This window comes from Notamacropus eugenii, chromosome 4 (genome assembly GCF_028372415.1).
Source record: "Notamacropus eugenii isolate mMacEug1 chromosome 4, mMacEug1.pri_v2, whole genome shotgun sequence".
NCBI classification, from domain to species: Eukaryota; Metazoa; Chordata; class Mammalia; order Diprotodontia; family Macropodidae; genus Notamacropus; species Notamacropus eugenii.
The window spans coordinates 410720590-410864768 of record NC_092875.1 but is presented as its reverse complement, the minus strand read 5'-3'; the positions used below and the strand labels follow the sequence as shown (position 1 = coordinate 410864768).

Genomic DNA, 144179 nt, shown 5'->3' with positions numbered 1-144179 from the left:
GTTAATTTGAGTGAGGACAAAGCCAAGATGGTGAAGTACAGGCAGCAACACAAATGAACTCCCCTAACATTCCCACCTAAAGACGTTAAAAATAATTCTTCACATCAAATTGGTGTGCCAGAGACAAGAAAAGGTGAAAATGAGACATTTTTCCAGTCTAAAACAACTTGAGAAATTGGCAGAAGAGAACTCTATTACTGGGGTGGGGATCAGTTTGGCGTGGGCAACAGCACCAGTAGCAGTCATTAGAGATTGGTTAGCACAGCTGCAGCAGCAGTTTCAACAGCTCTCACTCCTAGAACAGTAAAGGGCTCAGACAACTTGTGAGAAATAGATTATAGGGTACCCTTTGCTGGTAGTGGGTGCAACTGGCACTGAATGGAAACTCTATTGCCCGTAGTAGTTCCAGGTTAAAGTTCCAGTAGAGAGGAGTATTTTTGGTTATTCACAAGGGAACAGGGGTTCTGGTCAAAATTCTAAGGCAGAGAAGAGCCCTATTGCTCATGGCAGCAAGAGAGCAGGAGACCTGGTCACAGTTCCAGGACCAAGAGGAGCACTATGTGACTGTAGAGGAGCAGAGGCTCTTCCTGGGTAAAGACCATAAGAGAGACCAGGAAAGTAGTGACTGTACCTCTCCCCAGAACAGACCACCTTGGAAACACTGAAAATTTGCAGACCCCCCAGAACTAGCTCTATAAACAGCGCAGAAAAGCCTGAGGCTTCGGAAAGTGCCTCCCCAACCCCAGGTGAGCAGAGCTTAAATTTAACATAAAATTCAAAGTAAAAAAAGGAAGCTGGAAAGTGTTGTTCTTTAGTAGTTCCAGTCATATCTGAAACTTTGTGACCCCTTTTGGGGTTTTGTTGGCAAAGATACTAGCTGGAGTGGTTTGCTGTTTCCTTTTCCAGTTCATTTTACAGATGAGGAAGATGAGGCAAAAAGGATTAAGTGACATACCTGTGGTCACAAAGCTGGTAAATGTTTGATGCTGGATTTCAACTTAGGTCTTCCAATTTTCAGGCCCAGTGATCCATTCACTGAGCCACCTAGCTGCCTTCTGGAAAAATAATTGATAAAGAAAGAAAGAAAGAAAGGATGAAAGAAAGAAAGAAAAGAGAAAGAAAGGAAGGAAGGAAGGAAGGAAGAAGAAAGAAGGAAGGGAAGAAGGAAGGGAAGAAGGAAAGGAAGAAGGAAAGGAAGAAGGAAAGAAAGGAAGAAAGGAAGAAAGAAAGAAAAAAAGAAAGAAGGAAGGAAGGAAGGAAGGAAGGAAGGAAGGAAGGAAGGAAGGAAGGAAAGAAAGAAAGAAAGAAAGAAAGAAAGAAAGAAAGAAAGAAAGAAAGAAGGAAAAAAGAAAGAAAGAAAGAAAGAAAGAAGGAAAAAAGAAATTGACCAGAAAAAGCTGCTAGAGTGACAGGGAAGGCCAAGACACTTGGCCTTAAAAGAAAATAACAGTGTTAAAGCACTCTTCACAATACCACCAACAGTGGCACTAATGTCCTGGTTTTTTTCACATCCCTTCATTTTCCTTTTAAATCATGTTAACCAATCTGATAAAGCCAGAGTTGTTTAATTTAATTTTCATCTCCCTAATAAATAATAAAGAGAATTTTTTTCATGGCTATTGATAACTTTGGTTTCTCTTTTATTAAAACTGCCAATTTCCATTCTTGACTGTTTATCAGTTGGAGAATAATTCATGTTTTTATAAATTTTATTCTGTTCCCTGTATATTTGAGAAATGTTTCCCTTATTAGAAAAACTTCCTTTTTTTATTACTTCATTTTCTATTGTACCTTTTAGCAGAATATAGCTTCCCTGTTTATCTCTTTTAATTAGGTCTAGTTTTACTTTTTGCTTTGTCTGAAATCATGATTGCTACCTCTGTCTTTTAAACTAAGCTAAAAAATAATGGCTTCTGCTCTCCTAATGGCTGCCTGCTCGAGCCCATTATTTTAAATCTGTGTCTCTCCCTGTCTCAAGCGTGTTTCTAGTGAACAACATATTGTTGGATTCTTATTTATAGTCTGTTTTGCAATGCACTTCAGTTTTATGGTTGAGCTTCTGCTAATATCCTTCATTTTTAAAATTTTTATATTCTTCTGTTTGATAATAACAATTGGCATTCTCCTGTCTTTTAAAAATCAATTGGAATAATCTATATGAACATATATTATAAAATATAATATGCTTATATATTATATATATGTTATCTCTTAAAGGTGGCTCTTCGTTTTTTTTCTTAATTTAATTTTTTTAAGTTTTCAATTTTATTAATCTTACCTTTTTAATTTTGGGATTTATATTTTACATTTAATTCTTGGTTAAAAATTTCATTTTCTTGTTTTTCTATTTTTAATTGTATGCCTAGTTTATTAATTTGTGTTTTATGTAAAATTTTAGCTGTACTTGTAACCTCTATAAAAACTGTTGATGTACTACCAGATAAGGTCCTCAAATACAAAGGCAGAAAATCACAAAGGTTAAACAATTTTTTAATGACCATCATGAAATTATATACACACACTTACACACACATGTGTGTATGTGTGTGTATGTGTGTATATATGTATATATACATGTATGTATTCAGTAAAGTACTTCAGAAGAAAATAATAATTAAGTGGAGAACTACAATAAATAATTAGTAGGCTAAAAATAAATCATACCAATCGTATCTAATCTCATTAAAGGTAATGACACCATAAGAAAACGTGACAAAATTTTGGAAATGCAACCAAAGCTATCCTTAGGAGAAAATTTGTCTCTCTAAACACTTCCATTTCCCAAAATTTTAGTTTTATGTGTCTTAAATACTTAAAAAACATATGCCATAATAACTATTGGTAGCATCCATAGGCTCAGGGTGACAACCAACTGCATGTGAGTCAGGATGGTCAAGTCTCGTGCAACTCTGAGTCTCAGGGGAAGTCTCAGGAATGGTGGAAGGTAGGATGGATATCTGAACTAGCCCTTCTTTGCCTACAATTCTTTCTGTATGGAATATTTAAGGCAGGACATATATAATATAATATATATGTACCTAATCTATATACATATATACACACAGAGAGATGTAATATGTCACATTATCTTGAAAAAAATCTAAAGACTGTGGAAGTGAGGGTCAGAATATTTGAACCTTGTGAGTTACTGTTAAATAGAAGTTTTCTTCATTCTTGCTGCTTTTCATAGAAAAAATAATGGAAAAATATATGAAATTCACACTATGCTCAACATGTTATGTAATGAATCAATCACATTGGAACAAATCAACTTTTCAAAATATTTATTATAGCAGAACTGAATATCATGTGTGTCTGTAACTGCTACATTTATGAACATTTCTACATAATCATATACAATATAACTATAATATTCATATATTACACATAATATATTATATAATATTGTACATACAATATGTACCTGTATGCATCTGTACATGTATATATGCATATATATTTTTTCTATCACCATTCAATGATTGTGGAATTTATCATATCTAATTTTTCTGATCTATTTAATTTCTTAAATTCCTTTTTGGTAATAATTAATTTGTTTTCAATTTTCAGCACTAACTTACATAAGTTTAAATCTTTCTCCACCTCCCTTCCCATGACAGCATGCAATCTTATATGTGTTCTAGACATATATTCTTATTAAACATATTTTCACATTAGTCAGGTTGCCTAGAAGAATTAAAATAAATGGGAGAAACCATGAGAAAAACCAAAGCAAAGTAAAACACAACAAAATAAAAAGTACTCTGCTTCATTCTGAGTTCTGACTCTGTAGTTCTTTCTCTGGATGTGGATGGTATTTTAAATCAAGAGTCCTTTGGAAATGTTTAGGTCCTACATTGTGGTGAAGGGCTAAAACTATTATAAACAGTTCATGCATACTGTAAATGTTACTGTATATAATGTTCTCCTGTTTCTGTTCATTTCACTCAGCATCAGTTCATATAAGTCTTTCCAGGTTTTTCTGAAGTCCACCTATTCTTCATTTCTTACAGCACAATAGTATTTCATTGCATTCATATACCAAAACTTATTCAGCCATTCCCCAAATTGGTGGACATCCCTTTGATTTTGAGTTCTTGGCCACCACAAAAAGAGCTGCTATAAATATTTTTATACATGTTGATCTTTTTCCCGTTTTGATGATCTCTTTGGGATGAAACCCTAGAAGAGGTATTACTGGGTCAAAGGGTAGGTACATGTTTATAAGCCTTTGGGCATAGTTCCAAATTGCTCTCCAGAATGGTTAGATCAGTTCACAGCTCCACCAACAGTGAATTAGTGTTCCAACTCTCCTACATCTTCTCCAACGTTTATCATCTTTCTGTTTCATCATGTTAGCCAATCCAATAGGTGTGATGTGGTATGTCAGAGTTGTTTTGATTTGCATCTCTCTAATAAATAGTGATTTAGAGCATTTTTTTCTATATGACTATAGATAGCTTTAATTTCTTCCTCTGAAAACTGCCTGTTCATATCCTTTGGCCATTTATCAATTGGGAAATGACATGTATTCTTGTAAATTTGACTAAGTTGTCTATATATTTAGAAATGAGGCCTTTAGCACAGATAACATTTGCAAAAAATTTCCCAGAAGCTAGGATCCTTGGATTTATCAAACAGTAGACTGCTATAATCATTGACTACTGTATTTTGTGTTCCTTAACCTATTCCACTGATCTACCCTTTTATTTCTTAGCCAGTTACCAAGTGGTTTTAATGATTGCTGCTTTATAATACACTTTGAAATCTGGTATGGTTTGGCCACCTGCCATAGTATTTCTTTTCATTAATTCCTGATATTCTGGAACTTTTGTACTTCCAGATGAATTTTAATATTTTTTCTAGCTCTAAAAAATAATATTTGGTAGTTCTATTGGTATGGCACTGAATAAGTAAATTAATTTAGGTCAAACTGCACCCACAAGGAAGTGATGTTTTTCCAATTCGTTAAATCTGACTTTATTTGTGAAAATAAGTATTTTTAATTGTGTTCATACAGTCCCTGGGTTTGTTTTGGTAGGTAGAATCCAAAATCTTGTACAGTGTCTACCATAGCTTTAAATGAAATTTTTATCTCTATTGCTTGCTGTGGGGCTTTGCTAGTAACATATAGAAATGTAGATGATTGGTGTGGATTTATTTTGTATCCTGCGACTTTGCCACGGTTGTTGGTTATTTCAAAAAGTTTTTTTTTTTACTTGATTCCGTAGTATTCTCTAAGGATATCATCATATCGTCTGCAAAGAGAGATAACTTAGTTTCTTCTTTACCTATTCTAATTTCTTCAATTTCTTTTTCTTCTCTTATTGCCAAAGCTAACATTTTCAGTACCATATTTAATAACATTGGTTATATTGCATATCCTTCCTTCACCTCTGATCTTATTGGACATACGTCTAGCTTACATTCATTACATATAATGCTTGCTGATGATTTGAGGTAGATGTTGCTTATTATTTTGAAGAAGGCTCCACTTATTCCTATGGTCTCCAGTGTTTTGTTTTGTTTTTTTATTAGGTATGGGTGTTGAATCTTGTCAAAAGCTTTTTCTGCATCTATTGAGATAATCATATAAATTATTTTGGTTGTTGGTATGATCAATATTGCTGATTGTTTTCTTGATATTGATCTAGACCTGCATTCCTGGTATAAATCCTACCTGATCAATATGTATTATTCTTTTGAAAAATTTCTGCAATCTTTTTGCTAATTTTTTATTTAAAATTTGAGCATTCATTAGGGAAATTGGTCTATAATTTTCTTTCTCTATTTTGGCTCTGCTTGGTTTAGGTATCAGCACTATATTTATATGATAAAAGGAATTTGGTAGGACTCCTTCTTCGCAAATTTTCCCAAACAGTCTATATAGTATTGGAATTAACTGTTCTTGAAATGTTTACTTGTAAATTCATCTAGCCCTTGAGATTTTTTCCTAGGAGTTCATTGATGGCTTTTTCAATTTCTTTTTCTGAGATGTGATTATTTACGATAGTTTATATATTTTTGTAAATATTCATTCATTTCACTTAGATTGTCAAATTTATGGGTATACAGTTGGTCAAAGTAATTTCTGATTATCATTTTCATTTCCTCTTCATTGGAGGTGAGTTCACCCTTTTCATCTTTGATAATGGTTATTTGTTTTTTTCTTTCTTTTTTTAATCAAATTGACTAAAGGCTTATCAATTTTTTTCATAAAACCAGCTCTTAGTTTTATTCATTAGTTCAATAGTTTTCATAATTTCCATTTTATTAATCTCTCTTTGAGTTTTCAGTATTTCTAATTTGGTATGTAATTGGGGATTTTCAATTTGTTGTTTTTGTAACCTTTTCAGTTGTATGCCCAATTCATTGATCTCCTCTTTATCTATTTTATTCATGTAAACATTCATAGACATAAAACTTTCCCTAAGAATTGCTTTCACTACATCTCATAAGTTTTGGTAGGTTGTCTCATTATTGTCATTGTCTTGAATGAAATTATTGATTATTTCTATGTTTGTTATTTGACCCTCTCATTCCTTGGGATTAGATTATGTTGTTTCTAATTAATTTAATCTCTCTTTGCATGGCCCTTTACTAAAAATAATTTTTATTGCATCATGATCTGAAAAGAATTCATTGACTATCTACTTTCTGTATTTGATTTTGAGGTCTTCAGTACATGATCAGTTTTTGGGTATGTACCATGTACCACTGAGGAAAAGGTACATTCCTTTCTATCCCAGTTCAGTTTTATCCAGAGGTTTATCATATCTAACTTTGCCAGAATTCTGTTGACCTCCTTAAATTCCATCTTGTTTATTTTGAGGTTACATTTATTAAGTTCAGAAGTCACCCACTAGTACAGTTTCACTGTCTATTTCTCTAACTCCTTTAATTTTAAAGAATTTAGATGCTCTACCACTTGGTGCAAGTATGTTTAGTAATGACATTATTTCATTTTAATGGTGCCTTCTAGCAGGTTGTAGTTTTTTCCTTACCTCTTCTTATTAGATCTATTTTTGCTTTTGCTTTGTCTGAGATTAGAATTGCTATCCCCACTTTTTTTATCCTTCACTTGAAGTATAATATATTCTACTCCAGTCTTTTACCTTTATCCTTTGTGTATCCTGTTTCAAATGTGTTTCTTGTAAATCACATATTGTATGGTTTTTAACCCAATATGCTATCCACTTTTGTTTTATGGGAGACTTCATCCCATTCACATTCATAATTATGATTAGCATCTGCGTCTTTCCCTCCATCCTATGTCCCCACCCTGTTTACGCTTTTACTTCTCCTTTCTCCCTTCCACTTGTCAAGAGTTTTACTTTAGACCACAACTTCCCTCAGTCTTCCCTCCCTTCTATCACCCCCCTTTCTGTTCCCTTACTACTTCTTCCCTGCCTTTTACCTACTTCTGACCTTTTCTTTCCCTTCCTACTTCCTATGGGACAAGTTATATTTCAATACTTAACTGAGTATGTTATTTCCTCCTTGAACCAAATCCAATGACAGTAAAGCTCACACAGTGCTCACCTCCTTCTCTTCTTTCTCTCTGTTAGAATACTTTATTTGCCTCCTCATATGATATAATTTACTCTATTCTTCCTTCTTCTTTCCTCTTCTCCCATTACAATCCCTTCACATCATTTAATTTTGTTTTTTTTTATTTTCAGATCAGTTAATTTATACCCATCTTTCTTTGTATAACCTTTTTAAATGTAATAATAAATACACAGTTCCCAAGATTAACAAGTATCATCCTCCCATATAGAGAAGTGAACAGTTTGCCCATATTGAATAATGTTGCTCCCCTGTTTACCTTTTTATGACTCTCTTGAGTCTTATATTTGAAGACCAAATTTTCTCTGAGCTCTGACCCTCTCATCAGGAAGTTCTGGAAATCCTTTATTTCATTGAATATCCATCTCTTTGCCTGAAAGATTATGCTCAGTTTTGCTGGTAATTGATCCTTGATTGTAGTCCAAGCGCCTTTGCCTTACAGAATATCATATTCCAGTCCTTTCAATCTTTTAATGTAGAAGCTGCAAGGTCCTGTGTGTTCTTGACTATAGTTCCTCGATATTTGAAGTGTTTCTTTCTGGTTACTTGCAGTATTTTCTCCTTGACCTGATAGTTCTGGAATTTGGCAGTGATATTTCTTGGTGTTTTTAATTTGGGATCCCTTTCAAGAGGTGATCAGTGGATTCTTTCTATGATTATTTTGCCCTCTGTATCCAGGGCCTCAGGGCAGTTTTCCTAGATGATTTCTTGGAAGATATTGTTCGGGTTCTTTTTCCATCATGGCTTTCTGCTACACCAATAATTCTTAGATTTCTCTCCTGGATCTGTTTTCCAGGTCAGTTGTTTTTCCAATGAGATATTTTACATTTTCTTCCATTTTTTTCATTCTTTAGATTTTTTTTTTTGACTGATTCTTATTGCCTCATTGAGTCATTAGCTTCCACTTGCCGAATTCTAATTTTTAGCAAATTTTTTTCTTTTAGTTAGCTTTTGTGCTTCCTTTTCCATTTGTCAATTTTTTTCCAGTAAAGTTTTGTACCTCCTTATTCCTTTGGCCATTTTTACTTTTTAAAGAGCTGTTCTTTTCAAGGAATTCTTTTTTCATTTTTTCAATTGTATTTTTAAAAATCATTGGATGATTTTTCTTCTCCCTCTCTAATTTGGCTTTTAAAATCCTTCTTGACCTCTTCCAAAAATGCTCTTTGGACTTGAGACCAGTTCATATTCCTTAGTGAGGTTTCAGATATGAATACAGTGCCAATACTGCTCTTCTGAATTTGTATTTTGCTCTTCCCTATCCTCATAATAAGATTCTCTGGTCTTTGCTTTTCTGATTTGCTTCTTGCTCATGGTAATGGCCTTTTTTTCCTGACTTTTAAATTGGATCTCTGCTTCTGGGGCACAGGGGATTCTGTCCTATGTTTCTTATGATGGGAGTTTGGGACCAGTTTCTGGCTTTGTGTGTTGAGGCCTCTGATTCTTTCAGCTAGAATATATATAATGTTGCAGCTTACTTGGTGCTGAGCTGTCTGGTATGTACCAAGGTCAAAGTCATGTAAAGTCTTTCTGAGTTTCCTCAGGGTTACACTGAAACTCCTGGTGTAAGGTATGGGAAAGGGGTGATCTGGCTGTCAGTGGTCTCCCCTAGTGCTGAGTTAGAGCACAAGGAGGCTCAGCAGCTGGTGAACCCATCTGCAGTTGTGTCTGCCCAATTCTCCTGGCTGTGTGCTAAGGCACACCTGGGATCCTGGTGTTGCTGCTTACTGCTCTAACCCCATGGGGCCCAATCTCTTCTGCTGGTCCACCTAAGTGGTTCTTGCTGGGATTCTTTCAGTCCTACACTGGTCTCCTTCAGCCACAGCAAGAGGGACCCCCTTCCCAGTAGTCTCCCTAGCCTCCCAAGCTAAAAGACTGTTTATTCCTTCTGCTGACTCCACTATTCCAGGATTTTTCCTGGGGCAATATTCTCTGGCCTTTTCAAGGTCAACTTGAGGGTGAGAATACTTACAGTTTACTCTACTATCTTGACTCCCAGTTCAAGTAGATGACTTTTAAACATTTAGTCTGTGGATTGATGGCCCCAGGAGTGGCTGCTTCTTTTACTGCATGCCCTATGCTTCTCTTTCACTCAGTTCTGCTAGACTCCTGGCATATGCTGGGAAACTTGGAAATCTGCACTACAGCTTCTGATTCAGTCTACTTAGGGCCATTCCTGCTCTGCTATGACTGTGGCCAAGTTTGCACTAGTGCAGCCTGGGTACTCTGTAACCCCATGCAATAGATTCTTCCCATTGACCATCCAGGCTGTCCTAGGCTGCAAATCTGCCACACTTTGTTGCCTAGGGGATTCTGTTACTCTAAAATTTGTTCAGATTCACTTTTCAGAGGTATCTGAAGGAGTTTGTGGAAGAGCTCAGGTGAGTCTGTGCTTTCACTCCACCATCTTGACCCTGCCCCTCTTAACTCCTTTATTGTTTATTTTTGGGTGACTTTATTTAGGTCTGAAAAGATTTCATTCAGTCTCTCCTTACTTTAGTCTTAATTACCATTTAATGTTCATTTCTCCCTATAACTTTCACAGCTTCACCTTGAGGTAGACACTAAGTTATTTGGCTCAAATATTTTAAGTATTGAAATATATGCATTTTCTTTGATACCTTTCCACATATGAATTTTTACTTTTCATCTCTTTTAATTAAGTCTATTTTTGCATTTCCTTATCTGAGACAATGATTTTTATTACTGCTTTTTAGAGTTCGGAGGAAAATTGATTTTTATCAAATCATTGTTATTTCTTTTCTGTGTGAGTCTTTATATTTCAAGCATTTCTTATAAGAAATGTATTACTGTGTTCTGCTTTATAATATATCTTGCTATCCTTTTCCATTTTGTGGTTTAATTCATTCTATCCACATTCATAGTTATGATAGTTAATTGTATATTTCCTTCCGATCTATTATCTTATAGTTCCTTTATAGGGGGCAGAATTTGGAGTTTCTTTGTAGCAATGCAAAGTTTCAACCCCAGGGAGCAAGAGGCACTCTACCTCCAGTTTCCATTTTTGTCTCAATCTTCTTTCCTTAGATTGTAAGCTTTTCTAGGTCAAGGACTAGTTTCCTTTCTTTTTTTATTTTTGTTCCCAACACTTAGCACAGTGCCTAGCACATGGTACATTGAATTTAATTCCTGAGCTGCTATAGAGAGTTGGATAACGAATGAATCAACAAGGGAGATAGAGTAGTATGAACAAGAAGCAGTGAGGGCCCAGTTGATGTTTTGTGACATAAATTTGTAGTGGACTCAGTTATAACAGTTGAATAATTCTCCATTTTTGTTCAATAGCTCATGGGTAGGAGCAAAGATCATGACAGCTCTCCAAGGTTGAGGTTTGGGAGGGAGTAGTCAGCAATATGTTAAGAGTGCTAGGAATTAAAGAGAGGACAGTGTAGAGATGAATTGGTTCCACAAGGAATCAGGATGAGGAAAAGAGCAGTTAGTATAGGGGAGATAAATGGTATCTGGGGGGAGAGAATTGAGGGGTCAAGAGATTCAAGGTAACAGTACAGGTGAAGAGTAGGATTTTGTACGGAAAGTTGGAAGAAGAGGTAAAAAACCAATAGGTTATGATCAGATACAGGAATTTCAGAATTCTTCAATGAAGAAATGGTACATTCAAGGGCAATGTCAAGAATTAAGATATGATTATCTTTATTGAAGATATGATTATCTTTATTGAAGGTATGATTATCTTTATTCTGGCATGAAGTAGGTCATGGGAAATAAGTAGGTTGAGAAGCATTATTTATAGAATTTGGGGTAGAGTTAATATGGATGTTGAATCTCCTCATACAGAGGCAGGAGTTAGGGAGGAGAGGAAAAAAAGTGACATTTGAGTTCAAAGGCAATATGTGTCTTCTTCACCTTATAAATAGAATATAAATTCTTCATCTTTATAAAAACCCCTTTAATTGCTCACCAACACTTACCTTTTTTTAAAAAAAAGTTTCTTGTCTTAGGTTTCTATTTCAAAGTTTCTACTCAGCTCTGATCTTTTTATCACAAATATGTAATGTCTCCTATTTCATTGAACATCCATTTTAAATACAAATTTGTTTTTGTTTGGAAAGGTATTCTTGATAGTAAATCTATATCTTTTTACCTTTAGAATATGAATCATATGTCATGCTCTCTCTCCCTCTGTTGTAACAGCAGCTAAATCTTATGTAATCTCACCTGAAGCTCCTGTCAAAGGAGCTAGGATTAAAACCAAGAATCGCCTATCTAGAAAAACTGAGTGTAATCCGTGAGGGGAAATATTGATATTTTATGATGTAGAAGAATTTAATGCATTCTTGAGAAAAAAATACGGAACTAAATAGAAAATCTGACTTTCAAATACAAGACTCAAGAGAAGCACAAAAAAGTAAACAAGAAAGAGAAATCATGAGGGCATTATTTTTGTACCTCTTCCTGTGATGTAATTTATCTTTTTCTCCATCCTCCTCTTCTCAGCTCCCATTACAATCCCTTTGCACCCTTAACTGACATTTTTATCATCACATAAATTAATTTATACCTGCTTTCTCTATCTGTGTATATCCCTTTTAAATATCATAATAAATATACAATTCTCAATATTAGCAAGTATCATCCTCCCTTCATAGGGGAATTATTAAAGTTGAACTGTTTACATTCCTACATGGATAGATATTATCTGTAACTCTTGAGACCTTTTTCGTTATTACAGTGGTTGGAAGGAATATACATAGACAGAGGGCACAGGGTGAGTTGACTATAAAGGGATGATATCTAAAAAATAAAATTAAGGGGTGACAGAGGAATGTACTGAGAGAAGGAGAAAGGGAGAGGTATAGTGGGGTAAATTATCTCACATAAAAGAGGGAAGAAAAGGCTTTTACTGTGGAGGGGAAAAGGAAGGAGGTGAGAGTGAACTTTACTTTCATCAATATTGGCTTAAGGAGGAAACAACAAGTAAACTCAGTTGGATCTGGAAATCTATCTTAGCCTACAGGAAAGTACGAGAGAAGGGGATAAAAGAGGGGGAGAGATAGAAGGGAGAGCAGATTGGGGAAGGGGTAATCAGAAACAAACACTTTATAGGAGGGACAGGATGAAAGGAAGCAACATGACTATTATAAAAGTGCTTTGTACGGCTACACATTTATAACCTGTATCAAATTGCTTGCTTTCTCAATGAGGATAAGAGGTTGTAGATTATCTTATCTCAGGTTTTGATTTATCTTCCCTAGGTATTAAATTCTGTGATCTTCAGGGCACACAGTGGCAGCTCAGGCCTGGGAGTTTCACATTTCAGAGGGCAATTTGCATTCTTGTCTTCTGATCAAGGAATCTCTAAAGCAGCTTTCAGTCTAATTCTATGATCTAGGAAATAAGAAATAGAACAATTCATTTGAATAGAGTAGAGGAATTCTGTTAGATTCTTAAAAAAGAGGAGAGAATGAGAGAGAGAGATGAGAGAGAGACAAAGAAGGAGACAGAGACAGAGAAACAAAGACAGGGAGTCAGAGAGAAAGAGACAGAGACAAAGAGAGACAGAGACAGAAAGAGAGAAACGTCAAATAATGGGGAGAAGCCAATTGATTAAGACTTTTAAACTGAGAAGCTTGGATTTGATATTTTAGGGAAAAGAGAGTCTCTATAGGCCATAAGCCAGAAATAATGCTGTGCTGGTATTTCAGGTGTATCATGTGACCTCAATAAAGATCTTACCTTTGTGCCCTCTTCTAGTCAGTTCAAAAAATTCTGGCAATTATGTGCACCAATCAGACCATTATACTAATCTAGTTTCCTATCATACATTGCCTTCTGAGGCCTTTCATGGATTTATCAGTTTGTTTCTTCTCACAATATTTGATGCCCTTTTAATACTACTTATGGAAAATAAAGATAATAGTGTTTGTACAATGTAATAGCAGTGGCTTGAGATTTTATCCAGGGCCGACTGATATCAATTTTGTCATGAACCTTGACATTATTATGTTTCAATTGGTTATTTTATGGGATAACTTCAGACTAAAATGAAAAAATATGATTGACTTTCTCCTGCTCAATGCCCCAAATCAATAATAAAAATCAAATATGAGCACAAAATATAAGCACAATTCAGTCCTACCTTGCATTCATCTACTCACTTCAGTTTGCAAATTGGACAATAGAGCAGTTACGAAAAAATAATATCTATGAAAGTAAAGTATGAGACTCTATTCAGCTGTCCTGAAAGAAATTAAAGCAGGCCTATATAAAAAATCAGTCAACATGTGTAAAAGCTTCTTTTCTACCTCTTCTCTTGGTTTGTTCTTCATTGAGGATTTATGCTGATGGGGGACTATCATATCTGTAAATCAGTCAAGCAATACAGATTAGCTACACTTTTTACCATTTTAGAATTAGTAAACATTTAAGAACATTGAAAAATTAAGTGACTTGCCCAGTATTACAAACCAGCATCAGAGATGTAGTTGAATCTTGAATGGGATCTTTTTAATTCCATGACTGACTCTATCTACTCTACTTTGATACCTTTGATAGAGACAATTTTTTTTCACTGAGTGCTCCCCAACTGATGAAATTATGTGCCAGAACCCCAACCATATGCCCTTACTCCCCAAATAAGCAAATAGTTGGTTATTCTGTAATAGGAAATTTAACAGGGAGCCCTGATACTAAAAGACCTCGATTTGGCTCTGTTCTGATAGATTTCATTATTAAATAAGGTACTGAATGTGAATTTTGGAGAGTGTTGAAATTAATTGACACAGGGGAGAAAAAAAATTTTAAGTATCATGTGATACTTAAAGGCACTTTGGTATGGTATGGTAAAAAGTATGCAGAATTTAGAGTCATAGGTGTTCAAATCTTGTGGGATACTTAATGTGACCTTGGTTAAGCCACTTTACCACTTAGGTCTGAGTTGGTTGGTCTAGATGGTCATTACAGTCCCTTCTACTCCTAGTGCTATCACACTTTAAAAGTTCTTTCATCTTATAACTATGTGGTCTCCAAGATTCCTTCTAAATTTAAAGCTGTAGTTCTATGACCAAAGGATAGAAAATTTAAAATGACCTCCTTATTGCTCATTCTTCCCGGTGACATTGGGCCTTAATACATGGTAGGAGTTGGATGTACTTGCTCGGGTTGAACCTATGAGAACACTTGTTGGGTGTTTAGCTCCTCTGTAATTCAAACAATTACATGAGATTAGAATTTCATTTGCTGATCTCATAGAGAAGGTTCAAGGAAAGTGGAAATTTTGGTTTCTCTACACTAGATGCCCAAGGCAACCACTCCCAAATCTGTCATATATGTTTCTGGTATATGTTTTTACTATTATAATTATCGCCTGATTCCATATTTCCAGTTGACTGTCATGAATAGTCTAAGAGTAAAGATCAAATACTCTACCTTCTAATTTTCATTTTCTTGTTTGTTTTTTGATGGCTCTGTCTTACTTACATTTTCCTTACCATATTTTCTTTCTTAAGTAGCAAAATAGCTCAAAGGAGTTAAACATTCAGACACTCCTTTCAATGATCTATTGGGGGGGAGGAGAGAAGGAGAGGAAGAGGAAGAGGGCCAGGTAGGAAGAAGAGAGAGGGAAAAGGACAGGGAGAAAGAGAGGGAGAGAGATAATTTTAAATTCATTAGAAGGGGGAGGCAATAAGCTAAATTGTTACTGTCATTTCTTTATAATGGATGACTACAGGGGAAAGGAGGATAAGGATGGGGTCAAATTAAATTTTACAGATAAAGAAAATATAAATCTACTGATCTTATTTTAACTATTCATAAGGTGATATTAAAATATGTGGTTAGCAAATAAAATCCGTGAAGTATTTAGAGCTTTCCTTGTAAATACTATCACCACTCTTCTTGTATTCATTTTAAATTCAATGAGAGAATAAGATTCATCAATCCTTATTCAGTCTAATTCTTCAATATAATGCTTTCCATTATATATTAATTTTTTAAATCTTGATAGATCTGCTATAAAATAAAAATGTTTGAACAACACTTATCCTTTCTTTGTAATGTGTGTATGGGGGGGGAGGAGGATGTGGATCCTTTGGCAACTTCCTACACATTGACTTCAAGAAGCAAACTCTTATAGAAAACTGAGAGTCTTATATCATATCAAAACCAGATTAACCATTTCCTTGGATTTTTCACTGGTTCTCAAATATGTTTGAACTCTTACACATTTCTTTTTGGTTGAAAAAATCTGAAGGTTTGGCCTTTGTTTAGCTCCTTGCTAAATCTCAGTCCTGCTGCTTTTGCATCAATAAAACTCCCAATAGCTACAGAGAAGGTCTAAGGGAATTCGTTCACATCTCTGTCTTCAACATTATGGTGCTGAAACCCAGGAGTCCAAACAGTAACTGGACTCTGATGATCTTCTCCTAGCCACTGGGATAAGAGGGAAGCACCCTTTCCTTTGCTCTCTTCCCCAAACCTTTCTGTTCCCACTCTCTCCCTGGCAGTGAGACCCCTAGAGTACCCACACACTGCCAGCCATGTCTGTAGCTCTGCTGACTTCTGGGCAGTCAGTCAGACTGTGAACCCTCCTATAAGGGGATGCCCTTGTGCTGGGTCGGTCACATTATTTTTCTTCCCTCTTCCTGGGATGCTAGGAAAAGTAGTGAGAGGCAGCTTAGAGACTGCTGGGAGGAGGAATGGAGAAGGAGAGCTTAAGGAAAAGCTCCTAGTGTTCCATTGAAACACAGCCTGACCTCAATATAATCTAGAAAAGTAATTTGTGAAGGAGGTTTCTAAACAAAACAAGCTTAGTAGGAAATTTGGTCTCCAAAACTCAAAAAAAAGGCACCTTGCTCTGCTTGAGCAGACTTTTTACCCTGTGTTGTTCCTTTCCCTCCCCCGTGGGACGTTGAGGGAAGTGAGTAGGTGGACTTCTGCACCTGGTTTTCTTTGGGGGTCCCTGCACCCCAGTTTCAGCGTCTCTTTGCCCTGTGGGCCTGTGCACCTGTTTCACTGCCTATATGTAAGCCTTCTCTTTGTCCCTAACCTTTTTTCCCCTCCCTGAGGGACATGTATTTTCTAGTTTGCTAAGTTGCAAAGGTAAAAGAGACAACCAACTACAGTTCCTCCCCAGCCAAAACTGGAAGACTCTGGGTCTAGCGGTTGGAGTTCCAAAGCCCTATCTGGAAAGGTAAGTTCAATTCCCTCATTTCTCTCATTGCTAGGGAACTGGGAAAACTGTGGGTGCTCTTTTCCCTGTGCACCCCAATACTCCCTGTCCCCCCTCCCATGCCTACAGGATCACCTTTCTCTCCTGGTCTGCTGGTCACCAGATTCTTGCAGCTGGACTCAGCAAGACTTCTCTGAGTGTTCCCCTTGGGTTAGCAAAAATGAGAATTTATGGATAATAATATTTTCTTTTAACATGCTAAGAGTATTAGGCCTTAGAAATTAAAATGTTACCACTAGTGATTATGAATCCAGATCTGATCTGCTCACAACTAAGTTATGGTTACCTGATTGGTAATTAATTGGTTCTGTTTCAAGTTTTAAATACATGCTTGTGGTATGGTTATATTTCTGTGATTTCTTAATGTGTAATTTTGTATTACCTATGCTAGAAAAGCAATTTCTCTTATAATCTAGATGTTGTTAGATTATGAGGTTCTTAACTATCAAAAGCTTGGAACTGTCTAGTCATAAAATCTAATCAAGTCTGTATAGTCTTCTGTGTAGTAGAGTTCCTCCTGAGAAAATTTTTAAAGGCCTGGTACACTTATCATGATAAGGCCAGTTTGATTGAGTGTGTTCTTGTTTTAGGAAAAAACTGAACTTCCTCCCCAGGGTAAAAACACCTTTTGATACCTAGGAATTTGGGATTATTGAGAATTTTGGTCTTAAGGCATTTTGGGGATTTGTGATACTTAAAAGATATTTGGCACCAACTTGGTTTCCATAAATCCCAATCTTTAAGGTTTCCAACTAATTTACTTTATGAAAGTTTAGTCCTTATCCCTTTTAGCACAGGGGTGAATTGTGAGCTTTTTTGGAAAGGGAAATAACTTTTTTACAAAGGAGTACTTTGCAAAACCTCTTTGTGTGATTCTAAAGGCCTACTAAATTACATTTGCAAGCCAATTTGTTTCAGTTACTTGCTACTGATAACAATTATATTCAACAGTTGAGTTTTCTAAGTTTCACTGCTAGGTTTGTTGTGTCCTTAAATAGGTGCTTTCAGATTAACAGAGTCATTGCTTCAGGTATCCTGTGAATATCAGGCTGAAAGGTTCACTCTAAATTTTTAAAGGGTAAACATAAAAGTGAAAACTTAGAATCTTAGCAGATTCTGGAGATTTTGTCATTGATCATGAAGGAATTTTGAAACTCATTAAGGAGTTTTGAAATATCTACTTAGAACCCTAGTCACTCTCTTACCACACTTTCTTCCCTTGAATCGAGGGTGAGTGAAGGAGGATGGGTCAAGAAAAAGAAGCCAGCCAGTCACTGTCTGCACTTGGTAAGATAGCCCTTCGTTATAATTTTTATTTGATCTGGAAATGCAGCTGATGTCATCTGAACTTTATTATTTGTGTTTACAGCTAAAACAGTTTGGTTCTCACTTATGAAAATTTTAAGTTTGCAGGTTATAGTTTTAATGCTAAAACCTAAAGCTGGTACACTTTGTGCATATGCGTGGAAAGGAAAAAGTACAGCTCCAGCAGCTTTAAGGAACTTGTTTGATTCATGGAGTTCCTAGAGAAGGAACTTATTTTGGTGAGAATTTGAAAATACATACAAATGAGTTCTAGTAATTGGCTTTTGCACCAGGACTAATTTAAGATTTGAGATGTGAGTCCTGGTAAATTTTTGATTAGTGAAACTTGTCATCTGAAGTAAAAGTCTTCGGGATTATAATGAACTATGTTTTTAGTTATCTGATGGATCATAAAAATCCATCAATAATCAATAGTCAGTAATCTACCATGTGAGAGAAATGCCACAAGGTATTCAGAGACCATTACAGGTGGAGATCTTCCTCTGGAATAGCTGAGAGGACAATTCTAGCCTCTGCCTAGGATGGGATCCTCCTGGCTCACTTTCCCTATTGCATTCCTTTGAAAAGGAATGTTTCCCACCTGAGTATTCCTGAATCTGACTACCAGGTGGAATTGATACTACATGTTTGCAAAACTGTGATGTTTTATCTAGTCATGTCCTTGCTTTTCCTTTTAATGGCAAATTTCTGTAATCAAAGCAAGTGGTCAATCTGAATGGGTAGCTATTCGATACCCAGTTGGGTAAATTAGTAGTCCTGTATAGTCATGTGAAAGATTAAATCCCTGGAAGAGAACATTCTTTCTGAATAATACAGAAATAATTAGACAAAGGGAAAAGAAGTTTGTGAAATGAAGTACAAACGCAATGTTAAATCTTTTCCCCATACATTCCCATTTTTTCCCATAGCTGGAATACATCTAAGCTACTACATTAAAGTGTGTGTTTCAGATCTGGGCTATTCAATCTAAGATTATATTCCTTTTTATACCTTTAACAACTTAGTAAATGGGTATTTGGCCTAGTCATCTGCCTGTTACTAGATATATGTCTGTATGGAATAAGATACTTAAATGTTTTAAAATGATGTTAAAATAAGTGAGTATTGGTACAACTGATTGAGGCACTTGCCTGATACTCTATTAATTACTGAAATTAGATCAGAAACATCTTCAGTTTGAGGAAAAGAATTTCATTGCAATTTTCTTAGAAAGTGAATAATAATATTATGAGGCGCTTGGTTTCTTTCTTTGTTTTTCTCTTTTCTGACATCACTTTTAATGGTCCTTCTATTTGGGACCTGAATATTGAACTTCTTTGTCAGATTTGAGTCTCCTAGACTATCCTGTCCACCTGCAGATGGTCATGCAACAAGGATACCTATTCTACACTCCCCTTATCCCCTGGATGTTGCTTCTGCCTCATTTTACTCTCCTACCCAATCCCACTCAGACAGGGACAGTGCCTTTTTCCCTCTCCCAAAAGCGTTTGGGTGGATAGTGAGGCAGACAAAGAAGCAAGCAGGAGGCAGGATGTAGGGCTTACCTAGCCAGAAAACAGTATGCCTTGAAGCCCCTCACCTTGGGGGCCTGGCTGTGTGCTTTCTAACTATGCTATGTTCTGGACCCCACCTTGAACCACTTCTGTTTCCAGCCCACTGATTCCTGATTCCCACCCTGTATCAAGGATTAGGCCTGCTTTCTCAGGACTGGAAGTCAAATACCTTAATTCAAATAAGGGACTCTGTGTGGCAAGGCAGAGTACATGATTGCTGGGGATACTAGTTTACTCCCCATAGCTCTCCCCCTATATTCCCTGAAGGTCCTACATGGAATTTTTCCTTTGAGCACTCAAAGAATATTATGGGCAATTTGTCAGATGCAAGACATCCACTCCAGCCTGATATCTCCCCCTACCTTCCTTTGGGGGTTGTGGTTTCTCTCTTTTTCTCATTGTGACCCTAATATTGGTCATTTTATTGGTCTGCGCTTGTTTAACCTCCCAGTTTGCTTTGTGTCTTCTCACCTGCAGAAGTACCTCTTTCACCTTTGAGGATACCAACCCCTGCCCTTGATGTCACCATATGGCTCACTTCTCTCCACCCTGGACTGAGTTGGCACTGCATTCTGCACCCCACGCTGATCACCCCCCTCAACCTATTCTGGCCCCTGAAGTGGACTCTTCATGCCTGTTCAACAGGAAGCAACTACTGAAGACAATGACCTTCACCCCTTCTCTCCCCCAAAGAAATCTCCTACCTAGTGGTTGAATGAGGAAAAATGTGGATAGGAACAGTGCCCTAAGAGTTAAAATAATATTGATTGACTTTGTGAAGCCCTTGGTGCCCTAAAGTCTCCCATTACCACAACTTCCCCTTATCCTGGACCATAAGATTCCTGGTCCCCACCCTCATCCAGGGAGAAATATAAAGTTCCCTGTCCCCACCCCTTAACCTGGGGAATAGGATTTCCTTATCTTTAGTCATTCATAGTCCTCCCTCTGTGCCTTTATCTTGCAAGACTTCTTTATCTTGTAAGACTTACCCTAGATCCCAACCCCCACAAGGAAATCCTAAAATCCTCCTACATAAGTCTGGTCCTTTTGCTATATCATTGCCTTTGTTTAGCAACTTGCTAAATCTCAGGCATGCTGCTTTTGTGTCAATAAAGCTCTCACTGACTACAAAAAAAAAAAAAAAGAATCTGAAGGTTTTTGTTATTTATTTTCTCCCTTTTACTTGATAGTTATTAGCAACGAGTAAAAGAGATTAGAAAATGCCCAGATGTTCCATCTTGAGGTAATTTCACACCTGTGATGTACAGTGGATTACAATTTTATTCTGAATATTACTTTAAAAAACAATCAATTTTTAGGCAATTAAGGTTGTGACTTCCCTAGGAGCACACAGATGGCAGGGGTCTGAGGGCAGATTTGAATTGGGGTCCTCCTATTATATCTACTGTACCACCTAACTGCCCCTCAGAATCATTTTATATAACTTTTCACCAATCCGAAAGTTTACTGTAAATTGTTCTGTGGATCAAGTGTATTCTTTAAATAGTAGAGCCTTATGTAATATATGTATGTATGTATTGTGTGTATATATGTGTACCCATATATGTATAATACACACACATATATATGTATATATACATAAAACAATGCTAAGCAAATAAATCATTGACAGAGTTGTGTCAGGTATCATGAACCCAGTTCCCATTATTAACCAAAACACTTCCTTCTGACACTCAAGGAAAGATACTCCCTTTTACGACGGTCAAGTAAACGAGTAAAGCTTTTTTTAAAATAACTTTTTCTTCACACATTTGTCTTATGCATGTTAATTCAATGAAAAATTTATATGTTATATGTTTAGATACTAAGAATGCTAGAAAATATTAATTTATACCATTTCCTTACTTGCTCCTACTTAGAGAAAACATCAAACATATTTCATAATAGGATTGTAATAAAGCCGTGATTCTAATTTGTGTAGAGAGAATACATATTTATTGAGTTTCTCCTGCCCCCAATTAATAATTTTTGAAATAGAACTCATTAAAGTTCTCTCAGAAAACAAAATACTATAGTGCAAGGGATGGCTTTTAAAAAATCTACTCTTCCAACAATTCTTTACCAATCGTATTTCTTTTTTCTTAAATAAAATGGAGAAATCTAAAAATCTTTTATCTAATTTCACAGATTATATTTGTTTAAAAGACTTTTATTAGGATGTACTTGTTTTGTGTTTTTTTTCTGAAAGGGGAAAAAAAATCTCTTTTTGCTAGCTAAAAAGCATTCCCCTTTCCCACTTTTTTTCCTGAGTAAATGAAGACAGGATGAACAGCTAAAATTACTAATTGGTTTACTGATCAGTTGTACTTTGTTCGATTGATTTGCAATTAATTCTGGTTTGTGGTGCAGTGAAGGAGAAGTTTGGCGCCAACCTTTGAGGCAGATGATACTTAATACCCTCTGAGAGAAATGTGGGAGCGAATATTGATACTCTATTTGGAGACATGTCCAGCAACTATTCACTTGGTATTTACTTACTTACCTCCCTGAAAGTAGCAAAATCACATTCATTTTATGATTTTTCTGCAAAACAAATGGATGATCAGTTGTGCCTAGAGTTGAGGCAGAGAGTCTATGCTTGCAAACATGTTTATTGCCTTAAATGGAGGAAATTGAGAAGTGAGATTTGAACTAGAGAAGCAGGTGGTGTAATAAGTATATTACTTTTTCTGGCATCATAAAGATCTGAATTCAAATCCTAGCTCAACCACTTACTAACTGCATGATGCTTTAAGCCCTCTGTATCTCAGTGACCTCAGCTGAAAATTAAAGATTGGACTTAAGAGCCTCTAAGGCTCCTTAGAGTCTAAACTCTAAACCTATGATCCAGTGAGCTATGGTCTTGTTCAGTTTTAAATTCTGCAAACACAAAGTACCCTTCTCTGTGACTAGCAGTGTTTTCCCACATATCCAGTACAATTCTGAGTCATCAAACACCAGGATCTAAGGAAAATTAAAATTGTAAAGAATTCACATGGAACTGGAAGCACACATAATAAGTGTAAGAAGATGGCAATGGGAGAGGCCTGCTTAGGAAAGTGTAAAGAATATAGGTTAGAGAAGGACTACAGTTAAAATGTCACCTTTTTCACTTATCGTCTTCATGACCTTGAGGAACATTTAACCTCTATGAACTTTAATTTCTTCAACTGTAAAATGTGAATGTAGAACTCAGTGTTCTCTAAGGTCTTTTCCAAGTCTAGATCTGTCTTGTGATCCTTTATTATATAGGGTGGCTTTGCTCAAAAGATGCTGTTGAGGATATTAATGAAAAAAGGAGGCTGCCTTCTAGTAATGGAAGAATGAGAAACACAATATGAACATGTTACTCATTATATGAAAAAAACAGGAAAATTTCCACTCTGTTGTTAGAGACTCTTTAGAAGATTTATGGGAAAATTTGGACAAGAATCTCAACTGATAAGAAGCACAGAGTAGTTTTTAAAAGAAAGTTTCCTTTCTTTCTTCAAAAATCCAAGCATTGCGTCCCTTTGACTATTCTCTCCAACGAAGCTAATTATAACCCCTGCACATTTTTATAGAGAGGATTTTAAGATTCATAGTTGGAAAGGACCTTAGGAATGATATGATACAACACCCATTTTATAGTTGAGGGAATCTGAATCTCAGTGAGACTGCAAAATCGCTATTGGTCCCCTAATTTCCATTCCTGGTTTTGACTCTAAATCTGGTGTTCTTTCTGATATACTACCTTATCTTCATGAATTTTGATAGACAAAACTGTTAATCATTGAGTGGCCAATCATCTGGTGGTTAATTTAGCAGGGCTGGTCTTCAGCTTACAAATTACATGTATTCATTCTCCTTGCCTATATTTGAAGCCTTTCCACCTTGCCAAGAATTTACCAAAGTTGGGATTTCACTTAAGCCATTTCTATTCACTGGAAGGACTAGAAGGGTTTGGAGTGATGAGCATAACCTGTCTGATGAAATCACATGTAAATTAAATTGAATTAAATATAATAACTATGGTAGATCTTATTTTAAACTTTATTTCCACATTACTAAAAACCACTATCACCAAGAGAAACAATAGAAAAATAAGGCCTGTCTCAGACTGTAAAATAAAAGTAAACTGTAAAATAAACTGTAAAATAAAAGTTTTGTCTTTAGAGTCCTTAGTTTTCACATTTTATAACTTCTTATCATATCAGACATTTTGCTCTTTCTTCTTCCATTTCTCTCATCTCACTCCCCTGCTTTTATTACCTCTTGCAATCATCCCTTCATCCTTTCCTTTACTTCTTTCTCTTCCCTTCTCTTCTCCCTACTTTCTCCTTCCTCTGACCTTTCCACATCTCAGATATCTATTAACTTTATAGGTGACTCTCCTCCTCTTAAAACATGTTCTTAATGAAGGATGCATTAAATACATTCAGACAGTCCACAAGCATTTATTAAGTACCTACTATATGCCAGGTCCTGTGTCAACTGATAGAGACGTAAATACATGGAAGCTACAAGGTCTACCTCTTTTAGTTGGCCATGATGGCAAAAAGTCCCTTGGAATCTACTTTATTTCAGCTTCTATAGAACTGCAACAGCAATTTTTCTGTAACTTAGGTCTAGTCATACCTCTTCCCTATTCAAAAATCTCAAGGTATTCTATATTGTCTCAAAAAAAAAAATTGCAAACTCCTTTGCTTGTCATTTAAAATTAATCTTGATTTTGCTTAGCGTTACTGACCATTTGACCTGAGTCTCCTTCATGGAATCTTAATTTCAGTCAAATGTTCATTTTCTATTCCCTGAACTAAGCATTCCCTCTTCTGCCTACAGAGCTTTGTTCAGACGGTTCCTGATGCCTGGAGTGAACTCTCACTCATCTACTATATCGAATACTTATCTTGCTTCAAGGCCATGTTTTCTGTGAAATCTTCCCCACACCAGCCTGCCATCCATCCTAATTCCTACTCAGTACTATTCTTTATCTTCAAATAATTTTGCATACTTTCTCATCCTTCAGTTGAATCTATTTCCTTCAATGACAGGGGATGTTTTTAGCACTAAGAGCAGCTAGCAAAGAACCTTCCAGATAATAGGTTTCTAATCAATGTTTTTTAATTAAATTTAATTTCATTTTATTGAATTGCAAAGAACAATCCAAATCACTCCAACAAGCAATTCCTACTAACTAGTAACTGTTGATCTAAGAGTTCCGAATTTAAAGATATGAAAAATTCACCCCCTACCCCAAATAACAATCTTAAACTCAAGGAGCCTACATTCTTCTTGGAAATAAAATATGAAGAGTAAGCAGGAACTATCATTAACAACTAAAGATATCACAAAAGCCACCAATAGGAGGTGGAGCATAATCAGAACCTGAGAGAAAGCTAGGTCTTCTGAGAAGTGGGGGGAGGGAAAGGTGTGAGGAATTCCAGTCTTGAGAAATAATCCTGTGGAAAGTCACAGAGATACAATGGAGAAGGCTGGGTAAACAGAAGAGCAAGTGATCCAATTTGACTAGAAAAAAAGGGTGTGTGAAGGGTGGAATTTCTTTAAACACTGTGTTTGGAGTCAGCATATCTGGGGTCTTAAGTTCAGTTCACTTATTAGATATGGTACTTTTACATTCTATGGGTCTTAGCTCCCTCATTATAAAAAGTAATGGGTTGAATTAGATCATTTTGAAGGTTCTTTCTAATCTGATTCCATGTTTCTGTTCTAGTGTAATAAATCACATTACGTTATAGAATGTGGGAATGTAGATTAAATTAAAAGCCTAGGTAGAGAAAAGTTATCTGTTGATACCTAAAAAAGTTTGTAATTTAATCTTTTCATATAAAATATTTCCCACAGTAATTCTAGTATATAGAGAACACAAGGTCATTCTGAGTTTGTGGTGTTACAAAGGAGGAGATAGATTTTCTAATCTGATAGTTTGTTGTCAGATTTAGGAACTCAAGATAGGATGGACTCTGCCTTTTGTTTGGTTTCTCACTATAAGAGGACAGGTTGGTGTTGTGTTTGTCCTTCATTTTCCAAGAGGACTATTGGCATCAGGAAAATGATGGCATGATTTGCAGTGGAGTTTGATTTGAGTGAAGGAGGGATGTACAAGGTCACCAACCTCAAATTCTCCTCCTGGGCCATCTGGATCCAGTGACCAGATAGTCTGACTGATTTACTTACTGGGATCCTTTTTAACAGAAGAAATAGCTAAAGTTAGAGATCACAGATTGATTTATTTCTGAAAATTCACTTGTTAAAAAATTAGATGGAAATAAATCAATTCATTTACTCCTTGAGATCAGCCATCCACTACTCTGTAGATTGCTCTGAAATATAACTAAACAAACAAATAAGCAAAAACATGCTCACTCGCACACAAACACACACATGATTTAATTCAGTTTGAAGGGTAATTTTATTCTTTGTATTTCTGTTTGAGTTGTATTCTTAAAATCCATTCAATCTGTGCCAATATTCTCTCAGTTTTGAGACACTACTTAAAGGGTTACCACCTTGAATTAATTTCTAAAGTATGGAAAAATAACTTTATATGTTGGAAGCACACGTAAAATTTGTTGTAATATTACTCACAACAAAGTTTGTTTGAGGAATGAAAGTTTTGTGCTTCATGGTACTGGGAGAACATGATTCCAGACTGATGGAGAGAATGCTGTTGGAATTTCTTAAATGAATGCATGAGGAGCAGGGTTGTTGGAAGAGCTTTGGTGAGTATGGAGATTCTTCATTCTTGCTTTGAGAAAAGACACATGTGGTTCCAGACTTTCCTGGGGAACTAACTGAGACATATAGAGAGACAGACAGACTTTGTGAGACAGATATGTAGTGTGATGGTGGCTCTTCAACAGGTCCCTGATTTCTACCTTGACTCTTTGGAGACTTAAGGGTAGTTTTTCTCAGATAAGATTAGGTACCCTGTCTTGTTTGAATGAGATCTCATCTTGTTCCTATTTAGATAAACTCATTCATTTATACATTTTCTGGTGTATTCTAATCTGTACAACTTCTCCAGTTTCTGTTTAACTGCTTAGATAAGTGGGTTTATTCACTTCACCATTTGTGATGGTATTTTGAGTAATGAGCATTTGGTGGAGGAGAAATTGAGGCTGCAAATGCAAGCTTGGGTAACCCTCTCTGTGTTCTAATGACCAAGGAAGGTAGCAGTTTCTTGTTTGTTTTCCTTTTGAATCTAAAAATGGTGCCCCTATACTAGCAATATTTGGGGTGAGGTGGAGGTGGATGTAATTCTAATCTGATAATCCCTTTCCCAAAGGGATGAAGAGGTTCATGGCTCTCTCATTTCTCCAAGAGAAAAATTGGCATTACGTCCCATCCAGAATTAGGTAGCCAACATGTATTTATTAACAAAAGAAAGCTATCCCTGCCTCCCTTTCAGCTGTACTTAGTCAATACATAAAGAATATATGTCCTTAATGGGAAGTACATGCCTTTACTATGCACAGTTTAAAATAATTCTTAATTGTATATTCCAATGACTCAGCTGCTTATATACTCAAACAAAATGTTTGATCTCATGGATTTGAGAGCTGCTTCCAATAATGCAAATTGCATCAAATCCATTCCAGCTCATCCTATGCAACTCTTAACATAAGGAATCTAACCAATATGATAGAGACTTTCATTCAGTGATGACACAATGAATAATTAAGTGTAAAATTAAATTTACCTTGTCCCTCAATTAAATGAATGGACCCCTTTGGTGTACAGTATATAGATGAAAGTTTCATAGGATGGGCAAGTTTAGATGCATTGTTAGGGGTAGCCTGTATATTGAGAATACCACAGATGTACTGGAACTTTAGAGTATTATTGTCTTTGTGGGGGATTTTGGGCGTATCTAAATGTTTATTTTATAGAAGCAGTTAGGTGGTGTAGTTGATAGAGTTGCAGGACCTGGAGTCAGTGAGTTTAAGTGTGACTGGAGACACCAGCTGAGTGATCCTGGGAAAACACTTAAACTCTGTGTTCCTCAGTTTCCTCAACTATGCAATGGGGATAATGATAGCACTTAGGTTGTAGTATACTTGTAAGGATCAAATGAAGTGCTATTTGTAAAGCACTTAGCATAGTGCTTTTGACATTGAAGTGCTTATTAAATGTTCATACCCTTCATTTCCTTATCTATATCTTGCTCCATCACACCATAACATTTTCTCCAGGCAAATAAGTTGAAAAAAAGAAATCTTCATGCTAAGGAAGAAATCTGTATAAAGCAAAGAGTTTATAAATTTGAACAACTAAGGTAAGAAAACATGAATATGTAATTATTTTAGCAATTTAATATAATTCCTTGTCATTTCTCAAAATAGTTATTTGTCTGTCTCATCATTCCAATTTTCATAAAAAAACAAACTCCCACTTTCTGCCAAATGTCTAAGTATATTTTCAATATTTAAAAGAACACCACCATCCCTCCCCACTGATGTGTTCTCTTAATGCTTTGAATCATGAAATATAGCAGGAGCCTGGGATGTAGAAGAGATCTTAGTAGGGCTTGGCAGCAAAACTTAAATAAAGTATTTATTTGGGGATAAGAAGTCACTGAGGTGATTAACTACTCAGAGCACTGCTGTGCACACCCCTTCAGTACTAGTCCAAACTAACACTCTTGCCTCCACCCAGAACTCTACTATACTATCACCCCCCACACCCGTCCCCCCCACACACATACTTTTTTTTGTACTAGAATGGATAAAAAGGAACAACTGAAATGATTACATGGATGTTGTAAAATGGGGGACAAATGATTGAATACTAGCTAATGAGGCTAAAGGGATTAAGAAGTTCTATAATAAATAAAATAGAGCCCTTTAAAAATAATTATTATAAAGTAAACAGTCCTAGTAATAAATGAGGAGATGTAACCCATGATGCTGGTAAACTGGTGTGCTGTATCATTTTTTTTTTACAAGAACTTATTTTTAAATGCTTGGCATAATTAGGTAATAATAAAGACCTTGTAAAAAGAACTGTTGATGTAAAACAGAAAGGTGAACGGAACACGGGGGAAAATGTACCATATTACAAAGAGCAAAGGAACTTGAATTTTCAGTGGGTCCCAAGGACATATATTTAAAGGAAGGCAGAATTAAATTTCATTCTTTTTGAATTGCTGAAATTTAATTTTAAAAACTTGCCATCTTTTGGGGAGGTTGTTTGAGAAGTGATTTTTTAAAAGCATAAACATAAATAATTTTATATATATATGTGTGTGTGTGTATGTATTATATATATGTATACGTTGAAATTTTAATATTTTTATCCTCATAACACATATTCCACATTATTGTGGTGTGATTTGAAACCTAACAACCATAAAATGAAATCATCAGAAATTAAAGGGAATATGGATCTAATAAAAATTAGCACAAAGCCCAATTAGTATAATCATATCATTAAAAATGGAAAAATTACAAATTTGTAAGTTTATGCATATGTAAACATACATACACACACATTAAAGAGACAATTCTTCAAAAGGACATCAGAATGGAAGAACAGGCTAAAGGAATATTATTGGAGAGATTTATGATGAGAAAAAGAAACTAATTATATCGCAAAAGAAAAGGGCATTCCACATGTTCAATGGCTATACTTGCAATATTAAGAGATCTCGAGGAAGGCCATCAGGACTTTGCGTGGACCCCCTTTCCGGTACAACATGGATGAGTTTTATTCAATATGAAAACACATAGGTTGTGAGCTACAAAACTGCACAAACAGTCTATGTTATTGAGTTCACAAGCCCATTGAAATTATTGAAGAAGGATGAGAGTAGAGGGTTATAAGAGTGACTATCTCATCCCTAACATTAGTAGCAATTCCATCCTGAGAGTTGGGTGTGGTAATGGTGTGGTTATTGTTAGCAATGTTGCTCTAGGATAGAATCCCAGGGTTCAGGGAGCTGGAACTGAAAATGATGTCTAAAAATGGGACTTTTAAGGCAAAGGGTAAAAGATTGTGGATGCAATTTAATTATCTAATCTTCACATACTCATGTAATTTTAGCATCTAGAATAGCTTATTCAAAATATCTTTCCAGTTAATTATAACACAAAACTATTTTTCATACTGTCATCATTCCAGAGTTATATTCCATTTAAAAAATGTTATTTCTGGGAAATTTCTCTTCATCATATAGATAAGAAACAGTCTCTTCAAGTTGTAACTTTCTAGCACCAAATGATGAAACATTGTTAGCACTGGACTAGTCCTTGTTATACACTTCTTTAATACAGCCAAAAGCCCTTAGAAAATATTAGGCAAATGGTGGGTGCATAATAAATAGTTGTGGATTAATGAAATATTTATCTTCAGTTAAGGAAATGTTTATTCTCATTCCATATATGATTTGATTTTCATTAGAGCATTGTTTCTTAGTGTGAATTCCAATGATCCCTGGCGATACCTGAAATCATTTAAAGTTCAAAACTGTTTCTATGTTAAGGTTAAAATATTAAAATAAAATAAAATATTACTTATCTATTAACTATTTCTCCAGTTTACAACTCCATTTCTATGCTGAGCATGGATTTTCTTCATATACTTCAACCACAATAACACATTGCAATATACTGAATGCCAAAGCAGATGTAGAAATCCAGCTGTCTTCTATTTAGCCAGATATTAAAGTGATTTGAAAATTATTGTCACTTTAAAATTAATGAGTATGAAATTATAAGATTTAATTTCTAGTAGGCTAAATATTGATAGATATAAACCACATAAACTAAAAGCTCTTTGGGGTACTCAATAATTTTTAAGAGTGCAAAGTATTCTTGAGAACAAAAGACTTGAGAGCCATTGTGCAAAACTGAAGGTCACCTTTTACATTTAAATTATTTTGAGAATTTATTTAGCACCAAATTGTTAAGATGTTCAGATGCCTAAAGCATTGTGTTGAGCTATCTTGGAAGACATTGTTTCCAATGGAATTAAAATAAACATAAAAAATGCCTGGGAATTACTTTTTGCTTGTGTTTATTTCCCTAGCAATAAAGCCATTATTCTTCTCACAGTTCCCTACACATCAGATTCATTCTTATTCTCATTGAAATTCTCTCATTCTTTCTTTCCTCAATCCCAATTCCCCATATCTAGAATACATTTCTTTAGGATTGTGTTTTCAAACTACAAGGGGCTTTTAAAAAAAATTCCTCAATAGTTCTACAACTTTATTTCATGAAAGATGTCTTTTTTTGTGTCTATGAGATGCAGTTTAATGGATGCAAATAAAATACCCTCATCAGCATACATATTGTGAATGCACATTGCAAATATAGATTGAGGTGAGCCCTTCGTTAAACAGGAGGATTAGACTGGGTCATTTTGGGAAATTTTGAAGCTCTTTTAGTGCTTCCCAACCTTCCACTCAAAAGAAATGCTTATCTTTTTCATGTTAATAATATTATGATACCTTTTTTTTTAACTGCTAGTAATGGAACACTATAGTCTCTAAAGAGTTTTAGTTGAGAATCACTTAAAAAGTAATGAGAGGTGCATGGAGGGCCAAGAGTCCTATACTGTATTTACTAACAGTTACAAAGGTAAAGCTTTCCATTGAAGAAATAATGAACAAATGAGAAGATAGGTTGATCATATGGTTAAAGTAAGGGAAAATAAATGAATATCCTTCATGGTCCACTGGAAAGATTATCAGTACATGAACTAGAAGATAGAAGGATTGCAGAGTCATTGAATATTCAATGGAAGAAGTACTGAACTTGGAATCCGAGAACCTGAGTTCATATTCTTTTATTGATGTTCCTTATGTGACTTTGGGCATATCACTTCAATGCCTTGGGCCTCAGTTTACTCATCCAAAAGATAATGGGATCAGACTGGCTAGCCTTTGAGATTCCTTCCATCTCTAAACATATGATCTTATGATGCCTAGGGAAAACTTGTGGATGGACAAGAATGGTCATAATACCTCCATCACAATGTTGTGGTAAATACAAAAAATACAAATATGTTTTATTGTTATGTTTTAGAATCATGTATTTGACCGTGATTGTTCATAATAGAGTCCATAATGAGACTTAAGAACTTTAGAGATATTCAATATCAAAAGTCTTGCATGCTTATTTTAGACCTTTTCGAGCAGTGTAAGCCATTTATAGCACCATTTATAGCACTTTATAGCACCACTTAGCTGCCATTTATAGCATCACTCTTTGATTCACCTCCTCAGGTCCTTCTCTCTAATTGAAATAGAAGCTTTTTGAGAGCAGGGGTTATTTTCTCCCTTACAGTTCTGAACATGGAAGAACAGGAATTCTCAAAGTTTCCAATATCAAGACTCCTTAAACACTTAAAAATTATTGAAGACCTTTCCAGAGAGTTTTTTTTTTAGCGTGAGTTATATGTTTTGATAGTTACCATAAGTTAAAATACATTAGTGTTAGCATAAAAAAGTCTTCACTTCTCAGATCCACTGAAAGTGTCTCAGGGAACATCAGCAATTGTTAGATCATGCTTTTACTGCTACTGAGTAAAGATAACTACTAAAATTTACAACTCTCTTTTTTGTCAAGCATCATCTATGGACTTCTTAGGCTACATAAATATTGTTACATAAATGTACCCAAATAATAAGAATTGCCAACAATTATTTTTTTTAAAAACTATAAAAATTAAGTAGGGAATCATTGTGAAAAGGCGCAGATTTTCTGAATTTAGAAGTTGTCCAATTAAATACAACATAGACAAATTAATTCCACTTTATCAAGAAGAATTTGCCTTCAGGCCCTCATGTCCTCAATTCTTCATGTGCTCTCTTTGTACTCTTATCATACCCCCTTGGGTTCCTACTGGCAAGTTATAGATGCAAAAGGTCTCAATACACAGAATAGTCAAGGTATGGGTTTGGCAGCTCAATCAGATAAAAGAAGTCTGTGACAGATAGCCTGCTTGCTGTGGAGTCATGAAATCTGCTCCCCTTTCATGAGGGAATGAGATCTCAAGACTCATTTAGCTTCAGAGATGGGATCACATTTATGGTGAAAAGACCAACTATTTAAACAGTAGAGGCTCTGGGATAGTTTTTCTTATCATTGTTCTTCAAAACCCTGTACGAGGCAGTTTCATTTATTAGAATTACGAAGTCTGAACGAATGACCATTCACTATTTGGTCTCATTTTGTTCTTTCTAGAATACACAGGTGTATTTACATGTCATTAAATCTTTAAAAAAGATATACAAATCCTCATGTTGGAGAGAATGCCTGCCATTATCTAGGAATTCCTTAGTCTGGTTGTATGATACAAGAGAAGGCTCCCAGATTAAGTTAAATGTTCACCAGAACTGACCTACACTGACACTGGAAAATGATTCACTCAGAAATGCATCCATGATATAAAATGTTCCCTCTGGGTAATGGGATTACTATCATTCCCAAATGAGCCTTATAATTAGCATTTATGTAGAGGGCAAAGCCAGTTTTCTTTTGTTCTCTCCCCAAATTTGCAGTAGCCAGATAAAGGAAGTTCTCAGAAACATTGAGGGGGAGGGCAGGAGAGAGTAGATACCAAAAAAAAATGGTTGAGTTTTCCTTAAAATGTTTAAGTTCCTTATTCAAAGATCTTCAAGTTTCCCTGAGGCAAAATTTTTGGTAATGTGCCTTGCTTTACAAGGTACAGAGCACTTGCTGCAGGATAAATATAAGAGGCTAAGAATAGACTGGAGAGACATGAAGTTTTGCTTGCAATGATCAGAGGAAATATCATTAATCTGGAGATAATTTGTAGTATTTTCTACATTAATTCAAGCATGGTGACACACACCTGTGATCCTCACTACTAGGGAAGGTGAGACTGGAACATCACCAGCTCAAAAACATTGCTTTGCGATGTGCTAAGCCTTCAGGTGTTCATCTTATGCTTGTTACCAATATGGTGAGCCCTTGAGGGTATGCAGGACATGAGCCTGCTTAAGGAGGGGCAAACTGACCCAGGTCAGAAATGAACAGGGTCACGTCTCTCCTGCCAATTAGCAAAAAGTATTAGACCCACGAGTGGCTGCTAAACTTCCAGGCTATACTTCTAGGCAGTTGTTTTTGTGGTTCAGTCATTTCATTCCAAAATTTCATGACACCATCTGAGATTTTCTTGGCAGATACTGGAGTGGTTTTCCATTTCCTTCTCCAGCTCACATTTTCACAGAGAGGTAATGGACTAAATGTACAAAATGAGACATACATATTTAGACTTGACCAATATTGGGATTTATGTATGTACTTATACACATGTGTGTATATGTATATACACACATGCATGTATCACATACATATATGCCATATATAAGTTACAAAGTTCTCTCTACATATACACACATGTATGCATATGCATGTGTATATATATATATACATTAATGCATATACATAAATATACACACATATTCATTGGTATTTAACTGACCATGTGTGTATCAATATGGCTATATGGATAAGCATGATTCTATTCATGCATTTATGTATACATCTATATATGTGTATACATAAACATACATAACAATGTTAGAAGGTTTCCTTCCTCTCTTTACATGTCTGACCCTATCAGGGAAAGAGGGAGGGAAGCAGAGAAAAATAAGTGTTCATCAAAAAATGTAATTAGCATTCTGAGAAAGAAAGTCTCTTCCAATTCAGATACACTCCCTTACACAGCTACTGAAGTGATTTTCTGTAAGCACCATTCTTACCCCATCATCTTTTGTCTCAGTAGACTCCCTTGGTTCCCTCTTATTACCTTGAAAATCAAATGCAAAATCCTGATTGCCATTTAAAGTCTTTTTTTTTAATCTGGCCCCAAATTAGCTTTTAAATATTATTGCAGTAGTCCTAAGAGCCAAATAGTTAAAAGCCAAATAATCAAATTTCTAGTTGCTATTTGCTTCAGTTTCTCATCTGTAAAACAGGGACACGTTGGAGTAGAAAATGGCAAACCATTTTATTACCTGCCAAGAAAACCTCAAGGACAAAACTCCATGGGGTCACCTGGAGTCAGGCTACTGAATAACAAAAAAATTTGTAAATATTTACAGTTACATTGGTCATATAAAATTATTTCCTTTCCCCAGATTTTGTTTGACAGAGACCTTGTATTAGTTAATGTTATCTTAAGGGTTGGAATACGATTACTTTTACATCCTAAAATCCTGTGATCTATTCCTATAAATTCTAATAAACAAATTGCAATAAAATGTGTTATTCCTAAGGTTATCATAGCTTTAGATTTATAAGCAAATCGGTGGGAAATTTGGTCAGTGAGTTGGATAGAGTGCTGGATCTGAAGTCAGGAACACTCCTCCTCCTGAGTTCAAATCTGGCCTCAGACACTTACTAGTTGTGTAACCCTGCCAAGCTATTTAACCTTGTCTGCCTCAGTTTCCTCATCTGAAAAAAAGCTGAAGAAGAAAATTAGAGACCACTTCAATATCTGTGCCCAAACCCCAATGGAGTCACAAAGAGTAGGACGGCTGAAAAACTAGTGAACAACATTTGTAATTTAGTTCAATATCCTCATTTTATAGATGGAGAAACGAATCCAAGAGTTGTGATTAACCAGAGGTAAGATAAGTATTAAGTGGAAGAACAATGATTCATAACTCAATCCTCTGGTTTCAATCTAATATTTTTTCCTCTCTTTCATGATGTCATTCCACCACCCAATGGATGATTTTTTTTCTCAAAATGAGATAACTATAATGAATTTCTTGTAAATATGAGAAACAATCATTGCCTTCCAGTCACTATTTTACTGAAATTAGAGACCCTGAAATACAGCTAAGAATTTAAAATTATTACAAAATACATCTAATTTTTCTGGTCTACATTTCAGAAACTGAGAAGTTATAGGTTGACAGATGGGAGCCCTTGATGTGTTTGTCTGGCAGAATTATCCCCTGTACACTCTTTCACCTGCAGTCTACCTTATTCTCTTTCTCTCATTCAATTTTGGGTCCAATTCATTTTTAATCCATAACACCTGCCCAATATTAAAGTAATAATGGGTCCATTTTATGGACCATTAATTTGCCTGCCTATATGAATGGTCCATCAATTAGTAGTTTGGATGATCGACATCATTACTATATCTTTGTTTCTATATGTAAAATTAGACTCACTTTTTGAGAATATTATGGATCTCATTAAAGAAGCTCAGTAATGCTTCTGGGCTAGATAGTCAACACAACTGTCTTCTTCAATTAAAAGAATATGGCTTAATTCTCCCATTTTTATGCTTCTTCTGTCAATAGATGTCAGTGGATCCTGGAAAAAATATCCCAATTGCTATGTTTTTCAAGAAATTTTATATGATTTGATACATACCTTAGAGGTGCCATATTAAAAACAACTTTGGTGTGTGCTTTGCTCTACAAAATGGTTTTATATTGTGAAAATAAAAGCAATGTCACATAGATTTTCAGTACCTTTAAATCAATCGTAGCACTCTGAAAGTGTGGCACATAGAATATTGTTCAGAAAAATCTGCTTTCAGTGTTTGGGAGTCTATGATGTTCACATGCAAACATAGTGGCTCAATTGCAATTTATATATAAAGGTATTTCTCATTCAATCAATGAACCAACAACCATTTATGAGGCTGCTACTATGTACCAAGTAGTGTCCTAGGCACTAAGAATAAACAGACAAAAATTAAATGGTCCCTACCCTCAAAATGCTTTTACTCTATCAAAGGATATAACATGCTTACACAAAATAAATCCTAGTGATTAAATGGCTCTGTTTGTACCATCTTAGATAAGAGCTTGGGATTGATATTTTAGCCTTGCTCTGGCCATTGCTTCCTGTGTGACTCTCAGAGCTGTATGGTACCCTCATCCCAAAATAAAGGGATCCAAGGAAGGATGGAGTCAACCATAGTTGTTTATGAGAAATAATATTAAATCTATCAAATGTGTTCTTTGGTATACAAGTAGAATTAAGTACAATTTGGGCAGCTATATGATGTAGTAGACAGAGGGCCAGGCCTTGACTCAGGAAGACTCATTTTCCTGAGTTCAAATCTCACCTTTAGACCCCTATTAGTAGTGTTATCCTGGGCAAAACACTTAATCATGTTTGCCTCAGTTTCCTCCTCTGTTAAATAATTTAGAGAAGTAAATGTCAAATCACTCCAATATCTTTATCAAGAAAACCCCTAATAGGCCCATAAAACATCTGATGCAACTGAAAACAGTTGAAAAAAGGTTTGGTACAATAAAGTAGAATAAGAACATGATAAAGACCATTCATTCTTCCTCTTTTCTCTCAACATTCCAGCTACAAAAATGATCACCCCATGATAAAATCACAGTGTTGTGCTTCTTATGTTGTCCATTTGGAAGTTATCTCTCAAGGCCTTAAAGAAAAAGAAATGAAAGTGCAGTGTTTACTGGCTTCCAGGATCACACTACTGCTACAGGATGGCTTCCACCTCTCCTTTCTTTTCTTGTTTTCTCAAAAGCAGTTCCCTGGTGTCTTCCATATGGAGGACAACATCTTATGTAGTCTGTGTATACATCATTATTGGTAAAAGGAGAATATTGGACTAGGTGATCTATACATTGCTTCCAGTTCTAAATCTAAATCCTATTATTTTTTAACACTATGGAAAGAGCTGGAGGCAATGGCTGAAGAGAAAATAACAGGCAAAAAATATGGTTAATGGAGAAGCAAACCCAAAGTTCTATATCAAAAGTTGATGTGACAGCTTTCAGAATTCATTCCCCACAGACAGGAGGTCCCTTTGAATTCTTCAGCAGTCTTGCTGTAGTCGTATTGTTATGAATGAATAATTCAACAATACACCAAGGATTTCTTAAGTAACCAACCAATCAACAGACATTTATTAAATGTATACTATGTCATACACACATCATGGACATAAAGATAAAAATCATACTGTCCTTGCTTTCGGGGATCTTATAATCTATCTTGGGAAACAAAGGCATGTGTGTTCCAAACTCTGTCCTAAATTGTAAAAGGGATCAATAGACAACAATGCCTGGCCTCAAGGGGCACATTGTTGTCTTGTATATATCACCTTGGCATCCTTTGCCCCTGATGTTTTCTTTTCTACCTCATTGGCAGTTGGTTGCCTTTGATCATTTAGACTTTGATGTCATCTTACATACTGACTGTTGCTGCCACACCCAAGGTTTAGAAAGAGGGTGCATATTGATTGATGACCATTCTGAAACTTGAACCTGTTTTAAAAGGAAAGCAAAAGTTGTTTTGATGTTTAGGAATTTTTGTTTTGTTTTCTGGCAGCTTTTTCTGCCCTAAATCTTCTCAGCCTTCTCATCACTAAGCAAAGCTAATCAATCTTTGATTCCTCTGATACTGATGTTTTTTCAGTCCAGTACATCTCCCTTCTTATAAATATGATGAGGTTCACCAGCTATCTTTTTTTTTGGATCCAGCCCACTTTTTCTCCCCTCACAATAGCCTAAATTTTCCATTCCCTATGCCCTGGGAGCTCTTTCTTCAGAGTTCTTACAAAATTTATAATTTTTCTGGGGTTAACATCTTAGTGGTATCTATATTAAATGACTGGCTTCTGATATTTCATCTCCCTCTGTCTCATTTTGTTAGAAATGCATTTTCCTATATAGGATGTGCTTGCAGATGAAGAAAATGTACTTCATCAGAAAAAGGAGAGTGAACTTTTCCACTGGGACCACGGGTATGAAACCAATAGATCTGATGGCCTCCCTCATCAGCTTGAAGGAAGCAAGAATAGTTACTGAGGAGAAGGGAAAATTTGATTGAGAAAGAGGTTTCAGGGTACACTACTGATGAGAATCTGAAGTTGGTGTCAGCATGGAGTTCATATTTCGCAGTGTGATACATTTTGATTGTGGTCAGGAGCTTTCTATCTTGTCGTAGGGTGGGTGGTTTTCTCACAGCTTATCACTGCTATGTGTCACAGCTGCGGGCTGATTTTATACTGTTCAAAAAGAAGTCAACAGCATTTGTCTTTTTTGGCTCACCAGCTAAGGCCAGATATATGTGCATGAAATTATTTGAGTGCCTCGTGACTGAATGATTCCTTACAGACTCTGGCATGAGTCTTGGCAAGCTAGAAAGCAGTTACTCTGTTTAGTGTCACTTTTGAAGACATTTGAAACTCTCTGTCTGTCTGTCTGTCTGTCTGTCTCTCTCTCTCTCTGTCTTTCTCTCTCTCTCTCTCTCTCTCTCTCTGTGGGGGAGGCTAGCATACTGTGGGCCGTTTATTTGTCTGATACAGCTAATGAGATGATTGACTGAAATTGATAAGTTCACGTGAAACTGAGAGAGAGAGAAACAGAAAGAATATATTTAAGAGCTAACATTGGAATCAGAAGCTTTTCAATTCAAATCTTACCTGTGACACATATTGGCTGCATGACCTAAACTTTCAGTGCCCCAGACAAATCTTAAAAACTATAAATAGCAGTATAGGCTCACTGCATTAACAGAGTGAATTTGTTCATTAAGAATTCTACATATCAAAGAAATCATAGGTCACTGTCTGTATCCCCCCACACCCCGGATGCTCCCACAAAAAGTTTGATAAAGAGGTAGATAAGATCGTAGCATAGTGGCTAGTGCTCTAGTTGGAGTTAGGAAGTTAGAAGTCAGGAAGAACTGTTTGAATCTAGCCTTCAAAATGTATTAGCTCTGTGGCCTGGGCAAATCTCTTATCATTGCTGAACATGAATGTTTATATTCATAAATTCTACTTATTAGTGCCTGTAGTACTCACAATACTGTGAGGCTCAATTCAGAGAATCAATTTAAAGTGATTTGAAAACTTTAAAGAACAATCACATTCAGAATATGTTTTTATATTTGGGTTTTGGGTTTTTTGGGTTTCTGCCCCCACTGGCTTAAATATGTGATTTATTTTAGGGAACTTGGAATGTGAAAAGTTCCTTTATTGCTACAGAATGGAAATTTATTTTCACCTTGTTGAGGCTGAGAGTTGTGTGGAACAGTAAGAGGATGAGTGTCTTACTGATGATCATGTCTGAGGTGGCCTGAGTCAGGAGTAAAGTTTGAACCAGGGTCTTCCTGACTAACAGACTAGGTCCTGTAGACATGCCATCCTACCTCTTAAATGTAAATTATCATTATTGTGTAATGTCAAAGTATCCATGAAAAGTATGAATGTTTCTATTTTGGGACTCCATGGCAGAAAAAAATGGCATATGTTAGTGAGAACATGTCCAGCCAGACACTTCTGATAGGATTTTTCCATCTCATCAGTCTGTCCTATACTGTTCTGATTTAGCTCAACATTGTTAAAGAATATCAGGTTAGCTTTGATTCTTAAGACAATCATGAAAATATTGTATAAACTTTGAGTTAGCTCAAGAAATCATGTTGAATTCCTGACAAAAATATCAGAACTGAATAGAAGATTTTGCTCTTTAAAAGACTTGAAGAGAAGTATTAAAACATAAACACAAAAAATGACAAGGGATTTAATAATAGCATAGTTAGAAGGAAGATACATACACACACACACACACACACACATATATACATATATATATATATGTATATATGTGTGTGTGTGTGTGTGTGTGTGTCAGGTGTGAATTGACTATGATGGGATGATATCGTTAGAAAGAAAATTAATGGCCAAAGTAGAGAGATTCATGCACTGAAAGAAGGGGGAAGGGAGAGGTAGAATGGAGTGGAGTGGAATTTACAGTGGAGGAGAATATGGGGGTCTGGGTAACACTTGAACTTTACTCTCATTGGAGCTGGATCAAAGAGGGAATAACATACACACTCAACTGAGTATAGAAATCTATCTTGCCCTACAGGGGGGAAAGGAAGGGAGGGGGACAAGAAGAGAGGCTGATAAAAGGGAGAGAAAATTGAGGGAGACTGGGGTCAGAAACAAATAGATTTTTGGAGAATGACAGCAAAAGAAGATAGAAAGAAGGAAAATAGAAGGAAAATAAGATGGAGGGAAACACACAGTTAATAATAACTATGAATGTGAATGGGATGAAGTCATCCACTAAATGGAAGAAGATAGCAGAGTGGATGAAAAACCAGAATCCAATATGTTTTTAACAAGAAATATACTTGAAGCAGAGAGTTAAACTCAGAGTAAAAGTAAGGGATTAGAGTAGACTGTATCATGCTTCAGTTGATATACAGGAAAAAAAAAAACAAGAATAGTCAGGATCCCAGATAAAATAAAGATAAAAAATTAGATCTAATTAGAAGAGATAATTGGGAAATTGTATTCTGGTAAAAAGGGCCACAGACAACAAAGTAATACCCATACTAAATATATATGCACCAAATTGTTATATAATAGTATTCAAATTTTCAAAGGAAAAGTTAAATGAGTTACAGGAAATAATAGAAAATAAAACAATACTGGTTAGGGACTTTAATTTTTCCCTCTCAAAATTAAATAAACCTAATTTAAAAAAAACAAAGAGGTTGGGGAGATGGATAGAATTATAGGAAGGCTAAATATGATAGACTTTTGGAGACAAGTGAATGAGAATTAGAAAGGAATATATCTTTTTCTCAGTGCACTTATAATCTCACCATATAACAGGGAATAACATCCTCACAAGCAAGTACAGAAAAGTAGAAATATTGAATTCATCCTATTCAGATCATCATACAATAAAAATTACACTCAACAAAAGCTATGGACATATAAATTGATAATTAATTAAAAACTAAGCAATTTAATCCTAAGGAAAGATTGAGTCAAGAACAAATCATAGAAGTAACAAATAGTTCCATTAAAGAGAATGCCAATAATGGGAAGGCAATCAAAGCCGTACTTAGAGGAAAATTTTTGTCTACATCCTTATGTCAATGAAATAGAGAAATAGCAGATCAATGAATTGGGCATGTAACTTAATGAAAAGCCTAAAAAGTGAACAAATGACAAATCCCTAATTAAATATCAAATTGAGATTATTGAAATTCAAAGGAGAGATGAATAAAATCTATTTTGAAGGGGATTTTAAAAAATCAAGATACTAATGCATTGTTTGTGGAGTTATGAACTGATCCAACCATTTTGGAAAGTAATTTGGAACTATGCTCAAAGAGAAATAAAACTGTTCATATTCTCTGGCCCATCAATAAAAATATGAGATCTATAATTCCAAAGAGATCAAAGAAAAAGGGAAAGGACCTATATGTATTAAAATAAAAAACATACAGCTCTTTTTTGGAATGAAAAAGAATTGGAAACTGAGGGTATGCCCATCAACTAGAGAACTGCTCAGAAAGCAGTAGTATATGTTTGTTTTGGAATACTATTGTACTATGAGATGATAAGCTCAAGTGTTTTAGAAAAACCTAGCAGGACCTGTGCAAAATGAAGCAAAGTGAAGTGAGTAGAAGGAGAACATTGTACATAGAAAGAGAAATATATGATCAATTTGGAATGATTTAGATATTGTCAGCAACACAGTGACTTAAAAGAATTCCAAAGAACTTATGATGAAAAATGCTATCCATTTCCAGAGGAAGTATTGGTGGAGTCTGAGAGGTGGTCAAAGCATCCTTTTGAACTTTATTTTTCTTCTTGTTGTTGTCTTTTCATATGTGTTTTGTTTTGCAACATAACTAAAATGGAAATACGTTTTAAATGACTATGCATGCACGGTCTATATCAAATTGCTTGCCTTCTCTTGAAGGGAAGAGGGGAATGACAGAAGGGAAGAATTTGGGATTCAATTTTTTAAATGTTAAAATTATGTCTATGTGTAATTACAATAAAAAGGAAGGAAGGAAGAGAGAAAGAAAGAAAGAAAGAAAGAAAGAAAGAAAGAAAGAAAGAAAGAAAGAAAGAAAGAAAGAAAGAAAGAAAGAAAGAAAGAAAGAAAGAAAAAGAAAGAGAGAAAGAGAAAAAGGGAGAAAGAAAGAGAGAAAGAGAAAAAGAAAGAAAGAAAGAAAGAAAGAAAAAGGAAGAAAGAAAGAAAGAAAGAAAGGAAGAAAGAAAGAAAGAAAGAAAGAAAGAAAGAAAGAAAGAAAGAAAGAAAGAAAGAAAGAAAGAAAGAAAGAAAGAAAGAAACATAGGTGGAAAGAGGCTATGTAATTAGATGCCTTAAAATTCAAAAAGATGATTTTGCATTTTATCTTAGAGGAAGTGGTGAACATTTAAGTTTATTGCATAAATATACTCACTTCTACAATTTTTCCCAATTAATAGGATTTTATTTTTATCAATTAAATGTAAAGATAACTTTCAATATTGAATTTTATAAGATTTTTGCTTCCAATTTTTTCCTCCCTCCTTTCTGCTCTCCTTCTTAACACCTTAAGAAAACAAGTGATCTGATATATGTACATCTGATATATGTACAATCATCTTAAACCTATTTCCACATTTGCCATTTTGTTAAAAAAGAATCAAAACAAAACAGAAAAATCTCAGGAAATTAAAAGGTTTAAATACTACACTTCAATCTTCAATCAGACTCCATAGTTCTTTCTCTGGATCCGGATAGCATTTTCGATCACAAAGTTTTTGCAATTGTCTTTGATCATTGTATTGTTGTGAAGAGCCAAGTCTATCAAAAATGATCATAGGACAATATTGCCATTGCTATGTAAAATGTTCTCCTCGTTCTGTTCACTTCACTCAGCATCAGTTCATGCAAGTTTTTACAGGTTTTTCTTAAATCTGCCTACTCATCATTTCTTAAGTAGCAATAGTGTTCCATTTTATATAGAAATGCCAATGATTTATGTGGTATTATTTTATATCCTGCAACTTTCTAAAGTTGTTAATTATTTCAGGTACTTTGTTGATTGAGTTGCTAGGACTCTCTCTATCATCATATCATCTGTAAAGAGTAATACCTTTGTTTCTTCTCTTATTGCTAAAGATAACATTTCGAGTACAATATTTAATAATAGTGGTAATAATGGGCATCCTTATTTCACCCCTGATCTTATTGGTAAACCTTCCAGCTTATCTGCTTTACAGATAGTGATTGCTGATGTTTTTAGATAGATACTGCTTAACATTTTAAGGGAAACTCCATTTATTCCTATGCTCTCTAGTGCTTTTTTTTTTTTTAAAGCTTTGAGTTCCACAACTTCTCCCTTCCACAGTCCTCACCCACCCTCATTGAGAAGGCAAGTAATTCTATTTGGGTTATACATGTGTAGTCATGCAAAACACTTTGTGGTGGAAGACTAACTATATTTCCCTCTAACCTCCCCTGCCCTCTATTTATTCTATTCTCTTCTTTGATCTGTCCTTCTACCAAAGTTTTTCTTTCCAATTGCTCCCCCCCACACTCTCTTATTCACATCCTCCCTTTTCCTGTAGAGTAAGACAAGCTTCCGTACCTAATTGTTTGTGTATGTTACTCCCTCCTGAAGCCAAATCTGATGAAAGACAGATTCACTTATTCCCCCTCACCTTTCCCTACTTCCCCTCAATTGTAAAAGTTCTTTCTTTTTTTTCCTTTTGCATGTCTTTTTTATGTTTGCTTATTTATTTTTAGTTTTAAACATTCATTTCTACAAAATTTTGCCTTCCAAATTTTATCCCCATCTCTCTCCTCACCCCACCTCAAAATGTAGTGCATTCTGCTTACCCCTTCCCCAAATCTGCCCTCTCTTCTATTCACACTGCTCCCTTCCCTTATTCCTATCTTCTCTCTTTTCTTGTAGGGCGAGATAGATTTCTATACCCCACTGCCTGTACTTTTCTATTTCCAGGTGGCATGCAAAAGCAATTTTCAATATTCATTTCTAAAACTTTGAGTTCTAACTTCTCTTCCTTCCTCCCTCCCCACCCATCCCCACTGAGAAGGCAAGTAATTCAATATAGCCTATGTATGTGTAGTTTTGAAAAAAAACTTCCACAATAGTCATGTTGTATAAGACAACTATATTTCCCACCATCCTATACTGTACCTCATTCTATTCTCTCTTGTTCCCTCCCCAAAAGTATTTACTTTTAATTTTAATTACTCCCTCTTCCCATTTGTCCTCCCTTCTATCATTCCCCCACCCCACTTATACCCTTCTCCTCTACTTTCCTGTAGTGCAACATAGATTTTCATGCCAAAATAAGTGTGCATGTTATTCCCTCCTTAAAGCAAATGTGATGAGAGTAAGCTTCACTTTTTCCCTCTCATCTTTCCACTTTTCCCTTCCATTGTAAAAGTTTTTTCTTGCCTCTTTCATGAGAGATAATCTGCTTCATTCCATTTCTCCCTTTCTTATCCCAATATATTCCTGTCTCATCCCTTAATTTTATTTTTTTTAGATATCATCCCTTCCTATTCAGCTCATTCTGTGTTCTCTGTCTATGTGTGTGTGTGTGTGTGTGTGTGTGTGTGTGTGTGTGTATTTTCCCCTCTGGTTCTAGAATATCAGGACAGTATTCCTTGATAATTTCATGAAAAATGATGTCTAGGCTCTTTTTTTATCATGGCTTTCAGGTAGTCCCATAATTTTTAAATTGTCTCTTCTGGATCTGTTTTCCAGGTCAGTTTTTTTTCCAATGAGATATTTCACATGATCTTCTATTTTTTCATTCTTTTGGTTTTGTTTTGTAATTTCTTGCTTTCTTCTAAAGTCATTACCTTTCATTTGTTCCATTCTAATTTTTAAAGAATTATTTTCTTCTGTGAGTTTCTAAACCTCCTTTTCCATTTGGCTAATTCTGCTTTTTAAAGCATTCTTTTCCTCATTGACTTTTTGGACCCCTTTTGACAATTGAGTTAGCCTATTTTTAAAGGTCTTATTTTCTTTGGAATTTTTTTGGGTCTCCTTTAGCAAGCTGTTGACTCACTTTTCATGATTTTCTTGAAAGTTGTCATTTGTCTTCCCAATTTTTCCTCCACCTCTCTTACTTGATGTTTAAAATCCGTTTTCAGCTCTTCCATGGCCTGAGACTATTGCATATTTATTTTGAAGGTTTTGGATGCAGAAGCCTTGATTTTTAGGTCTTCCTCTCATTGTTTGCACTGTTATTCCTCACCTGAAAGGATGGAAGAAAATTCCTGTTTACCACGAAAGTAGCCTTCTATAGTATTATGTTTTTTCTCTTTCTGGGGAATTTTCCCAACCAGTTACTTGCCTTTTAAGCCCTTTGTCAAGAGCAGGATAAACTCTGGGAACCTGTAAGTTTTCAGTTCCTCCAAGGTGGCACAATTAAGGGAGAGGAGTTTACTTCTCTCCTGGTCTGCAAGCAACCACAAGCACTCTGTTCTGTCCAGGAATTGTGAGTAGAATTCCCTTTCCACAACCATCTCTAGCTCCACCATACCAGTGCTCCTCCTCCTCACTCCAGTACCATTCAGGGCTAAGATCCAGATCAGCTGCTCACTTCCCCCAGGGGCTGATGGCTGCAAAAATGGACACTGTAGTGACTGCTGCTGGTGGGGCCAGACCCAGGTAAGAGAGCTGTCTCACTGACCTTTGAAACTGTCTCTGGCATTTGTGGCTTGAACAATCTGAGAACCGCCACTGCTGCCTGGGATTCCACCCCTGAGATCTGTTCTATTTCTGTTCCTGCCAGTACAGTACAACCAAGGCTGGGTTGAGCTCTGTGGGCTGCTCTCCTCTCCATATCTGGTATGGTAGACCTTTTCCGTAACCCTTCCAGGCTGCCTTGGGCTGGAAATCTCCTTCACACTGTCATTTTGTGGCTTCTGCTGATTTAAAATTTGTTTAGAGTCATTTTTTACAGTTATTTTTTTGGGTTTTGTGGGGAGCTTCTACAGGGTCTGTCCTTCCACTATGCCATCTTGGCTCTGCTCTCATAAAAGCTCTTTCTTGCCTCTTTTATATGAGATGCTTTATTGTATTATACCTCTCCCTTTCTCCTTCTCCTAGTATATTCCTCTCAACACTTGACTTTCACTCTCTAGTGCTTTTTAGAAGGATAGCTGCTGTATTTTTTCAAAAACATTTTCTGCATTTATTAAGACAATTATATGATTATGTTTAGTTTCATTATTGATGTGGTCATTTATGCTGATAGTTTTCCTAATATTGAAGCAGTATTAGATTTTTAGAAATATCAGATACAGTAGACCTTTGGAGAAGATTGATTGGAGAGAGAAAGGAATATAATTTCTCAGAAGTACATGGCACTCAAAAATCAACAATGTATCCCACCCATAAGCCCACCCAATCATAGTGTTTTATGCTAGAGATAAATTGCTGCAGTCCCTTTGCTCATACTTTCTATAAAATTTTGCATCAATATTCATTAGGAAAATTGATCTATAATTTTCTTTCTGTTCTTTGGCTCTTCTTGATTTAGGTATCAGTACCATATTTGTTTCATAAAAATGATTTGGTAAGACACATTCTTTGACTATTTCTCCAAGTAATTTATTTAGTATTGGCATTGATTGCTCTTTAAGTGTTTGGTATAATTCATTTGAAAATCCATCTAGCCCTAGAGATATTTTTTTCCTTGGGGAGTTCATTGATGATTTGTTCAATTTCTTTTTCTAAATGTGATTATTTAAATATTTTATTTCCTCTTCTGTTAATCTGGACAATTTACATTTTATGAAAATATTCTTCCATTCAATTAGATTGTCAGATTTATTGGCACACAATTGGGCAAAATACTTCCTAATGATTGCTTTAATTTCGTCTTCATTGGTGGTAAATTTACCCTTCATTTTTGATACCAGCAGTTTGATTTTCTTCTTTCTTTTCTTAATCAAATTAAACAAAGATTTATCTATTTTATTGTTTTATTTTATTGAAGCAACTCTTAATTTTATTTGTCAGTTCAACAACTTTGCAACTTTCAATATTATGGTTCTCTTCTTTGATTGTTAAAAGTTCTAATTCGATATTTAATTGGGAATTTTTATTTTTTTTTCATTTTCCAGTTTTTTTTTAGTTACATGCCCAATTCCATGGTCCCCTGTTTCTCTATTTTATTCATATAAGCATTTAGAGATGTAAAATTTTCCCTAAGAAGTGCTTTTCCTGCATCCAATAAGTTTTAGTGTCTTATTTTCATTCTCTTTGTTGAAATTATTGTTTATTTCTGTGATTTGTTGTTTGACCCAATCATTCTCCATGATTAGATTATTTAGTTTCCAATTAATTTTAAGTCTATCTTTCCATGGCCCTTTGTTACACATAATTTTTTTCAACACCGTGACCTTAAAATGATGAATTTAATATTTCTTCCTTTCTGCACTTGATGTTGTAGTTTTTATGCCTTCATACATTGTTGATTTTTATGTAGGTGCCACACACTGCTGAGAAAAAGTTATACTCCTTGCTCTCTCCATTCAGTTTTCTCCAGTGGTCTATCATATTTAACATTTCTAAAACTCTATTTACTTCCTGAAGTTCTTTCCAGTTTGTGTGTGTGTGATTAGATTTTCTAGTTCTGAGAGGTGGAGATTGAGTTTCATCATTAGTATATTTTGCTATTTATTTCTTCCTGTAACTCACTTAACTTCTCCTGTAAGAATTTGGATGCTACACCACATGGTGCACATATGTTTATCATTGTTATTACTTCATTGTCTATGATTCCTTTTAGCAGGATATAGTTTCCTTCCTTGTCTCTTTTGATTAGATTTATATTTGCCTTTGCTTTTTCTAAGATCAGAATAAGTACTGCTTTTTTATTTAACTTCAGCTAAAGCATAATATATTATGCTCCAGCCTTTTAACTTTGCTCTATTGCTTCAAATATGATTCTTGTAAACAGAATACTGTAGGATTGTAGTTTTTAATCCATTGTGCTATCTGCTTCCATCATATGGGAGAGTTCATCACATTCAAGTGCACAGTTATGATTACTAGCCATATTTTCCTCTATCCTATTTCCCTTCCCCCATTTATACCTTTCTCTCTCCTTTCACCTTGTTTCTCCTCAGCATTATTTTGTTTCTGACCACTGCCTCCCTCAATCTGCCTCTTTCTATCATGCCCCCTACTTTTTTCTTTTCCCTTTCCCCTCTTTCTTCTGCTTGCCCTTCTATATACGCTCCTCCATTTTTTTTCCCTATAGGGTGATATAAATTTCTGTACCCAGCTGAGCATGTCTGTTATTCCCTCTTTGAGCCAATTCTAATGAGAGTAAGGTTCAAATAATGCTCAACCCCATTACTTTCCATCTACTGTAATAGTTCTTTTGCTTCTTCAATTCTGCCTCCCCCTTTCCTCCTCTCCCAGTGCTATCTCTTTTTCATCCTTTAATTTTTAAAATCATTACATCAAATTCAACTTTCTATCTATGTTTACCCCTTCTAACTACCATAATGCATAAACAGTTCTCAAAAGTTACAAGCATCATTTTCCTATGTATGCATGAAAAGAGTTTAACCTTATTCCATAACATGTTGTTGTTTTTCTTCCTGTTTACCCTTTTACACTTCTCTTCAGTCTTGTATTTGTAGATCAAATTTTCTCTTTAGCTCTGGCTTTTCATGAGGAAAGTTTGAAATTCTTCTGTTTTATTGAATATCCATCTCCCCTGAAAGATTATGCTCAAATTTGCTGGTTCATTGAGTCTTGGTTGTAATCCAATCTCTTTTGCCTTCCAGAATATCATATTTTAAGCACTCTAGTCTTTAAGGCAGAAGCTGCTAAGTCTGTCATAATCCTAATTGTTTCTCCTTGATATTTAAATTATTTCCTTCTGACAGCTTTTTTCTCCTTCAGTATCCTTCGGACACTATTTTCTCCTTCATCTGGAATTTGGCTGCAATATTCCTTGGTGTTTCCATTTTGGAATCACTTTCAGAAAGTTATTGGTGGATTTTTTTGATAAGTATTTTACCTTATGGTTCTAGGATAGCAAGGCAGTTTTCCTTGATAATTTCTTGGAAAAGGCTGTATCGTTTATTTATTTATTTTTTTTGCCATGGCTTTCAGGTAGTTCAATAATTCTTAAATTATCTTTCCCATAATTTTGATTACATTAAACTGAAAGGTTTTTGCACAACCAAACCCAATGCAACCAAAATTCAGAGGGATATAGTAAAATTAGGATAGAATTTTTACAGCTAATTTTGGGGATAAAGGCATCATTTCTAGAATATGTAAAGAACTGAGTCAAATGTACAACAATACAAGTCATTCTCCAATTGATACATGGTCAAAGGATATGAACAAGAAATTTTCAGAGGAAGAAATTAAAGATATCTATAGTCATATGAAAAAATGCTCTAAATCACTTTTGATTAGAGAGATGCAAATCAAAACAACATCACACCTATTAGATTGGCAAACGTGATAGAACAGGAAAATGATAAATGTTGGATAGGATGTGGAAGAGTTGGAACACCAATTCATTGTTGGTGGAGCTGTGAGCTGATCCAAGCATTCTGGAGAACAGTTTGGAACTATACCCAAAGGGCTACAAAAATGTGCGTGCCCTTTGACCCAGCAATATCACTTCTAGGATTGTATCCCAAGAGATCATAAAAATGGGAAAGGGTTTCACATGTACAAAAATATTTATAGCAGCACTCTTTGTATTTGCCAAAAACTGGAAATCAAGGGGATGCCCATCAATTGAGGAATGGCTGAATAGATTACAGTATATAAATGTAATGGAGTACCATTGTACCATAGGAAATGATGAACAAGAAGTCTTCAGAGCGACCTGGAAGAACGTATATGATCTGATGCTGAGTGAAAGGAGCAGAACAAGGAGAAATTTGTGCACAGAAATGACCACAGTGTGTGAGAGTTTTTTGTGGTAGACTTGGAACTTCATAACAATGCAAGAACTTAAAAAAAAAAATTCCCCAATGACCTTCTAAGACAAAATGTCTTCCACACTCACAGAAAGAACTATGAAATTCATTTGCAGAATGTAGCAGATCATTTGTGTGTGTGTATTATGTTTTGATTTGTTATATTATTTCTTCCATTTATTTTAGTTTGTCTACACAGCATGACAATAGTGAAAACATATTCAATAGAAAGGTATGTGTAGATCCTATACAGAATTGTATGCCATCTTGCGGAGGGAGAGGGTGGGGGGGTAGGTAGGGGAGAAAATCTAAGTTTTATGGTAGTGATTGTAGAACATTAAAAATAAAAAATAAAATAAAATAAATATATCTTTCCTGGATTTATTTTCCAGGCCAGTTTTTTTTTTCCAATGATGGATTTTACTTTTTATATTTTTTTTCATTGTTTTCATATTGTTTGACCTGTTCTTGATGTCTGGTAGCTTCTACTTGCCCAATTCTAATTTTTAAGGAATTATTTTCTTCAATTAACTTTTTTCTCTCTTTTTTCCGTTTGTCACTTCTACCTTTTAAAAAGTGTTGTTTTCTTCAGTGACTTATTTCCGTTTGTCCAATTGCATTTTTTAAGGAATTTTTCTGTTCAGTCAATTGTTGTCCTTTCTATTCTAAGCTGTTTAATAACTCTTGCATACTTCTCATTTTCTCCCAAATTCTTCTTCTACCTCTCTTATTTGATTTTCAAAATCCTTTTTTGAGGTGTCCCAAGAAGGTTTTTTGAGCTTGAGACCAATTCATATCCCCTTTTGACATTTTATATGTAGTCATTTTGATAAGGATGTCCTTTTCTATGTTTATATTTGGAGCTTCCCTGTTAACCATAGTAACTTCCTATGATCTAGGCCCTTTTTTGTTTCTTGCTCATTTTTTGCCTGTTTCATGGCTTTTAAAGTTGAAATCTACTCCTGTAGTACAGTGGGCACTATCTCAAGCTTCCAAGTTTTCTAGACTGGGACCTGGTCACTGGATTTATTCACTGGGGCTTTAGGTTTGCTTATTGCACTTGGGTGGCCTGGCCTAGTAGTGCCTGTGGTTCCCTAGGTTCAGAGACTGCAAACATGCATTCTGTGCTAGTGCTGGAGGCCTGCTGTGCCACTACCTGCTAAGTCAGGACCAGGGTGCCTCAGTTGCTAATCTATGATATGGTTAAAAGCCTTCCACTGGCTTGCCTAGATACCATCTATGCTGGCATGTGCTCCTTTTTACCCAAATGAGACAGACCTTTCCTGAAGTCTTTCTAACTTATCTTAAGCTAGAAAATTCTTTCATTCTGTTTTTTTTCCATAGGTTCTGTTCCTCCAGAATCCATTTGGAGGCTTGATTTAATGTTGTTTCCCATGGAAACTGGGGAGAGCTCAAGCAATTTCCTGACTTCTCTCTGCCATCTTGGCTCTGCTCCATATATTGCTGCACTTTTCAGTAAATATGTGAATAACTGAGGGTATCAATAGTCTAGAGGCATGGATACCAGCTAGAAAGTTCTTATGATATTGTTAGGGTGAAGTGGTGAGGGCTTATACCAAGATTGTGGCCAAGTCAGCAGAATGGAATGCATATGAGAGATACTGATTAGTAGAAATAGTAGGCCTTGATGACTGATTTGGTATAGAGATGAGAGAGTCATAAGATGGTGCTTAGATTGTGAGCCTCAGTGACAGTGAAGATGGTTGAAGAAGAAGAAGGGAGGAGTGAGTGTTGGAGGAGAAAAGATAATGAGTTCTATTTTAGACATTTTAAAGATGGGAAGCTAGCTGGCACAGTGGATAGAGTGATGGACCCAGATTAATCTTCCTGAGTTCAAATCTGGCCTCACACACTTACTGTGTGACCTTGGACAAGCTATTAAAGCCTTGAAAATGAGCTGTAGAAGAAAAAGGTAAACCACTCCACTATCTTTGCCTAAAACATCCCAAATGTGGTCACAAAGTCAAACAACTGAAACAACTGAATAACAACAAAAGTTTAAGATATCTAAGGAACAAGTTCAATTTGCTCAATAGGTTAGAGAAGTAGATCTAATAATCATCTTCATTCACATTCACTAATGAGATCACCAAATGAAATAGCATAGAGGGAGAAAAGAAGGCCAAGGACAGAGACCTGGACAACACTAATGATTATAGATGCAATGCAGATGGTGATCTGTCTATCCAAGCAGACATAGAAGTGGCCAGTCAGGTAGGAGGAGAACCCAGAGACAAGTGTCATGCAAATCTATAGAGAAGAGACTATCCAAGAGATCAACAGTATTAATGATTTAGAGAGTTCAAAAAGGATGGGAATGAAAAAGGACCATTACGTTTTGCAATTACAAGCTCACTGGTAACTGTGGAAATACTAAAGTATTTAATTATGTAGTCAAAATCCAGGCTGAAAAGGGTTAAGAAGCAAGAGAGAAGAAAGGAATTAGAGGCACCAGCTATAGATCTCTGTCTAGGAATTTGACCATAAAAGCTCAGAGACTTTAGTTTTAAAAGACCAAGGTCTCCAACTGCAGTCATCTTGATCTATATCTTGCCACTAGACATAGATGGCTCCAAAGGAAAAGTGAGGCTGGTGACTTTGAACAGCCTTCCCTCACTTAAATCCAGTTCACTTGCAATTCATGGCATTACCTTCTTGATGTCATGGTCCTCTTCAAGAATGAAGGTCAAACAACAAGAACCTGTTAGTCATATTAGAGAGTTGTGACATGAAACAATAACCAGCAAACATATTTTTATCTAATTGAGATTCTATTGACATCTAAGACATGCTTGTTCTTTACTTAAATTTGTTGCCTGGATTGTATGCTTTTATTTCTCCCTAACTCCTGACTTCATACTTGAGGATTTCAACGTACATATTGATACTGACTCTATCTTTCCAATTCCTCTTTTTCATGTATTTTCCATTACTTACTCCCTTACCCAACCTCAGATTAAACAATAAACATGGATATCATGAACCTCAAAGGAGGTGGGAGTGGTGGTGGGAGAGGTAGAGCCTGGAAGTGAAAAAGAACAAGGTATATTCCAACTCCCTCACTATGAGTGAGACTATGAGCTGGTGGGATGAATGAAAGTATATCCAGCGAGGGAAGCTGTTTCATTTGTGGAGAATCCAGATCTCTGTGAGTATAGGATATTGGAAGCAAGAAAATGAAAGGTTTAAGATAATAGCTAATTTGTTACCTATAGAATAGGCAAAGCAATTCCTTTGACATTTTAGGAGACTAAGATCACAAAGGATGCTTGAAGACTGATGGAATGTCTGCTTAAGGAGGTTAGGATGCTCCCCTCTTTCATGAGAAGATGCAGCCAAGGAAGGGAAGGCAGTGTCTTCAGCATTATAGGAGGCAGGAGAGGATGCCTTCTCCTCCTCCCAGGTATGCATAGTCCTCATTTTATAGACTTCAGTAAATTTACAGCTAAAAGAAATTCTTTATACCTATTCTTGATCATGATATTTTACTTAAAATAACCATCCTTACACATCTGAGTATAAGCCCAGTAACAAAAATATTGACCTTATCAGAAATATGCAGTACATATGAATATCAACAAGTTTTAAACCTACCTATCATATGCCAGGCCTTCACCATGCCCTGCTTATATGGTGATGTTATAGGAATTGAATCTTGAGAAATAATCCCTGCTCTTGAGAATCTTGCAAGTAGGGAGATAATACAATTATAATTCTTGTAGTAGAATAACCTATTGTAAAAAGGAAGGGCTTAAATTTTGAGCATATCAGCTTGGGTGCCTACCTGGAAATCTGAGGAAGTTACTTTCAACAACCCTGAAACATTGTCTCAGCAGACACAGTTGTAGGAATGTTAACCAAGCTATATCAAAAGGATCTCCTTAACACAGTTTATTTGATAAAGAAAAGAAGGCATAGTGTAACGTCTCCAAATGAGAATTTCCTATGGTAACTTATGGTTGCTTGGAAAGGTTCCATTCACAAAGAATCTTATCATTCATTATTCAGTCCTGAGCTGATGCAACTGGGCCAAGGAAAGTCATTGTACTGTATTCTGTTGGCCACCATCCTGCTTAGTAGGACTGATGTTATGGGGTAAGACACTTCACATTTCTGTCCCTTAATTTCATCACCTGCAAAATGAGAAGATTGGACTAGTTAATCCCCAAGGTTCTTTTGAGCTCTAGATCAAGAATCCTGTAGTTCTAATTTGAAAGGAAAACTGTGAGGATTGGAAGTTCAAATCCGTGTGGACGGTCTCGGGCGGGTAAAAGTGGGACTTCTAAATCTTAGAGTCTTACGAGGCCCTCCATGAACAGCGGGGATTCGAGAAGGTCAGACTGAGCTAGCTCGGCTAGCTCGGGTATTTCCGCCTCTCCCCGGGAGATACGTAATGGGTGGAGTCTCCCTGCCCTCGAGGTCGTCCCGGATTGGGCACACCTGTTGTCTCCTAACAGGCTCGATATTGATATGTAAACTATGGGCAAAGGGCTTAAGTAGGTTCAGGAAAGCCTGAAAAAGTCTCTTGGGCGAAGGACCATGTGTGAGCTTACTAGGCTCCTCACTTTCCTCTCTCTTTCTCCCCCCTCCCCCTCTCTCCCCACTTACACTTCTATTTCCAATCTCTTATTGTAAGATCTTTGCCTCCTTGGGAGATTCTCTCTCTCCCTCCTAAGGAAGAATCCCCTGCACTTGTAACCGAGACCCTGAAATAAAGCTCAACCCTTGTTCGACTCTGGAACGTCCTTTCTCTCATATGCGCACCCGGCGTGGCCAGCCGAAGACCTCGGGAGGTGAGGTAAGAAAGACTGGGGTAGCCCACAGGCCTCTAGGCTTGGCAGAAAACTACCTATAGTCCTCCTTCTAAGTGACTAATCCTTCTCAGACTTTTCTACAGAGGATTGTTATTACTGTCATTATTATCAGTTATTAGAAAGTGGAGATTTAGTAAAAATCAACATATGGAAAGAATGTTTGTGAACACAAATTACACAAGGGTGGGTAAGGGGAAGTCATAAAAATTGTTACTTGTTACTAGCAATTTATTAATATATGAGTGTTTTGATTTTAAGCAAATAAAATAACGTATGTTGACTGACATTCCTAGATGTTGGATAAAAAATTAACCAACGACTAAATTCCCACTGCAAAATAAGGTATTCCGACCATTCCAGAGGTGCTTCATTGAAATGAGTTAACTCATTCTCCCAAGGAGAACTGTATAAAACAGGTTCCTATTATTTAAAAGAGAGAAACAATACTTAATCACAAAATCAAAGATATTTTCATTCTTCAATATTTACATTATTTTCTCATTTAGGTCTTTTAATCACCTGCATATTGAGGTTTGCAAGGTTCATTAAAGAGCTACATAATGAAAGTCAGCAACCTGGACCCCCTAGCACAAATTTACTGTTCAGAGCCTCAGTGACCCAATTAATGACCCTGAAACTTGGTGTCAAAAGTTGCCTCTGAACCTTAAGCACAAACATCTTATACATTGCCCATACTAATAAAGAACCTTTATTTTCTACAATAATACAAGTCTGAATTTATTTATCCTAAGTTACCCTCCAGGGAGAACCATTTCATTGAAAAATATCCCAAAGGAATTGATCAGTAAAATGAAGGTGTCATATGAGAATAGATCTCTAAAAATCTCCAGCCATAAAAACTAATTGACTGGGTTCCTCATTCAACAGCCTTTCCTTTGTTTTGCATGTACTGTTTAAATCAGATCTGTATTTATAATTTCTTCTCTAATTCTGAGCATCTTAATGTTGAACTCCTCATGGTTTGCCTCATGGCACCTGTTTCACCAACAGAGAATAGAAAAGGGGCCTAAGAATGTGTGGCAAAAATTCTTCCTTTGAAATGAGTTTTATTCAAGTTATTTTTAATGATTTAAATATTCTTATGAAAGTTATTCACATGCATTGCGTGCCAAAGAATATTAACTGTGGAAATTAGTAGGGACTTCACCACTATAATAAATCTCACATACTCTCAATTGATATTTCCATAGCACTTTTTAAAGATACTTTTACTTCAAGAAGTATATTTATTTAATTATTCATCTCAGTAATGATCCCTTTCATTTGCATATCATTTTCCAGCTTTAAAAGCACTTTCATAAGCACTTTCTCATCTGAGCCTGACAAGGCAGATATTATGTTCACTTGACAGTTGAGGAAATAGAGACTCAGAGTGGCTAAATAAAAGAGTACTGCTTTTAGATCAATTGGTCAATTGATCAACAAGCATTTATTAAACGTCTGCTCAGTACTGGACACTGAACTATGAGGCAGAGATAGAAAGACAGAAATGAAACAGATCCTTTTCCTCAATGTTTAGAGTGACAACTTCAATGATAAACACATTAAGGAAAAAAAAAACCCTCTCCACTTCAGGCCGTCATCTGCTCACCTGTAAAAGGGAACTTCCTAAAGCACAATCTCGATCATGTCATCCACAATTCCACTAGCTCCCTAATACTTCCAGGATCCAAAACAAAATATTCTATTTACCACTCAAAGCCCTTTACAACCTGCTTCCCTCCCCCAGCATCTTAATCTACCTGGGTGGATTAAGGGTGAGTCATTTCAATTTATTTTGACTCAGTGTCCTCATCCATAAAATGAGGTGGTTGTACTACATTATCTTTATGGACACTTTCAGCTCAAAATCTTATTTGTGTTGCTATGATTTGACTCATTACATGGCTAGTATGGTAGAGGCTCCAACCTTTCCAACTACTAGTCTAAAATCACTATATTGCATTTAATAGATGAGAGAACAAAATTGTACATGAATATAAAATGTCTGAGTAAGAGGCACATAAAAAGACAAGGACAGGAGCCACATCCAAAATTTGAGGATATGTCAGGTTAATTTATCATTGTTTGTGTTGTCTTTTTGTTTGTTTGTTTTAAACTAAATGTATTATATGAAAGGTAATAAGGCTTAAGGAAAGAGGGGAGGGAAACAGGAAAAAAGAAGGAAAGGAAGAAAGAGAGAAAGAATAGAAAGAAGAAAGGAAGGAAGGAAAGAAAGAAAGAAGGAAGGAAGAAGAGAAGAAAGGAAAAATGAAGGAAGGAAGAAAAGAAGGAAGGAAACAAGGAAGAAAGCAAGGGAGGGAGGAGTGAAAGATGGAGGAAGAAATAAGGAAGGAAACAAGGACAGAATGAAGAAAGGAAAGAAGGAAGGAACAAAGAATAATTTATTGAGTTCAAAGTGCTAAGTATTGTGTTAAGTACTAGGTTTACAAACATATAAATTAGCTAATCCCTGACCTCAAGGACATTGTATTTTAATGAGAAAAGAGAGACATAAAAAGAAATAGTAACTAGGGAAGAGATTTATAGTCAGAAATTACAAAGATTCTGAGCAGAGACAGAGGACATCCCGTTGGCACCCTTCTCCAGAGGCAATGTTAGTAAAGCTTTGGTTATATTTTTCAGGTAGAAAAGGGTGGGCATCAGAAACAGCAGGTCAGAAAATGTTCAGGATGAACTTGACCACTAGTAAAGCAAAGCCAACGCTCTGAACATTCCAGTGTTTCCCCACTGTATTGCACTGTCTGTTATAAAGATTCAAAGCAAGAACTAGGCACATGTAAATAGGTTTTCTTCTAGCCATTCTATGGATGTGACAGAAGTCATTATGGTCAGAAGATCCTTCTATCAACTACATTCCTATATCTTCCACTCAAATTTATATTGGGAAGAGAATTAGCTAGAATAAATGAAGTTATGGCTAAAAGTTGTCAAAAGAATCAGGGGTTTCTACAGCGGTCAACAAACTATATGATATACTCTGGTGTTACAGATTTATTTTATACAAGATTTACTGATAATAAAATAATGTATAGCAATAGAAATATCAAAATGTATCTTTGCAATTCTGGTTAATATTATACTCCAGGCACTAGGTATCAAAGCAAAATTCCTAATCTTTCCACTACAGGTAAATTTTCAATATAAATTACCCTACTATTATATCATACTATATGTGAAGAGGGGAAGAAAGGGTGTGGGGTAGAGGAAGTAAAACAAAGGAAAGAAGAAAGGAAATTAGAAGGAATCTTCTATATCCCTGATACACTAAATTCATTTCTATGTTATTCAATTCAATAAAGACTCAACAAACTTTAATTGCAGGTTGTAGGTGGGCAATAAGTTTAACAGAAATCAACAACTGTTTATAATCATCTGCTATGGAACAAGCACTATCATACTGACAAGAAAAAATGTAGAAGTGAAATAGGCATGAAATAGTCTCCCTTATTGCTGACAGTCATTTCAAAAGAAAAAATGTTTGATTTTAAGAGACTGAGAGAGAACTTGGGCAAAATTAATGATGATGGGATATTTTTGTAACAATGATCCTTTTCTCTGATCGAGCTAAGAAAGGATTAAGTGAAGAATAATGAATTGTGCTAGTCTATAATTTTGTCAGAAAAATTACCCCCTCTCCAAAGAAAATTTGTCATTGGATTTATCATTTTTGTTGTTAAAGAATTGTGGCATAACTATAATTCTAATCCTTTTGTAATTGAATGTAAGCTATAGTAAATATTCATAATCCTGTTTTGTTTTTGACAACACAGTCTAATTTAACATATTTTCCCATTAATTAATAAACAATATTGGTATTTGAGTAGATCAGCGTTATGGACTTGAGTTTTTCTGGAATATTCTCAAATTCCGTGATTGAAATTGCAACACCAAGGCAAAAGATTGTTGCTGTTCAAGTTTATACATACTGTCCTACGTTTACTATACTTTTTAAAGTAGGTAGTGTTTATCTTGTCTTTAATAGATGTTTAACATTTGATATCCCCCTTTTGATCCTGCTCTCCATAACTAATGCTATGATGACTGTTTGTCCTTGACATGGCCTTTTTGCAATGGGGATTCAGGCCACTGAACCAATTCTCCCATTGTAAAACAGGGTTGAGAAATTATAAAAGAGATACCAATTCATGTACGTGAACAATAGCTACTGAAGATGGCTAAAGACTTGGGAAATATACTAAAAGTTTGAAAGTGGAGTGGAGCCAAGATGGCAGAGTAGAAAGACACACATATGTAGGCTCTCCCCACACAACCCATAAAATACCTGTAGAGAGGGACTCAACAAATTTTGGAGCAGAAGTGGAGAACAACAGAGTAGAGGAGAATTCTACCCTAGGGTGACTTGAAAGGCCCATGGGAAGCATCTGTTGTACCAGATGTGGAGCAGAGCCCAGCCCAGCCTTGGCTGCCCTGTAGAGGGCTTCTGGGAGGAGGATGCCTCTGGGGTGGAATCCCCACTCCCAGTAGCAGCAGTGCTCTGCCTCTACAGATCCCTCAACCCACAGGCATCAAAGGTCATTGATGGGTTTGTTTCAGCTGGCTGAGAAGGGAGAAGGGCCTTCCCATAGCTCCGGCCTCAGGCAGCAGCCACAGAGGCCACATTGGGCAGGTGGCAGCAGGTCACACAGCAGCCTCTACAGCAGCCACATCCATTGTTGGATCATAAAACTCCTGGCAACACTGAGGAGCTGAGTCTTACTTCAGCCCTGTGTAGAGGCCCTGAGGAAGTTGATCCTTATCTCACACTGAATGGCTGCCCTGCCCATGAAGCTTTTCTGAAAATCAGCCTCCAATGCTGGCTTAGTGGAACTGGAGGCCAGGTGGCTGTGGAGAGGAAACTGCTAAGATTCTGGAAACAAAAATCTCTCCCTTTATGAGAAACCAAGAAACTACAAAACAAAACCAAAAGAATGAAGAAATGGAAGATAATGTGAAATATCTCATTGGAAAAACAACTGACCTGGAAAATAGATCCAGGAGAGACAATTTAAAAGTTATGGGACTATCTGAAAGCCATGATCAAAAAAAAGAGCCTGGACATCATCTTTCATGAAATTATCAAGGAAAACTGCCCTAATATTCTAGAACCAAGGGGCAAAATAAATATTGAAAGAATCCATTGATCACCTTCTGAAAGAGATCCAAAAAGAGAAACTCCTAGGAACATTGTGGCCAAATTCCAGAGTTCCCAGGTCAAGAAGCAAATATTGCAAGCTGCTAGAAAGAAACAATTCAAGTATTGTGGAAATACAGTCAGGATGACACAAGATCTAGCAGCTTCTACATTAAGGGATCAAAGGGCGTGGAATAGGATATTCCAGAAATCAAAGGAACTAGGACTAAAACCATGGATCACCTACCCGGCAAAACTGAGTATAATACTTCAGGGGAAAAAATGGTCTTTCAGTGAAATAGAAGACTTTCAAGCGTTCTTGATGACAAGACTAGAGCTGAAAAGAAAATTTGACTTTCAAACACAAGAATCAAGGGAAACATGAAAAGGTAAACAGTAAAGAGAAATCATAAGGGACTTTAACTAAAGTAAAACTATTTACATTCCTACATGGAAAGACAATATTTGTAACTCTTGAAACTTTTCAGTATCTGGGAAGTTGGTAGGATTACACACACACACACACACACACACACACACACACACAAACACACACAAACATACAGAGAGACAGAGAGCACAGGGTGAATTGAATAGGATGGGATCAAATCTTTAAAAAAAATGAAATTGAGCAGTGAGAGAAAAATATATTGGGAGGAGAAAGGGAGAAATGGAATAGGGCAAATTATCTCTCATAAAAGAGGCAAGTAGAAGACTTTTCAGTGGAGGGAAAAAGGGAGGAGGTGAGAGAAAAAAACATGAAGTTTACTCTCATCACATTCAACTAAAGGAAGGAATAAAATGCACATTCATTTTGGTATGAAAACCTATCTTACAATACAGGAAAGTGGGGGATAAGGGGATGAGCAGGGCGGCGGGGATGATGGAAGGGAGGGCAGTGGGAGAAGGGAGCAATTAGAAGTCAACACTTGAGGAGGAACAGGATCAAAAGAGAGAATAGAAGAAATGGGGGGCAGGATAGGATGGAGGAAAATATAGTTAGTCTTACACAACATGACTATCATGGAAGTCATTTGCAAAATTACACAGACATGGCCCATATTGAATTGCTTGCCTTCCCAAAGGGAATGGGTGGGGAGGGAGGAATGAAGAGAAGTTGGAACTCAAAGTTTTAGGAACAACTGTTGAGTACTGTTCTTGCTACTAGGAAATAAGAAATACAGGCAATGGGGTATAGAAAGTTATCTGGCCCTACAAGGCAAAAGAGAAGATGGGGACAAGGGAAGGGAGGGATGTTAGAAGGGAGGGAAGACTGGTGATAGAGGTAATTAGAATGCTTGACATTTTGGGGTGGGGGGAGGGGATAAATGGGGAGAAAATTTGGAACTCAAAATTTTGTGGAAATGAATGTTGAAAACAAATAAATAAATTTTAAAAAAAGAAAAAAAATTAAAGTTTAAAAGTATTCTAATTAATTAGATTGGGATAGTAAAATTGGGAAAATAATACACTAAAGATGCCATTCATATGTATGAATGAATAGTTAGAATTATTTTTAGGTATGCTATAATCTTGTAAATGACATGGTTAATTGTGATTCCATTTAAATTTTAGTTTTAGTGACTTGTTGGTTCTATATTTAGATTTCTTGACAATGAAAGCTTTGATAATTAGAATGGATTATTGAAGTAATACTATCATAAGATCACAGATTTAGAGCTAGAAGAGACCTTACAAACCATCTACTATAATATTTTCTTTTTAAAAATAAGAAAACTGAGGTCAATAGAATTTAAGTGAGTTTTCCAAGGTCACATGAGTAGTAAGCATTAGAATCAGGATTTGAACTCATGTGCTATGAGCCAGGTACTCTTTCTGCTATAACCTTGCTCTAAACATGAAAGATTTAAGTTTGGGGACACTAATTTATATGACGCATTCTTAAAGCCCCCTTTTCTCTTATCATTCTGGGAGAATAACCATGCCATATTTCATTGATGTCATGTCAATTTTTGAATTCACGAAAGTAAAGGTAGTAATCGTAATTGGAAGAATGTTTCTACTATCCTTTCACAAGAAACTATTTTTTATTCGTATTGTACCTGGAGGCTTATTAAAAAAATAACAAGGTAATTTGAGTGAAATGGAAAGACATGCGGAAATATCACAAGTTTTCTGACTTTATCTTTTGGCTGTCTTGCACCAAATCTTTCTAATTTGATAATATCCAGCATCAGTATAGAAAGAGTGAAAGTTAAATAACTAGCATTTTAATTAGAAAGCAGGGCTAAATGTTGCCTTTTGCGAAAGAGAATGCACTTGGACATTTTCATATCTTGTTAAAGATTAGTGACACAAGACAGAGGTGTGAGGTAATTTTTTTAGAGTGACTCCTCTCACCTAAAGTTTCAGGCAAATGGAAAGAAGACAGGATAATCTGACCAATTTGGAGTTTAATAAGACATTTTCACAGAGATTCTTAGACTTGTGTTGCAATCTTTCTACCATCCTAATTAGAAGTTCCCACCTAAAACCACTAGACAGCCCTATAAAAAATAAACAAAGAAACCAAGAGGATCCCCATGGTTGAGAAGGACTGAGAGCATTTCAAGGAAGAGGGGTAGAGAGGAAAAGAAACACCTGAGTTTTTGTCTTCTTATTAAGTGTATCTAAATAACAAAGAGCAAAATTAAACCTTCTACCAAAAAAGTCTTGAAAACAATTGTCTACATTGTCTTTTTAATCAAAGAACATTTCCTATCCTCTTCGTTAAATAGTTAACAACAACATATATGAACATTCCTTTCTAACTATGGTGTAAATATTATTATCTACAAGTCACATTTTAATTTCATACTTGATGCTGTAGCTCATGCCACATTTCCAGTTAGTGATGGCCTATTAAGCTGCTAATTTCTCCACTGTTGTGAAGGCCTCTGGAAATGCAGGTCTGTAAATAATAGAGCTGTGATCCATAACCACCTTCCATGGAACAGCAGAGGGTCCACTGTAGCTAATATGAAAGAACTGCTGGTTGCTAGGTGCCAAAATGCTGCTTGCCTATTTAGGAACTGATATAGTTTTGTCTCCCTGCTAAGATGACAAAACTGTAATTAGAGATTAATCAAGAAGTACATTAGTGCCACAGTTTCCTGCAGACTGACTTTTGCTGCTCACCAGCAGTTAAGTGCATCTGCCTGAATTTACCAATTCTCCAGAGACTAAGAAATTTGTTGTCATATTTACAGGGACAGCTGCCGTGCAAGTTGTCAAATCATAGTGAAAACTTGAGAGAATGCGTATAATTAACTACTTCGAATTTACTCTATTTTTAAAATGAGGTTTCCTCCATTAGGATGAAATAAAGTATCGCGTAACCAGCCATTGAATTCTGCTGGTATTGGGGCTGGTTATTCATTATTTTTTAATTGTGTTGAACACTAATTAGGAATTAAAAATAAATTCAAATGCAAACAGGAAAGGAAAATACCATGGAAGCAAGAGCTTCTTGGATTCCATATCAATTTAGGAAGAAGAGATAGACTTCACATGATTTAACACTGTATAAAGAAGGACCAGGATTTAAAACTACAGTAACTGATGTAGGACATTTTTTTTAAACAAGAAGAAAGAAAAAAAGAGAGGAAGGAAGGAAGGAAAGAAGGAAGAAAGGAAGGAAGGAAGGAAGGAAAGAAGGAAGGAAGGAAGGAAGGAAGGAAGGAAGGAAGGAAGGAAGGAAGGAAGGAAGGAAGGAAGGAAGGAAGGAAAGGAGGGCAGAAGGGAGAAAGAAAGGAAGAAATGGAGAAACAAAGAAACAAATAGCAGAAAAATATTTATAATATATTTTAATATTTTTGTAACAATTGACAATCCTGGTCCTTCCACTATTAGATGTAACAAGCTAGTTAAATCTTTATTAAGAAGAAATTATTTGACAGATTTTTGTATCATATATTATTGAAGTAGTGATTATTATTTGAATATTAACTTTAATTCAGTTGATTTTTCCCCCTTTATCAGTATAGATAAAACTTAGCATAGAAAACTTAGTGACCTTACTTTGGGGCACCTGATCCACTAACTTTGTGGTACTTTAGTATTTTATCTTTTTTTTCTAAATATGTTTCATTAGAATAACTTATTTGGTAATGTATAATAATCCATGAAAGCTGGGGCTGCTAAAACATTAAATTTTCTGAAGGTTATATTAATTATTACATTTCAAATATACATGTAGTTGTTTTCTTGTTTTGAAAAGATAAAAGGATGAATTATTTCAATGTGTGTCTTTTCATTTATTTATCTTTTATTTATTTTGAAAGAGCTAAAAAGTATGCTTCACTCTCAATTAGAGGTTCACCAGTTCTCTCTCTAGAGGTTGATAAATTTTTTTTTTTTTATCATAGGATCCTTTGGAACTGTCTTGGATTATATTGATCATAGTAGCTAAGTCTTTCACAGGTGATTGTCATTACAATATCATTATAACTATACAATATTGCAGTTCATTTTATTTCATTTTGCATCAGTTCATATAAGTCTTTCCAGGTTTTTCAAACCATCCCCTTCATAATTTCTTATAGCACAATAGTGTTCCATGATGTTCATATACCATAATTTGTTCAGTCATTCACCATTTGCTGGGGGTTTTTTTACTGAATTTTTCTTCAAAATTCTTTCTTGAACAAAAGAGAAAATGCATTTGTTCCTATAAAACACAATAACAAGTTTTAAAAGAAAATTTAATCTTCATAAAATAAATATGTGCATATTTTAAGTTAATATATGCTTTACATATGTATGCATGCATGCATGTGTTTAGATATCACACATATACAGTTTTCCAGATATGCTTAGACAATGGCAAAGGATGTCTGCTATCTTATAGCTAAGGGCAGCATGGCATATTATAAAGAACATCTGGTGACACAGGAGAACTGGGTTCTAATTGTGAATCTGCCAATGCCTATATGTGTCCCCTTGGACAAGTCCCTTTACCTCTCAAGACCTCTCTTTTGCTACATGTGTTAAAATACGGCAGTCAACTTAAATGTCCTCTAAGATGTCTTTCATCTCTTATGCCTACAGACAGCTACTGTGCCTCAGGCTTTGCTTACTGCATTTCACTGTATTATTTGGGACTAGGAGGATTCTATTTTTAAAATGTTGTTTCACTTTTAATTCTGTTAATATTTTCATCACTTTTCTTTTGAAAAAAAGTAAACAACAAGAAAAAGAAAAAAGAAAACAAGTAAACAGACCAGCTATTTAACACAGACAACAAATATTGCTAAAATCAAAATTGGGTACTATAAATTGCCATTTTTTAAATTTTTCTTTAAAGCCAAAGAAAACAAAGTTTATTTAAGATTTGCCAAATTGGGTTGCCTCTTAAGGAGCCTCAGCATTTGTAATGCTTGTATTCAGAAAGCGGGCCAGATAGAATCCCAGTTAGACAGAGTCTGAGCTGGATTGAATCTGAGCACCTTCATGGAGGTAAGATGGAACTTAAATACAGAAAAGAGTATAGGAGGGATGGAGGGTGGGGGTGGGGGTGGGGGGCTCTGATAGTCTAGAGTGATGGGGGAAGAACTTCAGGAAGGAACTCCAAGGAGGATCAAAGGCTGGAAACAACTGGAGGTAATCAACAAACATCAGACTAGGGGGCTCCTACGTGGGAAGCAGGTAGGGCAATCAAAAAATAACAGACAATGGTCACAGATTTGAGTATGAAAGGCCAGATTCTGTGAGGAGATACAAGGAGAGCTCAATTTGTGTATGAAAAGTCAGTTTCTGTGAGGAGATACAGGGAGAGCTCAATTTCAGTATGAAAAGCCAGGTTAAGTGAGGAGATTCCAGGGGAGTTCAAGGAAGTTCCCAGAGTCTGAACCTCATCATTCCCCCCTCAAACAGATTGAACCTAAATTCTTTTGGGGTAAAGGGTGAAGGTCTCAGCTTCTGAAACTTCTTCCTGTTGGCAAGGGGCGTAGAGCTGTCCCTGACTTGATGGGTCCTGTTCAAGGGTTTAGAACCTGGGCAGTGCTAGGTCCAGTGGGCTGGAGACCTTGGATTCAGATGGAGGTTGGTATGTCATCTGGAAGTTGATGGCCTGCACACTTCAGCCTTCGTTTTTGCCCAGGGCTTGCTGAGAGAGGTGGAGAAAGTGGGAGCACTCCCAGCCCCTAGGCTTTCCCATTGTTCCAAGTCTTGAGAAGACTGGAGGACAGGGTACTGCGGGGCAGCTCCACCACTTTTCTGTCCTGAGGGACAGTCTCTCCTCCAATGTCCCTCCTGGTCACATGGGCATGGTTCCACAGGTGTTGCTTCCTGGGGCTCCCTCTGGGGGGGGGGTGCCCTGGAAGGGCACTCTTTGGACCAGTGACCTTTCTTGTGGCAATGAAAGCAGGTTTCCCTAATGCCCAAGTAGCCAGCCTTCCTCCAAGGGGGTACCCTGGAGGGGTGCTCCCTGGGTCTTTTCCTGGCCAAGGCAGCAGCCAAGAATTGAGCATGCTCCCTGGCCTTGGCCCTTCTTCATTCTCTTTCCTCTGCTGCAATGAGGTCTCTGTTGTTAAAGACTCCAAAGGCCGTCTCCAGTAATTGGGCCTGAGGTATTTGGGCTCCCATTGCCAATTTCTGCAGGTTTCTTCCGAATATTTGGGGCAGACTTCCAGTTTTAGCAGATGAACTTGAGATTAGTAGCTTTCCCGGTCGGGGAACCATAAATGATGAGGTTGAGGGGTGATCGTAGACCCCAAAATACTGACAGTCTGGGTGGTGCTCAAATGAATTCAACTCAAGCCTTCTTAAAGCCAAAGAAAACAAAGTTTATTAAAGATTCACCAAACTGGGTTGCCTCTTAAGGAACCTAAGCTTTTGTAATGCTTGTATTCACAAGTGGACCAGATAAAATCCCAGCTAGACAGAGTCTGAGCTGGATTGCATCTGAGACAAATTGCCATTTTAATAAAGACTCCATAAGGGTAATGCAATTTTCTCAAGATTTTAATTTATGTACTTCATGTCCTTCTCACAGAGGTAGGAAAATTTTTAAAAATGAAGCACTTATTTTATTTTTTTACTATTTTAACAAGAACATCAGGCATACAGGACTACAAAATTCTTTTTTTTTTCCTTTGAGAAGGTTCATTTTCTCAAATAATTCCTATGATCTCATATAGTCCCTCACCAGCATTCAGCCAGACTTCAGAATTCATCTTTAAGTGATTCACATATGTATATGATAGTCCTTCACCATCATTCAGCTTTGAGAGGTAGTCAACCTCTTTTAAAGTATGCACTATTGCGGTCCCTTTTTCCCATTATCCATATCATACACTATTGGAATCGTGCCCTCACCCCCTCCCCTCATCTCCAGCCCACCTGAATGTCCACGTGCTTACACACAGACACATACACAATTAGAAAGAATGTTGTCAATGTAAAAAGAATATTCTGCTAGTTTTATTTCAATAGGGGGAAAGGTAGAGAGATTGGGAGGAGGAAGCTATTCAAAGATACTTATCTTCAGATAAGAGGACTCTGCATAGGATGTGATTGATGGTTGACAACACCCTGATTATGTGCAGAAACAGAAGTAGAAACACACCATTTTGTTTGTAAACTTTCCATGGCACATTTATGCAGCCAAGAGAGATTCTTTTGTTTCAAATACCATAAATCCATTTTAAAATCATCCGTTTTGCAAAGAAAACCACTTTTTTCCACAGAACTTTGTGAAACACATAAAATCAAAGAGAAAAAAAATACCCCAACAAAGAAAACCACTCTGTACATTTGGAAATATTCACTTTTTAAATGCTAGCAGGAAATGCTCATCAAGAAATCTAATAAATTACTCCTACTGTTCATCTCTTCTTGTTTTGCTGTGACTTACAAATGCAGTCAATAACAGTGCCATTGGTTAGAAAAATACCAGATGTTGTTGAATTGGTCACAATAAAATTTCTGTAAAAATTGATTTTTATAATTGCATAAACATGCACATTATTGGCTTCCTTTTTCAACAAGTCAGAGGAAAAAGTCCATTTTTATTGTTGTTCTCTGAGACGTGATATCATCACAGTTTCATTAGACTATCCCTGCCACTAACTATAATCTTCATTCTTCTTTCTCTCTTTACTTAGATTCCATTCAGCTGTTATCTGGAGATGAAAATGTATTTTGCAGGTCCTATAATTAATGATACAGAAAATTATTAGCCAGAAATGGGAAATAGAGTGCTTATGCCATGCAGTACTGGATTATTGCATGTGATTAAGTGATGTTTCACATTGCCCATACATTAATTTTTTAAAACAAATATTTCTATTCTTACTTAAGGGAAAAAGGAGGCAGGGAATTATGACTTTGAAAAAGTGGGTAAGAAAATGACTGAAACTAACAAAGAATTAGCTGATCCATACATATTATAAAAGAATGAGCCTAAATATTGTTCTCAGACCAGGTATATTAATTATATACAATTCATTGTATGAAAAATGATTGTTACCTCAGAAGTGTATAAAACTTTGAGCTAACAAATGCATGAGTTTGAGGGGGAATGATCTTCTCTCCAGGTTCTCTAAGAAAAAAGGAAGTTGTTTGCATCAACCAAAATTAGTATCCTTAAAAGTAATGTTTATAATATAAATGAAAAGGGAGCTAAAAGGAAGCGAACTCTCTAAAACTGTAAAACCAGTAACTTTTTCAGAGAACACACAGCAAAACAATTCTGTACTCATAAACTATCCTGTATGTTGTCAGACAGGATCACTCTTATAAAGTACTTTGCTTAACGACATTTGTTTGCTAAGAAAAAAGGGCTCAATTTGGGCATGATGGAGAAATTACTAGTTATAGAAATTACTGTTATAAAAATAAAGACAAAATCATTTATTTTTAAAGTAATATTAAAAAGCATATTCCAACATGCCTCATATAATGTAAATGTAAACTTTCTTGGAGTTTATCTAACCAAGCAGTCAACAAGCATTTTGTATTTACTTAGTATGTGCCAAGCTATGTGCTGGAATGACTTAAATCCTACTCTCAAAAAGCTTACATCTAATGAATACACAGAAAAGCAACTACAAAATATGCATAAAATATATTCAAAGTGATTTTTAAGTGGAGAACACTAGCAACTGAGAGATTAAGACAGGCCTCTTAGTATAAGGAACTTTTGATTTTTGAAAGAAGATAGGAATTCTTAGAGGCAGAGGTGAGATTCCAGGTATTTGTATTTTAGAAATTCCTTCTTCGGCTCAATCTTAGCTCTTAGTAGTGATCAATAAATTCCAAAGTAATTGAGGAATTTAGAAATATATTAATTCAAGCACTGAGTTTTATAGGGAGGATATGATTCCACTTTTCCAAACCCTCAAGATAGTGAGTGTCAGACCAAACAACCTGGAAGGCCTCACCAAACTCTTAATCATTCTTCAATCAGATCATAATAGGTGAGCATATCAGATCTCAATAATCTCAACAAAGTAGAACCAACAAATTTCTACAATGCCAAGATTTTCATGGGGTCATTGGAGAAGGGCTCTTGACATCCAAATATCAATCGATTATTAAGATAGTTTAAAATCCCACAATTCTGTGAAACTCTATTCAATACTATGGCTCCTTTAGATCTTATCTGCACCACATCTGAAATAATTAGCTTTTATCATTAGTTATTTCTTTCCTGTGTTGTATAAGCATCCATCTTTCCCATTAAGTTGTAACTAAGTGAAAACTATTCTAATTCTGTGCATTACACATGCTATTTGTTCAAAAAGTGCGCTGATTAAATAATAGGGTGATACTCTTTAGCTAATTCTCATCATTATTTGTTTTCTCAGTAACTTAAAAAGTCCTGATCATCAGACTGAATATTTGCATTAGGAAATCTTAAACAGATTTCTAGAGCTTTCTTATAATGATGATGGTGATGATAGCTGAGACTGTTTTTACTCTGTTTGACTCCCTAAAAATTTTGGAATCTCTTACCTAAGAGCCCTTTAAAAGCAAGTTGTTATTTATTTAGAAATGACCTATAAACCTTGCCTACTTATGACAGTTGAAGGATATCTATGCCAAGAATGTGTAGGCATTCAAGATGCCAATATACATTTGAATGGTCAGGAAAATAGAAAGAAGGCCTAGTACTTTGGGGGAGAAACTCCTGTGATAAATTTTTGTAGGTAAAGGGACAAGAGAGAAAAGAATAAGCAGGTATAGGTGGGTTGGAAGAAATATCTCAATTCACAAGATCACAGATCACAACTCTATTGGACCAATAAAGAATTATTTGTTCATGGGGATAAATTCAACCTTCTGAAAAATCACTGACTTAATTTAAAATTAATTTCCTTTTTCATTTACTTTGTTGTAATGATTTTGCACATTGTTTTGTTTTTGTTTCTAATTATTTCATTCTTCCTCAGTTCCTCAAACACTCCTCATGTTTACCTGAAGTTCTCTTTTTTGTCATTTCTTATGACACAATATTATTACATTACATGCCATAGTATATTTATACATTCCCAGGTAAATAACCACTTTGTTCTAGCACTTTGCTGTCACAAAAAAGTTAAAGGTGCTGCTATGAATATTTTGGCACTTGCTGGCACTATCTAATCTTGTTATATCTGCACAGAAGTGAAATCATTGAGTCAAAGGGTATGAATAATTTAAAAAAACTTATTTGCATAATTCCAGATCATTATCCTAAGTAATTATTCAAATCAATATCCTAAACGAATCAATTTCATGCTCCCCAAACATGCTTTAGCATACCTCTCTCATCACAGTCTCTCCAAATATAGGCATTTTCCCTCTTTAAAAAATTGTCATCATTGCCAATATGCAGCGAATGAAGTGAAATCTCTGAATTATTTAAATTTGCTTTTCTCCTATCATTATTGATCCAAAGCATTTTTCAAGTGGTCATTGATAGTTTATAGTTGTTTTGAAAAAAAAATAAAATCATTTGTCCATTTATATTTTGGGCAATGGCTCTTCTTTTTATTTATTGAGGACTGATCCAATACATCAAACCAATTCTCTAAGTATTTTGGGTATGAAATATTTCTCAATGATACTGATGTTAATTTCTTTTTTACATTTGATAATGTCTCTACTGGAATTGATTTTGTTCAGATAATTTTTTCGGATTCATTAAAAAACAACTAAATATGTCACTTATTTTTATCTGGATTTCATTTCATTAAATCTTTCCACAATCTTCACTTTATAAAGACAGACTCATTAGTCATTAATCACTTTTCATTGTATAATTAACTATGTTGGAGGTCTAATTATAACCACCTGGTTTTTGAAAGGCAAGAAATCAAAGTCCTTTTTTATTTAATGGAAAGTTTAAGAAATGACAATATATTTGGGCATTGATTCTTATTAACTCACACAATAATTAAGTCTCATCAATGGAAACACTTTGGAAATCATATTTATAGAATAATTTAAACCTTTCTGACTTTGTTAGGGCATGTGGTTTCTCTACTATTGTGAACTTCTGTTGTGGAAACATTCCACCAATGCAGAGGGAATTATATAATTTAGAGTGGTCTTTAACTTATAGACTTGCAGACTAACCTAGGGAAATCAGAGATTAAGTGACTTGCCCAGGTTTGCACAATTAGTATTTATAAGAGGTAGAATTTATGACAGATTTCCTAATTTTAAGGCTATACCTCTATCAGCTGTGCCAGACTGCCTTTATGCATTCTTACAAAGACTATGTGCAATAATGTTTATTCACACAATTAATGTATTTGTTCATTTATTTGACAGATATTTATTGAAAGTCTATAACAGGAAAGTTAAATTACTGGATACTATGAACAACTTAAAAAATACAAGAAAACATATATTGAATTATTTTAAAGATTCCAGTAAGAATAAATATATTTATCAAATACTAGCAATAACTATTTATTAGTAAGTTTAATCACTCAGCTCAAAAATGATCAATAACTCATACATTAGAACACTAGCTTACTCTATTTTTCTTTTGCTTAATGTGACAAAATAAATGAGAATTCCCCATATAATCCTAAGATTACATGGGTCCATAAGTCCTTTACACTAAGAATCTCAAGTCTACACCCTCAGACAAGAATTCTTTAAAACCTCAAGGGACATTATGAAACCCTCCTTGTCCAGCAGAATATGTAATTAAATGAATATCATTATGAAATAAAACATATATTTAGATAGCACTAATACAAGCCTAAATCAACATGAAACTTTAGGTTGAGAGGCCTACTTTATACCATTTATTATGATTTAAAAATCTTTCCTAAATTTATATTGTGTTTTCCCTTTAATACTGTCATCCTGCTACTCTCAATATTCTTAGCTCACTAGTTCATCTCATTCACTATTTACATGAAGTTATCAAAGAATTCTAAGGCCCTCAGAAAATACTCGGCACACTATTTAATCCTCTATGACATTCAAAAGTGGTAAGTAAAGAGAATATCATTAATTATAAAATAGATTGAAAAGAAAACCCTGATATTTGATCCAGAGGGCCCCAAATTTAACTTTAAATCAAATATACACAGTGTATCTATAGATAGATTTCTGTATACCTATAGGATGTAACAATAACAACAAAATCTAAAGGGTTTATATTCCAGTAACAGAAAACAAGAAAAACCTGGTGTAATTGCACTATTCATCAACAACAAATTGGTGTTACTATTCAAAAGTTTCTACTGCTATAAAATTCTCAAATCATATACCAAGAATATAAATAAAAATATCTTGATGTAATATTCTTCATATCCTTCCCCTCTGAGTTGATTACCCTGGTTACTTTCTACTTCTGTCATTCTTCCTGCTTTTCCTAATTTTTTCCAAACAAACATGTTCCTTGTCCCCTAGGCAAAGCAGATACAATTTGCAGGGTTCCTTACTTTATTACAAACATCATGTACAGATTACCATACCCTCCCCTCTCTTAACATTCAAAATTCCAGAAATCTCATCTCCTTTCCTTCTGTTTGAGGGAGATATAGTAACTTATTCCTGATCCTGCTACGTGAGGATTACTTGGGATTCTTTATTCATCACCTTACTAAATGATCGCTTTAACTGTCAATGTGAAGCAGTTTGCATGTTGGTTATTTGCTTTATGAACTAATGAAGGAAACTGTTCTTCAAAGTTTTTGATCCCCCTGCATAACATATGCCACAGTTACCTCTTCATATACATGGCCAAATTGGCTTTTTCCACTCATCAATTTGAATCTGAGAATATCTTCAAACATTTTACTTCCTGAAATTTTGATCACCTCTAATTATATTGCGAAGAAGTTTGTAAATATGAAAGTCTGTGTAACAAACTTAGGGGGAACATTAAATTGCTAAAGTTTATTATCAATTTTTAAATCCCTCACCATTTAAAAAATTCATTAGAAATTAATTACAGTCTTTCTTGTATATTTAAAAAAAAGTTTGGAGGTTTTCAATATCAAAATTCACTGTCTTTTAAAATTAAAAAGTGAAGTTTTCTCTTGAATAATCAGGCTTATGTTACTTTCCATTAACACCCCAAGAAGTCACAAAGACTTGAACAATTGATTATGGTTGAGAAAGAAAAAAATCCGTAGGAATATGAGCCAAAATGCACTTGTATATTTATAAGTCCTACAGTCACTTGGGATCAAACGCTGGATCCAAAAGGCAGCTGCACAGCCCAGATGAACAATTTTGTCCTCCACAATTACTTTGATTGCAGATAATCTGATTTGGACTGCTGTATATATGTGTGTATACCTAATCTTGTACAGGAGTTGATGCCTTTGGTGGCTGAATTAGGTCAAAATACAAAAGACAAAATAGCTAATAAGTAAGGAACATTATCAAAATTTTAAATCTACAATTGTACTCTATTTCCACAAACCCAGAGCTTTGATGAAAATTGTTTATTGCATGGCTAAGTTCTTATCTGGGAGGCATCTTCTGGGCTTTGAAGATTTTACCATAGTCTTAGAAATAAAAAATTGAGCAAATTGCAGTGCTTTTCTGTAATTTTGTAAAACAGGGTGTTTCAAGATAAATTATACTAGTGGATGGTATCTGTCTTGTACCACAAAACACATGTAAAACACCTGTAATTTAGTCATTTCAAGGCATGCATGAAAAAGGTAATAAACACAAACACAGACATCCTAGTTTGCAGACATACAGACTTCACAAGTTAGAAAGATCTCAGGCTTACTAAATATCAAAGATGAAATCTGCACTGCACACCAAACTACTGAAAATTGCCTTCAAATTTAAGGTGCAATTTATTTCAAATGGTAGAAAGTTGTAGCTGGAAGCACTGACACACACAGAAACACCTAGATTCTGTGTTTTTGTATTTATCTACATATACACACATACACAACATACACACACATAAGATAATGAATTAAAAAAATAAGTAAACCAAAACAATAATATGTGGGCATGACCATTTAGTGTCATTTTAAGCTAAATACTAAAAAATTACATGCATTTTATCAGTTTTTGCTTGAAATATCTTAGTTTTGAAGTGAGTTGTGGCTCTCCCATTCCCAAACTTTTAAAATATGTCTTTATAACTCTGATACTTTGCTTTGAAATTCCTAACTTATGATGGTATTTCATTGAAAATATTTTAAAAAACAAATTAGGAAGATGTCTTCCCTCTAGTATTGACTTAAAGAACAAACAGGAAAATGTGATTATTAGCCATTTCGATATAGAGAATTGCTAACTTTTAATTGCCTTTTAAGGGGATGAATTAAGGAAGAATCATTTATTTCATTGGGTTTATCTTCTTCGGAAGTATGAATATGTTTTCAGGAAGAACATTCCCATAATGGACAGATCCACTTATGATTTTACTGTAGTCACTCAGCTTCATTAATATATCCTAACATGATGCTAAAGTCCAGCATTTAGAATTGTCAGAATGTATCCCATTTTGCAGAAGGCATATAAAATGAATGCAACTGGTACCAGAGAGTGAGTCATAAAGTAACTCTATGTAATGTTACTTGAGTGCTATTTCAATGGTACAATTACTCTCCCTACAAGAAAAAGCAGGGACATGTGTGTCTTTTCCAAAGAGCATGTCACAGTGGATAGAATCTTGAACTTGAATTCAAGATTCATGGGGTCCACCTCTCATTCTGCCACTGGTTTGACTTTTGATAACTCTTCTTAAATAGTTTAGCTTTAGTTTTCTCATCCTCAAAATTTGAACAGAGTTGATGAGCTAGTTGACTTCTGAGATCCCTTCTGGGTCCTGTGATCTCCTCTGATTCAAGTAGTTGCTTATTGTAATTAATAGTGGAAACTTGGTGTAGTGGATAAACCTCTGGGTTGAGCATTGGGCTTGTTTTCTCTCATTGACCACACAAACTTGTCTCAATCACTTGGAACTTCTGGAAATTTATTTTATCAGTGAAATGAGCATATATGCTATTCTCTAGCCATTTTATAAATACGAGTGAGAAGATTATTAAGAGTCTACATTCCCCCCAAAAAAATAAGGTAAAAAGATTCGTGGAAACAAATCCATCTTCTACTTCTCATAAGCACAATGATATGTGAATTGAATTGGTGCCTATGACATTTTGGTAAAACCTGGGAGATCACTGAAACATGTTACATGTTTATGTAACTTTTTTTGTGAAATATTTTAGACACATTCAATACTTCCTTCTTCTTCTTCTTCTTCTTCTTCTTCTTCTTCTTCTTCTTCTTCTTCTTCTTCTTCTTCTATTACTTAATGCTAGTTTATTTAAACATTTCTTACCCTCAATTCAGATTTTACTGATTCCTTCTCAATACTCACAACAGGTTCTATTTATTTTGCATAACTTGTATACATGTAACACCTCTTAATGGAATGTAAGTTATTAGAGAGTAAGGACTTCTCCATTTCTGTCTTCTTTTTCCAATGCCTAGCATGATGCCTGGAAAAAAAAGTAAGGTGGTCAATAAATGCATATTGACTAATTGTTCTCAAACTATTTCTATGAGGTAGGATGCAGATAGTATGATCCTCTTTTACAGACAAGAAAACTTTAACTTACAAACCAGGGGGGAGGATCCAAGATGGTGGAGTAGAAAGATACACATATCCTAGCTCCGAACCCACAACCCTTAAAATATTTGTAAAGAACTCCCAACAAATTCTGGAGTAGCAGAAGCCACAGAACAATGGAGTGGAGGAGATTTCTGTTCCAGAGAGACCTGAAAAACAGACACCAAAGGTCCATCACTCACCAGACCCAGAGCTGAGCCCAGCCCTGCCTTGGCCAAATGGCACCGAGAGGAGCAGATCCGAGCAGGCTTCAGGAACAGAATTTCCAGATGCCACACAGGTCCCTCCACCCACAGGCACCTGGGGTGAGTGAGAGAGTCTTTTTGGCTTACCGGGAGGGGAATGGGGTGTCCCCATAACTCAAACCCCCTTGGGAGGCAGTAGCAGAGGCAGCAGAAGACAATGGCTTCCAAAGCAGGCAGGAGCTCAGATCCATTGTTGAAGATCTCTGCATAAACCCCCTGAGGGAACTGAGCCCTGTGTGGCATCCCTGCCCCCACCCAAGCACCTGAACTAAATCTCACACTGAATAGCAGCCCCGCCCCACCAAAGCTCTAAGGCTGGGAAGCAGCATTTGAATCTCAGACCCCAAGCACTGGCTGGGTTGATCTGGAGGCATGGTGGGAGTGGAAAGAAGACTCAGAAGTCAAGTCACTGGCTGGGAAAATGCCCAGAAAAGGGGAAAAAAAATAAGACCATAGAAGGTTACTTTCTTGGTGAACAGATATTTCCTCCCTCCTTTTTGGATGAGGAAGAACAAGGCTTACCATCAGGGAAAGACACAGAAGTCAAGTCTTCTGTATCCCACACATTCAGAATAAATATTCAATGGGCTCAGGCCATGGAAGAGCTCAAAAAGGATTTTGAAAATCAAGTTAGAGAGGTGGAGGAAAAACTGGGAAGAGAAATGAGTGACATGCAAGTAAAGCATGAAAAACAAGTAAACACCCTGCTAAAGGAGACCCAAAAAAATACTGAAGAAAATAACACCTTGAAAAATAGGCTCACTCAATTAGTAAAAGAGGTTCAAAAAGCCAATGAGGAGAAGAATGCTTTCAAAAGCAGAATTAACCAAATGGAAAAGGAGGTTCAAAAGCTCACTGAAGAAAATAGTTCTTCCAAAATTAGAATAGAACATATGGAAGCTAATGACTTTATGAGAAACCAAGAAATCACAAAACAAAACCAAAAGAGTGAAAAAATGGAAGATAATGTGAAATATCTCATTGGAAAAACAACTGACCTGGAAAATAGATCCAGGAGGGACAATTTAAAGATTATGGGACTACCTGAAAGCCATGATCAAAAAAAGAGCCTACACATCATCTTTCATGAAATTATCAAGGAAAACTGCCCTGAGATTCTAGAACCAGAGGGCAAAATAAGTATTCAAGGAATCCACAGATCACCACCTGAAAGAGATCCAAAAAGAGAAACTCCTAGGAACATTGTGGCCAAATTTCAGAGTTCCCAGGTCAAGAAGAAAATATTGCAAGCAGCTAGAAAGAAACAATTCAAGTATTGTGGAAGTACAATCAGGATAACACAAGATCTAGCAGCTCCTACATTAAGGGATCAAAGGGGGTGGAATATCATATTCCAGAAGTCAAAGGAACTAGGACTAAAAGCAAGAATCATCTACCCAGCAAAACTGACTATAATACTTCAGGGGGAAAAATGGTCTTTCAATGAAACAGAGGACTTTCAAGCATTCTTGATGAAAAGACCAGAGCTGAAAATTTGACTTTCAAACACAAGAATGAAGAGAAGCATGAAAAGGTGAACAGCAAAGAGAAGTCATAAGGGACTTACTAAAGTTGAACTGTTTACATTCCTACATGGAAAGACAATATTTGTAACTCTTGAAACTTTTCAGTATCTGAGTCGTTGGTGGGATTACACACACACATACACACACACACATGCACACGCACACGCACACAGAGAAACAAAGAGCACAGAGTGAATTGAATAGGATGGGATCATATCTTTAAAAAATGAAATTAAGGGGTGAGAGAGAAATATATTGGGAGAATAAAGGGAGAAATGGAATGGGGCAAATTATCTCTCATAAAAGATGCAAGTAAAAGACTTTTCAGTGGAGGGAAAAAGAGGGGAGGTGAGAGAAAAACATGAAGTTTACTCTCATCACATTTGACTAAAGAAGGAATAAAATGTACACTCATTTTGGTATGAAAACCTATCTTACAATACAGGAAAGTGGGGTAGAAGGGCATAAGAAGGGTGGGGGGATGATGGAAGGGAGGGCAGTGGGAGGAGGGAGCAATTTGAAATTAACACTTGGGGAGGGACAGGATCAAAAGAGAGAATAGAAGCAATGGGGGGCAGGATAGGATGGAGGGAAATATAGTCAGTCTTACACAACACGACTATTATGTAAGTCATTTGCAAAACTACACAGACATGGCCTATATTGAATTGCTTGCCTTCCCAAAGGGAATGGGTGGGGAGGGAGGGATGAAGAGAAGTTGGAACTCAAAATTTTAGGAACAACTGTCGAGTACTGTTCTTGCTACTAAGAAATAAGAAATATAGGCAATGGGGTATAGAAAGTTATCTGGCCCTACAGGACAAAAAGGAAGATAGGGACAAGGGAAGAGAGGAATGATAGAAGAGAGGGCAGATTGGTGATAGGGGCAATTAGAATGTTTGGTGTTTTGGGGTGGGGGGAGGGGACAAATGGGGAGAAAATTTGGAACCCAAAATTTTGTGAAAATGAATGTTAAAAGTTAAATAAATAAATTTTTTAAAAAAGAAAACTTTAACTTAGGGAATGGAAGTATAAACTACGATGCTATGTGACTTATCCAAGATCACCGAACCACACATTGAAACTAGAAATGGAATTTCTGATTCTCTGATATTGTGATGAGAAATTTAACTATTCATAGTAAAAGCAATACAAATGAGACCTTTACTGACTGCTGCATGATCAGAACCATGACTGAAGGCAGCACACTGAGAACACATACTATAAGGGGAGCCTCCTCTTTCCTCTCTTTCTGGTAGATCATATTGGTTTTTTTTCGAACAAAAGGATCCTGATCAAGTAGACTGATAGTGTAACAATTGAAAAGACATTCCAGAAATCTTGATTCTTGTATTTTTTAAGCTTCATTTGGCTCTACACCTGAGAAACTGCAAGAATATTATTGACTCCTAACTGATCTTTATTAACCTAACTGATCTTTAAAATACCCCCAACATCTGTGAGGTAAGTTGGGGGCAATTGCTCACTTTCACCTTTTCTACCTCCTTTTTTAACCATATTACAAAAAAGAGGAAAAAATGAAAGAAGAAGAAAGAATAAAAATACAGTCATGATCTCTTTGGACTCTGAAATATTTATTGGGCAAAATTGTTTTCAAATGTCATTATGTGTTTTTTTTGGTCAGGTCTATAAAGAAGGAATAATGATCTAGAATACTGACATTCATTGACATTTCTGCAAAATCCACAACTACAAAGTGATAGATAGGATTCAGATAGGTTTGTGTGTGTGTGTGTGTGTGCCAATTCAGTGCTGAATGGAATACTGATCTGGCAATGATCTGGTTAATTTGGCCACAGTGTCATCATTCTGTATTGATATTTCATTGTGTTCATTTTCTACAATGAAAGTGAAATTATATTATTTAATTTACACAAAATGTAATGTTTAAAATTGTGATTATTCTGATTTTCAGCATCACATTCACATCCATCAGTAATGGGGAAATTTTTATTGTTGTAGTTTCTGTTGTTTTTTTGTTTTGTTTTTGTTTTTGTTTTTACAGATCTGTGACTTTATTAGTGTAGGGGATTCCCTCATGAGGAAACTGTCGTCTAATGTGATTCGGTAACTGATTCACTCCTATCCGTAGTCGTCATTCAATATCTATAGAAGCAATTCCCAAAATGAGCTGGCTCCTACTTGTGGAATGTTTTGGTGAGTTTCCTAATACTTTTTATAATCTAAATCAATACTTTGCTTTTTTTTCCTTTGTGGATAATGGGATCATAAATGTTGAACTATAAGGTATCTTCAGAAGTCATTTAATTAAAACCCTTCATTTTACAGATAGTGCAACTGAGTCCATACTAAGTTAACTTTTCTGAATGACAGTGGAGCTCATTGATACATGTTTTGGGACTCAAATGAGGAAGTATGTGTAGAGAGTGTTATGGCAAAGATTTTTTCCCTTTTATGAGTGGAAATAGAGGGCCACTGAAGTCTTTTTTTAATGTCAAATTCTGTGAGTCTGGGAAATAAAGTTATTTTTGTTTACCTCCAAAAGATATATAGAACCACATTTTAAATGGGCATAAAAGTATCTTCAAGGATATATATTATCAGAAAACAATGAAGTAGTCCTACAATGAGAATAGGAGAAAACTGAGCTAGTTATCACAGTGGATAGAGCTCTGGACCTGGAGTGAGTAAGACCTCCATTCATATCTAGTCTCAGACACTTACTAGCTGTGTGATACTATAGAAATTATTTGATTTTGATATGCCTTAGTTTCTCTACATATAAAATGGAGAAAATAATAGTATTTGCTTTGTGAGGTCATTGAGGGAATCAAATGAGATAAGTTTTCAAAGCACTTAATACAGTGCCTGGCAAATAGTAAACACTATATTAATTTCAAGCAGTAGTAATAGTAGTGGTAATAGTAGTAGTAGTAGTAGTAGTAGTAGTAGTAGTAGTAGTAGTAGTAGTAGTAGTAGTAGTAGTAGTAGTAGTATAGAACTGGTATTCATGAAATACAGAAAGAACCAGAAGAAGGACACTTCAGAATGTTCAATGGATTTATCTTTTATATGGGATTTATGAAAGAAAGGAATTTGCAGAAATGGCTGTAGTTTGCACCATCACTAGATGGTACCACTGCAGTGTTTAATGTTTACCTCAAAATTCACAGATTCCCTGGGTGGCAAAAAATCGAACATAAATTTGAAGAGTGAGTTTTCCAAATTGGCTTTTAAAATTCTTCTCACAGAAATGAAATGACCTATTGTGAGAATTGAGTATAATTCCAGAAATAGATGTACAAACCAGAGTACCTATTTAAGCAGGTAGGAAACATGTAGTCATGCCTATTTGCATTTGTTGATAACTTATTCTTGAGTGAAAACATGAGAAGTGTCTTAAAAATTTCTTAAAACTTAGGTTGTTGAGAGTGAGGTTCATCCTGTTTCATCCTATTTCCCATCCCTTTGACCCAGATAACCTAATGGGAAAAGTCCACCTTCTCTACTCTGCTGACTACTGCTTTTGAGAATATTGCCTCTAAATGCAGGACATTCAGAAATGACATCTCACTGCTCGGCATGCTGATTCACTGGCACTAATATGTCATTTTCAAAAGCGTTCCCTCTCACAGATATTTCAGCATGGCAGATCAGAGGGTCGGAGGGTAAAAGCAGGTTACCCATGGGTAGAAGCAGATAATGGGCATTTTATTACCCAGACATGTCTCTTTTTAAAGCTGCCATTCTCAAGGATTAGACAGATGACCTCCAGTCATGATTTTGATTTCATAAATTGAAATTGGTTGTAATACTGTTCATTGCTCACATATGATTATGCATGCAGTTAATGCTACAGGATTTTCTCACTCATATAGTTTCTTAACCTGTTCATTGCTTCACTCTTCCTAAGTCTTTCTGATTGAAATTCAAAACTGTGTTCTGTTGAACTCCATGCTACTGCAGAATCTATTAGACATTTCTCTAAAGTATTCAAATTGTACATTTGCTGAAACACTTCTGGTTTGTTTAAACAAAGGAATTGAAGAAAGCTTAAGTATATCAATTATTCGTTCAATGAAAAAACATATGGATCACCTACTGTGTGTAAGACACTGTACTAAGTATTGTGTGGGATACAAAGATGTGGAAGACATGGATACCCACCATAAATCGCTTTGTAATATTGGAGAAACTATTAGATGTGGAGATGTAGGACTTAGGACTCAAGATTCTCTCTAAATGATTTATAGTCTCATATGTTCCGATTTCTTACTAAAGTAAATGCATGGCCAGCAACTCCTGGTAGATCTTCTTGTGTTGCCATGACTGGTGACTATGTCAGAAGACTGGAATGGAACTAGGAAGTCTACTTTGTGGATTTTAAGGAGTGAGGAGACACAGCTTCTGGCCTATTTTAACCCAGCCTCTCTGTTGAGACAACCAACACCAGGTCTTCCCTGGACCTTCAGCAAGAGAGGTAAGGGAAATTCTTTCCCTGTGCCTCCTTTTCCCAAACCTCAAAGCAATGGTAACAATACAAAACCATCAGTGAGAGCATATACTTTTATCTGCTTAGGTATGCCTAAAACTCAGCCTTGAGTCCCCTAGACTCTTCTGTTTTGCTTTGGTTTTTTTGAGTGCAGGTTACCTAGTCATCTTGGGAAATGGGCATTGCCAACCCTATCTATAACCACCCGAATCTGACAGGTCAGCAACTGTCTGTCCCATAGTAAGTGATTTCTGTAAAGGGTGAAGTTTCATCCTCATCACCCTCTAGGAGAAGTGAAGAACTATAACAAAAAGCTATGTGCAAAACTAAATATATATTCTTGCACTGACTTGAAATGTCTGGTAGTCCTCTCTCCCTCCTTAAATTACCTTTTGAAAAAAATATTTATTATTATAAATAGTGTGTACTCTCTTTCACCCCATCATACCTCCCCCATATATGGTTCATAATGGAAGGACTGTTTACATTTCTGTCTTTTTATTCTCAGATCCTGGCACAGTGCCTTGCCTATATGGTATGGAATTTAAAACTCTTCACTAAATTGACTAAGTTTTGAAAGAGTAACTCGGTTTGTCCTTCAGATGCTAATTTAGCTTGGATAGTTTCTGAGATTTAGACACCACTGATATGTTGAAAGTCTGAAGTAAGTCACAGTATCCAGGCCACTGCTATTAGTACTAGTGAGTATACTGAGTATACTTGCTCTCAGAGCTGCTTCTCCCATTGGCAAGCATATAAAAAGGTCATCTACTTCTGTAGGAGGTCTTTGGGCCTAGTTATTCTGTGATTGTTTAGATATATTCCACAATGGAAGTTTATAATTTTGTATTTGTAAGTGCAACTGTCACTTTCTCCTGAAGGAATATGAATACTATTTTCTTTTAGTAGATGAACAAAACCTTTGTCCCAACAGGCAGGAGAATCTCTGAGACTTGTGCATAGATGGAATCCCATACCAGTTATTGTGTGTGTATTTTCCGTGTAAAGGAATAAGGTAATTCACAATCCAAAACCTTTGAAACATTTTTAGAGGGGAGTCTTATTAATAAAGTTAGAAGATACCTAAAAACTTAGAAGCCCAGGGGGAAATATTGAAGTCACTTCTAGCCTATTACTTCTTAGATACCTTATTCAAGTATCCTTTACTTATCCTCTTTCTAAGGTTTAGAGAAGCTATGTGTATATCTTCTGATTATTGTTAGATCATATTTCAGTTGCTACAACTTTGAATATTGTAAACAAAGAAGGAAAAATACCCTACATTATTTGTGATCACACTATAAAGTGCATGCAAGCAAAACAAACAAACATGTTAGCAGGAGAGTCTAGATTAGAAATGTTAATATGAGGCAGCTCAAAGACTCTCATGAGTAATTGGTAGCAGAAGAGTACAGTTGAAAGACTGCAGGAACACAAAAATTTGTGTTCAGATCTCAGCTTTATCATTTATTATTTGCATGATTTAAAGTAAGTCCTCTCACTTCTCTCACTTGCAGTTTCCTTATCTGTAAAATGATGAGGTTAGATTATACCTTCTATAAGATTCTTTCTAACTCTAAATCTATGATTTTGTATATGAATATATATGTACCCATATATGTGTATATGCAGATTTCTATTCATGTACATTGACATGAAAATGTTAAAGTCTAAGTTCAGTGACTATGCTTTCATTGCTTGTGACAAAAGTCTATTTTTAAAAATATTTTTGCATTCTTTTTCACTTTTTATCTTCCTTACTGTTTCATAATTAAAATGCTCTTCCAATGAATGGGCTTATTTCATTCTAAGTTGATTCTTAGTTGATTGCCTAGAGGCAAATTTTAAGGAAATTTATTTTTCCTTTCACCTTTTTTTAAAGTAATTTTGAACAAATGCCTTCAATATTCATTCTGATCCACTTCCAATATTCAGGCCTCTTGGTTCACCAGTATCTTCCAGTTTCATCACTTCTAGACTCAATTGCCTATTAACAACTGAAATTGCTGTTTTCAAGATATTAAATTCTGCCATTCCCTTCTCTCATTACAAATCTCCTATCCTTTCAACATTATTACCACCTCAGTCTTCCTGGACTGATCTTCATGATCATGCCATGTATATTTCAGTGATTCCTTGGTCTTCCAGTCTCTCATTCTTGTTCAACTTCACTTTATGTCATTTGCCATCTGAACACTATCGTTACATCATTCAATAAGGAATTGCCTTCCACCGGTACGACAGTGCATATCCATTTTTCCTTCCATTATCTCTGTCTAGCTAATCCCTAATCTTGAGTCAGGCTGGCCATTTGTCTTCTCCATTCTTACAATTGCCTGAACTTTTCAAGTAGAAACCACATAACTATTCTGAGTCTACTAAAAAATCACATTATCTAAGATCAAATGGTACTCCCTGCTATGAGAAAATCTTAGTTATCTCTAATTGACCTTCTGTCAAACACCTCAGAAAAACTGTTCTAAAACATCATCTCTCACCTAAAGCCCCCAAATCTACCCTCACCTCTTATCTTCAGCAGAAGACATTTTCTGGTCCCTCAAAGTCTAATGCCATCTCCTCTCAGAAGGCACTCTCTCTCTCTCTCTCTCTCTCTCTCTCTCTCTCTCTCTCTCTCTCTCTCTCTCTCTCTCTCTCTCTCATATACACACACACACACACACACATACATAAGTGTTCACATACACACATACAACATAACTAGTTATTTGTATGTTGTAATCCCTATTAAAAATTTAAGCTCCTTAAGGGCAGGGGCTATACTTTTTGCTTTATTGATATGTTGATATATTACAAAAGTAGCATTAGAATTGAATAAAACAACATTCCTTTTATAGTAAAAAGCAGAAAAAAGAAATCTCTCAATAGCAACTACATTTGAAGTAACATAACAGATATTTTCATAAAACTACAAATGCAGCACAAATTAGCATATAATGCCTGTACTCCATGAAGTTAAATATTGTACTTTTTTTCATACTTTCATCACTATAGTACTTTGGACTAACATTCATTCTTGGATACTCTGACTCAGGTTACACTTTTATTCTTTTCTTTCTCATTTCCCATTCAGTAACTACTCAGGGTTTAGAACTGTACAATTAAGATATAACATCTGCCATAGTCATTTTGCCACTGCCTCCATTTCTTAAATTGCTTTGTGTAGAAGACACTTAGGAACCAGTATGATTTTAATATCAACCTCTCCATCTACTGCACAAGATCAGACACCTGCCTTCATTTTGGGGGGTCTAGATCTATGATTTCCTTAGTCTAGGGAACTCAGTGAGAAAACTCTATCAAATAAAAATCGGAAACTTCTCTACAACTGATTATTTTAGAGAGTTCCCTGAGGCTTTGACTGGTTCCATGACTCCCAGGGTATGACTTAAACCCAGGTGTCTCTGACTCTGAGGCTAGTTTTCTATTAACTATGTCACCTAACCTCAATATAATAACTTGATCCTCAACTCCAATGACACTTCCTCAGTCAAGATTTTCTCAACATTCTCAGGTTGTACAATAATTCAGGGATTTACAACCTGGAGAAAACTCTAAAACTCCCATTGGTTTGGGCTTAACAAACCTTAACACACCACAATATGGTGAATTCTCACTAACCCTCTGGCTCACATCTCTGCGCTAACTCTGTTACTCAAACAAAAACAATGATGTCTCAATCTCTACTCCATGGTCCAGATATTCAAACTCTGTCTTCAACACATTCCACTCATATATTATAACACTATGTGTGTCATAGCAATTTAAATAAAAAAGATCTTTCCCATTCATTAATAAGCCCACGTGACCTCTTAAATCACCTGGAAGCCTAAGTCACATGTGGTGGGAGGAACTTACTGAACTGATAGAACAAGAAGTGTGAAGTAGAACCAGGAAGAAGTTAGGGAGAGAAGCAGGGTGGAAGAGAGAGGACACAGGCTGGCAGGCACAGGAAAGCTAATGAGTTTTTGCTTGTGGGAAAGCCCTGGCAGGGGTTAGGGTGTGTGTGTGGGGGGGGGGGGGGTGCTTGGGAATGCCTTTGTCCCCAACAGTGCTAATGTGTATCGACTTCTTGGCTACTGTGATGGATTTCGCTTTCTGGTATCTGAATAAATATTTTTCTTCTGCCTTCTATATGGAGTGACTTCTGTACTTTGCAAATGAGAACTATGATAGCATATTCATAGCTGTCCTCAGTTCTATGAATATTGCCTGGGCAATACAATTTGGTATGTTGAAAGGTAGTTGAGAATTTGAATTAAATGACTTTACAGAACTCAAATTTGAATTTAATGACTTTACATAGCTCAAATCCCAGCTCTGTAAATTATTACCTTTGTGATGCCAAGCAACTGCTTTAATCTCTCTAAGCTACAGGCTCCTTATTTATAACATGAAGTGTTTCAAAAAGATGTTATTTGAGGTCCTTTCAACTTTATTGTGAACTTCATAGGGTTAGGGAATGTCTGTTTCCTCCTTTTGTATTTCTATCATTTTGCACACTTCCTGGCACCTAGTAGGTACTTAATACATATTTCTTGATTGATAAGGGTATGAACCTAAATTCTATAAAGTGTTAACTTAGTAACTTTGTCTATTTTACCAAATACTAATGTCAGGAGAAAATCTTAGGCACTCTTTTGCAGCTAAAGGGTAGGGACCAGGGGACAAAGATAGATAATTATTCAACACAGAGAAATATGAGTTCTCTTCAACTTGGACACATGACAAATTTCTCCTTTGGAGTCTATCAGTGTGTCTTCTTTTTTGTCCCCTTCCTATATGAACTTTGGTAACATTTTTTTTAGAAGGACTGAAATGTAATTTCACTAATATAAAGTTTGTTGGCATTATATGGAAAACAATACCACTCCCCACCTTTGGGAAAGTTTTTGTGCATTTTACTGCTTTACTCATGGAATTTCTATTACTTTGTTGATGCTTTTGTTTCCTTTTACAATAATGTAAAATGTATGTAAATGTATTTATATATGTTATTTTTCTACTTATTTTTATTTCACTTTGCATCAGTTAATGCAAATCTTCACAGGTTTCTTTGTATTCATCATATTCGTTTTTTCTTTCCTTACAGTAAGATAATATCCCATTATATTTATATATCAAAACTTGTTTAATCATTCTCCAACCAGGGAACTTTGACTTTAAAGCCAAGTCTTTGCTACCACAAAAAGTGCTACTATAAATATTTTGCTACATAAAAGATCTTAATGTTTATTGCTGACCTCCCTGAGAATTTATTGCTAGCAATGTGGATCAAAGGTAAATACATTTTTAGTCATATTTTTAGCACAATTTCAAATTACTTTCCAGAAAAACAGAAAAAAAAATTACAGTCCTACTGAAAGTTCATTAGCATACTGCTCTTTCCATGATTCCCAGTAGTGCCAAAGGGATATTCACAGCACCTACTGTGGCCAGGCATATGTAGGTACAATTGTGCTTTGTGAAATACAACAGGCTCTTCACATGGAAGACAAAATCAAAACATTAATTCAGACACCAGAAAGTCAAATCCCAACACCAGAAAGCCAAATCCATCATAGTAACAAAAAAATCTCTACACAATAACAATGCAGAGGGTAATACCTTCTCCAAGTCTTCCCTCTGTTAAGCTTCCCACAAAATAGCTGCCTTAAACAAATCACAAAGAAACTCTCTCACTCACAATATCCAACTGCCTTTCCCAATTCTGATTGATTTCTGATCAATTTCCTTTCATCTCTGCTGTAGCTCCATCTTTTCCCATCCCACCTTTTCTGCTCCACCTCCTCCCATGCCATGTTACTTAGACTCATGTGACTCAGGCTTCCCTGTGATCCAGCAGGTTCCAAGGGCTTATTAATGAATGGGAAACATCTTCCCATTTAAATTACCATTGCATTTGGCCCCAAGATCTTTCATATTCATTACCTAGGTGGGTGGGTCAACTAATATCCACAGAACTTTACAACAACATAACAAAATTCACCCAAAATGAGCATATGAAACAATATCTTAGGATGGGGCTTGACCATAAGCACTCCATCATTGCTACTTCAAATGAATGGTGCCCAAAATCTTGGAGTAAGGGGCAAATAATTCTTCTTCCATAGCTACTTCCTGCTCAAATTGGACATAGAGCTGTCCCTGCCCCAAGAGGTTGCAATCAAAGGGTCAGTTCTTTAACTCTTATCTAGAGTTTGATTTACGCCAGGTCCAGGAGTGACACATCACAGTCATGGACAGGGAGGTGACAATTGGCTTAAACAATCAGGAATGTGCAGGTGGTGGGTATTAAGTCTGTAGAAAACAGATCTGACAAACAAAGTGAACAGACAAAAAGCCAAACAGAAACAAGGGAGACAATGACCAGAACCAGGGTAGACACAGGGTCAGCTATGATTCTGGAGTCCATGAATCCACCATCATTATCTCATTCACTGTTGTTTACTGTATTCCAATTTACAGATTGTCATCATTCTAGCTACAGGCATATTTTTTTTTTTTAATCTGAGCTGGGGCCTGACCAATGTTCTATTCTCCCTTCAGGTGTGACAAACTTGGATACAATGTTTCAGTGGGATCTGCAGAGAAGTTCTTATTTCCCTGCTTAGTGTATTATCAAGCACCTTTTCTCAATACATTTTGTATAGTTCATTAGTTGGAACACCATATATTCTTCCAAAATCTACTCTTGCTCTCAACAGAGCAATAAACAATTCTTTTCTTGTCAGTCTATTCTAACTTTGAATTCACTGGATATTTACTCTTTTCTCAAGAGGAAACATTTTTTTTCACTGATTCTCACTATCCATGATACCAATAATTCCCTCATCCTTTGGGTGAACCGACTCAAAATATTTGTGATCTTATGCTGAGTAAAATCCTCAGTTACTTCCCCAAACATGGTATGGCACCCTTGATCCTCCTGTTGTCTTTCTGCCTAAGAAGATTTTTATACATCATTCCTCTTGTTAATTTTTTGCTTCTTTGTGTGAGCTAAAAGAATACAACTGCTTTTTTTTTTCTATCACCTGAGGTTTTCTAGTTTGCTCTTCTAAAGAGGAATTTGGGGGGGCTGAGACAAGATAGAAGCTTAGAAAAATGGGCCTGCTGTAGTTCTCCCCCGAAAGTCCATAAAATACCTGTAAAAATGACTCTAAACAAATTCTAGAGGAGAAGAAGTCCAAAAATGACAGAGGGAAAGAGATTTCCAGCCTAAGGCAGCCTGGAAGGTAAATAGGAAAGGTCTATAGAACTGGGATCAGAGCAGAGTGTAGTGCAGCACAGAAGGGACAGGACTCGAGCAGGCTGCAGAATGCAGAATCCCAGGCAGCAGCTGTAGTTCCCAGATTCCTCAACCCACAAACGCCAAAAAGCAGCTTCAAAGGTCATTGAGAACGCTCTTTCACCTGGGTGAGAAGGGAGCAGAGTCCTGCCCTAGCCCCGGCCCCAGGTGGCTGCAGCATCCATCTTTGGAGCCCTCAGCATAAAGACCCTGTGGGAATCAAGTGGCTGATCTGAATATCAGCCCTGAGTGATAGCCATGGGATGAGAAGGAGCACTGAAGTGGTGGAGTTGGAGGTGGTTCTGGAGAGGGAATACTATTTGCAGATTCTGGGCAAAAAAGCTTGTGTTTGCTCCCAGATCAGAGAACAGGTGAGGAGAGGAGTAAACACCTCTCCCTTGATTGTGCCTCCTTGGAGGAACTGAGAACTTACAGGTCCCTAGAGTATACCCTCCACTTGGCAAAGGACTCAGAAGTCAAGTAACTGGCTGGGAAAATGCCCCCAAGAGGGAAAAAATGAGACTATAGAAGGTTACTTTCCAGAACATCCTCCATCCCTTTGGATGAGGAAGAACAAAGGATACCATCAGAGGAAGACATCAAAGTCAAAGCTCCTTCATCCACAACCTCCAAAATAAATTTGAAATGATCTCAAGCCATGGAAGAACTCAAAACAGCCTTTGAAAATCAAGTAACAGAAGTGGAGTAAAAATTGGGAAGAGAAATGACAGTGATACAAGAAAATCATGAAAAGTGAGTCAACAGCTTGCTAAAGGAGACCCCAAAAATGCTGAAGAAAAATAACACCTTTAAAAATAGACTGACTCAAATGACAAAAGAGGTCCAAAATGTAAATGAGGAGAAAAACTGCTTTAAAAAGAAGAATTAGCCAAATAAAAAAGGAGGTTCAAAAGCTCACTAAAGAAAATAGTTCTTTAAAAATTAGAATAGAGCAGATGGAAGTTAATGATTTTATGAAAAAACAAGAAATTACAAAACAAAGCCAAAAGAATGAAAAACTTGAAGATGATGTGAATTATCTCATTGCAAAACAACTGACCTGGAAACTAGTTCCAGGAGAGAGATTTTAAAAATTATGGGGGATACATAAAAGTTACAATGAATAATAGAGCCTAAACATCATCTTTCATGAAATTATTAAGGAAAACTGCCCTGAAATTCTAGAATCAGAGGGTAAAATAAATATTGAAAGAATTCACTGATCACCTCCTGAAAGAGATCCATAAAGAAAAACTCCTAGTAATAATGCCAAATTCCAGAGTTCGCACTTCAAGGAGAAAATAATGCAAGCAGCCAGAAAGAAACAATGTGAGTATTGTGAAAATACAATCAGGGTAAAACAAGATCTAGTAACTTCTACATTAAGGGACTGCAGAGCATGGAATATGATATTCCAAAAGTCAAAAGAACTAGTATTAAAACCAAGAATCACCTACCCAGCAAAACTGAGCATCATACTTCAGGAGAAAAAAATAGTCATTCAATTAAATAGAAGACTTTCAAGCATTCTTGATGAAAAGACCAGAGCTGAATAGAAATTCAAGTTTCAAACACAAGAATCAAGAGAAGAATGAAAACTTAAACAGGAAAGATAAATCTTAAGGGACTTACTAAAGTTGAACTGTTTGCATTTCTACATGGAAAAATAATATTTGTAACTCTTGAGACTTTTCTCAGTATTTGGGTAGTTGGAGGAATTATATACATACAGAGAGAGGGCACAGGGTGAGTTGAATAGGAAGGGATGATGTCTAGAAAAGTAAAATTAAGGAGTGAGAGAGGAATATATTGGGAGGAAAAAGAAAGAAATGAAATGAAGCAAATTATCTCTCATAAAAGAGGTAAGAAAAACCTTTTCCAATGGAGAGGTAAAGGGAGGAAGTGAGAGGGGAAAAAGTGAAGCTTACTCTCATCACATTTGGCATAAGAAGGGAATAACATGAACCCTCAATTTGGTATGAAAATCTATCTTGCACTACAGGAAAATAGGGGAGAACATAAGTGGACTGTGGGGGTATGAAAGAAGGGAGTGCAAATGAGACAAGGGGAGCAATTAGAAGTAAACACTTTAGGGACGGGACAAGGACAAAAGAGAGGATAGAATAAAGGGGGGCAGGAAAGATGGAGGGAAAGATAGTTAGTATTTTGCAACATGATTATTATGGAAGTCTTTTGTATAACTAGACATGTATAGCCTATATTGAATTGCTTGCATTCACAGTGGGGATGTGTGGGGAGGGAGGAAAAGAGAGAAGTTGGAACTCAAAGATTTAGGAACAAATGTTGAGAATTGTTTTTGCATGCAACTGGGAAATAAGAAATACAGGTAGTGGGTATAGAAATCTATCTTACCCTATAAGAAAAGAGAGAAGATGGAACTAAGGGAAGGAAGGGGTGTGATAGAAGAGAGGGCAGACTGGAATAAAGGGAAATCAGAATGCATAGTGTCTTGAGGTGGGGGAGGGGAGAGATGGGGAAAAAATTTGGAACTCCTTGTATTTTAGTGAAGATTGTCTTACTGTATTTTTAAAAAGAGAGAGTTCAAGTAATAGTAGTGAGATAGCTGGCCTTGGAGCCAGGAAACTTTAAATCAAGTCTTTTCTCTGACACAGAGTCAGTCACTTTACTTCTCAGTGTTTTAGGTAACTATATAAGAATATAAGGTGCAGAAGATGCACCAATATACATTGATTGGAGTAGTTTCATTATCTGAGAATTCCTTATACTAATAAAATCACAGACCCAGTCCCCACCAAATTTGAAATGCTTTCTGTCTCCATTCAAGACCAATTGTGACTCTTCCTTGAAGCAAAGCAGTTTAATAGAATGAAGTCAAAGATTTGTTTTTTAGAAATTATTCTCTTAATTTTACTTCTTTAAATAAATCTAAAATTAGCTATGCCAAACCATCAAGCTCCTCTGGGGAGATTGAACTGTGGTCTCTGAGCTTTCTTCAAAGACACTTTTGGATGGTTAAGACATGCTAAAAAGTCACATCAATCTTATTTTTCATTACAAAAAATCTTTCCAAAGAAAAAGTCCATTGTTCCCTAAATAATTCAAAAGACTGCCCCTTAATTAACAAGATTATGTTAGCTATAGCTGTTTAAAAAACACCATGTATGTATTAATATTTGTGGATCATTAGCCAAGTTAAGCAAATATTGGGGCAATTTTCTCTCTCAGGATTAAATGTCCTTTTAACCAATTTTTTTTTGTCATAATGAGTTCATTTGTAACATAGCCTAGAATAATAGATGAATATGCAATAGGAGACCATTTAGTATTTTTATTAATGAAATCAGACAGGCTGCCTTATGACATCCTAATGTAGATATATTTGTTTTATTTTTAAAAATTAATTGTCCAACACGTGTAAGATCCTAATTTCTGTAAATTGATCAAGGTAACAAAAAGTGAAAATGTTTGCTTTAACAATTTGGCCAAATCAAAGAATTACTTTCCCCTGTTAATACAAATGGCTTCGTTAATATTAAGTAAATAAGTTTACTTCAAATTTCCCTTAACCAACTGACTGAATTTTTCAAATCAACTATTGAACAGTTGTAGCTCCTAATTGAAAGACACGTGAATACATATGACAGAAAGAGATTAGCCAATGACAAGTGTACAGGTTACAATATAAAAATGACTTAAAGAGTATCTATAAAGAACATCTTTTTTCTTCTCTCAGTTTTTTTTTTTTCCTTTTTCACTCACTCATATCCCCTTCCCAGGTCACCTCATTATCCTTTAAACTACTTGGTAGAAGATAAACAAAGCAATCCACCTTAGCGATGTTTTTTAAGTGACCTTATGCTGCAATAATTCCCTGTTCTCATTTCATGACTTCTGGTCCTTATTCTTTCTCTTTTTCATGCCCCAATTGCTAACAATCCTCTGAAATTCAAGTTTTGGGTTTTGTTGTGTTTCTTCATTGTTTGATTTTGCCCTATTATTATTATTTTTGATATATATATATATATATATATTTTGTTATTGAGTTTGATGCATTTTTAAACCCAAATTTGCATGTGCATGTGTGTGCTCAGCGCTCCTTTATCTGGGTCAATAACTGAAGTTCATGAAATGTCCTTGGCTTTGTAACATCATTTTGATAAGTAGTAATTACTTTCCCCTTCCTTCTGATTTCATTCTGGAAATATTCTTTTTATCCTCCCTAAAAAAACAGAACAAAAGCCATCTCCAGGCTCGCTCTTTGTCTTATTTGTCTCCCTCTAGGATCATTGAAGATTAGGTTCTTAACGGACATAAGATTTTTTTTAACAAGAATGGAAACAAGATTTTTAAAAATCACTTGCTCATTTCTAATTTCTCAAAAAAAGTTTAAAAATTCTTGGTTTCTCTCAGGTCCTGTGTTTATATTTCACAGTTCCTACTAAGTTCTGGTCTTTAAATTAGGAGATCTTGAACAGTTTCCTTTGAATTAAATGTCCATTACTCTTCTCTGTAGAATTGCAATCAATATTGCAGCATAAGTTATTCCTAATTAACTCAGGGTAACTCAGAGGATAGCATGGTGGGTCTGGAGCCATTAAGACCTGAGTTCAAATTGAGTTTCAGAAAGGAGAAAACTAATTTACTGATATCAAAAATGAAAAGAGTTCTTTCACCACCAATGAAGAGGAAACTAAAGCAGTTATTAAGAGCTACTTGGTTCAATTATATGCCAATAAATCTAACAATTTCTTTGAAATGGATAAATATTTTAAAAAATTCAAATTAACCACATTAACAGAAGAGGAAATAGAATAGTTCAATAACAACATTTTAGAAATAATTGAACAAGTCATTCATTAATGAACTTCCCTAAGAAAAAAATCCCCAGGACCAGAAGGATTCAGAAGTGAATTCTCCCAAACGGTTAAAGAACAATGACTTCCAAAACTATATAAACTATTTGGGAAAATAGGCAGAGAAGTCCTAACTAAAATTCTTTTATGTCACAAATACAGTGCTGATAACTAAACCAGGAAGATTTTGAAAAAACAGGAAAACTATAGATTAATTTCCCTAATTAATATTGATGCAAAAAAAAATTAATAAAATACTAGCAAGGAAGTTACAGCAATTTATCACATACAGATCATACTTCATGAGCAGATAGAATTTATAACAGGAAAGCAGGACTAGTTCAAAATTAGGGAATCATCATAACACCATCACAATAACAAAACTGGAAGAAATGATATAATTATCTCAATACATGCAGAAAAACTTTTGACAAGATACAGCTCTCACTTCCATTAAAATAACACAAAAAACAGAAGGATAAATGAAATTTTCATTAAATGATAAATAGTTTCTATCCAAAATCATCAGGAAGCTTTATATTTAATGGGGATAAGCTAGCAGTCTTCCCAGTAAGATCAACTATGAAGTAAGGATTCCTTTATCGCCACTATCATTCAATATTCTAGAAATGCTAGCTATAGCAATTAGGAAAGAAAAAGAAATTGAATAACTAAAATTGGCAATGAAGTAACAAAACTGTCAATCTTTGCAGTTAATATGATGGAAAATTCTAGAAAATGCACTAAATAATTTGTTTAAGTGATTAAAAACTTTAGCAAAGGTGCAGCATATAAAATAATCCCACACAAATCATCAGCATTTCTAAATGTTACCAACAAAGTTCAACAACAAGAGGTAGAAATAAAAATTATATTTAAAATAACTTCAGGCAAAATAAAAATACTTGGAAGTCTAACTGCCAAGATAAACCCAGGAACTTTATGATAACAATTATGAAACACTTAACACAAATAAAATCACATTTAAATACTTGGAGAAATATTAATTTCTCATGGGTAGGCCAAATCAATATAACAAAGATGATGATTCTGCCTAAATTGATTTACTTTTCAGTGTCATACCAACTAAACTACCAAAAAACATTATTTTATAAGGCTAGAAAAAATAACTACATTTATTAAAGAATAAGGATCAAGAATATCAAGGAAATCAATGAAAAAATGGGAAGGAATATAGTCTAGCTGTGTGTTGCATTTCTGTGAAATGGATGAATATTTTTAAAAATACAAATTATGTCAAATTGTATTAGAAAGCAGTAATCATTAAAAGTCTGGTAGTCACTAAGAAACAATGTGTTGGATCCTTGGAATAGATTAGGTATGCATTACACAAGGAAATAACCATAACCATCTAGTGTTTGAAAAACACAAAAACCTATCTGTTGAGACAAGAACTCATTCTTTGACAAAAACTTATATACTGAGATTTCTTAGTAGAACTCACTTTTATAAAGTTAAAAATAATTAAGAAATTGAGAAGCTACATGTAATAAACAGTGATGGAGAAAATGTCAATACTGCAAATTAAACTTAGAAAATAAAAAAAAAAATCTATCATTAGGGAATGATAAAGATTATCAGAATTTTATCTTCCCTTCCAGTTGAAATGATTGATTTGGGGTAGAAGGGGGCAAATTTCTGTTACATCTTACATAAAATGTTTCCTGGAGAAACACTGCCTAATTGGAAATGTAAGATAGTGTAGCAGAGGAGTATTGTATTGAAAATAAAATCTGAAGCAAGGTAAGTCAGGAAAAACAATTTAATCAATATACAGTAATGATTAGAGGAATCTGCATATATCTCATTAGACCATGAATTTGTGTTGCATTTTACAAGGAAAGTATAAAAATTATCTTCATGGCACCAGATATTTCATTAATCTATTCAACAAATATTGATTGAAGGTCTGTTACAATATGAGCAAGGTGCTATGTTGTATAGATCAGAAGAAATATCTTGACTTCACAAGTATACATATATCAACTATAATTAGAAAATTAAAGGACATAGAAATAAATGAAAATCCTAGGAGATTCCAGAAAAGGATGACCTTGGAATAGTGTGGAAAAGGAAAAATGTTAGAAATACCTTCAGAGAGGAGATGACATTTAAAGTCAGTCTTAGAAGATGTCATAGAATTAGGGAAGTAAAGCTATGGCAAAATTCCTACCAGGAAGTGGGTAAGGAACTCTAAAACAAAACTAGGAAGCCCAGGCAATAAACAACTTAGTGTAATGTAACTCCAAGATGCCGTCTTTTAAGGATACTGTTACTGTTGCAGTCATTAGCTGGGCAAGGAGCAGGTGGTGTTGGCACAAAAGCATCAGGTGTGCCTAGAGCCAAAGCAGATTGGAGCCCACTTAATGGGCTTAGTATTTTATCCTCCGCTCCATTCTGCGAATCTATCTTGTCATGAATAAAAAGACATTTTAACTGCTTTTTATATTGGAGAAATAAGAAAGAAAAGTTGATTTAATTATCTGATTCTTTTTGGAACATTGCTTACATGTAGACTCCTCAATTAACATAAAATCATAGATTTAAATTATACTTCTTCTGAGACATATGTGTTCTTTGGTTCAAAAGAACTTCAATCAACAAGATCAAGTGGTATCCCTTTATTTAGAACTAAAAACCTGAGATAAAAGCCTAAGATACTACTATTTTGTGATGTCAACTTACTAATTTCATTTTGTAATATGAAAATAGAGTTGAATCTAGTCTCTCTCCTGTACTATCTTGGATACTCATTGGTGGTATGATTGTACTTAAATGTTTTCACCTCTTTGACTTTCGTTCTATTCAAATGGAAAAAAGAACATACATACCTATGTATACATACATATATACATACATACAGATGTGTATATGTATGTACTTATTGCTTAGCATAAAAAGTTGTGAAGTTTGAAGAGTCATATAAAATAAACTGTATTATGTGATTAGCTACTATAAGGTTTAAATTTATTAGATGTTTTCAACTTCCAAGTCTTTATTTCCTATTGAGAACAGTGTCTGGGTCTAATAAATCTAGAAAGATGGATTTAGTTGATGAAATGGATAAAGTGCTAGACCCAAGTAAGGAAAATCTGTGTTCAAATATTTTTCTCAAAAAAACTACTGTCTATGTTATTCTAGATGAGTCATTTGACCACTATAGGCTTTATTTTCCTTATCTGTAAAATGTGGATAATAAGAGTATCTATATCATGGTATTGTTGTGAGAATTAAATGAGAATACATATGTAAAGTATTTTGCAAAACTGAAAGTTTTCTATAAAATCTAACTATTATTAGGGTGAACAAATGTCTTTCTACAAGATTCTCTCAAAATCTGGATCAGCTGCAAAGAACCACTGGTAATAATCTGATGATTAGAAAAGTTCTTAATCAATAGCTATTAATGAAGAAATAAAAAGCAAACTGGGTACTCCTGGAAAAGAGAGAGATGCCAAATTTTGTTCTGAAGCCGAGTCCCTAAGAATTATCTTGTTAAATATGAAAAAGAGTAGCAAATGAAGCAGAGATTAAATAAAACCAAGGAGAAAACCAAGTAAACATTTCAGTCAATCCAAGATCTATACAAAAATGGTTGAAACCTATGGAAATTCTGGTTAGGAGCACTTCAAGTGGATTCAAGTGAGATTTTAGTTCAAGATTAAATGGGCCAACAGGAAGAGACAAAGCCAATGACTAATATGTGACATCTCTTGGAAATGAAGGAAGTTCACTAAAGGGCCTCTACAGCCAGTAAGATGTCAAATATCCACTCACAACCGGGCAAGGGTACACCAGAAAACAAACCTAGTAGCTTCATTTAATCATAGTATAATCATAGGTGACTATACAAGAAAGTGGTGGCCAGGCAAAGGTTAAAACAGACCGTCAGGCCACCAGGTACATGGAGGAGGTAGAAAAGGAAACCAGAAATTAAGAGTGAAACTAAGGATCTAATCGTAGATGTAAAACAATCTCCTTGTCTCAGGACTTAGGTAGAGAATATAGAATGGAGAAGGACCAGAAGCCAGCCCAGCCAAAACTACAACAGAAAAGCAGTAGGGGCATCTTGACTAATAATAGAAACAGAATCTGGGCTTAGTCATGGCATCCAAGACTATGGGAAGGCAGAACCTAGTCTGACCTTTTCCTATGTTTGGAGATGAGTAAACAGAAGAAAACTGCTAATGCAATGAATAAATACTGTTGGATAAGAGAAATCCAACAAATAAGACAAGAAGAAAATAACACCACACTATGTATCAGTAGAGTCACAGAAGATAGAATTATTTGTCCATAAGAACCAGAAAAGAGCCTGCAAGAAATGAAATCAGAAGTTTAAACATGGAGGTTTAAAAAATTAAGAGGTTTAAAAATGAGCACATGAGGAAAGACATGGAAGGAGAATAAATAGCTTAGAACAGAAATGTGTTTGTTCTTCATTGCCAAAGAAGACCGTGTCATCAGGGAACTAATGATGTGACTTGCACTTGACTTTGTTCTGAGTGAGGGAGAGTTGGGCAGGTCACCAGCCTCACTTCTCCTCTGGAGCCATCTGAATCCAGTGACCAGATATTCATCAGGAAGACTGGAGATGACCCAGGATAAGGCAATTGGGGTTAAATGACTTGCCCAAGGTCACACAGCTAGGGAGTGTCAAGTGTCTGAGGTGAGATTTGAACTCAGGTCCTCCTGACTCCTACATGGGTGCTCTATCCACTGCACCACCTAGCTGCCTAGAACAGAAATGGAATGTAGCAGATGGAACTCAAGAATTGAATGAGATGATAAGAAATATCAGAACAAAGTCAAACAGTTGAAAAATTAGGGCATGTGAGATGTGTACTACTGAAAATTAACAAGAAATAGAATGAGGAGAAATAAATCTAGAGAAAACTTTTGATAAAATACAACTTCCATTTATGTAAAAACAAAAACACCAAAAGTCTCTATCAGAAGTGGATCATTTTTTAATTTACTAAATAGTTATCGATCCAAAACCAAGAATAAATATTATCTTGTTGACTTTTAATTTTTCATTTGCCTGACCTCCCTTTGTCCATGCTGCTCCACTCCCCCAGGTACCAGGTGCCCTTAAAGGTTTTACCTCCCTCCCTTCACCTCTTTCTCCTTGTAAATGTTTAGAAATCAGTGTCTTTCTCTTTTCACTCAATTGCTATTGATCTCCTTGTCTGCTGTATTTATTCATTCTTACTGCATTTCCGTTGTTTGGGGTATTTAAAAAGCAAATGATGTCTTCAGTTCTGGATATATTTCTAAAATGTTTAAAAATATTTCTTTATTATTGAATATGCTTCATCAGTGCTACATGGTTAAATTTAGATTTGAAGGACAGGTCACACTGTATTGTATCCTGAGTTCCATTACTTTTCAGAATACATTATTCCTTTTCTTCCTCTGTTTTCTTTTTTTCTCTCAAAACTCATGTTTAATCTTTTTTTTATTAATTTTAATTATTTTCAGTGTTCTATAATCACTGCCATATAACTTAGATTTCTTTTTTCCCTTCCCTACCTCCTACCTTCCCCCTCTCTCCCCGAGACGGCATACAAATTTATATAGGTTCTACACAGACGTTCCTGTTAAATACATTTTCACTATAGTCATGCTTTGCGAAAGAATTGCAATGAATGGAAGAAGTCATATAACAAACCAAAAGGTAAGACAAAAGATAATGATCTGCTACATTCTGCCATTGAACTCCATAGTTCTTACTCTAAATGTGGAAGACACTTTGCCTTGAAAGACCATTGGGAATTATTTTTAAGTCCTTGCATTGCAATGAAATTCCAAATCTACCAGAAAAAACTTCCACACACTTTGGTCGTTGCTGTGCACAAAGTTCTCCTGGTTTTGCTCCTTTCTCTCAGCATCAGATCATATAAGTCTTTCCAGGCCTCTGTGAAGTCTTCCTGTTCATCATTTCTTATAGCATAATAGTATTCCATTACATTCATATACCATAATTCATTCAGTCATTCTCCGATTGATGACCATCCCTTTGATTTCCACTTTTTGGCCACCACAAAGAGAGCTGCTATAAATATTTTTGTACATGTGGGACTCTTTCTCATTTTTATGATCTCTTGGGAATATGGTCTTAGAAGCAATATGGCTGGGTCAAATGGTAAGCATATTTTTGTAGCTCTTTGGACATAGTTCCAAATTGATCTCCAGAATGGTTGGATCAGCTCACAGTTCCACCAACAATGAATTAGTGTTCCAACTTTCCCATATGCTCTCCAATATTTATCATCTCCCTGTTTTTTCATGTTAACCAATCTGATAGGTGTGATGTGGTACCTAAGTTGTTTTGAGTTGCATCTCTCTAATCAATAGTAATTTAGCTCATTTTTTCATATGACTATAGATACTTTTAACTTCTTCCTCTGAAAACTGCCTTTTCATATCCTTTGACCATTTATGAATTGGAGAATGACTTTTACTTTTGTACATTTGACTCAGTTCTCTATATATTTTAGAAATGAGGCCTGTATCACAGATACTAGCTGCAAAAATTCTTTCCCAGTTTTCTGCATCCCTCTGAATCTTGGTTGCACTGGGTTTGGTTGTGCAAAAAGTTTTCAATTTAATGTAATCAAAATTATCCATCATGCACTTCATAATGCTTTCTATCTCTTCTTTAGTCAAAAATTCTTCCCTTCGCCATAAATCTGATAAATACACTATTTCTTGCTCCATCAATTTGTGCATACTTTCAATTTTTATACCTAGATTGCGTACCCATTTGTACTTTACTCATGTGTACGGTGTCAGACATTGGACTATGCCTCCTCTCTGCCACACTGTTATCCAGTTTTCCCAGCAATTTTTGTTCAACAGTGAATTCTTGTCCCCGAAGCTGGAGTCCTTGGGTATATCAAACAGTAGATTACTATATTCGTTGCCTGCTGTGTCTTGAGCACTTAGCTTATTGTACTTGTCTACTCTTCTGTTTCTTACCCAGTACCAAATGGTTTTGATAACTGCTGCTTTATAATGCAATTTGAGATCTTGTATGGCTAGGCCACCTTCCCTAGCATTCCTTTTCATTAGTCCCCTTGATATTATTTTGTTCTTTTAGATGAATTTTGATATTATTTTTTTCAGTTCTAGAAAATAATTATCTGATAATTTGATTGGTATGGCACTAAATACAAAAATTAATTTAGGTAGAATTGTCATTTTTATTATATTGGCTTGGCCTACCCACAAGCAACTGATATTTTTCCACTCACTTAGATATGACTTTATTTGTGTGAAAAGTGTCTTGTAATTGTGTTCATATAGTTCCTGGGTTTGTTTTGGCAGGTAAACTCCCTAATATTTTATAGTGTCTACCCTAGCTTTAAATAGGATTTCTCTTTCTGTATCTTGCTGTTGGGTTTTGTTATTAATATATAAGAATATAGAAGATTAGTGCGGGTTTATTTTGTAACCTACAACTTTGCCAAAGTTGTTTGTTATTTCAAGTAGTTTTTTACTTGAATCTCTGAAATTCTCTAAGCATATCATCATATCATCAGCAAAGAGTGATAATTTAGTTTCTTCTTTACCTATTCCAGTTCCTTCTATTTCTTTATCTTCTCTAATTGCTACAGCTAAGATTTCTAGTACCATATTGAATAATAGTGGTGATAAAGGACATCCTTGTTTCACCCTTGATCTTATTGGAAATTCATCTAGCTTATCTCCATTGCATATAATGCTTGCCGAAGGTTTTAGGTAGATATTGCTTATTATTTTTTGGAAAGTTCCCGTTATTAATATGCTCTCCAGTGTTTTTAATAGGAATGGATGTTGTATTTTGTCAAAAGCTTTCTCTATATCTATTGAGATAATCATGTGGTTTCTGTTAGGTTTATTGTTGATATGATCAATAATGCTAATAGTTTTTCTAATATTGAACCAGCCCTGCATTCCTGGTATGAATTCTATCTGATCATAATGTATTATTCTCGTGATAAGTTTCTGTATTCTTTTTTCTAAAATCCTATTTAAAATTTTTGCATCTATATTCATTAGAGATTTTGGTCTATCATTTTCTTTCTCTGTTTTGTCTCTTCCTGGTTTAGGTATCAAAACCATATTTGTATCATAGAAAGAATTTGGGGGGACTCCTTCTTCCCCAGTTTTCCCAAATAGTCTATGTAGTATTGGAATTAACTATTGTTTAAATGTTTTATAGAATTCACTTGTAAATCCATCTGGTCCTGGAGATGTTTTTCCTGGGGAGTTCATTGATGGCTTGATCAAAGCCTTTTTCTGAGATGGGGTTACTTAAGTATTCAACTTCCTCTTCTGCTAATCTGGGCAATTCATATTTTTTAAAATACTTATCCATCTCATTTGGATTCTGGAATTTATGAACATAAAATTGAGCAAAATAATTTCTAATTATTGTTTTAACTTCCTCCTCAATGAAGGTGAATTCACCACTTTGTTTTGATATTGGTAATTTGATTTTCTTCTCTCTTTTTTTAAATGGAATTGACCAAAAGTGTACCAATTTTGTTAGTTTTTTCATAAAACCAACTGTTATCTTTATTTATTATTTCAATTGTTTTCTTAATTTCAATTTCATTAATCTCTCTTTTGGTTTTCAGGATTTCTAATTTAGTATTTACTTGAGGGTTTTTAATTTGTTCTTTTTCTAGCTTTTTCAGCTGCATGCCCAAGTCATTAATCCCATTTTTCTCTATTTTATTCATGTAGGCATTCAAAGATATAAAACTTCCCCTAAGAACTGCTTTTGTAGTAACCCAGAAGATGTGGTAAATTGTCTTATTACTGTCATTCTCTTGAATTGTTGATTGTTTCTATGATTTGTTGTTTAACACACTTCTTCTTTAGGATTAGATCATTTAGTTTCCAATTAGTTTTTGGTTTATCTTTCCATGGCCTTTTATTACATATAATTTATATTGCATTATGATCTGAAAAGGATGCATTGACTCTCTCTGCCTTTCTGCACTGGATTATGAGGTTTTTATGTGCTAGAACGTGGTCAGTTTTTGTACATGTGCCATGTACCACGGAGAAAAAAGGTATATTCTTTGCTATCCCCATTCAATTTTCTCCAGAGATCTATCATACTTACCTTATCCAGAGTTTTATTCACCTTCTTAACTTCTTCCTTGTTTATTCTGAGGTTAGATTTATCAAGTTCACAGAAGGGAGGTTGATGTACCCCACTAGTATACTTTTGCTGTTTATTTCTTGCTCTAACTCCCCCAACCTCTCCTCTAAGAATCTCAATGCTATACCACTGGGAGCATACATGTTTAGTAATGATATTACTTCATTATCTATGGTGCCTTTTTGCAGGATATAATTTCCTTCCTTATCTCTTTTGATTAGATCTAATTCTGCTTTTGCTTTGTCTGAGATTAGGATTGCTATCCCTCTTTTTCTTACATCAGCTGAAGCACAATATATACTACTCCAAACTTTTACCTTTACCCTGTGTGTATCCCCCCATTTCAAATGTGTTTATTGTAAACAACATATTGTTGGATTATGGCTTTTAATCCATTCTGCTATCCACCTCCATTTCATAGGAGAGTTCATTCCGTTCACATCACAGTTATGATTACAATCTGTCTTTCCCTCCATCCTCTTCCCACTATTTATCCTTTTAATTCTCCTGTCTCTCTTCCCCTCTTTTATAGAGTTTTCACTTTTTCCCACCACCTCCCACAGTCTTCCCTTCCTTCTTTCAGCCTTCCTCCCTTTTACTCCCCTCTACCCTTACTGCTTCTTCCCTCCCTTTTAGCTTCTCTTCTCTTTTCTTCCCCCTTCCCCTCCTACTGCCTATAGAGGTAGTTAGATTTATATACTTAAGTTTATTGTTCCCTCTTTGAACCAAATCACATGAGTGTACCTCTCAAACAATGCTCATCTCCCTCCCCTCTTTCCCTCTTAGTTTCGTACTTCATCCTGTGATGTAATTTACCATTTTCTGTTTCCTCCTTTACACATCTCCTGTTACAATCCCTTTGCATGCTTTAATCACATTTTTATCAACACATCATTTACTTTATACCTGTTCCCTCTATATATGTACAACCCATTTATGTTTCATAATAGATGTACAGTTCTCAAGATTAACAAATATCATCTTCCCTTCTAGAGAGGTAAAGAGTTTGCTGAAATTGAGTAACAAGTTTTTCTTTTCTCCTGCTTACCGTTTTATGCCTCTCTTGAGACCTGTGTTTGAAGATTGAATTTTCTATTGAGTTCTGCTCTTTTTGTCAGGAAAGTCTGGAAATCCCTTATTTCATTGAATGACTTTCTCCTTGCCTGAAACGTTATGCAGAACTTTGCTGGGTAATTGGGTTGTTGTCCCAGCTCCTTTGCCTTACAGAATATCATATTCCAATTCCTTCTATCTTTTAATATAAAAACTGCAAGGTCCCATGTGATCCTAATGGTAGCTCCTCAGTATTTGAATGATTTCTTTCTGGCTGCCTCGAGTATTTTATCCTTCACTTGATAGTTCTGGAATTTGGCAAAAATAGTTCTTAGTGTTTTTAGTTTGGGATCCTTTTTGGAAGGTGAACGTGGATTTTTTCAATGACTATTTTGCCCTCGGGATCTAACACTTCTGGGCAGTTATCCTTGATGATTTCTTGGAATATATTGTCTGGACTCTTTTTTTCATCGTGGCTTTTTGGTAGGCCAATAGTTCTTAAATTTGCTCTCCTCGACTGATTTTCCAGTTCAGTTGTTTTTCCAATTAGATATTTTACATTTTCTTCTATCTTTTCATTCTTTAGATTTTGTTTGACTGATTCTTGATGTCTTATAGAGTCATTAGTTTCTATTTGCCCAATTCTAATTTTTATCAAATTGTTTTCTTCAGTTAACTTTTGCATCTCCTTTTCCATCTGTCCAATTATTTCTTTTAAAGACTTATTTTCTCCCGTTAGTTTCGTACTTCCTTTTCCATTTGTCCAATTTTCCCAGTTAGATTTTGTGCTTCCTTTTCCATTTGTTCAATTATTCTTTTTAAAAAACTGTTCTTTTCATAGATTTCTTTTTTCATACTTTTAAAATCATTGGCCAGTTTTTGCTCTATTTCCTTCTTCAGCTGTTCCAGGAGAGCAGTTTGTGCATGCTAGCAGTTCATAGTCCCTTCTGAAGTTTCAGATGGGAGTCCAGTCTCAGTACTGACCTCTTTGGTATTCCTGTTTTGGTCCTTTTTCCCATAAAAAGATTCTATCGTCTTTTCCTTCCTCTTTTGCTTCTTGTTCATGCTGTGAGGCTTTGTGTGTTGTGGCCTCTGGTTCTTTCAGCTACAAACTGGAGAACCTGATGTTGAGGTGGCTGGTGTGAGAAAGTTAAGGACAGGTGCCTTTTTTCTTTTTGTTTTGTATTTCCTGGATTAGCCCTGCGGCTAGCTTGTTAAATGTGGGGTAGGTGTGGTCTGCTCATGGGTCTGCTCACAGCAAAGACAACGTCAGAGTTTGATGAGCTTGGCTGCTCTATTGTCTTCCTGCTTCCCCTGGAGCACTGAGGCATGCCTGGGTCCTAGTATGAGGCTCCAGCCCCCTGGAGCTCAGGCTGCCTGAGACAGCTCTGTTCTTCCCCCCACACTAAGAGGAATATTCATTAGCAATTTTCCTAGCCTCAGGTGTTATGAGACTGCTTACCCCTTCTGTTGATCCCACTTACCCAGAATTTTTCTGGGGAAATATTTTATGGTTCTTTCGAGGTCAACAAGGGGAGGGGAAGAGAGCATTCACTGATCACACCACCATTTTGGCTCCTGGAAGTTCAAGTAGATGACTTACATGCATTTAATCTGTGGACTGAAAGTCTCAGGAGGGGCTGTGGTTGATATCTGAGTCTCAGTGGCTGTCACTCACTCGATTCAGCTGCTCTCCTGCCCTGGGCTGCCATTCTGCTATTCCACCCTCCCCAGGGCTTTCCTGCTTGGCTGTGCAGCAGTGGGATATGCTGTGCTGTATGCTGTGGGTTCTTCCACCCTTGTGGAACAGATCCTTCCCATTGACCTTCCACTCTGTCCTGGTATGTGAATCTGCCACAGTCTGTCTTCTGTTGGATACTGTACGTTCAAAATTTGTTCAGATTCTGTTTTTAGAGGTATCAGAAGGAGTTTGTCTAAGAGATTAGGTGAGTAGTTGCTGTCACTCCGACATCTTGTCTCTTCCTCCTCCCTCCTTTTTTTTTTTGTGGGTAAGGAATTGTCTTGCTTCATTCTAATATCCTTTCTTTGTATTTAGATATCTTTCTACTTACAGCTTGCAGAACTTGTTTCTAAATGAAATTGTAAAATTCAAGCACTTTATGTCTGAGAGTTTGCAGGGGATTTTTGGGGACAATTTCTGAATTCTTTCAACTAAAATTTAATTTTCCATGCTCAGAAGTTCTAGGTGGTTCTCTTCTATTTTTTCCATCTTATGGTGTTAAGTTTTTTTTTTTTCTCTCATGTTTTTCTCAAAGACCTGTGGTCATCTCTGCACATTCTATTTTTAAGATTAGCATGTTTCACTTGCAGTGTGAGCATATTTTCTTTTTCCTTTTGTTTCTTTTCTTAATGTTTTTGCTTTACTTAATTTTGTTTCTCTTCTTCTAGGTAGTCCTTAAATTCAATATGTTTCTATTCTCACACCATTGTTCCATTGTTTTCTTTGGTGAAACTTGCCATTGCAGGGTGAAAAGGTTCCATTCTGATATGCAGAACAGCAATGCTGTTCTTAATATTCTCATTTCTCTTTGGAACCATTCACGAACAATGGGTTGTGATTCCACATTCCCTTCAAATTTCACAGGATTCTCTACCCCACTAAACTTTAGATCTTTTCCCTTTATTTTGAAGCATTTATTCATAGATACTTTAACTCATTTACTAGATCTAGAAGCCATATTTGTTTCTGTTGTTACTGTTTTTTCTATTGATTTCTCTGTTCATGTTCAAAGTCTTTGAAACATCTTCTTCTTGATTTCTTTTTGACATCTTGTGACTTTCCCTTCCATCATTTTCCTTAATCCTCACTCCATGAATAACCTCTCTCATTCAATTTTGGTTTTTTGGGGGACTGAATCAAAGCATCACACCTTCTTCCTACAGCGACTAACTCATGGTGAGCAGCATAGGTTTTTGCCTCAAAAGAATTTTTCTTCCACATATAATTTCTTTTCTGGACAGATTTAAGAGGTTTTGAAGATCAGAGAAAATGTCTAGTCTGCCATCTTGTTGCTCACATGACACAGAAATAAGTATAATTTTTTGTGGGATAAGATTAGAAATAAAGCAAATATGCCCATTATCACAACTTTGATTTGATAAAGTTCTGGAACTAGCTACAGTAATAAGGTAAGAAGTAGATTTTAAATGAATAAAGAAAAAAACTGGTCACAAAGTGATCACTTTGGGGATTATGATAATTTGTTACACAAATAAAATTAAACTAAAAATTTAAACAATTAATGAATTCAGCAAAATCACGGAATTGAAAATAAACCCATCAAACTCCTCAGACTTTACATATGTGTATCAGTAATTACCCCAACATATAAAGGGGGGCCTGCTATCACATATTCTTAGGTCTGCATTCATACAAGGAAACGTAACTTTTGAGGGGTTAACAATCACTTTAATTGAGAACATATATCATTCCTTAACCAAGAACATATATCATTCACCTAGTTCAGGGGAGTCAGCACCCTGAACTTCAAAGAAAATACAGAGAAATGAAATATCAATAGACATGTTTTCCTCTTCCTGATCATAATTCAACAGACAGGTAACTGTCTGATCATAGTTACCAGAGAGGGAAACATAGACATTTGAGTTTTCAAAGCTGGGAGGCTCCTTAAAGTAGCTTCTCAGAGTTCTCATGTGGCCAAACAAACACTTCCAGTCAATAAGCACCAAAGTAAAACCTCACCCTCATAGTATTCATACCTTTTTTTGAGCTAGTGGGCATAATCCTCTGACCCAGAGCCTCAATAGAAAAAACAAAAGGTGCTTGGGGCTTTTCGACAAAACAACTCCCCTAATCAAGCTTCCCACAATGGGCAGGTCCATCAATTGTTGGGAAAGATCTTCTTTAGTCACATTATTCAATCAGAGGCACTTTTAGCAGAACAAAAATAGCAAAAGATCCTAATTTTATTGCCATCACAATGTGTTACCAAAAAATCCACCAGGAAAAATTAGAGAAGCAATTTCCATTTACAATGGTTTTATACAAAACATATGAAACCCTGTGAGGCTACCTACCAAGATACTCATAGGACTTGTATAGATACAACTATTAAATATTTTTTAAGAAATAAAGACAAACAATCAGAAAGATGGCAATTGCTCATTTTATTGGTCCATGCTAAAATGAAAAAATTAATTAAATTATATAGTGCCATAGGAATCAAACTACTAAAATCTTATTTTATAGGACTAGACAAATTAAAAAAGGTTCATAACAATAATTTATTTGGAGGAACTCAAGGTTAACTGATGTCAAGGAAATATAAAAAAACATAAAAGAATGGGAAACTCATAATAGCAGATCATGAACTTTATTACAAACCAGTAGTTACCAAAACTATTTGACATTTGTTAAAAAATAAAAAGTTAATCAATGGTAACTATTAGATAAATGTGATCCTGAAACAAGTTAATCTAGTAGCATAATGCTCAATAAACACCAGGACAACAAGTACTATGTAAAATGACATATTGCTTAACAAAACCTTTAGGGAAAACTAGAAAAAAATTATAAATCAACTTTAAACAAATATCTCACATTGGAGAAAGGAATGAGTTATCTTTCATAACCAGAAGTCGTAAGATTGTTGAATAAATAAGAAATAAGGGTGAACAAAAAGATAATACTATGATTCTGATTCATAAAACTGAAAAAAAAAATTTATAGAAGTCAAAAAAAATGGAGTGAATAGTTTACTGAAATCCCAATAGTTAAATGAAAAGAAAAAAGATCAAACAACTGCGCCAAATTGCTCTAATAGTGGTCTGATATCCCTAAACCTCTGATTGGTGATCTTTAATGACATGCTACCTAAACCCACCACATTATGCCCCTGCCATCTTCATTCTGCCATGCTCTTGTGCCCAGGTCCAAGCTTCTAACTTAGGATGCTGGATTTTGATTGTTGAACACTCATCATATGTAGCCTAGATCAACACCCATTACTTGACTCTCTGCCATCTTTATACCATATTACAACACATCATTTTCTCTTCCACTTCCCACTCTAGATCTAACAACAATGATCATATCATATCAACACTACCAAAATACTCTTCCCCCAACCCAGCACTTCATGTGAAATCTTCCCCTACTTGAATATTTGAGTACAGGAACTATGTTGCTCATTTATTTCTCCCATCCTTATACCTTAGTACCTTGCCAAAAACAAAATAAGCACTTTAGTATTGTTTTCCATCTACATAGTGGGTAAAAGTATTTAAGAATATCTCATTCTTCTGTTAATAAACATTCCAAAGATACCAACAGATAGTGTTTATTTTTTTAATGTGTGTGTGTGTGTGTGTACGCACATACACACAATAAATATCCACCATCACACAAAGCGTCCAAATTACTAATCAGAAAGATGTAAACTAAAGCAACTCAGGTTCTACTTAATACTCATTATATTAACAGAGAAATCAAAAGAGAAAATTACAGATGTTGGAGTAGCTGTGAAAGAACAGATATAATAATGCAATAGTAGTAAAGTGGTGTACCCAGCCATTCTGGAAAGCAATTTAGAACTAAACCCCAAAAAAGTCACTAAGCAGTACCTACTCATGAATCAAGGGGCACCACTTCTAGGCATACCCCCCCCCAAAAGTCAAAGATAGCAAAGAAGAAGAAGGTAGTGACCTCTGTAAGTAAGGGTCTGTGGCAATGTGGATCAGGCCCTTTTCTGTGCCCGTGGCTTGCCTTCTCTATTAAGGCTGTACACAGCTCATAGTGCAGTTACTTTTTTTCAAACTCTCTAGAACATTCCAATAACCCAGGTCACTACACTGTACAATGGGCTCTGAGTAGCTTCTGAGGATTCTAGATAATAAACCTGTACAGTGGGAGCTTGTATAGATGTTGGCAGCACCTATCAAAGTGAAACCAATAATGGAGCTGGCTACTTTGTGGAACACTTGACATTCTAGGGTACAAAAAAGAAACATGGCACAGCACTGGAAGAAGAAATACAGAGGATGGGTTCCCATCTAACTGCTTATAGTACTCAGGAACACATCCCTATATAAAAGAACTGAGTAAGGACCTTCCTAAATGTGTTGAAATCTTGGATGACATTGTGCAGAACTGCAGCTTGGAGGACTCTCACATTGAGAATGAGGGAAATGTGAATCTTCAAGAAATGCAGGAGAATGACAACTCCTTTTGAGATGTGATTTTTGGCTATCTTCATGCCACTGCTCACCAAGGCACTAATCTTGCCCAGGCTGTGGAAGGACCCAATGAGAATGCCTAGAAACTGTCCAAGCAAGACTTGGCTGTATTTATTGATACTTACTACAAGGCCCCTCTAATGATGCTGGATGCTGCAGGAGGTATAGAGTCAAGCAGCTAGTGATCCTTGCTAAAAAGCATTTTGGCAGTGTCCCCATGGCATACAGTGAGGATATCGTGCCTCTCCCTTCATTTTGCTGCTTCCCAGGGAGTGAGATCCATCACTGGAATGAGGCTATATGACTCATGAATATGGTCATGAATATGAATGTCAAGTGGTTATTGCAGCTGAAGGCCCAGGATAGGCCAACCCTGATAATATTGTACTCTCAGTAGCCAACTTGATTATTGGTCAGTATGACCGTACCAGTGGAAGGGAAGTGCACCAATTGAGTCCATTAGCCTCTGTTTCTGTCTTGAACAAGCTCTGTCAGGGTTTCCAGTCCTTCAACACCTGCTACTGAGAAACCAGCCTATTTGGCAGCCACTGATAAGATGATATAGTATTCTTCCTTCAGGGTCATTGGATGCATCTACTTACTAATACCACTGAAAGTGAGGTGATGAGGAGCAAAAACATCCTGAGCAATGCTTTGATGTTTCATGTAGATGGTACAACCTTAGAGTATGAAGACATTGGATACTGTATTCTGACTTAAGGCTTCTGAACACCTTTGTGTGAATGGGAGGCATGGATTTCAAAGACTGATGTCAGTGCAGTCTGCTACAAATATCTCTAAGACTAGTGGGTCCCATTGAAAAACTCCTAACTACAACCCTATCCACTGTGGCATGTTCTGGCTGTGATTTTAGGGGCCACATCCAGTTGAAGGAGGGAGATATGAGATCCACGTCCTTGGACATGCTCTGCTCAGGAAGACTCCCTCCAAATACCTGTGTCTGGTAACAGCCACTCAGTCTCTTGGGTAAGCAGTGCTGTCTGAGATCATTATTAAATAAAAGTTGTTGAAGTTCAAAAAAAAGTCAAAGACAGAGTAAAAGAACTCACATGCACAAAATATGTGAAACAGTCCCTTTTGTTACATTAAACAACTAGAAATAAAGTTTCCATTAATTCAGGAATAGTTTATCAAATTATAGTGTGTGCACATGTGTGTATAAAATTACATATGTAGTATGTACATATATTATAAATATATAATGAAAGATTGTTGTGCTCCAAGATGTGGAGAAAGTGAGACTCAGAAGAAGTGAAAACTTCTCTGAACTGCTGCAGTGGGGAGCAGCACCAAAAGGACAATTTAATCAATACCCTTGCTCATGAAAAGGAAAAACACTGTGAAAGATTTAAGAACTGTGATCAATGCAGTGACCAATCATAACTTCAGTGAGGGAGGGAAGGAAAAAAATATATTTATACAGTACCTGTTATGTGCCCGCAACTTACTAAGCGTTTTGAATTCAATTTTACTTTATTTTATTTTTTGTATTTATTTACTATTTCGTTTTCTACCAGTTACATGTAAAACTAATTTTTTACAAGTTGTTTTAAAAACTTTGAGCTCCAAATTCTCTCCCTTCTACCCCCCTCATCACCTTTCATTGAATAGGTAAGTAATTCCATTAAGGTTATCTATTGTAGTCATGCAAAACAGAGCCATAAATAGTCATGTTGTGAAAGAAAATGTAGACAAAAACCCTCAAGAAAAATAAAGTGAAAAAAAAACAGCAAAAGTTATTTCATGGGGGAAAGGGGGCCAAGATGGCAGAGTAGGACAGACCTGCTGTAACTCTCCCCTCTTAGACCATAAAATACCTGGAAAAAAAATGACTCCAAACAAATTCTGAAGTACCAGAAGTCAAAAAAATAACAGAATGAAAGAGATTTCTAGCCCAAGACAGCCTGGAAGGCTGACAGGAAAGGTCTATCGCACCAGACTCAGAGCAGAGTGCAGCCCATCTTGGGCCATGCAGCATGGCACAGACAGGACTGGAGCAGGTTTCAGGGATCAGAATCATGGATAGCAGCTGCAGTCCCCAGATTTCTCAAATCATAAACACCAAAGACAGCTTCAAAAGTCAATAAGAACACTCTTTCACCTCGGTAAAAGAAGGAAGTGAGGTCTGGTACCAGCCCCAGACTCAGGGTGGAAGCAGCATCCACTTTTAGAGCTCTCGGCCAAAAGATCCTGGGGTGATTAAGCAGCTGATCTGAGTCTCAGTTCTGTGTGTCAGTCCTAGGGTAAGGAAGAGTGCTGGCGTGGTGGAGCTGGTGGTGGCTGTGGAGAGGGAATTGTACTCGCAGCTTCAGGACAGGAAAGAGTGCTTGTGGTTGCTCACAGAACAGAGTACAGGCCAGCAGAGGAGTAACTCCTCTCCTGTGATTGTGCCACCTTGGAGAAACTGAGAAATTGCAGGTCCTTAGAGTATACCCTCCACTTGACAAATGATTCAAAAGTCAAGTAACTGGCAAGGAAAATGCCCAAATAAGGGAAAAATAAGATTATAGGTTACTTTATTCGTGAAAAGGTCTTTTCCTCCAACCTTTCAGAAGAGGAATAATAAAGCATACCATCAGAGGAAGACATCAAAGTCAAGACTTCCATATCCAAAACACCCCAAAAATATTCAGTGGTCTCAGGCCATGGAAAAACTCAAAAAGGATATTGAAAATCAACTAAGAAAGGTGGAGGAACAATTGGGAAGAGAAATGAGAGCAATGCAAGAAAATCATGAAAAGAACATAAACAGCAGAATAAGCCAAATGGAAATGGAGGTTCAAAAGCTCACTAAAGAAAATAGTTCTTTAAAAATTAGAATGGAGCAGATGGAAGCTAATGAATTTATGAGAAACTAAGAAATTATCAAACAAAATCAAAAGAATGAAAAAGTAGAAGACAATGTGAAATGTCTTATTGGAAAGACAACTGACCTGGAAAATAGATCCAGGAGATAAAATTTATAAATTATTGGTCTACTTGAAAACTATGATAAAAGAAGAGCCTTGACATCATTTTCCAAGAAATTATCCAGGAAAACTGCCCTGATACTCTAGAATCAGAGGGAAAAATTGAAATGGAAAGTATTCACCAATCACATCTTAAAAGAGAACCCAAAAGGAAAACTCCTAGGAATATTTTAGCCAAATTTCAGAGTTCCCAAGTCAAGGAGAAAATATTACAAGTAGCAAGAAAGAAACAATTCAAGTATTGTGGAAATGCAAGCAGGATAACACAGGATTTAGGAACTTCTACACTAAGGAACTGAAGGATTTTGGATATGATATTCCAGAGGTCAAAGGAGATAGGATCAAAACCATGAATGACCTACCCAGCAAAACTGAGTATAATACATCAGAGGAAAAATGGAATTTCAATGAAATAAAGGACTTTCAAACATTTTTGTTAAAAAGATCAGAGCTGAATAAAAAAATATGACTTAAAAATACAAGAATCAAGAGAAACATGAAAGGTAATCAGGAAAGAAAAGCATTAAGAACTCATTAAAGTTGAACTGTTTACATTCCTACATGGAAACATGTTACTGTAACTCATGAGACCTTTTTCAGAATTAGGGAATTTAGAGGGAATATGTGTGTGTGTGTGTGTGTATGTGTGTGTGTGTGTGTGCGTGTGTGTGTGTGTGTGTGCATGTACAGACACACAGACAGATGGCAAAAGGGTGAGCTGTATATGAGGGGAGAATATCTAAAAAATAAATTTACTGTTGAATGGAATGTACTAGGGAGAAAGGGAGAGGTAGAATGTAACAAATCATCTCACATAAAAGAGGGAATAAAGAGCTTTTATGATGGAGGGGAAGAGGAGGGAGATAAAAGGAAATAACCGAGCCTTACTTTCATGGCATTTGGCTAAAGGAGGGAAAGAGATATACTCAATTGTATATGGAAGCCAAGGGGGAAGAGGATAGGAGAGGGAAGATAATAGAAGGAACAGCAAATCGGAGAAAGGGAAAATCAGAACCAAACATTGTTGTGGGAGGACAGGTCAAAGAAGAGAAAGGAAATGTCATTAGTCTTTTCTTTTCCAATTTATTTATTTATTTTTAGTTTTTAATATTCATTTCCACAAGATTTTGAGTTTCAAATTTTCACCCCATCTCTTCCCTCCCCCACTCAAAAACACTGGCATTCTGATTACCACTTCCCCCAGTCTACTCTCCTTTTTATCACACCCCTCCCTTCCATTATTTCCATCTTCTCTCTTTTCTTGTAAGGCAAGATAGATTTCCATACCCCATTACCTGTATTTCTTATAACCCAGTTGCATGCAAAAACAATTCTCAACATCCATTCCTAAAACTTTGAGTTCTAGCTTCTCTCCCATCTTCCCTTCCCACCCATCCCCACTGAGAAGGCACGTAATTCAATATAGACTATCTATGTGTAGTTTTGCTAAAGACTTCCATAATTGTCATGTTTTGAAAGACTACCAATATTTCCCTCCATCCTATCCTGCCCCCCATTTATTCTATTCTCTTTTGACTTTATCCCTTCCCAAATGTGTTTACTTCTATTTACCCCATCTTCTCATTTGCCCTCCCTTCTATCATCCCCCACATCTCACTTATGCCCTTCTCTGCTACTTTCCTGTAGCGTAAGATATATTTTCATACTAAATTGAGTGTGCATGTTATTCCCCCCTTAAGCCAAATGTGATGAGAGTAAGCTTCAATTTTTCCCTCTCACCTCCCTTTTTCCCCTCCATTGGAAAAGCTTTTTCTTGCCTTTTTTATGAGAGATAATTTGCCCCATTCCATGTCTCCCTTTCTCCTCTCAATATATTACTTTCTCACCCCTTAACTTTATTTATTTAGATATCATCCCTTCCTATTCAACTCACCTTGTGCCCTCTGTCTGTGTGTGTGTGTGTATGTATAATACCTCCAAATACCCAAATACTGAGAAAAGTTTCAAGAGTTACAAATATTATCTTTCCATGTAGGAATGTAAATAATTCAGCTTTACTAAGTCCCTTATGATTTCTCTTTCCTGTTTACTTTTTCATGCTTTTCTTGATTCTTGTCTTTGAGAGTCCAATTTTCTATTTGGCTCTTATCTTTTCTTCAAGAATGCTTGAAAGTATTCTATTTCATTGAATGACATTTTTCCCCTTAAGTATTATACTCAGTTTTTCTGGGTAAGTGATTCTTTGTTTTAATCCTAGTTCCTTTGACTTCTGGAATATCATATTCCAAGCTCTTTAATTCCTTATTGTAGAAGCTTCCATATCCTATGTTATCCTGATTGTATTTCCACAATACTTGAATTGTTTCTTTCTGGTTGCTTACAATATTTTCTCCTTGACCAGGGAACTTTGGAATTTGGCTACAATATTCCTAGGAGTTTTTCTTTTTGCATCTCTTTCAGGAGGTGATCCATGAATTCTCTCAATATTTATTTTATCCTCTGGTTCTAGATTATCAGGGAAGTTTTCCTTGGTAATTTCATGAAAGATGACATCTAGGTTTTTTTTTTTTCTTCATGACTTTCAGGTAGTTCCATAATTTTTAAATTGTCTCTCTTGGATCTATTTTCCAGGTCAGTTGTTTTTCCAGTGAGATATTTCACATTGTCTTCTATTTAGTCACTCTTTTTTTTTTAATTTCTTGGGTTCTCATAAAGTCAGTAGCTTCCATCTGCTCCATTCTGATTTTTAAAGAACCATTTCCTTCAGTGAACTTTTGAACTTCGTTTTCCATTTGGCTAATTCTGTTCTTTAAATTACTGTTCTCCTCATTGGCATTTTGGGCCTCTTTTGCCATTTGACTTAGTGTATTTTTAATGGTGTCAACTTCTTCAGCATTTTTTTGGTCTCCTTTAGCAAGCTGTTGACTCACTTTTCATGATTTTCTTGCATCACTCTCATTTCTCTTCCCAATTTTTCCTCCACCTTTCTTACTTGATTTTCTAAATCCTTTTTGAGCTCTTCCATGGCCTAAGACCATTGCATATTTATTTTGGAGGTTTCGTATGCAGAAGCCTTGACTTCCTTTTATGGTATGCATTTTTCCTTCTCACCCAAAAAGATGGAAGAAAGTACCTGCTCACCAAGAATGTTACCTTCTATTGTCTTATTCTCTTTTTCATTTTTTGGGCATTTTCCCAGCCAGTTACTTGACTTTTGAGTTCTTTGTCAAGGAGAAGGTATACTTTGGGAACATGTAAGTTCTCAGTTCCTCCAATGTAGCACAATTAAGGGAGAGGATTTTATCCCTCTCCTTGCCTGTGCTCTGGTCTGTGAGCAGGATTCACTCTCCAGAGCCTCCACCAGCTCCATCGTGGCAGCTAGCATGGCTTCTCACCCCAGGACCACCATTCAGGGCTGAGATTCTGATCAGTTGCTCAACTCCCCCAGGGGCTTTAGGCCAGGTCTCCAATAGTAGAAGCTGCTGCTGCCTGGGGTCAGGATGGGACCTCTAGATTCTGTTCTCACCCAAGGGAAAGAGTTTTCTCACTGACCTTTCAAGCTATCTTTGGCATTTCTTAGTTGAAGAATCTGGGACCAGCAGCTAGTGCTGATGGCACCTTGAAGATGTGTCCAGTTCTTTCTTTGCCACTGCATGGCCATGCTGTGCTGTGCTCCACTCTATGCCAGGCATGATAGACATGTTCTGTTGACCTTCCAGGCTGCCTTGGACTGGAAATCTCTTTCACTCTGTCATTTTGTGGCTTCTGCTGCTCTAGAATTTGTTTAGCATCATTTTTTACTGATATTTTATGGGCTGTGAGAGGAAAGCTTCTAGAGGTACACCTTTCTACTCCACCATCTTGGCTCCACCCTACTCCATGGTTAGTCTTTTACAACATAACTATTATGGATGTGCTTTGCATTGTTACATATGTATGACCTATAATGAGTTGCTTGTTTTCTCAATGAGGGTGGGTAGGGAGGGATGGAGAGAATATGGAACTCAAAGCTTTCAGACTGAATTTCAAAAACTGTTTTTATCATGCAACTGGAAATTAAGCTATACAGAAAATTGAGTATAGAAATCTATTTTGCCCTATATGAAAATAGAAAGGACAGGGGATGGAAGAAGGGTGAGTAATAGAAGGGAGGACACACTGGAGGAAGGGCTGGGTGGAATGCATGCTGTTCTGGGGTTGGGGGTGGGGAGAGATGGGGAGAAATTTTTTAACTTAAATTCTTGTGGAAGTGAATTTTAAGAATTGAAAAATAAATAAATTATATATTTTTTAAAAAAGATAAAATCATTGCATTCTGTATTCAGACACCTTCAGGTGTTTCTCTGGGAATGAGTAGCGTTTTTCTTCCTAAGTCCTTCAGAATTGTCAGAGATTGTTTTATTGCTGAAAAAAGCTAAGTCAGTCAGAGCTGATTATCCTACAATATTGCTATTACTTTGATTCCTTTCACTTTACATCAATCCATGTAGGTCTTTCCAAGTTTTTCTGAGAGCAAACTGTTCATCATTTCTTATAGTAAAATAGTTTTGCATCACAATACATACCATACCATATTCAGTCATTCCCTAATTGATGTGTATCCCCTCAATTTTCAATTCTTTATTTTCAGAAAAGAGCTGCTATAAATATTTTTGGGTTTCCTGGGGATGGAGTCCAGATGCCAGAAGAAAAGCAGGTGCTTCTTGAGCTCTCCCACTGTAAATACCTGTAAAAATATGACTCTAAACAAATTCTAGAGTTTCAGAACACACAAAATGACAGAGTGAAGCAAATCTCCAGACCAAGGCAGCCTGGAAAGTCAAGAGGAAGGGACTATACCACTGGGTGGGAAGCAGAGTACAGTTCAGCATTGGTCATGCCAGCACAGATGATGCCTCAGCGGACTGAATCATTGGCAGTTGTGGCAGTTTCCAGGCTTTTTGGGCCACAAATACCAATGACAGCATAGAAGATCAGTGGGAAAATGTATCTGACCTGAGTGAGAGAGGAGCACACTCTTACCAGCTCCAGGTCAGCCAAATAGGTGGCAGCAACAGCAGCAGTAGCAGTTTCGAAAGTTCTAGTTCCACAGATTATAGGAGGATCAAGGGGATTACAGGGATCTCTTTGCTGGTGCTGAGGTTGGATTATCTTGCTTTGCCCTGCTTGAATCTGGGTTAAAAGCTAGTTGGTGGTCTTGGGCAGAGTAGAAGCACTGGTGTGGCAAAGGTTGTGAAGAGGGAATTCTCTTCACAGTTCCAAGGCATAAAAGAGTGTGTGTGGGAACTCACAGACTGGAATACAGGCTAGGACAGGAGTAAACACTACTCCTTGGATCATACTACCTTGGAAGAACTGAAAACTTTCAGGTCCCTAGAAGTATCTGTAAAAACAATTGCATAAGACCCCTCAATTTTGGGACAGCACACTCACCACACTGAAGTAGAGCCCTATGTTGACAAAGAGTTAAAGTCAAGCAACAGACTGGAAAGATTAGCAAACAACAGAAAAACTCAACACTATAAAATCTTACTTTGGTGACAAGAAAGATCAAAACATACACTCAGTAGAAGACAACAAAATCAAAGTTCCTACATCAAAAACCTCCAAGAAAAATATGAATTGATCTCAGGCCATGGAAGAGCTCAAAAAGGAAACTTGGGGCAATATATCCTCCACTTAACAGGGAGCTCAGAGATCAGGTGACTGGCTGGGAAAATGACTAAAAGGGAGAAAATAAAACTAGAGAAGGTTACTTTCTGGGTGAAAAGGTATTTTCTTACAATGAGGAAGATCAAAACATACAACCAGGGGAAGGTCAAAGCATAAAACTGGAGGAAGATTAAAACATACAACTGGAGGAAGACAACAAAGTCAAAGCTCCTACATTCAAAGCCTCCAAGAAAAATATGAATTGGTCTCAGTCCATGGAAGAGCTCAAAAAGGATTTTGAAAATCAAGTAAGAGAAGTAGAGGAAAAATTGGAAAGAGAAATGAGAGTGATGTAATAAAAGCATGAAAAAAAATGAGTCAACAGCTTGCTAAAGGAGACCCAGGGAAATGCTGAATAAAATAATATCTTTTCAAAACAAACTAAACCAAATGGGAAAGGAAGTCCAGAGAGCTAACGAGAAGAAGAATGCCTTCAAGAGTGGAATTAACCAAGTAGAGAAGGAGGTCCAAGGGCTCACTGAAGAAAATAATTCCTTCAAACTTGGAGTAGAGCAAATAGAAGCTGATGACTTTAGGATAAATCCAGAAATTGAAAAGCAAAAGCAAGGAATGAAAAAGTGGAGGACAGTGTGGAATATCTCATTGGAAAGGCAACCGACCTGAAGAATAGATCCAGGAGAGATAACTTAAAAATCATTTGTCTACCTGAGGACCATGATAGGAAAAAAAAAAAAAGCTTAGACATCATCTTTCAAGAAATTGTCAGGGAGGGCTGCCCTGATATTCTGGAACCAGAGGGGAAAGTGGAAATTGAAGGAGTCTGTTGATTACCTTCTGAAAGAGATCCCAGAAAGAAAACTTGTGGGAATATTGTAGCTAAGTTCTGGACATCCCAGGTCAAGGAGAAAATATTGCAGGCAGCCAGAAAGAATCAATTCAAAATATTGTGGAAGAGCAATAGAGATGACACAGGATTTGGCAGCTTCTATATTCAGGGATCAGAGGGCTTGGAGTAAGATATTCCAGAGGTAAAAGGAGCTAGAAATGAAGCTGGGAATCACCTACCCAGCCAAATTGAGTATAATACTTCAGGGGAAAAATGGAATTTCAATGAAGTGGAGGACTTTGGGGCATTCTTGTTCAAGGAACCAGAGCTGAGTGAAAAATTCATCTTTCAGGTGCAGGAATCAGGAGAAGCATGAAAAGGTAAACAGGAAAGAGAAGCCATAGGGGCCTCATTGTAGTTTAACTGTTTGTATTCCTACATAGATAGATGATATTTGTATATTTGTAGCTCATGAGACCTTTCTCAGTGTTGTGGTAGTTGGAGGGAATATATATATATATATATATATATATATATACATATATATATATGTGTGTGTGTGTGTGTGTACATACATACACATATATACACATTTGTATGTATATATGTGTGTATATGCATATATATGTGTGTACATATGTGTGTCTATGTATGTATGTATGTGTGTGTGTATATATATATGGAGAGATAGAGAGAAAGAGAAAGATAGAGAGAGAGAGAAAGAGAGAAGGAGAGAGGGAGAGAGGGAGAGAGAGAGAGAGAGAGAGAGAGAAAGAAAGAGAGAGAGAGGGAGAGAGAGAGAGACGGAGAGAGAGGGAGCACGCACAGGATGAACTGAATATGAAAGGAACATATCTAAAAAATAAAATTAAGTTTTGACAGGAATGTACTTGGGGAAAGAGAAAGGGAGAAGTAGAATGTACTAAAGCATTTCACATAAAAGAGGCAAGAAACAACTTTTACAATGGATTGGAAAAGGGGAGAGATGAGGGAGAATGGGTATATCTTGCTCTTCTTGGATTTGACTTAAGGAGAGAATAACACACACTCAATTGGGTATTGAAATCGATTTTACCCTACAGGAAGGCGGGGAGTGGGGGGTGAAGGAGATAGGAGAGGGAAGATAAGAGAAGGGATGGCAGATTGGGAGAGTGGATAATCAGAAGCAAACACTATTGTAGGGGAACAGGTCAGGGAAGAGAATTGAATAAATGGAGAGCAGGACAGGATAGAGGGAAATGTGATTGGTCTTTTGCAACAAGCCTGCTATAGAGGTGTTTTGCATGGCTACAATATAGGTCATACAAGGACCTAAATAGAATCACTTATTTTCTTGGTGAGGGTACATGGAGAGGGAATAGGGGAGAGAGTGTCAAACTTGGGGCTTTAGGGATGAATGTTGAGAGTTGTTTTTGCATGCAACTGGGTGGTTGTTTGTGCAGTCAATGGGTATGGAGTTTAATCTTGCCCTGAGGGAAAGTGGAGGGGAGAGGGATGGGAAAGGGTAGATGATAGAGGGGAGGGCGGACTGGGAAAAGGAGTGGCTGAGGTGCACACTGCTCTGGGGTTGGGGGAGGGGAGAGATGGAGAGACGGTTTGGAACTCAAGGTCTTGCGGAGGTGAATGTTGAAAACTAAAAATAAATAAATTATATATAAAAAAAATATTGATACCTTGATTTTCTAGGGATACATTCCTTGATATTATTCAAAACCACATAATCTCAGCTTTGGAAGGGTCTTGGGGATTGTTTCAATCAATCTAATGCAAAAATTCCCACCATAATATTACTGAGATGATTATTCAACAGCTGCTCAAACATTTCCAATGACAGGAATCTCATCCCATTCTAAAAGAAATGATTATATTTCTAGGGGAAGCTAGGGGCCTAGAATCAGAAAGACTCATCTTTCTGAGTCCAAATTTGGTCCTAGACCCTTATTAGCTATGTGACTCTGGACAAGTCACTTAACCCCATTTGCCCCAGTTTCTCCACCTGTAAAATGAGCTGAAGGAGGAAACAGCAAGTCACTCTGATATCTTTGCCAAGAAAACCCCAAATGGGGTCACAAAGAGTCAGATACAACTTAACCAAAAAAATTATATTTCTAGACAGTTTTAACTGTTAGAAAATTCTTTGCTATATTGAACTGGAATTTATTTCAGAGTAACTTCTCATGCATGTCTTCTGGAGCAACTCGTTAAGAAGGCTAATCTCTTTTGAATGTTACAACCCTTCCAATATCTCATTGAATCATATAGTCTAAGAATGTAAGATCCTTAAAGGCAGAAACTTTCAGTTTTGTCACTGAATCTCAGATCCCTTGCATAGTGCTAGTCACATTAAGTGTTCATTGACTGGAATTAGAAGGGACCTTAGACGTCATCTAGTCCAACTTGTACTCTGAAGTTGGAGTCAGGATATAGGAACTTGAACCCTAGCTCCAATACTTAACTAGCTTTGCTACTTTGGATGAGAAAAACCCTCAGTCTCAATTTCTTCATTTGTAAACTGAAGATAATAATACTTTTACAATCACAGAGTTGTGATGAGGAAAACCCTCATAACATATGTAGAAATGAAAATTTTATAAATGTATCATCATTAATAATATATCAATACCTCAACAATTTAGTATTTCTAAACCGAGAATGAAGCGGAAAGGTTTTTTTAAATATTTATTTTTTATTTATAGAAGCTCTTTTTGTGGTGGTTAAGAATTGGAAATCAAGAGGATGCCCACTAATTGCGGATTTGCTGAATAAACTGTGGTGTATGACTGTGAAGGAAATATTATTGTGCTATGAGAAATGACGGAGAGGATGATTTTAGGAAAACCTGGAAAGACTTATATGAACTGATGCAAATTAAAGTGAGTAGAACCAGCAGAATGTTGTACATAGTGACAGCAATATTATACGATGACAAACAGCAAATGACTTAACTATTCTCAATAATACAATGATCCAAGACAATCCCAAAGGCCTTATAATGAAGCATGCTATCAACCTCCAGAGAAAGAACTGATATTATCTGACTACAGACTGAAGTATACTATTTTCCTTCCTTCCCTCCTTCTTTTCTTCCCTCCTCCCTTCCCTCCTACCTTTCCTGTCTTTTTGTACAAAATGACTAATATGGAAATGGTTTACATGATTTCATATGTATAACCTACATTGGATTTTTTCCCATCTCTGGGAGGTGGGGGGGAGGAGGAGGGAAGGATAGAATTTGGAACCCAAAATTTAAATATATGTTATATATGTGTGTATATATATATATATGTATATATATATATATATATATATACATATAAAATCATTTCAACAGGTAATTGGGGAAAATAAAGTATTGTTAAAATACATAAAAAGGTTCATTTCAAATTCATAGATAACAAATACAAATCATTATCTAATTCATAAATGGTCCAAAGATACGAACAAGCATTTTTCAGACAAAGAAAACAAAGATATCTATATGAACATGAATAAAATGCTCTAAATCTCTACTTATTAGAGAAATGTAAATTAAAGCACCTCTGAGATAATAACTCACACTTATAAGATTGGATAATGTGACAAAAAAGGAAAATGACAAATGTTAAAAGGGATATGAGAAAACAGGGACACTGATGAGCTTTTGTTGAGTTGTGAACTGATCTAACCATACTGGAGAGCAATTTGCAAGTATGCTCAAAGCACTATGAAACTGTCCATAACCTTTGAACCAGCAATACCACTAACAGATTTATATCCAAAGGAGACCAAAGAAAAAGAGGACTAATGTGTACAAATTATTTATAATAGTTATCTTTCTGGTGGTGAAGAATTAGAAATTGAGGAGATGTACATCATTTGGGGAATAGCTGAATAACTTGAATAACTTGGTATATAATTATGATCAAACACTATTGTGCTAAAAGGAATGACCAACAGAATGCTTTCAGAAAAACCTGGGAAGACTTACATTAACTTATGCAAAATGAAATGTACAGGACCAGAAGAACCTTAAACACAATAAAAGCAATAGTGTAAGGTTGATTAACTGGGAATGATTTCGCTATTCTCCTCAATATAACAATCTAAAGTTATCCCAAAAGACCTATGAAAAATGCTTTCTACCTACAAACAACAAGTTGATGAAGTCTGACTACAAATTAAATCACACTTTTTAAACTTGATTATTCTTAATCATTTTCTGCATTTTCTTTTGCAACATGGCTGAGATGGAACAATTTTGTATGAGTAACATCTATAACCTATATCAAATTGATTGCTTTCTCAATGAGGGGAAAAACAGGAAGGTACTGTATATGGAACTAAAAAGTAAAATAACTCTAAAATTAAAAAAAACACTTCACATGGAATTGGAAAAAACATCAAAACAATTTCAAAATTCAGAGAGAAATAAAAAGGTTACACTTTATGAATAATGTTTTTTTTTTGGATGGTAACATGTGAAAATCAATTGAATATAATTATTCATTCATCATTGTGTCAGGGCGTGGCAAATTATTAATAACCTTGGACTGTAAATAACAACAGTATTAATTATCATATTAACAGTATCAATAATAATATTAATAATTCACTTTTTACCCAAATCCTTTCCTGATCATGAGTCGAGGCAGCAAACAAAGGAATACCAGTCAGCACAATATACAAGAGGTATTTTACATTGTCTGAAGCTATTATGATAGCAGTAAAATCTTGGGAAAAATCTCGAAATAGGGCAAAATTATTGTGGACTCTGTCAATACCATTGATTGGATGGTTAACACATCCAGTGTGGTGCAACAATGCACACATGCAAACACACACAGGCACAAGCACAGGTATGCATGTGAAATATGGGAGAGGAAATGACATTTAATTGTGAACTTGTCCAATTCTAAACTCTGATAATGATTATCATGGTATTGAAGATAGGAAAATAAGTAGTGTTCCTTCATGTTCTGCCATATAAGAAAAGAAGATATGCTAGAACAAATCAGAAATACCAGTAATTTACCTTCTGAACATGCTGTTCTGCATATGAGGCAATTTTGGAGTAGGAGACAGAGCAATTGGCCTGAGATAAAAAGACTGAACTTCAAATCCAGCCATACACACTCACTAGTAGTGTTACCCTAGCAAATCATTTAACCTCTGACTGCTTCAGTTTCTTCAGCTATAAAATTGGTAAAAATTGGAAAATTGTGAAAATAGCACTCTTCTCAGAGATTTGTATCAAGATCAAATGAGATTATATTTCTAAGGTGCTTAGCACAGTGTCTGGAATATAATAGGTATATATAAACACTAGATAATATTTTTCTTAGACACGAACCACCAGAGTTGTCAAACTACAAAAAAAAAAGTACAAATGAAATGTTCTGAAGAGATAAATGATTTTATTATTCCTTATCACTGCATCATAACCAATTAGTATCAGATCTTGTCGCAAAGGGTCCATATTGTTTTCTGTCAATGATATCCTCTATTCCATTAAACAGAGATGCATAATATGTTAATCCCAAGCAATTGTAAGAAGTCATTTCACTTTTAAGTCTTTTTCAGTTTCTGATGAAATAAGATCAGAAAATGAGTTGCTTAAATTTAAAGAGTTAAGAGTAGAAGAACACAAAGGTAGTAAATATCCGCACTTAACAAAAACTGCCAAAGTGCTACCCAATAGATGAAACAGATGGGTGAAAAATGCCAGTCTCTTAAATAATTTTGAAAAACAGAAATAGATATTATAGAATGGAATTTCACAAACCCATTTTGAATTTAATAGCACAAACCTAACTGGTGTGTTATGAACAATGGCATTCTCTCACAATATATGATTTAACTTACTGCAAATCTACAGGTAAATACCATTCAGTGGGAAAACAACAATCACAGTTTAAGTGAAAATGATGATAGATCATTAAGCAAAGAGAATATAACTAAAATCTGCAATTAGATAAGGGAAATTTATAATATCAAGAAAGTATATTCATTTAAAAGTACAGAAATAATTACTTGGCGATACACAGCTATGAATAGGATGTAGAAAAATCCTTGGAAATTTCATGCCCACTAAGCTACATTTAGATGATTTCTCAAAAGTAGGTTGTGTTTGTTGTCATCTGATTTTACCTTCAAAAGAGGAACCCTCCAATTCGTATCTTTTCCCATTATTGCCAACCTCAATTAGTCTTATTTAAATGTCATATTGCTGTTAGAGAGGAATAAAATGTTCTGGTTCATTTTGAAAGATATATTCACTACAATTCTTTTTTTCATATTCTACAATATTTATGAAATTAACAAACATGATTAAACATTAATTTCTCCAATGAAGTTTTTCTTTCAAAAAGTACATTAAATTTAACATGCTACAAAGATAAAAACCCTGCCCTTCTTGTTTGTGTGAATTCTTGGGGATGCATGTAATAGTAATTTAAATGGGAAGATCTTTCCTATTCATTAACAGGTCCATGTGTCTTTCCTGGGTCACATGGAAGTTTGAGTCACTTGGAGCCTATAGTGGGAAGACCTTGATGAACTGGTGAAACAGGAAGAGGTGAAGTTAAAGCAGAGCTGAGAGGAAATTGGTCATGAAAATAGTCAGAGCTAAGAAGGATGCAGGCTGTGGGCTAGAGACAGTGAAAAGGCTTTTTTGTGATTTTGTTTAAAGGGGCCTGGTTGTGATTTGTTTAATGGAGCTTGTTTGTGGTCAGCCTAGCAGGGGGAAGGCTTGGAGATGGTATTGTTCTCTGCATTGTTATGGTGTATAGAATTTTTGATGCTGTGATAGATTTGACTTTTTGGTGTCTGAATAAATGCTTTGATTCTCTTTCTCACATAGAGTCTGTGGTATTTCACGATTCAGAATTGCACAGGGATATTCATGACTGTTGTAGGTGCTGTGAATATTTCATTGGCACTACAAATGGTGATGGGGATAGGATCGTGAAATATCAGACCTCTGTTTGAAGACAGAAAGGCAGAGAAGACAGAGGAAGAGATGGATGTCCCAGGGTAGAATGATTTGCTTTATTCCACCCTAGCAAGAGAATGGGCTAAAGTCACAGGACTCTATGAAAACTGGGAACTGAGACAACAGAAGGGAGAACCCAGAGACTGAGGAAAAATGTTTACAGGGAATACCAATAGAACCAGGGAAAGAAATGGCAGGGGTATATAGGAGAGGCTGGGCCTTTTACTCTCTGGTTCTCGAATATCAGGGCAGTTTTTCTTGATAATTTCTTAAAAGATGATGTCTAGGCTCTTTTTGTGATTATGGCTTTCAAGTAGTCTAATAATTTTCAAATTCTCTCTCCTGGATCTGCTTTCCAGGTCAGTGCTTTTTCGGATGTGATGATTCATGTTGTCTTCTTTTTCATCATTCTTTGGATTCTGTTTTATAATTTTTTTGATTTCTCGTAAAGTAATTAGTTTCCATTTGCTCCACTCAAATTTTGAAGGAAACATTTTCTTCAGTTACCTTTTGTACCTCCTTTTCCATTTGGTCAATTCTGTTTTTTTAGGACGTTATTTTCTTCATTGGCTCTTCGGCCCTCTTTTGCATCTGGTTTAGTCTATTTTTAAATTTTGTTACATATATATATATATATATATATATATAGTTATTTTCTTCAGTATTTTTGGGAGTCTACTTTAGCAAGCTGTTGACTTGTTCTTCATGATTTTCTTGCATTGCTCTTATTTCTCTCTCTCAATTTTTCCTCTACTTCTCTTACTTGATTTTCAGAACCCTTTGTTCTTCCATGACCTGAGACCATTTCATATTTTTCTTGGAGGGTTTGGATGTAGGAGCTTTGAACTTGATGTCTTCCTCCAGTTATATGCTTTGACCTTTCTTCAGTTTTATGCTTTGATTCTTCCTCTGGTTGTATGTCTTGATCTTCCTCTGGTTGCATGTTTTGATCTTCCTCGTTGTAAGAAAATACCTTTTCATCTAGAAAGTAACCTCCTCTAGTTTTATTTTCCCACTTTTTGTCATTTTCCCAGCCAGTCACCTGATCTTTGAGCTCCCTGTTAAGTGAAGGGTGCACTGCCACCAGTTTCAGGATCTTTGTACAATTGCTTTCAGAGGTATTTCCAGGGGTTTATAAATTCTCAGCTCCTCCCAAGTGTTATGATCAAAGGAGACATTTTTACTCATCTCCTAACCTACAGTCTGGTCTGTGAGCAACTCATAAGTACTCTTTTCTGCCCTGGATCAACAAGTAGCACTCCTTCTCCACAGCTGCCATACCAGTGCTCCTCCTTGGCCCAGAACTGCCACCCAGAACTGAGAACCACATAATCTGCTGAATTCCCCCACCATGTGTAGGCCAAGGGTTCTAGAATTAGCTGGCCCCTATAGCAGTGGCTACCAGCACCCTGGGGTTGCAACTGAATCATGTTCCTCTCTCACCCAGGTGAGAAAGCTTTCTCACTCACCTTTGAAGTTGTCTTTGGTGTTTGTAGACTGAGAAGTCTGGAATCCATGGCACTATGATTCAGTGCCCTGAGGCCTGCTCCAGTCCCTTCTGCACTGTTGTGGCCTACTCTGAGCTTTGCTCCACTCAGAGCCCTGGACAATAGACCCCTCCTGTAGGTCTTCCAGATTGTCTTGAGCTGGAAATCTGTTTTGCTCTGTCATTTTGTGGCTTCTGCTGTTCTGGAATTTGTTCAGAGTCATTTTTACAGGTATTTTCTGGGGTTTGGGTGGAAAGCTCAGGCTGGTCCCTGCTTTTACTCTCTCATCTTGGTTGTGTTTCCCAGAAATGACCCTTTATCAAAGAAACAATTTTTCTCAGTACCCTGCTTCTTTTCTAATATTGGGTGCATTGATCTTCTTTTTTGTAGTTTTTTCTTAAAATCTGAAGTCATCTCAATGATTCATTTGACATCTTCAAATGTTTTTATCATTTTTTTGGTCACAAATTATTCCCTTATCCAAATATCTGATAGGCAAAATAGTCCCCTATTTCGCTTAGAATCTTACTGTTTATGTTTAAATTGTGTAACTATTTTCATCTTGTATAAGATTTTGAACTTTTCCTAGTTTTTGCCTAATTATATATTTTTCTTTTTAGTTTTCCAGGCAATTTTTGTCAAATAATGAGTTTTTTCCTCAGAGCTTGGGTCTCTGAATTTAGCATATATTAGATTACCATATTCATTTATTATTAAACATCATGTACCTAATCAATTCCACTGGTCCACCACTCTATTTCTTATCTAGTACAAGACTGTTTCAATGATTATTACTTTACAAGATAGGCTGAGATCTGGTGCTGCTAAGCCACCATCTTCACATATTTTTCGTTGATTCCCTTGATATTTTTGACACTTTGTTCTCCCAAATGATTTTTTTTGGCTTTATAAAATGATTTTTGGTAGTTCAAGTGGTATGGCACTGAATAAGTGAACTAATTGAGGTAGGATTGTCATTTTTATTATGCCGGTTTCTTCTCCCCATAAGATAATGATATTTTTATTTGTTCAGATCTAACATTAGTTGTGTGAAAAAGTGAGTTTAACTTTGAAGGTAGACTCCCAAGTATTTTATGTTGTCTAGAATTATTTTAAATGCAATTAAATTTTCCATTTCTTCCTGTTGGACTCTATTAGTAATACATACAAATTATAATGATTTATGTGGATTTATTTGGTATTCTGCAACTTTGCTAAAGTTGTTAATTATTTCAAGTAGCTTTGTAGTTGATTAAGTATATTACCATATTGTCCGCAAAGTATAACAGTGTTGTTTCCTCATTGCTTATTTTAAGTCCTTCAATCTATTTTTCTTCTCTTATTGCTATAACTAACATTTCTGGTACAATATTGGATGATAGTGTTGATAATGAGTATCGTTGCTTCACCCTTGACCTTATTAGGAGGGTTTCTAGCTTATCCCCATTGTAGATAATGCTCACTGATTTCTATAGATAAATACTACTTATCATTTTAAGGAAAGCCCTGTTTATCTCTATGCTTTCTCTTGTTTTACTAGGAATGAGTGTTTTATTTTGTCTGAAGCTTTTTTTTGCCTCTTTTGAGATAATTATAAGATGCTTGTTTATTATTAATATGGTTAATTATGCCGAAAGTTTTCCAAATCTTGAAACAGTCCTGCAATCCTGGACTAAATCCAGTTTGCTCATAGTCAATACTGCTGTTGCCTCTTGATAAAAAAAAAAAAAAATTTTGCCTAATATTCTTTAGGGAAATGGTTCTATTATTTTCTGTTTTTCTTCTTCCTGATTTAGTTATCAGTATTGCAAATGTCATAAAAGGAATTATGTAGGACTCCTTTGCCTATTTTTTTTTTGGTTTATATAATAGTTTTCCCTAATTACACATTAAAATAATTTTTAACATTTTTAAAAAGTTTTGTGTTTCATATTTTATTCCTTCTTCTTTCCCTTCTCCCTGAGGCAGCAAGCAATCTAATATAGGTTATGCATGTGAAATCAAGTAAATCCTTTCCATATCATTCATTTTGTATAAGAAAACTGAAATACCAAAAGGAAAGAGAGATGTAGAGAAAGAGAGAGTGAGAGAGAGAGATAAAGATAGAGAGAGAAAGCCAAAGAGAGAGAGAGAGAGACAGAAAATGCTACAGTGTGTTTTCAGACAATATCAGTTCTTTCTCTGGATGAAGATGGCATCATTTTTCATATATTCTTTATCACTAATTTGGGTATTTACAGTAAAAATAATTTATTTACTCAAAGTCATTTAACAATATTGTTGTTAACTGTATACAATGTTCTCTTAATTCTGCCTGTATCACTCTGCACTGGTTTTTGTAAGTCTTTCTAAAGTCATTGAGCTCGTCATTTCTGATAGCACAGTAGTATGCCATCACAAATATGTACCACAGCTTGTTCAGCCATTTCCCAATTGATGGGCATCCTTTCACTTTCCAGTCCTTTACTATCACAAAGAAAGCTACTAAAAACATTTTGGAACTTCTGAGGTTCTTTTCCTTTTCCGCTTATCATCCTTGAAAATAGATCAAGCAGTGGCATTGCTGGATCAAAGGATATAGGTAGTTTATTAACTCTTTGGGCATAATTCCTGTTTGCTCTCCAAAATGGGTGTATCATTTTACATTTCCACCAAAAATACTAAAACCTAAATAAATGAATAATATTTTAAAAGAAAAAAAACAAAAAATTTTGCTGCTATACCATTTGATACATAATTCATAGTCTATGGTACTTTGCAAAATATCGTTTCCCTGATTATCTCTTTTAATTAGATCTATCTTTGTTTTTGCTTTGTCTGAGATCATGATTGATAACCTTGTTTTTTGTTTCTGTCTTTTACATCATCTGAAGAAAAAATAGATCCTACTTCTTCCCCTTACCTTTACTCCATGCATGTCTTCAAATGTGCCTCTTGTAAATGACATATTGTCAGATTCTTTTAATCCACTATTCTCTACTGTTTCATGAGTAAATTTATCTCATTCACATTCAGAGTTATGATTACTCTATATTTCCTCTCCATCCTATTTTATTCTGTTTATCCTTCTTCCTCCTTTTACCATGCCTCTCCTCAAACATCTCTCTTGTCTCAGACTACTATCTACCCAATCAACTCTCCTTTCTATCTTCACTTCATCTTTACTTACCTCCTCCATTCCTACTTGGGCTAGATTAGATTGAATACCCAACTGAGTGTTCATGTTATTCCCTGTTGAGCCAATTCCCATGAGAGTAAGATTCAAGCATGACTCATCACCCCCCCCCAACCCAGTCTTCTGTACCACTATAAAAGTTCTTCCTTTTCTCCCTCTTTTATATGAGAAAATTTACCCCATTTTACCTATTCCCACTTTTCCCAGTTGATAAGTCCTTCTTACACCTTTAATTTTATTTTTCTAATCATTCCATGATATTCAACTAAGACCTATGTTAGTTCTTTTTATATCCTCCTTCTAACTGCTTAATAATGATAAAGTTTTGCTGCAACTATAATCTTCCAATGTAGAAATGAAAATAGTTTAAACTTATTGAATCTCTTATAATTTCTGTTTCTGTTTACCTTTTTGTGTTTCTCTGGAGTCTTATGTTTGATGTCAGATTTTTTATTCAGATCTCATCTTTTCATCAGGAATGATTTAAAGTGCTGTGTCTCATATTCCCCCAAAGGAGTATACTCCTTGCTCCATAACTGATTCTTGCTTTTAATCATGACTCCTTTGCCCTCCAGAATATCATATTGCAAGTCTCTCTATCCTACAATGCAGAAGCTACTAAAACGTTTGTTATACTGCCTGTGGTTCCGTGATATTCAAATTGTTTCTGATTGCTTTCATTATTTTTTTCTTGACATGGGAACTCTGGAATGTGGCTATTATACTGCTGGGAGTTTTCATTTTGGGAGCATTTTTGGGAGGGGATCAATTAATTCTTCAATTGATGTTTTTACCCTCTGATTCTAGGATACCGGGATAGTTTTCCTTGATAATTTCCTTAAATGTGATGTCTAGACTCTTTTTTAAGCATGACATTTAGGTAGTTCAATAATTCTTAAATTAAATCTTCTTAGTTTATTTTCCAGGCAAGTTATTTTTTCAATGAGGTATTTCATGTTTTCTTCCATTTTTTTCTCATTCTTTTTTTATGTTTTCTTGATGTTGCATGGAGTCATTAGTTTTCATTTGCCCAATTCTAATTTTAAGTAATTACCTTCTTTAGTGGTTTTCTTTTCCTTTTGAATAATCCTGCTTTCTAAGATACTCTTGTCTTCGGTGGATTTTTGTGCCTCTTTTATCAAGATGTTAACTCTTTTTTCATCATTTTCTCGCATCACTAATTTCTTTCCATGTTTGTTCTCTATCTCTCTTATTTGATTTTTAAAGTCCTTTTTGAACTTTTCCAGGAATTTTGGGAGCCTGTGACCAACCCACATTTTTCTTTGAATCTTTACATGTAGCTGTTTTGACTTTATTATATTCTGAGTTTGTGTATTAATCTTCCCTATTATCAGAGTAACTTTCTATGGATAGGCTCTTTTTTGTTGTTTGTTCATTTTTTCCATTCTAATTCTCAACTTTTAATATTATACTAAAGTTGGAATCTGTTCCTAGGGTGATTGTGGACGTGGTTCTTGGCTTCAGGTTTTTCATGTTATTTTCAGAGCTGGTTCCAGGGGTCTGTGATTGTTTAGTTTTTCCAAAGTAATCTCCTTCTGACAAGTTGTCTGATCCCTTTAGCATCTGTGGACTGAGAGCTCCTGAAGTTAGTGTCACTGCTGATTCATTTGCCTCTATGGTCTGCTCATGATTTGCCCAGAGTAACCTGTATTGTACTGTACTCCAGGCCCCTGTGAGTTAGATCTTTCCTGCTAACCTCCTAAGTTGTCTGAGGCTGGAAAATTGTTTTACCCCAATATTTTATTTGTTCTGTCATTCCAGAATTCAATTTAATGCATTATTTTAAAGTTGTTTCAAAGGGAATTTGGGAGAACTCAGATGAGTCCCTGATTTTGCTCTGCCATTTTTGCTCTGCTCTTCATTTTGTTGTTGATCATCCTTCATTTTCAAAAAAGGACCAATGATATCACTTTGTGATGTCTTAATTTGCATATGAACTGGATTGAAGTGAGGTAGAGTTTCATGAAGTTGTCACTCTCTCTCTTTCAGTGTCATTGAAGTCCAGTGGAAGGAGAAAAGACAGGATGACTGGTGATGGCCCAAGATTTAGTGGGTAACTTTGACATCTTCCATGTCTGACCAAGCTCCAATCACTCCACAACAGCTGCTTCAGCTATTATCATGTCTGTTGGAACATTTTTTTCTCAATTGCCCATTCCTTTGAGGTAAGTTTTCCCATGCTTGGGATAGACATTCCCCCTAACTTACTAAGAGGTTGGAGGTCTTTAGGTTAACCTCAGCCTGGTTTAGCTCATCTGTTGAGATGGTTTTACCAAGGCATAGCCACTGTACATACTCCAGCTTCTTGGAGCTACAGATGAGAGTTATGTGAGCAGCCCTGAAAAGGATTCAGCAAACCTTCACATCAGAGATGTTCTATCTACCTTAACAATTCATATAGCACCTATATGTTCCTGGCCAATGCTTTCTCTTTCATGCCTTTTTTAAAAGATTGCTTTGTGTGTCAATAAAATCCTAGAGTCTCATGTCACTGTGACATTACAGTTAGCTCCTGCTTTGAAGAGTTTCTAATCCAACTGAGATAAAAATGAGCCAAAGGCCCAATTTTAAAAGAAAGAAAGAAATTCTCAAAGAAGAGAATCTGGTCACATAATGTCTGTCTCATACTTGGTTAAACCTGCCTAGGAATAATGTTTGTAAAAGAGAAAGACAGGCTCAGGAAATGTGCAGACCTTTACATTAATCTCCTTCAGACTTGGACCTACAAGTCATATCCCTCCACCTAATTCTTAAATACCTCCAAAGTACTTGTGGTAGGCACTTCAGGTGCCTTGCAGAGATGTGGAGGAGAATGCACATGAAGCTTTGAAGAGAGAGTCCCCTTATGCAGAAAAAATTCATGTAATTATTATCTAATTTAAAAAGGCAGGATCATCATTAAAGCTATGTGATCTAAATTAAGGCTTACTATGGTTTCCACTACCCCTGTCGTCAAACTGGTCAATCCAAATATCTATTCTTGATAATTAAATGTCCACTCCTTTAGATATCTCTTTTAATAGAAATTATAATCATTCCTAGCCATATGTGACAAGCTGGCATAGTACTCAGATGGCATTTAGCTGTACAATACAACATACCTTTAAGTAGCTATGAAGAATGCTTCCCAGAGGTGATTATAATAATTAATAATAATTTGAACTCCTATACAAAATGACTGTAATGTTCAAATGCCATGAGCCTTATTTCAACTCTTATTATAGCTCTCCATAGCTCTATTTTAATCTCTCCTCTCTAAAGGGGCTACAATCACTGAGTCCCATTGGGCTCTGGGATCTAGGACCCCCCATTTGCTTGCTACTTATCTGATGTGACTGTTCCAGGGATCTCACATTAGAACAAGATGAAAAGAACAGCCCAAGGTGCTGTGCTAGGAGCCAAGGGTTTTATGGGAACTATAAACAATTCTTGCAAATAAATATAGCAAATAAATTCACATCAGGAAAATGCATTTGAGATAATTGATTTGAGAACTTGTGTACCCCAAGCCTGACGTTTCCATTCCCATCTTCATTTTGTTTTTAAGGAGACTTTCATTTCTTGACATGTTTATTATTTTGACACTGAGCCAGTTATCTAGATGCAGTTTCACTCTCAGACACCTAATCTGATATAATAAATATTACAGTATTTTTTAAAATCACTTCTGCTTTTGCTTGTAAAGATACAATTCAAAAGAGAAGTGAATTTGCACATTGGATACTTCTCAGACAAGTACCTATAAGCTGAGGATGTGCCTAATAGGACTGTTACTTTAAAAGGTTTTAAATTATTCTTTTCATCATTGTAGGTAGTAGATGCCTGGTTTGTTTTGACTCATTGAAATCTCCCCCAGAGACCAGAACAAGGTCTGTTGTTATGTATTTATTTGAAACTGTTTCCTCACTATGGCCTCAAATATTAGAGTATTCTCTTTTCTTAACCATGTGGCGTGAGGGTCTTACTTATTTTTTTAATGAAAAGAACACTTAGCAAGAGCTTAGCAGAGTGACAGATACAGAGTCAGCTTTTAATAACAATCTTTTGACTGATTGTCTATTTTCTTTAGATGAGTGGTATTTGCATCAATATGGTTATCCTGAAACACTGTTAGCAATCACCATCAGCGCAAGAGCCATGTGACTATATGTGCATCCAGGAGAGCACACTATGATCAAACCTGTGAACAGAACAGTGAAAGGTCTTGATGAGTTCAGAATGTTGGCAAAGAATCACATAGAGCTTAAGAATCTAAGTTTTGGGTTTTATGGCTATAACTCTGTTCTCTAAGCATAGTTAGCAGGGAATGTCCCTTATGTAATGTCAAAAGCATTCAGGATGTCTACTATTTATTGATGAGTAAAGAGAAAGGAAAAATAGGAGAAAACTGGATTAGGAGATTTGTGTGTGGTAAATTTAATAACAAACAACTTTAGAAATGTTGGCATTACTAATGATAGATTTTCATATTTCAGGTTATTTATCATAGTACAGTATGATACGTAGTACAAAATGCATAGCATTTTTTTTTCTTTTGGCATACCTAGAGATTTTCCTTCTTTCTTTTTTTCCTCTCTTATTTTTGAGAATTGTACATTAGTCATTAAACCATGTTTCCCTCCTTCAAAAGCAAGTTTTCTAGCAGTACTGCAATCTAATGATAGAAGTTCTACACTTTGAAAACTTTTTAAATAATTTCAAATTATTTTAAGAGATGAGAAAGACAAGTACAAATTTCTTTGGTCTCATAATGGCTAACATGAATGATAGGGGCTGAACTATTTTCCTCTCTCCTACTCTCTCCCATTTTGGTGATTGCATGGTAGTTTCTATCTAAAAGCATGCATAAATGGTTGAATGGGACTTCTCATGGTGGAAATTGGAAGAGAGGCAAAGAAAAAAAAGCAAATACTGAAGACAGGATTATGTGAGACATTTTGCAATGGGGTCAAGGAAAAGAGCAAAAAGATCTGAAATTGTGGAGTCACATATTTCTCCTACTAGATCTATTTAATCTTTCTGTCTTGTATATCATCATTTTTTCTTTTAAATATATTTTATTTTCTTACATTGTCATAGTTATCCCAAATATTCCTCTTCATTCTCTTCCTATGCCATATAACAAATAGTATTTTTAGAAGGAATAAAAAATTCAATACAACTGATTGATATGCTGGAAAAAGTCCAGAAACATGTTAAATTGTGGCATATGTGGACCTCTCACCTATATGGAGGGATAGATTAGAGGTGACCTGTCATATCTCTTCATTACAGTCCTGCTTCTTCTTTATAATATTGTGAAAATTCCTTTTGAATTTTTTGGTATGTAGGCAAAATGTTATTCTTTCCATTTACATTGTAGTTATTGCCTTCTAGGTGTTCAGAAGGACTAGCTATTCTGGTGTGAGGACTTGCTGAGTCTTTTTCAGGGCTGCTTATCCATTGTTGATATTCACCTAATTAAGCCAACTCTCATACGTGGCCCTAAGAAGCTGTAGCATGATCAGTAATGACATCCCAGTAAACTGTTTTGGCAGACAGGCAACATGAGATTGAGAGTAATCAACAGGCTTTAAACCCATCAGTTAGTTAAGGGGATGTCTACCCCAAGCATGTGAAGATTTTCCCTGATGGAATAGGTGGATGAGGACAATTTGTTCCAATGGCCATGAAAACATCTGAAGTAGGTACTATGAGGTACTCAGAATTTAGTCAGACATTAAAGATATCAAGGTCATCCACTGCATCCTGGGTCATTGCCAGTCATCACGATTTTTGTCCTTTGACAAGATTGCAATAACTTAGGAAGAGAGAGAATGAGACTGACAATTTTGTGCAACAATGCCTCACATGATCTGATTCACATACAAAAGTCAAGGCATCATGCATTGATGTCATTGGCCCCTTCATAAACAAAGGACCAAGAATAATAATAGTTACTGTGCATACTACTTTCTTGGTTCTACTTAAATTCACTCTGCATCAGTTCATACAAATCTTTCCATGCTTCCTTGTATTTATCAAACACATCATTTCTTATAGGACAGCAATATTCCATTCCTTTCATATATAACACTTTACTTAGCAATTCTCCAATTAGTGGGCATGTATTTTGTTTCTAATTCTTTACTATAACAAAAAGTGCTGCTGTAAATATATGTACACATACACATATGTATGTATGAATATACATATTTTATGTATATACATATATATATGTACAGATTTCCCTCTTATCACTGGCTTCTGTGGTGGTATAAACCTTGTAATGGAATTACTGGTTCAATGAATATGAACATTTTAGTTACTTTATTTGCTTAATTACAAATTGCTTTCCAAAATGGTTGCACAATTTCATAGCTCCACCAAGAATTTATTGGTGTACCTAAGCACATATCTCACAAACCCTCCAACTTTGACTACTGACATTTTTGTCATTTTGGCCAATTTTCAATTTGTAGAGTATGAGGTCAAACTTCAGGGTTGTTTTTATTTCTATCTCTTGTTTGAATTTGGAACATTCTTTCACATGGCTGTGAATGCTTGGCAGTTCTTCATTTGACTACTGTTTCTTTATTTCTTTGACCATTTATCTGTTGAAGAATGGCTATTATTTGTACATATATGGATGGATAGATAGATAGATAGATAGATAGATAGATAGACAAACAGACAGACAGTTATGGATATAGATATATTGACTTTCCTTATAATCTGAGAAACCAGCATCCTGTCTTTCCTATGGTAGAAAGTAACTAGTCAAGAAACTAATTGGTCACCATTTCCATGGGGCAACTCAATTGCTTACAATCTTCTTTTTTGCTCTAAACTAGGAATTCTGCTTCATAATCTTTTCTTCCAAACTTTCCATCATCTGTTTCATTCAAGTAAATGTGCATACACATCTTTTAAGGAATGCTTAACCTTAATAATTATTTTCAGCATTTTGTTTGGTTGTCATGATTTAGTTTATTTAGCCAGTATTTACTCTAGTAAAATTGTAACAAAGTCATTTATGAGCCCAGGTTTGTCTTTAATGCCTTCAGATTTCCATGAAGGTTCTTGAAGTTCTCTATTAGAATTGGTTCTGATGAAATAATCTGAAACTAGTCACTTATGCCTTAGTGTAATTTGCCAGCTCTCTGTGCTTATTTGCATTTTAACCTTTGTCTATAATTGTGGAACAAGTGAATTAATCTCCAGAGCAGGTAAAAAAAGGAATTTTTTGAGTGGGAAGTCTAGAGGTGCTGGTAGATGAAAACTTTCCTTTACCCTGAAATCATAGGAGTAGGCAAGAACCTATTTATCTCTCATGATGCCAAAGGTGCTTAAATGTATAAATACACAAGAGAAAAAAAGGTGGTTTTTTTTCTCAAAGAGTAAACCCAAATTCACACATTCTAAAATATTAATTCAATTTACTCCAATAATCTATTATTCAAAAGTTTGAAGGAATGTTAGGTTAGTGAATATGCTGCTATAAAAATAGATGACCTTAGTCATATTCAAAAGAACAACTTGTACAGTTTTAGTAGAAAACAATAACATTAAAATGTTATTTAGTTATGAAAAATACTCACTTAAGTGAGTGGGCTTCCTTATGTTTATGATAAAAGAATAGGAAAGGGTTTGTAAATTTCACCAACTTCATATGCAAGATGATAAGACCACAACAAAAAGAAAGAGGTTCATGAAATGTCATCTTTCTAATCCATTATGAAACATCTACAATGAGACATACATGTTTGGGAACCAGCAGTAGTAGAAATTAAAAGTGAATTGACCGACTTACATTTTATTATTTAACATTGATTTCCACGTAGGGTATAATGATATAATCTGAAAGGAAATAGGGAAAAGAAATTGTCAAGTTAGTTCTTTGTTCTTATCTGAGAAGTTCAGTATTTTTTCATCAAACAATCCTATATAGTTCATAAGTTTGCAGAACTTTATATCACAAAGCAATCTATTTGAACTGCTAGTGTACCCATGTTATTTGCTTAGATTGGCTCCAAATGATGTTAACCTGTAAAGAACCAGAGGGACCTCCCATGGAGAAGTCTGAAGGTACTAGTGAAGGTGGGGGATCAGAATCTTAAGAATGAAGAACCAAAATGGCACTCAGAGCTCCTCTTATCCAGGTTCCACAAAAGAAGAAATTTAAGTTAATAAAGGTAGTGATTTGCTCAAACCCCTATATTTACAAATAAAACCTAACAGATTTTACAATTAATTCAGAAATAAAATTGAGTACAAGTAAAGAACATCTTAAAAAGAAGTACTGATGAATTAAAGATAAAAATATATTCATATCATAGCACAAACATTATTCCTCTAAATTAAAAAAAGTAAGGAGGAGATGCAACCTTTGTCTTTGTGGAGGCATCTATTAATACTATTTGATGATGGTGGGGGGGAAAAGTTTTAATTCATGACAAAAGAATTGATGGAAAATGAGTAATCATTTTTATGTTTAAATGTTGGTGCTATTGATACTATTTCTTGGAAAAGCTAGCATTATGTTCCCAGCAGCACACATACATGACTCTAGATTATTTACAAGCTTGAGTCAAAAAGGTTTGAAATCTGAGTATTGATTCTAGTAAAAACCTCTTAAAACGGTATTTATCATCTACAATATTGTGGTCATGTGCATAAGAAGCAACAAAATAATCTGGCATGGCTAAAGTGACCTCATATCGTTTCTGCTGCCAGTTATGCTTTAATCAATGTAAACTGTAAGGGTGCTCTTCAGATAGATGCATTCTTAAGGAACTTTCCTGGATCTATTAAGTGTCCATTCCATTCCCCACTCCTATCAAGGAATATATAGATATAAGCCATGCCCTACACAAATCAGCATCAGATGCAGCTTGTTTATGTATCTCCAGAGAAATATTCATCCTTAGTATTGTATCTTTGTACTACTTTGTAAAACCCTTAGCACAGTGCTTGGCACATAGTAGGTGCTTGATAAATGTTTGTTCCCTTCACTCCCTTACTTTCCCCGCAAACTTTCCTTAGAATACATAAAATAGCACGACTTGCACAGGGACATTATTAAAAATTTTACCCCTCCAGAGTTACATTGAGGCCTTTGAATAAAACTTCTACTCCATTAGAGCTATCCAGGAGTACATTTCACAAGAGAGTTGCTTCCACAGAGAGTTCAGCTGGAAATGAGGAGGGCAATGCTGCTAATAATCAGTCCTTTCGTTTTGCTACCCTGAGGGAACACAAATAAATCAATAGTCTACTAGTCAACAGATAATGGACCGAATATCCCATAGGTAATGGGCATGCAGACAAGGAAACATTTTTAACAGAGGGCAAATTTCAGATCTCTTTTTTCCCTGTCAGACATGTCTTCCTTTTGGGCTGCTAAGTAGCCCCATTAAGAATTTTTCTCCTTTAGTGGTGATTTATTTTGCACAAACTAAGTGAAATATCGTCCCCTACTGTCCAGTACTGATACACTTATTATAACAAAGTCCTTTCTGTAACCTATCAAATTGTGCTATTACCTGTGAGCTGTGTGTGCACTACAGATTAGAAACAATGGAGTTCACTGTTGTCGTTCTACTCACATATTCATTAAACTATCTATTTTCAATTAATTCCGTTTAGTCATTATCTAATTTAGTTGATTGCTGTGATTTCTGAATAGCTTCAACTATCAAAATAGCTAAAACAGAGAGTGTAGTATTTTACCTGTCCTTCCTAGAATTAAAGAATCTAATTTTCATTAGTAAATAAATGCATAGCCACATTTAAATTTTAGCTCGTGATTTTGCATCCCCTTCCCTTCATACTCAACAAAGCTGTATGCTCTCTATGAAACCTGTCACTCACGCATCTTTTGGATGAATAATAAAGAAGAGGCAATGTTTACTATAATTTGACATTTAACTCAGATGTTATTTTTTTCTAATTTGAGAAACTTCATTACAGTTGCCAAGTTTCACTGTAGGAAGTAACCTTTTTAAGAGAGAAAAAAGAATGGGGATAATTCAAAAAATCATAAAAATTAATTTTTCTGCTAAAAGAATTATCTATATTTTTTTGATGGATGATGTGGCAGGAGATAGGTGTAAGTTTAGTTGCTAATTCATACTGTGTTTTTGTGTGTTTTTCATATCCATCACCTTAAGATTTAAAGAACGTGCTTTAAATCAGACTTGTAGTATCAGACTTGATTAGAAAACCTAGCTTGAATTCAGAGTAAGCATTCTGAAATCACAACAAGAGCAATAAAGATGTCTCCTTGGAATCACTATTCTACTCTTCCTGCTTTGGAGATCCCGAGAAGGCTAAAATGAAGGGATTTGGGACTAATTTTATTTGTTAACAAAAGACACTTTATAAATCAAGTAACTATTTCTTTCCACTTATTTTTTGGTTTCTTAGGAAACTCTATCTGGAGCTGTTTTGCCTTCAATGCACAGTGGCTTTTTATTCATTGATCAAAGTAGTTTTTCTCTGGTACTCCTTCTAGGTTAAAGTAAGTAAATTTCAAGGGAAAGATCACAGATAGTAAGGCTAGATGAATCCTTGTTCACAGGCATATGTCAAGGAAAAATACTGATGGAGAAATTCAATGTGGGTCACCTTTTCTATTCTTAACAATTGATATGAATCTCAACAAGATCAATACAGCTGCAATGATGTGGTTCAGTGTAGAGGAGAAAGGCACCGGATGTTAAATCAGGAGACAGCTTTTATTCTGGAAAGTAATTTGGAATTATGTAAGAAAGGCGTTAAAATGTGCAGACCATTTGCCCCAGATGTTCCTGCTAGTCATAAACTTTGAGGAGGTGATTGACAAAAAGAGAAACTCCATACACACCCAAATGTTTGCACTTTTTGTTGTAGTAAAGAAACAAATTAGATGACAAACAGTGGAGAATGGATAAAAAAATAATTCTGGTATATGAGTACAACAGAATATTACTGTACTGGAAGAAATGATGAAAATGATGGATAAGGTAAGGCATGGGGAAGCCATATGAATGGATACAAGGTGAAATAAGCAATACACATCATATCGTTATAAGTGTAAATAAAAAGAACAATAGCCATGAAATACTGGAAAAGTAATTGTCATCTTCTATAATAATCCTTAAAGTTATAAAGAACAACGTTAGTTCCAAAGAAAAGATATGAGAAGGAAGGAAACAAATGTTTAAGTACCTGCTACCTGCCAGACACTATGCTAAGAGCTTTAACAATATTATCACATTTGATCATCCCAAGAACCGAGGAAGGCAAATGGTTTTATTATCTTCATTTTACTGAAGCAGACAGTGACTTGCTTGGGATTAAATAACTAAGAAGTTCCTTGGGCCAGATTTGAACTCAGCTTTTCCTGACTCCAGACCAGGTATTCTATGGAGGACTCCACCAACTATCTCAAGATACCTCCCTCTGTTCAACTGTAAAGTTTGGGTCCATATATATGGAACATTCCATGTACCATGAGGTTTGTTGTTGTTTTTTCTGTTCTTTTCCTTTTTAAACAATTATATTTCTAGATAATGACTCTCTGGGAAGAAAAGGGGGAAGAATACATGGAGATCTTGAGACAACGTAAAAGTAAGGATATGAATTTTAAAAATCTATTTTAAAAAATAAGTGATTTTGAATACTAGCTCTGTTACTTACAAACCATATAGCACAGAGAGTAGAGAGCTAAACTTAGAGTTAGGATTATCTGGACTCTAATCCTATATCTAATACTATCTTAGATGTGCATGTCCACTGGACCAGTCACTAAACCTCTCTTAGCCACAGTTTTCTCATCTGTACAAAAA

The 144179-nt window shown here is 35.7% G+C and overlaps 1 pseudogene; it reads left to right on the top strand.

The window, feature by feature from the left end:
- Nucleotides 1–46035: 46035 nt before the first annotated feature.
- Nucleotides 46036–111986, top strand: LOC140502664 (cytochrome b-c1 complex subunit 1, mitochondrial pseudogene; annotated as a pseudogene).
- The last annotated feature ends 32193 nt before the right edge of the window (nt 111987–144179 follow it).